Source organism: Dermacentor variabilis, chromosome 7, assembly GCF_050947875.1.
Source record: "Dermacentor variabilis isolate Ectoservices chromosome 7, ASM5094787v1, whole genome shotgun sequence".
NCBI classification, from domain to species: domain Eukaryota; kingdom Metazoa; phylum Arthropoda; class Arachnida; order Ixodida; family Ixodidae; genus Dermacentor; species Dermacentor variabilis.
In genome coordinates this window covers 58124884-58269062 of record NC_134574.1, presented here as the reverse complement: position 1 = coordinate 58269062, position 144179 = coordinate 58124884, and the positions used below count along the sequence as shown (strand labels likewise).

At 46.3% G+C, this 144179-nt stretch overlaps 1 long non-coding RNA gene across 2 annotated transcripts; it reads right to left on the bottom strand.

Moving 5' to 3' along the window:
• Positions 1 to 70920: 70920 nt before the first annotated feature.
• Positions 70921 to 143101, bottom strand: LOC142589060 (uncharacterized). 2 transcript variants are annotated; one of them, XR_012829804.1, is made up of 4 exons: positions 143002 to 143101; positions 94109 to 94191; positions 79524 to 79601; positions 70921 to 71064 (listed from the first exon to the last, which is right to left on the bottom strand). It is a non-coding gene; the product is annotated as an uncharacterized LOC142589060 (long non-coding RNA). The 2 variants fall into 2 exon arrangements; XR_012829805.1 differs by lacking the exon at positions 143002 to 143101 and adding an exon at positions 96440 to 96584.
• Positions 143102 to 144179: the final 1078 nt, after the last annotated feature.

The following is a 144179-nucleotide window of genomic DNA, read 5'->3' as shown; positions in this document are numbered from 1 at the left end:
TGAGGATTAGAGTAGACTTTCAAAAAATATGTTTGGCTGATGTATGTTCTCTGGATATGAAGTGACCACTCATTCGATTCTGCATATAAACTTTGTACGGGACTCGTTCTGAAAGCTCCTGTGGCTAAACGAATACCTATATGGTCAACAGGGTCTAGCGTCTTTAGCGCACTCGGGGCGGCAGAATGATAGATAACGGCACCATAATCTAATCGTGAACGGATCAGGCTCTTATAGAGATTAATTAAGTACTTCCTGTCACTACCCCACGAAGTATGGAATAGCAGTTTCATTAAGTTCATTGTTTTCAGACATTTTTCTTTAAGGTGTTTAATGTGGGGGACGAAAGTGAGTCTGTAGTCTAGTATAACGCCTGGAAATTTGTGCTTTTTGTTTACGGGTATTTGTTGTCCACATAGTTCTAAGCAAGGATCTGGGATCATTCCTCTCTCGTAAAAAGAACGCAAGAGCTTTTGCTTGGATTGATCTTACGTCCATTCTTGTCTGCCCACATTGAGACTTTGTTCAGGCCATGCTGTACCTGTATCTCGCAGACTGCGAGGTTACAAGATTTGAAAGCTATTTGTATGTCGTCCACGTAGGCAGAATAAAAGATTGTCGGTGGTAATGAAGCGCGAAGCTTGTTCATCTTCACGATGAAGTGTATGCAGCTGAGCACGCCTCCTTGGGGTACACCCGTTTCTTGCATAAAAGGTCGTGAAAGTACATTGCCGACTTTTACCAGGAAGGTAGGACTGGACAGATAGATTTCTATTAGGTTAAGCATATTACCATGGATGCCCATTTCTAACAAGTCTCTTAGGATTCCGTACCGCCACGCTCTATCATACGCCTTTTCCATATCGAGAAATATCGATAGGAAGAAGTGTTTATGTATAAATGCGTCCCGGATATTTGCTTCAACACGTACGAGATGATCGGTTGTGGAGCGCCCTTCTCGAAATCCGCACTGCTAAGGATCAAGCATTTTGCTCAGTTCAAGAAAATGAATGAGTCGCCGATTTATCATTTTTTCAAACACCTTACAAATGCAACTTGTGAGGGATATGGGGCGGTGACTTGCCAATGAGGAAGGGTCTTTGCCTTGTTTCAAAACAGGGACCACAATGGCTTCTTTCCATGCAGTTGGAAGGTACCCTGCATCCCAGATGGTGTTGAAAAGTGCGAGTAGTGTAACTTGCGTATCATTGTGTAAGTTTTTGAGCAATTCATACATGACTCTATCAGATCCTGGTGCGGAGCTCTTGCATGCGCTCAGGGCAGCTCTCAATTCGGCAATACTAAAAGGACGGTTGTAAGGCTCATTCTCTCGACATTTTCTTGTTAATGGCTTACGTTCTTCTATTTGTTTATATTTCAGGAAGGATTGCGAATAATGATTTGAACTTCATACGCTCTCAAAGTGCTCCCCAAGAGAGTCTGCCTGATCTTGCAGTCTATCGCCCTGTGTGTTTACCAGAGGTAGTGAATACGTTTGTCGCCCTCTTATCCTATTAACTTTATTCCAGACTTTGGCCTCCTCTGTATAGGAATTTATACTCGATAAAAACTTCTTCCAACTCTCCCTTCTAGCCTGCCGGCGGGTTCTCCTGCCTTGGGACTTTACTTTCCTAAAGTTAATAAGATTCTCCGCAGTGGGAGAGGCGCGTAGCAACCCCCACACTTTGTTCTGTTTTTTACGAGCGATCCTACAATCGTCGTTCCACCATGGGACCCGCCGTTCGCATGCCAGGCCATTTACTTCTGATATGCATTTTGATGCGGCATCTATTATAAAAGTTGTAAAATACTCAACAGCAGCATCAGTTCCTAACGAGGACATGTCATCTCATGATATACTAGTTAGGGTTCGGAATTTTTCCCAATCAGCTGTGTCAATCTTCCACCTAGGAGCCTGTGGTGGATATTCGTTCTCTGTAGGGGTTCTTAGCAGTATGGGAAAGTGTTCACTTCCAGTAAGGATTGTTGATAACTTCCCATTCGAGTTCGGGCAGTATACACGGGGAAACTAGGCTGAGGTCAATTGAAGAAAATGTTCTGTTTGCGAGAGAGTAATATGTGGGTGCCTTCTTCTTAAGTAGAGTCGCACCAGAAGAGAGAAGGAACTGTTCAACAAGACAACCTCGCGCATTTATACGAGAGTCGCCCCACAGGCAGTTGTGCGCATTGAAATCCCCAAGCACAACGTAAGGTTCTGGCAATTCATCTATGAAGGACTGAAATTCATGTTTAGTTAATTTGTAATGGGGGGGGGGGTATGTAGAGCGAGCAGACAGTGATAAGTTTGTTAAGGAGAACAGCACGAACCGCCACTGTTTCAAGGGGCGTTTGTAGCTGCAAATGTTGACACGCTATGCCTTTCTGAATAACAATGGCAACACCGCCCGATTATGCGAGAGCATCATCGCGATCTCTGCGAAACGTAACATACTGTAGGAGGAAATTTGTGTGTTTCGATTTTGAGTGTGTCTCCTGTAGACACAGCACTTTTGGATTGTGTTTGTGGATAAGTGCCTGCACGTCATCATGGTTTCTAAGAAGACCTCTGACGTTCCATTGAATTATTTGTGTATCCATATTGGAGGTCAGTAGGTGCTGTGCGTACAGAAACAGAAGTAGTGATTATGGAAATTACAGAGATTAAATTACAGAGCCCTATCGAGGCCCTGTAACGGGAGTTTTGACCTTTCTGGAGCGTTCGAGGGAGCCTCGCCGCTCCTTAGGCGCTTGGTTCGCCTTGAGGATAGGTGTTGTGTCCATTGCCTCTAGCGAGGCTCCGGACACGTGCTCTTGCGAGCGAGAAGGTTTCAGCGGGAGTCCCGCCATGGAGGGCAAGACCTCTGCGCCCACCAACCCGGAGGTCGATAGGGCTCCCTGAGGGATTTGGCTGCGCCGGCTGTTGCCAGCGCTGGAAGGGACCGGGGGGGTTGGAGCAGCCTCGGCTGCGCCCACCTTCGGGGTCGAAGGTCCCTTCTGTTCGGTTGGCGGAGCAGCGCTAGTTCCAACCACCGTGGGGGCTGACGGCGTAACTGCCGACTCACTGCTTGTGGGTCGGACAGCCGCCTGAGGCCGTTGTGACGCTGCCCCCTGAAGCGCCACTTCGGCAGAGCTTTTCTTTGGCAGGTATGCTACCCGCCTTCGGGCCTCTTTGAACGATATATTCTCTTTTACCTTTATCGTTACAATTTATTTTTCCTTCTTCCAGGAGGGGCATGACCGCGAGTACGCGGCGTGATCCCCGTCACAGTTTACACAGTGGAGAGCGTTTGCACAAGCTTCAGTGGTGTGTTTGGCGGCCCCAGCAGCTCTGCGAACTGTGGCCGAAGCGCTGGCATTTGAAGCATCGGAGCGGATTTGGCACGTACGGCCTAACACGGAGCTTTATGTACCCGGCCTCGATTGAATCGGGTAGGACACTTGAGTTGAAGGTGAGTATTAGGTGTTTGGTTGCAATCTCTTTACCATCCTGCCTCATCTTTATTCTTTTCACATTGACAACATTCTGTTCACTAAAGCCCTCCAAGAGCTCTGCGTCTGTGAGGTGAAGGAAATCATCGTCTGAGACAACGCCGCGGATAGTGTTCATAGTTCGGTGCGGAGTCACTGTCACTTGAACGTCCCCAAATTACACGAGACTGGATAACTTTTCAAATTGTTTCAGATTCTAGAGCTCCAAGAGGAGATCTCCACTTGCCATCCTTGTTGCCCTGTAACCTGGACCAAGGGCCTCAGTTAAAGGCTTTGAAACTAGATATAGTGAGATTGTGCGTACTTGTGTATCTGACTTTTCCGAATGAATGACGTGAAATCTTGGCAAGTTGGGTCTTTCACGACCAAAGAACTTGAATACATCTTCGGTGCGCCCTCTTTTATGAGGGCGATCAAGGAGGGGTGGGAAGGACTTTGCCATAGGAGAATTTAATTTTCGGCAATAACGCCAGCCACCCACCATGGAGCCCTACAAGGGGACGCTACAGGGACTGTAAAAAACAGGTCATGTAAGCGCCAGCTGTACGTTATCACTATAACCAAATATGAGATAACCTAGGTTGGCTATTCACACAAGGTTAACCCTAGCTGCCTGGAAAAATTGGAAGTGAGCGGAAGCTAGGAGAAGACAGGAAAGATGGAAAGTAAGAGAAAGACGAAGGTAATAGGGAGCGAGAGACAGGAAAAGGCAACTACCGATTTCCCCCGGGGTGGGTCAGTCCGGGGGTGCCGTCTACGTGAAGCAGAGGCCAAAGAGGTCTGTTGCCTCCGCCGAGGGGCCTTAAAGATCCAAACACCCGGCATCGGCTCAACCCCCAGGATCCGCCTTTCCCCGAACACTGCTAAGCAGCGCACGGCTATACGCGGGAGGGTCCAACCCTCGTGTGCTCGGGTACGTGGTGTCGCAACACACCAAACGCCTGCTGACGCAGACGCCCCTGCGGGGCCGTTAAGCCTGTTGAGGACGACGCGCTCCATGACCTTGCCGACGCAGGAGGTCAGAGAAATCTGCCTCAAGTTTTTGATGTTCGGGGCCTTGCCGGGCTTCGGAATGAGCACCGTGCAGGCCGTCTTCCATTGTGCAGGTACAATGCCACTCTTCCAGGACTCGTTTATCTTGTCGGTCAGAAAGACAATCGACGTGTCGTCGAGATCTCTCAGCATTCTGTTGGTGACTCCGTCCGGACCCGGCGCAGACTTGCGGTTGAGCGCGAAGATGGCCTGTCTGACCTCGGCAATGGAGAAGTGTTCGTCCAGCTCGGGGCGTGGAGGGCCTCGGTAGTCCGGGAGTTCGGCCGACGGATCTCCGTCGCGATGGACAAGCAGGTACTTTTGTATGAGTTTTGCGACGATTTCATCGACCGTGTGAAACCTGGTGGCTTCGTGAAGGGCCCGGACCAACGTATGCCTTTGATTTGACTTCGAACCACCTTCGTCGAGAATGTGCTTCGGCATACCCCATGATTTGCCGTTGCGCATCTGTCCGTCGATGGATTCGCAGAGCTCGTCCCACTGCTGCTGGCATAGCGCCTTGCAGTGGTCATCGGTGACCTTGTTGAGCGGCGAAATCTGCTTTCGGAGTCCGCGATTGAGCCTTTGACCCTTCCATCGGCGGAGCAGGGCGGTTTTGGTTTCGATTAGGTGGGTGAGTCTGCTGTCCATCCGCTCGACGTCGAGATCTGATTCCACTTTCTTGGTGGCCGCGGAAGCGTCGTTCCGGATGCCTTCACACCATTCTTCGAGCGCAGCGGGTGCCCTGGCTCTCCCGGGTTCTTCACAAATCTTGCGTAAATGGTCCCAATCGATGAACGCGAGTTCCCTGATCCTACTTCGAGATACCTTAAAGTTGGTCTCGAGAATGTAGTGGCCGCTGCCGAACTCCATGGCGGTGTTCTCCCAACCCACGTCCTTGACGTTCCTCACGAAGGCGAGGTCGCGTGTCGAGTCCCGGGTGACGCAGTTGCTGATACGCGTAGGAAAATTCTTTTCAGTGACCACAGTGAAGTCCATCTGGTTGGCGTCTTGCCACAGGATCCGCCCCTTCGTAGTGTCGTAGACGCAACCCCAGATGCCACATGGTGCATTGAAGTCGCCGACGACGACCAAGGGTCGAGGGCCGGTCAAGTCGGTCGCCTTCTTGAGGATGGTCTTGAACTGCTGGCGCGAGTCTCTGGGGTTGCTATATACATTGAGGACGAACACGCTGTTTCTGCGCTGATTCCGCTGCGGAACGTCGAGCAGGATCTCAAGTATGACATATTCGATTCTACCACTCGCCAGCTTGAGGTCGTGGGTGGTATGAGTGAAAAACTGCTGCAGGGCGGCTTTCTTGTTAGAATACCCTCTGCAGTTCCATTTCCAAATGCAAAAACTCTCTTTGGATCTATCCATTATGGCTGACCTGACGGACTACCACCTAACGGGGCAGTTAGGCCTGCGCAAAGAATGGGACCTCCTGTCGCCGCGCTGGTGGGATAATGAAGTGTAGCTTCCTTTAGTGTGCCGGGAACGGTTAGCGGTTGTACGAGGGAGGCGGATGAAGCCATTCGCACCTCAATGGCGTCGATGCGATCTGCGAGAGCACCGACGCCCCTGTTGGGGTCCCCGAGCGCAACCTGAATCTGGCGAACGTTATCACTGAGGCAAGCGACGCTCGCGGCGACCCGTTTGGGCCCGTCTGCCAGCCCAATGAGACTTTGCTTAATCTCGCTGACCTCTGCAGGCAACGCTCACGATTCACATGTTTGTTTGAGTGCGGCCCTGCGTTTGGAGGACGTCGCAGTGCCGTCTAACGAAACTGGGATTGGAGTCTCGGTGGCCGTGAATGACGCACCGTTACCCTACACATTCGAAACGAGTTTCCTAATCTCTGCCATTTCGCTAACTAGCCTCTTGATCGTCTTCTTGAGGTCGTCATTTTTTTTTGCGTAAGCGTATGACTTCCGCGTCTCTAGCTTGCTCTGTGGGCGGGTTGCTACGAGATGCCGGAGCAACCTCGGTATTGGCGCCCGGCTTGGGTTGTACCAGATCGGCCCAAACAAGGGTCAGCTGCTTTCCGCAACGTGTGGAGGCGGGCTGAGGCCCGGATTCTGGCTGGGTTCTAGAACCGAATCTGGACCTGGATCTGGATCGCAACAGGGATCTTGATCTCCCCCTGGACCGGGAGCGGCGGCGACCGTATTGGCGTTCCGGCGATGCTTTCCGGGCTTGATTCGCGCCCTCCATGGGCGGGAAATGTTCGCCGTTGAGGGCGCGGGAGCGTTGCCCCCGTCTGCGCCTGACGAGATATGGCGTCTGAAATTGTCGCTTGCACTCCTTGGCGGCGGTAAGGTGGTCGCCTCCGCACAGCTTGGATTTGGGATCGCACCTAAGCTGAGCGTCGGGGTTTGCTTCTCCGAATCCTCTGCAATTGGCGTCGTCGGGCAGACGTCGCAGCGGTGCCCGAGTCTGCCGCAGCTGTAACACACGTCCCTTTGCTTGGGAAATAAAGTGCACCTGATGATAGTACCGCCGTAGGAGACAAAATTTGGCACCCGGTACCCCTCGAACAGGACCACCACGGCGCCGGTGTTCTTGATTCTTTTGGCGCCCAGCGCCATGGGATTTCTCGGATTGACGAGTTTTTTATCGATTGCCGCGAGCCCATCGGTAAGGGTGACGCTTCGGATGACGCCCTTGCACGTGTAGTGGGGGGCGGCCTCGTAAGCGCTCACCTCGGAAACGTTGACCGGCGACGGAGATGCCCTCGATGCCGACGAAGCGTGCAGCGTTGTCCCTCTTTGGTGTGCTGATCCCCATTATGTTTTGTTGTAAGTTGGTACACATCGTGTCGGTGTCCCGCGACGCCGAATCGAGCCCGGCAGCCTGCCATATGGCGTCGGCGAGAGCGGTAGGTCCACACTTGCTGATACACAGGCCTCCCCTGAGCCGCACGACGATCTTTGCCTCTTCCTTGGGCATCGTAGGCATCCTGGCCCCTCGAATGACCTTGCTTTTAATGTCTGCGCGGTCGGCGCGACGCCAAGCATTGGAACCGGCGTTATGCTGAACGCCGGCCACACTGGCATTGGCGGCGTTTCTCTTGCTCATTGAAGAACGTCTGGTGTCAACAAGCTGCCACGCGGAGTCTTTAGTGAAGTCCTCGGGGGATAAAAACTCGCCTTCCACCTCACACTCCATTACAAAGTCCGTGGAAAAGCCTACGACGAGAAGAGGTGGGCGAGCGATGCCTCGCCTCGCGAACCCTAACACGGTTATGCTTAGCACACGGTCACGGCGTAGTCGAAAGAAAAACGGCAAGACATGTCACAAAAGACCACCCACCCACAAAAGTCGGGCATCGGCGTGTTACTCTTGACTTGACGGATCTGAATATGTAGAAAGTTCAGGGGTACACACTCGAAAAACATCCGAAAATGTTGGAAAAAAGCAGGAGCCGAGTGAACCACGCCATACCGGCGGAGATTCACCCGTATGCTCTAGGTGCGCCGATGGCTCGTGGCTTTGCGGCTTTGCGTGTACTTTATTCTCACCGCTCAGTTTGCCTTGAAGCGATCGGCAGCACGGTCAATTGGTGCGTTATTTCCAGGGTGTGGTCAAGTCCTCAGAATGCTCCGCCGCGGTGGCTCAGTGGTTAGGGTGTTCGGGTATACGGAATCGGGGTACCCAAGTTCCAAATCGGCAGGAGGTGCCGCATTTCAATGAAGGCAAAAAGCAAGAACGCCTTTGTGCTGCGCGATGTAAGTGCACATTAAAGAGCGCCGTGCGATCGAAACAATTCACAGCCCCTCCAGAGCGTCTACATGGCCAGAGGGCCTTTGCGCCGTTAAGCACCATAAACCAAACCGTAGCAGTCCTGAGAAGGTTTCCACAATACATGTATTTAATGGGATCGTGGCACTGAACTGAGTAACCGCTCAGTTGCACGCGATAACTACAGAACGTGCCGCAGTAAGTGCGCTTTCCCGCAATGCGTACGGGGCGTGTTCAAGCGCTACGAGCTTGCCGTGAGTTAGGTGCGTTTCACAGCTTCAGCAGACGACACGAAGTCCCGTCTACAAGCTCCTCTGCGCCTGCGCCGCTTAGCTTGGATGCGCGGCCGCATCGTGTGCGGTGGCGCTTCGCGGAGCACGACCATGCTACACCATTTTCGTACTAAGAGTGGACGACCCTGTACACTTTGAGACGCCTGTGTACTGCGAGATAAGTAAACAATGCTACAAACTTGAGTGTTACACTGCTGGGTCCTTTAGGTCAGGTGCGGCGGCTGCCGCAAAGGCAGAATAAATATTCCATAGATAAACTCTCCCCGTAAAACCAAGGCAAATTAAATGGCAGTGTGTCTAAACACCACTGTCTAGTTATTAGTCTATATTAGTTTAGTCTTTAGAGATAGAAAGCTGACATCAACTTGAAGCGAACTCCCCCAAGAACTCGCGTCGGTTGCAATCGACGCAAGTCCTGTCCTATGCAGGCCTGCAAAAACCATCCTAAATTTATTTGTCGCGCCAGTGCAAAGAGAAGGACTTAACTTTCTTCTCGGATATTGCGTCACATTTGCTTTATTTTTTTGTTCGGCCGGAAGTGTGTCCTGCACATACAGCTGGCGCTAAGCCCTATGAGATGCTGATAAACCACCATGTTTTGTACATATGGGCTTCTATGGAAGCTTCGCTACCAGGTATATTTACCTTCGGCATTATGTGCAGCGCAAAGAAATTGTTCATGACGAGATAGCGTTGTGTTTGTTTGCAATGTTTTGTTGCCATGCTCGTTAATAGAGCCCCCGCGACTCTAAAGAGGCGCAGAAGACACTAACGATATCCCTCCTCAAATTCGGCACATGCCCATAATAGAGGGCGCGATGCCTGTGAGGTGTTTGGCGCAAAACAATGTCGAACGCATGAATGAGGTGAAAGCCCATAATCACGAAGGAGCGATAAAGCTGCGTAGTTTCCGCAGTAGGTGACAAGATTGCCAGCCAGCAAGGGGCCTAGATGACAGCACTGCAGACGTACCAGTAGAAAAAAAAAATATCCAACATCGTAAGTGGCACTGCGTCATGTCACTGACTACTTCATTTGTAGCCGAAGCTTGGGCGTCAGAGTTGATTAAGAAATGTTCCCTTGAAGCCAGGAAAGCAATGAATCATTAAGACAGCAACGACCTCGTTACCGGTTAATTAAACATTATCTTCATGAAAACTGCCATAAAAAGTGTTGGATATTCCGCAATCCAAAGAAGATGTAAGCATGAAATGGCTATCGGCAAAGCAGACTTGTTGGAGTCTGCTACGATTATTACTCCCAACCAGATCACAACCATCTGCGGCGTGCCGGGCACTGGCAGCCTGATGACGCATTGTGACTCCATATCTCGAGGGACGCGGTGAAAAATCCGCTCCACGGAGCTCACGAACCACTGGCGTTGAAATCAGCACAGGCCACCCTGTCTGAGCGCCAGCAGATGACACTCAGGTGTCTGGTGCACTGTACCTGCATTTTGAACGTCGCTACTTGAAATGAGAAATTCAATTTGAGCGTCAAAGAAGTTGCAGCTTGAGCGATATGGGAAGAAACATTAGGAAGAAATCGCAAACAATAGTTTTTGTAACCTGAATGGTCAGTAACTAACGCATGTAATGCGGTCCTGTACAAAGGGTTGGAGACCAAAGACCTCATTTTATTCAGTTTTAGGCTGGTTACCTGGATGATCTCGCTTTGGTCTCGCAGCGATGCCAGGGTGTTCTCATTTCGTTCTCGCCCCTTTCTTGTCTCATTCTTGTCTTGAGTGCCCAGATAACGAATCTAGATTTTGGCTCAAGGTCTCTTCAATGTAGTCAGCCACAAGAGCCAAAAACATTTCATGCTTAGAAACTGAGAGGACACTTAAGATTTGTCTTTAGAAGTGGAACGCGATAGCAATCAGATTCCTGTCTGCTTCTCACGCTTCCTGGCAACTGATGGTTATGCAACCGTCATTTTTATTCCCGAACGCTGGCGGCTAAAGCTATGAACAAAGTCAAGCTTTCTGGCATAAACGCGGCTTCTTGCTTGGGCAGATCCCGAAGGTTGTGCATACCCGCGCCAGAAAATTACATTTTCAAGCTTGTCTTATTGCTTTGCACTTTGAATATTTAAGTCTGAGAAGATTCCACCTAAAAGGGCCAGAGGTGTCGGTGTTTCCCTTCATGACACTTTTTCTTGAGCTGTCATTTTCAATATTCTGAGGAATAAGCTTGTCCAAAAGGTGTGAACAGTTTCAGTGGTAGAATAGTGTGGCCATATAACCTGCATACACGCCGTGTCGAAAAACAAAGCGCAGCGTATAGATATTGTGAAGTAGCGATGCCCACAATATACCTAAATATACACGGAAATTTTCGCCCACGGACAACGCCGCCGATACAGACACCAGAATTACTTTGCCACGGGGCTCTTAACGTAAAAAGTCTGCGATGAAGTTTATATTAGAAAGCGATCCCATATGTCATGCTGCTTGAACGTCGAGAAAGTTAGTAATTGAACGCTGTCCTGCTAAATAAAAGAAACAAGTATTTTACTATGTTTGCCAGTACTCAAAATATATTCAACTTACCGCAGTGCAGCATTACCGTAATAGTACACAAATAAAAACATAAACGTAATGGAGTATGGTCGTTCGAAATAAATTTATTCATACAGTAATATGTAGAACTATGATGAACAAGAAATTCCGGAAGAAACCATATAACGATGACTGTGTAGTGCAATACTTTAGCGTTTAGGTAGCGTAGACACAACACTTATTGCGGAAGACCGGTTTATTTAGAATCTGTGGTAGTCTATTTGAGATCTTCGCTGCTTTGGGTGTCTTCGCATGTACTTTTTCCGGCATCTGCCCAAGTTTCTGTCGCTTGGGCTTGGCAAAATTGGCAATGAGATTGACGGCATGCCGATGAATATATGAGGACGACGCAGCGACAGCAATTTATAGACGAGGAAACGTGGATGTAAACATGGATGCGCTTTAAGGATGACATGAGAATAAAGTGATAAGGACGAATATCAGATAACGACGGATTAGGAAAACAGTGTGATGACGACGGTGCGATGACAACAGCATGAAGAGGGTTGTACGACGAAGTCATATTTACAACGATGGAAGGACCACGACGTTACAACGGTGACGGCATGACAACCAATGTATCAGGAGGATGGTATGATAACGGCACATGCCGATGATTACATAAAAATGGTATGAGAACAAGGAATAACGGCGCGGGTATGACAACGATTACGTGACCAGGGCTGTGTGACGATGACTCGCGACGACGGCATGACAATAAAGGCGCAACGGCAATTCGATAATCGAACTGGCGTGACGGCGATAGAATAACCACGACGGTATGACAACATATGTGTGATCAATGTGCGACGACAATGACGCAACGGGAATGGTACGATGAGGCTTAGACGACGAGGGTGGGGATACGATGACGGAGCGCATACGACGTTATCACGACGATGGTATGAAAACCTTTGCAAAATCACGACTGTATCACGATCATGGGGTGACAACGATGGTATAATAAAAGTGGGACAACGGAGCTGGACTGACGATGATGCAACGGCGCCGACATCATCAACCACGAGTACATACCTAGTGACCCGAGCTATTCGACTACTTGGTTGACTGTGTCTTCGTGAAAGACGTGACAACGATTGCCTCACGAGAGTCGGATGACGAAGCGGCAATTACGACAATGGAACGACCACGATGGCATCACAACGCCATATGCTAAGAAATTCATGATGACTAATTGGTGACGGTGACGTAGCGACCACTGCCTGGCAAGGAGCGGATGACGTGGCTGGAATGACGACGATGTAACCACGAGCAAATACCTAGTACCCTAGCTATTACATAACTTGGTTCAGTTTGCCAGTGGGAAGGACGGACGATGACATGAGAAGAGTCATGTGGTCAATCTGGAATGATGATACACGGAATGACGGCATAATTAACGGCAGTCTATTCAAAATGATTCGTTTCGCCCGAAGGCCTGGGCACTAACAGCGGTGGGAAGGTTTAGTGCAGCACTTGAACACCCCGGGCGGTGTTCTAAGAGTACCCACGTCCGATTAACGTGGACGTGACATACGGAAGTGTGCCGAAATTTTGGGTAGTCTTAAAGCCTTTAACCAGACGTGCACGGCCGACAATGTAATCGCATAGGTCCCACTGCACTGTCCACAAACAACCTCGCAAGCCGCACCTATAAAATTACATCAATTTAATGTTTTTAGAATGATAGGGCTTTGCAATTTTGTTATTTAGTAGTCCGATAACATTTAGCATAAAGGTCATGCGCTGCAACTGGTATGTTTCTTCACAGTAGGATAGTTTTTGCGGTCTATCATTATCAAAAATTCTGAAGAGTAATCCATACAAGAAAATAAGCCTGGTTTGAATAACTTTTGCGGGTGAATTCACAAGGCGTCCTACTATGCCCACTCCTCTTTAATTTAGGAATGCATAAATTGGCCCTAGTTCTTGATTAGGATCAAGACCATGGGCTCGCCATATATGCAGACGACATCACTCCATGGCCACACAACGCCTTTGTCATTGAAGGCGATTGAGAAGGTCGAACACTTTTCTCGAGAGGCAGGAATGAAATGCGCAACGAAAAAATTGCGATATATACGAGTGAAAATCGCATACTCGAGGACAACTGAACAACCACAATAGGTTCTTTTTGAAATAAAATTGCAACGCGCTTGTCCCGTCAACCGATAGCATGTGCGGCATATCTTCGAACAATGGTTCACCTGTTGCGCAGGGCCATGACGTGTTCACACCTGCTTCAAGCACAACTCGTTTGTAATAGCTATCATCTAGGCCAAATACTTCTTCTAGTGAAATTAGTCTTCTCTTTTCGAATGGTCGTAGTATTAATAACAAGTGTGATGACCTTTATGATCTAATTGACACCTTTAGTACTGACGCCGTCGTACTTACGGAGACGTGGTTATCGTCCAAAGTGCGTGATAGCGAAATATTTGACTGTAAAAAGGTGTTCAAGTTTTGCCGCTTTGATCGTGGCTCTTGATCAGGAAGAGGCGTTCTGAAAACTGGTTCCGATCACATTCTTTCTTATCATGTTCCCGCTGAGTCACCTTTAGAACTTTCTGCGCATACGTGCGCATTAACTACTGCGATATAATTGCTTGCGTTTGCTATCGGCCACTCAACGTGGGCCATAACATTTCTTCTGATTTGCATGATGCTTTCGATGTTATTATCGCTAAGTTCCTTGACGCACCCATTGTTATTTTCGGAGAATTTAATTTCCCTAACATTGATTGCTCTGGTCCTTTTCTGTTCTCAAACAGTCCTCAAGTGAAAGGGCCGCCTTTGTGAAATTATGCTGTAATTTCAACTTCACTTAATTCGTTACTACTCCAACGAGAACTACTGGCTTCAACGAGGCTGGCTTCAGAAGCAGCAATTGAAGTGGCAGATACGACACCAAGGCAACCAGAAGGTAAGCTCTTTCAAGTAAAGAAGGACCTAATAAAGAAACGACAAAGGATGAAAGTGTCCAAATCAATCGATCAGCTAGAATTCGTGGAATTGCCAAAAGTGATCAACAAGTTGAAATTAAGGGATACTTGAAGGTATAATATGGGAGAGACTGAGGAAGCAGTGAAAAATGCGTGCACTATAATATCAGTGAGACGAGAATTTGCCATTGGACAAGCTCGGAAAGAGAAGCAGGGTAATATCATAGCAATTTAGAAGATATAGTAACAACAGCGGAAGAATTCTACGCTAACATGTGCATCACACAACGCAGCCATGATTCCACCATTCGAAGTAGTAATGAACACGTTACAGAGACTATTTCTGTCACTAGTGATGAAGTTACAAGGACCTTGGGATACATGAAACGGGGAAAGGCGGCAGGAGATGATGGAATAACTGCCGATTTCATCAAAACGGAGGCGCACTCCCGCTTGAAAAGCTTGCGGCCCTTTAAACAAAATTTCTCACAGCACAAGGGTTTAGTAGAACTGGAAGACTACATGGACTATACTAATTGATAAGAAGTGAACGAGAGAGAATAGAAAATCATTAAAGCATTAGCCTACTTTCAGCATAGAATAAAATATTCACGGAGGTAATGTCCAAGTGAACAAGGGCGGCACTTCAGTCAAACAAGAGAGCCGGCTGTCTTCAGGAAGCGACGCTCTACAATGGGTCAAGTGCATGTCATCAATTAGAAAATCGACAAATCTGCAGGCTAAAATCAAGCTCTCTGCATGTATTTCCGAGGTTATGAAAATGTATTTAATTTATTAGAGATACCAGCAGTAGTAGATGCACTGTTTTATCAAGGAGTACAGGATGCTTCCGTGAATATCCTGGAAAATATCTACCGAGATACTTTAACTACGTTGATTCTCCAGAAGTGGAAAGAAACGCATAAAGGAAGAGGTTATGCAAGGAGACGCAATCTGTCTAGTTCCACTCACTTCATGCTTGGAAGAAGTATTGAAGCTATTAAATTGGAAGGCTTAAAAGTGAGGATAAATGGCGAATACATCACCAGCCTTCGGTTTGCAGATGACATTGTCATATTCAGCAACACAAGGGACCTGTTACAACAACTGATTATGGACCTTGACAGAGAAAATGTAGGAGCGGGCTTGAGTATTATAGTGCAGAAGACAAAGATAATGATGAATAGCTTAGCATGGGTACAGGAGTTCAGGATCGCCAGTCAGCCTTTAGAGTCTGCGAAGCGGTATGTTTACCGTGGTCAATTACTCACAGTAGACTCTGATCATCAGAAGAATATTACAGGAGAATAAAACGCAGTCGAAGTGCATACGGTTGACATAAGATACTGATTGGAAGTTAACCACAATCAATGAAAAGGTAGGTGTTCACTCAATGCATTCTACTGGTGCTAACATATGGGGCAGAAATTTGGAGGTTCATAAAGAAACTCGAAAACAATTTAAGGACCGCGCAAAGGGCGACAAAACTGAGAAGGCTAGGCGTAACGTTAAGATACAGAAAGAGATCGGTGGTGGCTCAGACAGTAAACGGGGACAGCCGATATTCTAATTGACATCAAGAAAAAAAATAGAGCTGGGCAGGCCAATGTAATGCATATGATAGGTAGCTGCTAAGCAATTAGGTTTACAGAATGGGTCTCAAGAAAAAGGAAGCGCAGTCGAGGATGGCAGATTAGGTGTGGTGATAAAATTATGAAAGTGGCAGGCGCAACAAGCAAGCGGTTGGTCAGGACAGGGGTAACTAGAGATCGCAAGGAGAGGACTTTGTCCTGCAGCGTACATAAAATGCGCTGATGATTATAATGATTGACGCATGCGCAGCCCAGATTCTGTGCACACTAAAGACACCCTGCTTTCTCTTTTCGCGGTCACGACCACTCAAATGCAGCTCAATAACATGCACGAAACGCACAGGACACTAAAATCGTCAATTTCAGTGCAATCTTGTGTAATTATCGTACTGTAAGAATCGTTCCGCATGGTACGAAGATGGCACGCGCAATAGACCGCTTCTCACTTATGTTTTTTTTTTCGTATCACAAACGCCGTTCTGGGTAAATGCTAACTTCCACTGGCTTGCCGTTCGGATGGTTCAAGGAGCACATCCATAATAACGACGCCCAATGGCTTTAAAGTGGACTGTTAAGCTTTTATACCCGATCGGCCACGCGGAAAGGCAAAACGCACACTATCGCGTAGTTCTCGAAAACAAAACGAACAGGACACAAGCAAGCTTTCGGGGCAAGAACTCTTTTCTATTTAATGTCACCATGTTATCTAATCGTTTCGAAGCGCCGCAAATGCGTTGCGTGCAAAGCAAATGCACGTCACACAAACACAAACATTTGGCGTTTCCGTAAACGTCGATCTCACGCCTTTTGCATGAGCAGCTTTCTCTTTTGCTTCTTTTTGGCGCAGCCAATGACGGCAGAGTGCTGCTAGGAGAAATAACCTCTGTACAGCCCGCTCAGAATACGCGGTAAGGAGCTGCCTAAGAGATACATGTGAACCGATGCAACAAAGAAACGCTTAAAACAAAAGAAAGTATGCGAACACACAACGCAATACTGCCATTATTCCAATCTCCTGCAGCCGTACTGCAGTACTCATCACAAAGCAGCACTTGGGGTAGAGGTTTGTGGTGCGGCTGACACTCGCGCTACGAGGATTTATAAAATCTGGTTTGTAACTATCGTGTGCATAGTTGTGTGCATTACAGACAGAGAAACGGACGGACAGAAAGATTTCCGACGGATGTAGTCCTAGAATACTTACGCATTGAAAATCGCCATTTTCCCCGAAAGGCGAAGCATCAAAAGCGATAGCAACATTTAGCTGCGTTGAAACTCATTCTACCACCTCCAACGACACGCAAAGGTCATGGGTTGGTGGAATGCATCACATGAAGCGACTACTGCTTAAAAAAAAAAAAGCACCACCGTGGCCCCTACCGCGCGTATCGCGAGGCTGGCGCGATCAGGAGCGGCACCGGTGGTGTTACATGCGTCGAAGTTCGATCGTGCTCGACTTGAGACGGAAACAAACCCACCAGCGCGCCATGCTTAACGTTTACTCTAAGGTCACTAAAAGGACGCTTCGGTGTGCCCACAGTTCCTCTGTAAGAACACGTGTCGTTGTGTGCGCAATGCTCACGCAATGAAAAAAAGTCTTACCGCAGTTTTTTTTTTGCACTGTAGTACTGATTAGGCGTAGCATAGCCGCACATCTATTTGACAGAGTCGCTTTTGCAGCTAAACACTCTGCGCATATCTCAATATTTTGCATGACAATAAAAAGACAACGTGCAGAACAAAAGGAGGGACACTACCTAGAAGCGAGAAGCTATATGACTTGAAAGCTCAAGAAAGTTTTGCGTAAACATGGAATGCGGGTACCTTACAATCTGCAAATATGAAATGTCCGTAGTGGGCCTGATTCTTGCAGTGCACGAAGCTATATCGATTATAATGCTGTTATGTTACAGTAAACTTGCGAAATACAGAAATATAATAACGCGTTTAGAGTACTGAAATTTACGTAATCGATGAATTTGTTGAGGACGAACATATAAGACTCGCAAATAAATTAGCCTGTTATCCCCTGAGAACCATCGTATTGTTATAGCTTGCTCAACGTGAGACATTACTGCGCCTGAACCTTCTGATTCCCAAAATTGTACCGGCCATTATGGTTTTATCTTGCACTAAATTTTACACTAAAAGGCCCCCATAAATAAACAGTTTAAAACCCTAAGTTCATGGAACTGTGTTATTCCACGGAGCAAAAGCTTGTAGGAATCAGGTAAAAAATAATCTTCTTTTATATAACGTTCAGCGTACAGCCGTAGTATCATAATAAAAGATATCCTTAATGCAACTTACGCTCGAATGCCTAAGGTTATATTGAATGCTACCTTGGTAAAATACTTCTAATATTTCATGTCATTAAAACACTTTTTGTTGGTAAGGTTTATTTACTTACTTTTCTGTGTATTCAGCAGCAAATCTTACAACTTAGCGAGAAGCAACTTTTTAGCGACAGACAAGAATTTGGAGACAATTAACCGACTTCCTAGCTAAGAGAGTGGTTGAGGGAACTAGATTGTCCTTTGTTACCGAAAAACTAGAATTACACGGTTGAAACATGGTGTAGGCTCTGTGGTGATGCTGATGCAACCGCACTTTGTTCTCGTGCACGCCCCCACTCTACGTTTAATTTCTCCGAAAACACACAGGCTTCACAATGTGCTCATAATCGCAAGGTTGTAACTGCCATTTCTAAAAGATTTCAACATCATCTGTACAATGAAACAGAAGACTAATACTACAGAGAAACTGCAGAAAAGCTACATGTCGAACCGGCTAAGCTCATTCACGAGAATCTAAACGCGCCACTTCTGATTATTGCGGCATTTGCAGAGATCAATACCGCAGGGAGCATTGAAAGAGACGAAGAGGTGGCAACATAGTTTTGAACTTGCATGATTGTCTAGTTTGTGTAATTGCCGTGATAATGCGAGCAAAGGGATGCCACCCGATTCTTCTGTTACGAGAGGCAACCAGTACATAAAATTGGCAGTTGTAACCTGGACTACGTGCATCGTAATCTAGGAGTATTACGTTAACTCGCCTGAACTGTGCTAAATTTTTAACGTTATTGAGTGAGAGTGAACTCAATATTTCCCTAGCTGATTCAGCCTACAGGACAATCAGTATCCTCTGCACCCTACTTGCTGTTTATTCATCGCCTGTACTGACAATAGAGAAACGTAAGATGGTTCGGTATGTGCGTTATTTCATGTTAGCTTATTTTCTATTGTTCCCACGTAGTGTAATGCCGCTCGCCAGCATCAGTAAATATATGAGTACCATTGAGGTTAAATTTAAGTAAGGTTAAGTCACTTTTCACTTCTGTATGGCCAGACGCTAGAAAAAAAATGTTGGCAATACTTCCTCTAGTAGCCATCGTCATCTTCGTGACCGTATTTATTATGTGGCGTGCTCCGGCACGTGTGATGCATGCTTGGTACTACGAGCAACGAGATTAGAATAAAAAGGGTGCAGTAAAGAAAGGCCTTGTGCTCCTGCCATCGGTCTCAAAGGTTCTCAGGTATTTCGCTCGACGACTGACACATTGTTGTCGTGGACATAGCCTCGATACCCATGCGGCTGAACGATTGCCGTTTTTTATGAAAACCATTTCAAGGCACAATAACACAGAATGAAAGTGTTATTATTGCTGTTCGCTCGCATTTTGGGAAACTTGAGAGCGAAAACTTGATAAAGAATAGGACGCAGAATTTAGGATGCTTACATTCCTTAGGTCTTGAATAGTAGTAGCTTTAACTTGGGCAGCCAATGTTATAATTAAGATGGGCTTTACAAAATGCATTCCTGTCAATAAATATTGGCGAACTTGAGTTGCACAGTACTCCTTCTTCAAGTATAACGCACTACACTATAGCAACTAGGGCTTAAATATTGTTGCTAAAGGGTCAGCACTTACCTCGAAATGCAAATTGGAAATCATGTGTCTGCGCATGTTCCGTAACAATTGTGAAAAGCAACGAACGCGTCTCTACTGCACATAAAAAATATTCTTTAGCAACCTGTCCAGGTGTATTTCTTATCATTTCTCTTAAATTATTTTGCACTGGCTGCAGTGTGAAAGGTTGGTGTATCTGCTGCTCGCAAGTGTTTAAAAGAAAGGTACTGCGTGATCAATTTCATAAAAGACATGTGTATTTCCCTTCTGCGCAGCCATCGTCGCGTTGCGCAGGCTCGTGTGGTTTTTCGCGCCAATGTTCGTTTTGTTACACAAAGAGCTCTTTTTTGCAAGTGTTTCGACGCTGCACCAAATGTTTTTTTTGAAAGACTATTATATGTTCCTACAATATGCAATAAAAAGAAGCTTGAAAACAAGAGCTACAGTGTCAGACTCTGCCAGAAATCAATAAAGAACGAAAATGTACTACAAGGTACCGGGCCCACCCGGACCAGGGCGTACCCGAGTTGGGTCTTCCAAAGCAACACATGGGGGGCATGGTACAGGCCCGGTCCTGATTGTATCAGGCGAGGGCTAGAAGCTTCAAGAATTCGAGGTCACACACTGGGCCCGGAGCATTTCATCTAAATCACGCATTCGGGTAAACGCTGCCGCTCTGCATAGACACGACACACTCTTTGGCAAGCACACCCGAAAATATCCAAAACTGGCGCCAAATAACAAATTACTGAAATAAGAACAGATGGAATTTCTTTTCCTGCCTAATTCATTTGGTTAAAGTACTTCTTTCTTCAACAAAAATACGGAAGAACACATTTCACGATAACGGTCAACTGTAAAGCGTTTATCATTAAATAAATACAACAACACAACGTAGTGCTAACGTCGAAACTACTTATATGTTAAGCGTCCACTGCAGGTAAAACTTTTGCTTCACGCTCGACAAAGAACACTCGGCAAGGTCTGTTGGCGCCGCCGTGAAGCTTGCGCGTGGCCTCGTAAAATGGCTCGCACGAGGCTGCATACGAGAGCTGCGACATGAGTCAGGCAGCAGGCTGGCTCCTCTCTCTCGCCCTAGATTACGGACACCGTGCGTCATCTAGTCGCGCTGCCGAGAACTCCACGCGTGGCATCCGAGACGACGAGCTTGGCTTGCCGGTGCCTGCGAATGCTGAGAATTCTTTGGTTGCTTGCCGCACACCCAGTGGAACATACGGGCGGGAAGTTTATGGAAGACGGGTACATACACAGTGCACCCATGACGCAGCTTGCTAAAGTGTTTCGGTATGATGGTATGGTATGATGAACTTTATTTAATGTCCTGAAGATCAACCCTCAGGTTGACGCAGGCGGCTCCCACGTCGGGACAGTAAGGTTTAACCTTACCGCCGTATCATGGGCCTTCTGGACGGCCTGTACTTGATCGAAAAGACCTCCACTGTGTAGGACTCGCTGCCACCAGTCTCTCTCCTTGTCACAGTCTGTGAAAGTCACAGGACACTGCCAAAGCATGTGATCCAGAGTAATGATGCCATTACACTTCTCGCAATTGATTGGTATCTCTCTTTCAGGATATATCTTGTTAATAAAGTTCGGACTTGGATAAGTTCCTGTTTGCAACAATCTCAGAGTCACCGCTTGAGCTCTATTGAGCTTAGCGTGTGGCACTGGGAATTCCCTTCTGTTGATGTAATAATGCCTCGTGATTTCATTATATGTTAGTAATTGGTCCCTGTTCTCCTCCTGTATATTATTAAGGTCCTGGTCGCGTAGTGCACGGATAGTAAGTCCTCGTGCAGCTGCGTTAGCCATCTCGTTTAAATTCTTCCGAGATGGATCGACAGACCCCATGTGCGCAGGAAACCAGCGGATTTCGATCTCTTGGCTGTCCAACTCACCGATCAGCTGGGCAGCCCTTTTGGTTACAAAGCCATTGGTAAAGTGTCTAATAGCCATCTTAGAGTCACTGTAAATCTTCGTCCACTTATTATTCCTTAAAGCCAATGCTATCGCTACTTGTTCCGCGACTGTCGTGTCTTTAGTCATGATTGTAATAGCATCCCGAGTGAGACCATCTGCATCTACTACTACTGCCGTAAAGGCTTTCTTTCCTCTGACCCACGCAGCATCTACAAATGCCGCATGTTCTCTGTCGTGTTCTATCTCTTGCAGGAGAGCTTTGGCCCTTGCCTTTCGTCTTTCCAGGTTGTGCACAGGGTGCATATTTCTGGGGAAAGGAGTCGTCTTGATTACCTTTCTTATGCTATCTTTTAGTTCTACTGTGCCTTCACCTGAAATTTTGGATTCGGTTGGGCACCATCCTACCTCTTCTAGTATTGCTCTACCTGGCCTTGTTCCAGAGAGCCTCTCTCTGTGGGCAATTTGCTGAGCTTCAATTATCTCGGCTATTGTGTTGTGGAGCCCGAGTTTCGTTAATTTGTTATCCGGAGTGTTAATCGGTAACCCCACTGTTGTTTTGACTAGCCTTTTAATTAATCTGTTCAACTTGTTTATCTCTGTCTGTGTCCAAGTGAGCATCCCAGCTACATATGAGAAGTGACACAAGGCGAAAGCGTGGACCAGTCTCATGGCGCTCTCCTCTCCCAGCCCTCTGTGTCTGTTAGTGATTCTCCTTAGCAGTCTTATTACCTCCACAGTCTTGCTTGCGATGTGTCGTATTGTTCTTCCATTTGCCCCGTTTGCCTCCAGGAATTTTATTGAAGAGAGGCGCATACCTGGTGCATTTGTGGCTTAGTCTGTAAAAGCCTGGAATTGCTGTGGTTCATGACCGCGTGCGAAATGTGTTCGGTTCTGCCCAGCAGGAACATGTGTCAAAGGTTTTCAAGCGGTCATTCGGCTGGTTGGAATGCTACCTGGCTCCTCTAGCGCTGCACTACTGGTACTGCAGGCATGCTCCCCAATGCACACGCAGCGTCGTCTACAGGCGTCGCCGTTCAGACAGTTCACATCGTCATTGCTAAGTCCAAATTGCCGAATACTCGATGACCCAAGTTGGTGAACGGCAGATAATAACCGCGGCACATTTGACAATGACAACTGGCGGATGAAGAAGCGGGTATTGCGAGTGGTAACACGGAGATGGCATGACGGTGATGGTATGACGACGCCTGCATGACGCAATGGCATGACGCAATGGCATGACGCAACGACGCAATGTTATGATTAATGGCGACAGCATGGATAAAGTTGAATGATGGACAAGGAATGACGTTCATAGTTCAATGTAGTTGGTATGACGAGAGTGAGCTGATAATACTAAAGTAATGATGCTGCTGTATCAAAAGCATGATGACGATGATATTGTAACAAACAGTTACGACAGCCGTTTCTATGAAAACTAATTTATTCTGGGCGAACCTGTGCCCGTCAACAAAAACCGACTGTGCACTCAACCAAAATGTCCCCGGAGCTCCACTTCTCCGAACGTCGTTCTCCTCTTTGTCGCCTCCTGCGGCGTGCCAGTTCGATTTTCGCGCACGAGCCGCCGGTCTGTCAACAACGGCCCAGCGTTGCCTGATGGTACTTTGCTTGACTCTTGCGGTGTGGTGGCTCTTTGAAACGCGGTTGAGATGTGGTGGTGGTCTTTTTGTTCTCGCAATGCTGGCGGCATTACCCCCCTCCGAAGAAACATCGTCCCGATTCGTAGAGAAGGCCTAGAGAGGCCAAATGCTTTAAAAGCACAGTGGTCAGAGTGTGGCCGGTGCTAGGCTTGGTCGTGTGTGCAAATTCTGTTAGTGAATGCCTTTCATGGTGAGGCTACATCTGTACTACGTGTACGACCTCTGGGCGAATCCTCCGTCGTGTAAAGCAGACGTGGCCTTGAGGAGTTACGTCGTAATTTAAAAGGCTTAGCCGGTGAAGTACTCTGTAGGGGCCAAAGTAACGGCGCAGTAACTTCTCCTAAAGACCGGGCGTACATATAGGCGTCCGTACCCACACTTTGTCTCCAAGGTAGTGCTGCACCTCCCTTCGCACTAGGTTGTACTGGTTTGCGTCGCGGTATGGCTGTTGTACGATACGGTGACTTGCCAAGTGCCGTGCTTCTTCTGCCCTTCCTATGTACTCACTAACGTTTAGGTCGTCTTCGCTACTGTTGTTTACAGGTAACATCGCGTCTAGTGTCGTTGTTACTGTGCGAATGTAAACAAGTTGTAATGGCGTTAAGCGTGTCGTCTCTTGTACTGCAGTGTTATACGCAAGGGTTGCACATGGTAAAATACTGTCATATGTCCGATGGTCAATGTCCACGTACTTTGAGATCATGTCAGCGAGCGTTCTATTGAGTCATTGAGTCAACCCGTTTGTTTGCGGATGGTACGCTGTGGTTTTTCTGTGAGCAGTATGTGTTAGTTTCATAACAGAGTGCATAATACGTGCCTTAAAAGCTGTTCCTTTGTTATGAGTACATTAGGTGCGCCATGTCGTAACACTATATGCGTGGCAAAAAATTGAGCCACTTTACTGGCGGATCCTTTTGTAAGAGACGACGTCTCAGCATACCGAGTCAGATAATCGGTTGCTGTTACAGTCCACCACTCTCCCGAGTTTGAAACGGGAAATGGTCCAAGTAAATCCACTCCCATTTGTTCGAATGGTGCTACAGATGGTTGTACCGGTTGCACAAATTCTGCTGGTTTGAGTAGCGGTGTTTTGCGTGTTTGACAAACTCCGCACGATTTGGCATAGTACTGCACTCAATTCATTAACCTCGGCCAGTAATATTTCTGGTGGAAACTCGCGAGAGTTCCACTAACGCCTAAGTGGCCAGCTGTAGGATCATCATGGCAAACTTCTGAGATCTCAGCTCGCAGCGATGATGGTACGAGAAGTAGACACGTCTCCCCGTTATGCTCGATGTTTCGTTTGTAGAGGACGTTGTTCCTAAGAACTTACGAAGACAATCCGCGGGCGAAAACTCGAGGCACTTTCACTTGTCAACACTCCAGGTAATCGATGAGCAGTACGCTGACGATAAGCCATTTCCGTCGTATTCACAGCCCCAAGGAATGGCAAATGCTGCTCGTATTCGGGGGACGTAGCTTCGATTGGTGCGCGTGATAAGCAATCAGCATCATTGTGCTTGAGACGGGACTTGTAAACGACCGTGATATCGTGCTCCTGTAGAGGCAAACTCCATCTAGCGACTTCCAGAATGGTCCTTGAGGTTCGCCTGCCAGCAAAGTGAATGATGGTCGCTTATGGCGCGAAACGGTATGCCATAAAAGTATGGCCCGAACTTACTGATGGATCATATAACCGCCAGGCATTCCTTTTCTGTAGCTGAGTAATTTGTCACGGCTTTTCATATGGTACGGCTTGGGTACGCAATAACATTTTCTTCTTCATTCTGCCACTGAATAAGTATGGCACCGACACCTACCTTACTCGCCGCGGTGTGGATGTCCGTTTCGGTATTTTGATCAAAATGGGGAAGTATAGGACGACTCTGCAAACGCCGTCGTAGCTCAGAGAAGGCGTCTTGTTCTTTCTCTCACACAAAAGGGACTTCTTTTTTTGTCAGACGCATGAGTGGGACGGAAATTTTAGAAAAAATTTTCTACGAAACGCCAGTAGTAGACACACAGCATATCCAGCTTTTCCCGACACGTACCTACTAGCACCCCAAGCGGCCCTGGCACGAAGCTAGCGAGTTTTCAATGGAACGAGCGGGTTTTTCGCGAATCACAAAAGCTGCAGGCCGATTATTGAAAAAGGCAGGTGACACATGTGTTCTGGAAGACAATCCACACGAGCCAAATGCAGTGATCACTCTATGGCACGTAAGAATTTTGTTCCCACAGCGGTTAAAGTTTTAGCAATGGAAGCCTATGGAAACGACGAAAATTTGTGCTCTATTTTTGAGGCAAGAACGATGACTGTAATAAAACTATCCCGTCTATCGTAATACGCAGTGCAGCGTATGTAGTCCGGAGACTCAGCTTTCGATTGATGCCTATCTAGACTCTCCACATATGGCGTAAGACTGTTCCCGAAAGCGATTTTTGTACCACTGTCGTGAAAAAATCATGTGGTATGTATAAAAACATGAGCGTACCGCCTGGCGAAGCCTCGGTATCCGTGGCCGAGTGGTAGAATGCGAGCACCTTTAGTCCCGCATCACGGTGGGCCGCGGTTCGATTCCCGCTTCGCAGTTCGTTTTTTAAACCGCGTAGGACCTAGTTCTGTAGTCTCTCACTAGATGGCAGAACCACAAAACTCAAGATTTGCTTTCGGTTCTGGTTTACCAGTGATGCTCTTGAAATATTATGCTTTCTATTTTTCCTTCATAAAACGTAGCAGTATCGTGTTCATTTGTTAAGTCATCGCTTCTATAAAGATTTTATTCATTGGACATCATAACTAGAAGCTTGCGCATGGCTTTGTGTTATGAAAAAAAATACTTTCGTGCTTTGTAGCGTGGAACCTGGGAGAACAAAATAGCTATTCTTATTGCGTTCTTCTGGAAGGCCCGTTTTCTTCGACTTTTGGCTGTCCTTAATGGCACACACTCCGAGTGAATCACGTCCACCTGTGCCACAATGCCACCCGGTGGTCAGTGCCATTCCTATGCAACATTCGTGTGGAACAAAGGGTCTGCTAGGCTGAGTCGCTGTCCGGACGTTAATTATTTCGAAATATTCATCCAAATAAGAAATGCACCAACTAGGAGAAGATGTGCAGCGTCTGGATTAAGAGCTACTGTTAATGTGTTCCCTACAGCCAAGTGGTATCAATCCGTAGGTGTGGCTGTAAAAAAACCATTTAAATAAATGTCCCGTGCTGTGTCTGCCCCGGTCGCTCTACAGAGAAGGTAGCGTGGCTAGCCCTCAGCATTTAGGAACAACATATGGTGTCCTTCGTTCGGTGCATTTGCTTTTAACGCGCAGCATTCTTTGGCGAGTACCCCAGCAGTTTGGTAGCAAAATCGTGCAAAATCGTTTCTATAACGCCAAAAGCTTGACGCATTTCCCATATAAATATATAGGTCTTCATAAAAAGGGATGGGGTGGCCAACTTGAAATTGGAAGTGGCATCAGCATAAATTTGGGCGTGATACAAAGATGGGTCAAGCTGAATTTGGTAGTGATATGGGTGTGGCCCTACCTACATTTGGGGTGAAATGGTAGTGAGCCAAGCTGAAATTCAGGTTGATATGGGGGTGGGCCAACCTAAATTTGAGGTGATATAGGGGTGGGTAAGCCTAAGTTTGGGGGAATATGGGGGGTGGGCCAGCCTGCATTTGGGGATGATATGGGGGTGGGAGAACCTAAATTTGAGGCTGATATGGAGGGTGGGCCACGCTAACCATGGGCGTGATATGGGGCTGGGCCAAGCCGAATCTGGGGGGGGGTAAGGGGGGCTAACCTAAATTTGGGAGTGATTTGCGATGGGCCATCCTAAATTTGAGGTGATAGAGGGGTGGGCCAGGCTAAGTTTGGGGCTGATATGGGGGTGGGCCAACCTGGATTTTGGGATGATATGGGGGCGGGCCAACCTAAATTTGAAGATAACATGGGGATGGGCTAACCTAACCATGGGAGTGATGTTTGGCTGGGCCAAGCTGAATTGGGGGCGGGTGATGGGTGGACTAACCTATATTGGGGGATGATTTGCGGGGGGCCATCCTAAATTTGAGGTGATCGAGGGGTGGGCCTGCGTTAGTTTGGGGCTGATACGGGAGTGGGTAAACCTCGATTTGCAGGTGGTATTGGAGTGGGCCAATATAAATTTGGTGGCGTTGTGGAGGCGGGCCAATCTGTATTTGGGGGTGATATGGGGTTGGTCCTACCTAAATGTGGGGTCAATCTCGCGGTCGGCCAATCTGAACTTGGGGGCGATATGGGGGTGGGCCGACCTAAATTTAGGGGTGCGTCAACTGGAAATTTGGGGGACGATTTATAGAATTTCGTGGGTGGACCAACTTGAAAATTAGGGGTGCCCCAAATGAAATTGGGGATTGGGCCAACTCCAAGTTTAAGGCTGGGCGAAAAGAAAATCGGGCGTGGCCGACTTTAAATTTGGGGGTGGGCCAATTAAAATTTGAGGGTGTGCCAACTTGAAATTTGGGTGTGGGCCTATTTAATGTTTGGTGGTGGGCCAATTGAAATTTGGGGGCCTGTTTACGAATAGTGAGACAACACCAGTGGTGTTTCTGCATCTTTTTCATCATCGCAATGTACGTATATTAATAAGTGTTACTTAATGAGTGTTACTCCTCAAGGTGAGCTACCACTCGAGCCTTCCCAGCCCACTGGGCTAATAATGTCACAGAAGTACTCTCATCGTGACAACTGCGACGTTCAATGTGGAGATCACAAGAACAAATCGCAGACCGAGCTGACCATTTTCACACCCATGTCATCGCTAACACTACTCGCTCGTGCTAGAGGCAACACAAGCTTACAAAGTTCATAATTCAACTTTCACTCGCACGCTAGTCGACACGCCCTGAGTGCACAATTTCGCCAATAATTGGATAGAACCTTGCTGGATGTTTTACTGTCATGTTGCGTCGTTTTTCACGAAGGCCGTCTCCCGAAAGGAGAATACATTTTTGAGACTGACGCGGCAAGCTAGTATATAACTCATACGAAGCAAGTGTATAAAGGGTTATAGTGATTTTTCAAAAATGAATATAAGTAAATAAGATTTAAGATTGTGTTGTTTCGACCGGGCATGACAACGAGTTTTTCCCGCCTGTCACAGTGCTTTGACCAAAAACCTAATCATTTTGCTCAAACGTGTTCCTCAACACTACATGTGCTGAATGTACAAAAGTGCGGTGCGTGGTCAGAGCTTCAAAACCAGTCTATTTTGTGTGCGGTTGTTGATATTGTAGTAATGTGGAGTTTTCTTCTTTATAAGAGCACAAAAAGAAAAATATAACAGATGGTAGCTAAGCGCAAATTACATTGGAAGATGTGAAACCAGCAATTATTTTCAATTTGAGGGTTGGTCTTCTCCGCCGGTAGATCACTGTCCGATCACTTCAAAGAATTTTGTTTGCGTGCAACTGCAGCAAAAACGAAGATACTACCATTTCATTGCCAGAACCTTTATGCCCTCCACACGCACAAGGACGCCAGATAATTGGCAATATCAGTTTAAAAACTGACATTCTTTTGCTAATTTCAGTGTAGCGTGGTGCCTGCGGACGGAGTATTTTCTTAGTATTAGTGCAGTGTTAGCAGTGAGAAGCAGTTCGGTCTACCATTCCCATGAGGGCATACTAGCCATTGTAGCGCTGTACTGTAGGACAAGTTAAGTGCTAAAAACTTGGTGTGCCTTGTCCTTTCTGCAGGTCGTCCATCCATTCTGTTATGGTGATGATCAACGTTGTGTCCGTCAGGCCTCCTCCTCATTTTTAGCTTTACCATCGCGAGAGTGGACAGAGAAACGAAGCTCTCTTCACAATCAACCCCAGCGGGATTCCACCACTCGTAACTGCTGCAATTTGCATTCAGTGGCTGGGCATGCTAACCACATCCTTAGTTTCACAATGACTAGAGTACGCAGAAAAAGTAGAGCTTTGGTCTCTATCACTACCACGAAATCATGTCAATGCAGATATAAGTACGTGCAGGGGCTGGGTATGCTAACTTCTCTGCTACCACCTGCTTCCACCACCTTAGATTTTCCAGGCATACCTGCTTCTTGTTTTCATCGCCGACGCATGCAGGATAAACGCGGATAACTAAAAATCTCAGTGCCCTTCCACTCTGTGAAGAAACATGACCTGCAAAGCTGTGTATGTGGGCCCCTTAATGGCGAACTGCACCTCCACCGTATGTCAGCCCCGCATTGCACTGTATTCGGTATCGGCCCACGTATGGGGAGTGCTTAACACCTGCTTCATCTCCGCCGCGGGTCTCCCCGGCATGGCGTTAGATTCGGGATCAGCCCACGTATGGGGAGCGCTAAACGCATGCTTCACCACCACTGCGGGTCGGGCCGGTATTACGCTGTCTTCGGGATTTGGCTCTACACGCGGACGCGATAGTGGGGAAAGTAGCCCTTAAGAGGAAGATTTTGCTGTGGTGGTCCTATCTAAATAAATGTAAAAGGAGAAGTCGTTTTTCTCGACAGCCGCTGCATATAATTTTACAAGGTTTGTTGCATTTAAAACAAAAACTTAAAATCTAGTGTCTGTTGGTTTCGAATTCTTGCTTTAGGTCATCATTTGTTCATTCAAAATTGTCAAAAATCGCAAATTTTAAGAAAACGAAACCATCAAGTTTACAACTCTCTTTCAGCAATGAAAACTAATATCAAAATTATGTACATTGCATCTAACAGCACATCTAAAGCAGACAAAATTGATATATTACGCATGAATCTATAAAAAATTAGTAATATGGAAATACAGCTTTTCCACAACCCTTGTTCACAACGTAACGACTTCACGTAAGATATCAATCGGCATATTGGATTTGTCCGCTTTGAATTGTCTAATGGATGCTGTTCACAGAACCGCGATGTCAGTTCTTGATATGGAGTTAATAATTTGGAAACTTCGTGCTTGTGTACTTTTCGCACTTTCGAATTTTTAAATATCTTTTGCCTAAATTCAGGCCCTAAATAGAAATTCCGCTTCCGATAGTCACTATAATTTACCTTTATCTCCCGAATCCAACAAATTTCATTAAAATCGGTCCAGGGGTTATCTAAGGAAAGCGTTTCGGCGTTTTGCATCTATTTGAATAGGCCGAGTCGGAGCTTCCTCTTAACGACTTCGCTGTAAAAAAAAAAAAGAATAAAAGAATAAAAGAAAAAAACGCTGCAGCCATCAATATCGCCGCCTCAGATTTCGTCATGATGGCACCGTCACTATCGGCACGGCTCCGTGAGCAGCTGCCAAGCTGTTCACTTTCGTTATCTTCCTTCCCTTGGCGGTCGCGCACTGTCTTGATGCCAGCGACGCGCTTAATCTGCACCATCATTCCGTCCTGCATCGCTTCTGCGACCAGGGGCGCGATCGGAGATATTTTGTTCGATACGCGTTCTGTTCAGTTGCTGCAACGTCACAAAGTTGCAGTATGCAAAATTTGTGACAGCGGGGCGGAGAGAGTAGCCAATCAGGAAGCGGTGACCTCCCCGGAAGTTTATCTCCGTCGTTTGTCGTCTGCTTGCAAACAGTATGCTACAAAGCCAAACGTTTCTCGTCTTCCAATTGAATGAAATTTTTATCTAAAAAAATGTATTTTTTCTTCTCAAGCCCAAACACGTTTTCAAATAGTAGTACGTGTGACTACTGCAATTTATAACTATTAGGTTCTTTGTGTCGTCCCTAGGTGCTGTCGCGCACAGCGAGAACGAAAAAGAAAAAAAAACGACGGGAAGAGTGGCGCACTTTTCAAGAGGCAGCGACAACATCCCAGTGGCTCGCTGGCACCGATGGTCTTGTCGATTTCTCTGTACAACCAACGAATTATTTGTTTCGAGAAACAAAAACGACGCCGGAATTCACTTTCTGCCTTCTCTTCAAACGCGTTTCGCACCGCCACCCGCTCTCCTCCTTCCTCTTGAAAAGCCAGCGCAACAACCTAAGTTTCCAACGGAAGCGCCATTTTCTAGAATTAAAGCATGAATTGGATTCAAACGTGCCATTCCGCAGCCGAAAAGGCCGCCTGTTGGATCCAATCCAATCCACCAGACGCGCCATGCGAAGCCGTATGATCGCTCCAAACTTCTCAACTCCCGTCGCGTTCGGACGAAATGCTCGGTGGGCGGATGATTGACAGGAGCGTGTCGTCATTTTGACGTCACCAAAAACGGGGCGGTGCCCCGCGGCTGGCGACGTCGGCGCGGAGTAGGCCAATCGCGCGCGCCGGGTACCGAACGAACGCGCCGAACAACCATCTCCGATCGCACCCCTGGGGTGCGATCGGAGATGGTTGTTCTTGATGACGATACTTGATGGCGATACTCTTGATGACGGCATCCCACAAGGCTACATGTGGTCAGGTTGACTTTACAGGTTTGGAAGGAATGACTGACGGTCTAGTTGCTTCATTATCACATAAAGAACAGCGCTGGAAGTTGTTTGCACAATTTGTGTGTGGGTTCCTCCTTTGTGTCCCGTCGTGAACTGCTGTTCTTTCTGTGGCTTTACATATGTTCCTTTTCTGCGTCAGTTACGCCTTCCAAGAGTGTTTACTTGGAAAATTTTTCTTCGCATGGCTCTTACAGAAGCATGTTTAGTCGGAAGTTTTTCGCTTGGCTACATAATCTCGAGGACGGGCTCCAAATTGCTCATTTTCTTTAGCTACGTAAGAACCATTACAGAAAATTTAATTAACTTAGCTTTGTTAATTACGCAAACAACTTCTCAACTTACTCCACATCTAGAGATTACCAATCTGAACATTCGAATGATAAAATGGTTTTAACATTGTTTGTATCGTTTCAACAGTTTTGTTTCGTGCAGTTAAAAGCAGCCGGCATATTGATGGTGCTGTAGACTTCTTATAAAGTAAGTGTGAAAGCTTGGACAGGTTATCTTGGCACAAATCAACTTCATGAGCTTAAGCACATGTGCCCAACCTTGCACGACTGCCTTTACAACCGATTCTCATATATTATACAAGAAGCACCTAAGCGCTACGGTACATCCCACAATTTGTACGAGAACATTGTGCGCGCTCTCGATTAGGTTTCTGAGCGTTGGTGACATCAGGCTCTGTTTTCTGGCATCATAACGAATAAAAACCGCTGCCTGGAGGAAAGCATTGGGCACATTTTCAGTACTTTCTAACATATGGATCAGCACGGATATGTACGTTAGAACGAAAAGTAGTGAAAGATTAAGATGAGGATTTCGCTGGTTGTATTTTAACTGTCTAATGATAAGATCTAAAGAAAAAATACTGTGATTTTGTGACAATTAATGCCGACATGAAATATGAGCTCCGACAGAGTACCCGTGGTGGAACTGGCCCCGGGACTACTGGGCTACATTGAACCACGATACGCTGGTTTGATAAATGCCAGTAATTGGAAAGTGGTTCGCGCTTGAATTTCCTGTATGTCGCCACCGCTGTGCAGTGTTGGAGGCCCTTCTTAAACCACAAGCACTATTTTTCAGCTAATATTGGAAGCAACTGTATTCTTTTTTCTTTTTTTTTTGGGGGGGGGGGGGCTTTCTTTAGCGTCTAACCACAGTTCCAAAGTTATCAGTTAGCACAAGATGCGCCTGCATGTGTTTCTAATATCCAGTATGTTGTCACGGATTCAATAGCGAAAGAGCGTTATCTTATCAGATTGCATGCGTGAAGCGAATACTGGCGTACATTCTCCATCACATTCGAGGACCCGAGATTGCGCTGCAATGTACGAGCATTTCAATCTGACGAACTGACGCCTTGATCGGTAGATCGGAATCAGAGGAAGCACTTTGCGCGCAGCCATCGTTGCGCTTTGAGCGTTTTTTTTTTCCAGCGCAAGCTCACCCTATAATGAGTTATATTCGTGACTCACTCTTTTGGAAGTGTTTTGTTCTTGACATCCCTACAATGTGAGAGTATAGAGGCGCTCCATCTTCATTGAGTGAATACTGGGAAACGGACTAGGCCTTCTCTTGCGTCTGCGTTGACACATTTACCGCACCAATTTATTTTTATAACCTAATTTGGAGGCTGTAAAGCACAGCAACCTTTTATTAACAGGAGGTTTTAATAACACAGAAAATTTAAATGCCTATTAGTGGGCTTTCACCTCATGGTAAGGAATTTCAATAAAGATATCCTTATGATAATTAAAAGCCTATCCTCTTGGCAACGTTTAATCTGAGTTCCTCTTTGCAAGCTGATACAGACTTGCAGGTGGTTCGTATCGGGGGCCCTCGACATATGTCTAACCGTCAAACAAAGAGTTATTCCGAATGTTTCATTTCAGGAAGGCGTGTTACCCTCCTGTCTTTCATTCCCGTTCGCAAACACGCATAAGACGAAAGTGCTGCATAAAGAGCGTCGTTAGTCCAAACCAACGAGCTACCGTAACTCACCTCGCTTATATCGCTGTCATTTAGGCTTATATAAGAAATATATATATTTTAAATCGACGCATCACGAATCCAAAAAGAGCTGTCCGTGACCAGCCCAGCTAGGTTTCTTTCATTTCGTACTTCGTAGTAGCGGCTAATTGTAGCTCACGAAGCAGAGCACAGAGTGTGGATATGGCAGAGAAGGTGTTCTATTTACTGTCTCGTCACCCACCGAAAATTACCCGCCGTGCTACTGGCCATTCCTAGAAAATTGTATATGTGACGCCAAGCCATTTGCAACACTGCAACTTTGCTTTGCGATTGGAGAGTCCAGGTGAGAGAAAGGGTGGTTATGGAGATAAGGACACGCTATTTTCTGCAGTAACTTAGGAATGCATGAATGAATGCCTTCATTTATTGATAAAAAAGAAGAGCAAGCATCAGTGGAAGCACGTCTCAGCAGATTGGGAAAGAAGCGGGAGACAAAGAGGAAAAGCTGGAGCCCGGGTAGCAGGCGAAGTCGCAGTTTAGGGGCGAGAGAATATAAGCAAGAGTTGGTGAAACCAGTTGAATTCTAGTGTATATAGATGTGTGATGTGGCGAGTAAATGACTGGAGTCACCGCCCAGCATCCGTCCTTTGCGGTAGTATAAGCACCCGCCGTTCTTGGTTACAAACGTTTACTGAAAACCAATCTTCGCAATTAATTATTCGTCAGCCATACCTCGCCTCGTATTTCTTAGTGGCAGGGTCAGTGGTTTCAACTACGCTGTCGCGACAAGTTACGACCATAACGTGACGCTTACGGTTACGGTTGCCATACTCGTGACTCTTATTATTGCGCGAATACTATAATCATGGGTTTACTGCACAAGTTAGTGAACAGACATTTTAGAACCGCGTTTCTCACCTTACATACGCTCAACGCAAGCACCATGTTACGGTGCGCGTCTCTTCAAGACAGAGACGAAAACAAAAGAACGCGTTAGAAGACAGGGTACCGACTTGGGCCCCTTGCCAAACATATCCAAGCCAACAATATTTATTTTATTTCAATACCCTATAGGCCCAATGCGGGCGTTACATAGGGGGGGGGGGGGGATTCATCAAAGAAAACTTAACAATATACAACACAGAATATAAACGGCTGAAGACAAGAATAAACTAGTTAATAAGCCAGGTACAAGTTAATAAGGGGATAAATGGCTAGAAACAGGTACTGAAATAATGCACATGTAGCAAATCCCACAAAACAAAACAAAAATCGCACCTTCAGAAGTTACAAAACATGTCATCTAACATTCCACAGAACGTTACGGCTCACACGCACACACTGAAAAAAAAAACGAGAAAAAAACTCACATCATTCTACAGTGAAATTCTCTAAGTATGACCAAAGAGCTGTTTGAAATGATGATGTTCCAGCGATAGCCACATTGCTAGAAGGAAGCGAATTCCACTCTTCAATAGCCAGGACCAAAGGTGAGTATTTGTATTGTTCTGTCCGAGCGAAAATGGGATTAGTCTTCTTCATCTGATATACATGAGCCCATGTGTGTGGCACCGGGAGATGTGAACTTGCCAATGGTGTGTTGCTGTGGTAGAGAGTATGGAAAAAAGATAAACGGCTGAGTTTTCTGCGCATGACCAGAGGCGAGAGATGGAGCGATATTTTCAGTGCTGTTACACTTTGATACGGAAAAGGATGAATTGAGCAGCCTTGTTTTGTATAGATTCCAACATGTTAACAAGATAGGTATAATGAGGGTTTCAGATCACGGACGCGTATTCTATCACAGGCCTGATTAGCATGTTGAATGCGTGTAGTTTTGTGTCCTGGTTGGCTTGGTGTTGTCGGCGTTTAAGAAGACGAAGTTTTTTTAAGTCTTTGGTAGTAATCAGTTCAATATAAGTGCTCCAGGATAAATACGAGCTAAAATTTACACCGAGGTATTTTACCGACGCTGAAGTTTCAATGATAGTATTATTGACTGTGTAGGCATTAGGAATCGTCTTAGCAGCGGAAGTAAACTTGAGATGTATAGTTGTGTCTGCGGTAATTACCATCTGCCCTGCCGATCAGTCTGGAGCGTAATGATGTTAACAATCATGCCGTCGTTTATATGCAAAGAGGTTATGCATTTAAACTTCTGGAGTGACAGTCCAATCCGCCACGTACGGGAGCGCGTGAAGCCGCCGGCGGCCATATTGTTAGAGGAAAAGGAGCACAGCTACAGTACGTGGCTGCGGTATACGCGCGACGCAACTGTGCTTGCGGTTCTGCGAAGAAAAATAAAATGAGACCCCTTTAGAAAGTATATCAGTCCGGCATTGTGTGTCGCTGTTGTCCAAAAAAATGTCAAAGTGGTGAGTGCCTTGTGTTCTGTGTACAATATGTTGCGAGAACTGAAAATCAGTCGTTTCCTGTTTTCTCCGTTCAAAAACCTGCCGCGTGCATCGGCACTGTGATGCCCTTTCGTCAATACGTGGTGCCGGTCCGTATTGACGAAACATGACCTTGAAATATAGTATCCTTATGCCAATTCTTAAAAAAATATCACTATTTGTGTAAATGAGCGTTTTTGCTTTAAACCTAGAAAACAAGAAAAATATTCAATGGTAGGTCTCATTTTTGTCCGGCGTTTCAGTTCTAGGTGAAAAGAGTTGGTGAACGCAAATTTACAATAAAGCGAAGGCGACCCACAGTCTGCACGAAGCCACAAGCCTACATGCGCTTCAATGAGGGTGACCTGCCAAGTTAAAGTCATGCGTCACTGGCGGCTCAAGCAATCTTGACTTTTTTTTTCGTTTCTGCATCCGTTCTTCCTGCGTCTGCGGCAAAAACGAGAAGTGAGAAGGCAGGTAAACAGAAATTGGTGGAGGCAGGTGGTAGCGTAATGGTTGGACTGCCCATCTCCCAAATGCAAGATGCTGCATTTGGGAGATGGGCTCGAGCCCGGTGGTTTGTTTGGGAAGACAGCTTTTTGTGCTCTCTGGTGACTGCGACGCTCAGAATTAGGCGGCAGCCTGACGACAACGGTCGCCGTCAACGTAACAGAATAAGCGGGCGTGCAAGGTCACACTTAAAGCCGAAAGTACATTCAGAGGAAATACGCTATGCTCTTGTGGACAAAAAAAGAGTGATGAGTAACGAGCGGTGTTGTTGAGCGAAACTGTAGCCCGATAATGTCACCATAGACAGGACCACGCTCCAATACCGGTGCTCAATGGAAATATACGTCGACAGCATGTCAACTAGCGTGTTATTGATACTTCATTGAGGTCGTTGCGTGTTTGTGTTGTGTCTAGAAGGAGCGAGTAGTATAGGAGATGACATTGGAGAGAAGGCGGTGAGCGAAGTCCGCGAAAAGTAATTGAGGATAGCCATATTGAACGTCGACGCTGTGTTGAAGAAAGCCTGCGACTTCAGTTGCTCAGCCGACAGAAAGGCTTGAGTGGTAGCATACCGCTGGGCGTATTTGGTAACCACAGCGATAGACACACACTTTGCGGAAGTAAATAGAGGAAAGGGACTTAGTGAGTTGGTCGCCCTTCTTGAGTTCTGGTATAGTTTGAAAAATGAATGTGGCGAAGTATAACGCACCAAATAGTATATGCCAACCCAAATGAATCAGCGTGGTCATACTTGCGCGACATGCCATAGTGGCCTGCCACAAGGACATCATGAAGTTGCAGCGATTACAGTTTTCATTAGGTACTTGAGAATAAAAACGAGCACATCAGAGACGTCCGAGGGATGTTTCTACGGTATAAGAGCACGTCGCTCCCCCCACCCCTGCCCAAATAACTAAATCACGAATATAAGCTTACGAATACGGGCGTCGTAAGATCGAGCCCTAGGGCGCTTGTCGATCTTGTTCAGGATGACGTCAGCGTTTCATTCAGCGTTTATTTCTGAGAAAATGAGTTGGAGTTACTTTTATTTGCATCACAATGGCGGGCGCAATCAGGCAAACATTGACAGCATTTCATTAGAGGGTGCCTGACTACTCTGTGGAGATTACGTTTAACAATGACAACAAACACAGAAAGGTTTGCTTACATCGATTAGCACATACGTGAGATCCGCATAATTTTTTGACTATCAATTTAGATGCTTCAGAATGGCGCTCATTAACGCAATATTTCCATCCATAGTGAGCAAAAGCGGCTGTCGTATCCACAGTAGAATTGATTTAAATGGCTTTAATCCCATGGACATTATATCGTCGCAACTTCCGTGGGATTGGAGTCGTCAAAATGGGATATAGGTGACAGGAAAATCAGGAGCTTGATGAACGGCAAGAAGGCAGAAGCTTGCACAGGATCTCAGGGATATAAAATGACTTTTTGAGCAGCTTGGTCAGGGGGCCACGCAATCGTTTCCACATCTAATAAAGATCCTCCGAAATATGAACAGAGGCTGACAAAAATGCGGGCATTTTGGGAGAGGTGAAACCGCTGGAAATTTCTGGACAGCACTAGTCTAAAAATAAAAGATGACTTAAACATAAGAAACCATAACGTTGACAGGGTGGCCAAATTTTGGCACAAATAAATTGACTGTTGAAGCAGTTCAGCTGAAACGCAATGGTGCGAAATAAGGCGAGAATGTCGGTGAGAGTTGAACAAAGGTCAAGTAGGTCCCGTGGCCGACGCCAGCGCTCCGCAGCTGTCAAGCGACTGCACGTATTAGCCAGATGCTTGGTCGTCAGTAGTTACAGTATGATTCGGGTCTGAAATATTGGACGCGGACCCTATCACATTGAATACAGTGCATTCTATGGTGTCACTCTTCGACAGCTGGCACCGATTCTCGCGCAATAAGGATGGGAACAAATTGTCTCACGTGCCGGCTGTCATCTTCCTCGAACTGCCAACTTTCCTTGCCCTCCGTAGTTGCTTAACTTTTATTGGGTTCGGCTGCTAATCACGAGGTCTCGGGATTGAAACCCAACCACGGCAGCCGTATTTAGGTGGGTGTGAAATGCAAAAACACCCGTATACTTGGGTTAGGCGCACGTTAAAAAAATCCCAAGTGGTCTAAATTATTCTCGAATCCTCAACTACAGCGTGCCTTATAATGAAATCAGTGTTTTGGCAAGTAAAACCTTATACTGTGTTATGTAACATTCGTTAAGGATATCCTGGGCAGTCGCACAACTCCTGAATACAATTACGTGTCAGGAGTTGTGCGCCAGGTCTGAGTATGTGGATAGCCTTTATGGCGTTCGATAGCTGCGAGTCTGCGTTGCGGCGGAACGGTAACATGGTAGAGAATGTGGAGAACATACACATCCCGCATATATTACTGCACAATAATTTTAAATAGCGTTCTTGCTTCACGCACGTGGATAACCGTCATTGGAGACTACTTTGGAAACTAACTGCAAGTATTGTATATGTAATACCCAAAGGTGTACCTGGCCTGGTGGCTAGTAAATGTGACGTTATATTGCGAGCAGCTTCGGCCATAGCGTGCTAACGAATGACGTCACAGACTGAAGTGACTAGCGCAAGAGTGGACAGGGGACACTAAAGAGGCTAGAAGGACAAGCACCCAGTTGGAAGTTTGCGCTTATCCTTGTCGCATCTTTAGTGTCCCGTGTCCACCCTTGCGCTAGTCACTGCAGCATGGAATACCAACTCGCCCGGTCTCACCCCCTGCGATGACACAGGGACAGTTTGCTGAATAATTGGGTCGTGATTTTTGTGTCAAGGTGAAAAACCAACATATCCATGTATATGTCTTAATACTTAAGCACAACTAGATGTGCAGCTGCGGCGGTAGCCCATGAGTGCGCATGGCAAAGTCGCTAGTGAAATAATTGTGTGCACCTTAACGAATTCGATAGGTGAAAATCAAAATCCGTCCACGACGGCGTCTCTAGTAAACGCTGCGCGATGTTCGGACGTTAAGAATGCGTGCCGACTGACGAAAGGCTGCCACGAAGAGCTTCTGACGGTTGGCCTAGCTTCTTTACTACGTAGAATCAAAAGAAAAAATAACAAGAAGAAAAAAAAGAACCGTATCAAAAGCCCAGAATCAACCATTGCTCGTCGCGACTAAACGCTCTGAGGATGACGAGTAATTTCCAGGCGACGAGCGGCTACGCTTTATCAAGAACACTGATAACGGCGGCGGGACAAGCATTGTGGCGAAGTTAAATGCGCAGGGAATGCTTTTAATTATTTTATTTTTGTTTTGTTGACGTCATCACGCGTCACCGCGGGAAGTTTGACAAGCTTAAGGTCAGTACGCCACGTGGTGGCACTCACGCGAACTAAACCCTTGTGTCCAGAAAAGCTGGATACGTCCCAAGAAACGTCTAATAGCTTGTTTGTCTCTTCGCTTGGAATACATTTCTACTAAAGTGATCTTCTAAGGATCGAGGCGGACGCCTTCAGCACTGACAACTTGTCCAAGAAAGCGGAGCTCGCAAAAGCGGAAGAGGCATTTTTCGGGTTTTATGGTCTAACCCACCGCACGAATAGCATCCAGAACTGCTCTCGGTCGCTACACGTGCTGCTAGAATATAGTGGAGAAAACCACCACAACATCAAGGTAGATGAGGGATGACTGCCATTTCAGACCAGAGAGAACAGTGTTTATTGTCCGCTGGAAGGTGGCGGGCGCAGAACACAGACCAAATGGAAGCACCTTAAACTCGTACAGACCATCCGGTGTCACAAATGGCGTTTCTTGGCGATCTCGCTCGTCCATTTCTATCGGCAGTATCCGCTTTTGACATCCAAAGAAGAGAACAAGTAAGCATTGCGTAGTTTGTCCAAGGTGTCTTCGATGCGTGGAAGTGGATCGCTTCGTGGCGAGGTTGAGTTTCCTGTAATGAACACAAAATCCTAGGGTGCTATCCTTCCTGTTGACCAGGGCTACCGGAGATGCCCAGGGGCTATTGGATGGCTGCAATACATCATCATTGAGCATTTGTTGTACTTGACTTGTTATCGCTTCTCTTTCTTTTGGAGCCACTCGGTACGGGTGTTGGCGTACTAGTCTTGCAGGTTCTTCGACCACAATGCGGTGTTTTGCAACGGGAGTACGACGGATTTTCGATTAATTCGAAAAGCATTCAGCAAATTCTGTGACAAAGCTCACAATCTTACCTATTTGCGGTGATAACAGCTCTCCGTCAATGACGACGGCGGTAAGGCTACTGTCTAAAGTCTCTGAAGCTGGTGATGCTGCAACGAGGGTTGACACAATCGCAAGTTGTGCATAGTCATGAAGAGACGTTATGGCTGTTCCCTTCACCGCACATCCGCACATCCGTTACGCAGGTGAACTAGGCCACTTAACACGCATATTTGCTTTTCCAGTAGCAGCCTGATATTTCCGTCTACAAGTCCCTCATTGTCACGAAATACGTCGCTCCTTACGGCGACAGTCACACTGCACCATGCCGGCACCGTCACTTGTCCATTCACAACACGGAGAGAGGAAATATGTGGCTGTTCTGTATCAGAAATGGTAGCAGCATTTTTTGTAGAAAACAACACGCGTGATTCTTGCAAGTCAGTGATTGCGCCATTCGTTTGCAAAAAGTCCATGCCCAGTATCAGCTGACGGGAAAACTCAGGGAGAACAATAAAGCTACTGACGTATGTAAAGCCTTTAATTCCGATTCTTGCTGTGCACATTCCTACGGGTTCTACGAGTGTGCCCCCTGTGTACGTATTGGAAATCCGGTCCAATGGGTCAATATCTTTTTCAATTTTTTGGCGAGTACACTGCTAATAACGGAATAGTCCGCACCAGTGTCTATAAACACAGTCACTTCGAAGTCGTCAACGCTGACGCGCACCTCAGAAGTGACGGCGTGATAACTGCACTTGTTCGTCGTTTCGTCACTGCTGTCGGATTGGCGATGGAGACCCTTCGGTGTTCCGGGCGTCTGCGGCTATGCCCGGCATGGCGTTAATCGTATTACAAGGCTGAGAGGACGATGCAGCGACCGAAAAAGAGAGTAAGTCTTATAGGAAAGAGCAAAGGAGCATAGGTAGCTCTTCCCCTGTGCAGTGGGTGGTCCCTTCATTCTAGGTGTCCAGCGGGTATAGCTCTCCTTCGCTCTCGGTTGATCAGGTTGAGCTAGTCCGTAGAGTCGCATCTGCACAACGCTGCCTCCCTTTGCATTGTGTTGGGGTGTGTTAAGGGTGTGAGCAATGATGTGCTTGCGCAAGGCTGCATCTTGTGCTAATTGTAGCGCATTGATCACAGTGTGGGCATTTACAGGAATACAGAGCGGTGTGTATGGCGTAGTAAAGACCCAAATGTGGATATGAGGGGGTTGTAGTTTTCACCACATTTCGCTCTCCTCTCGTATCAGAGCATTATAAAGCTTCGGTAATGGTCTTTTTAAAAGGCGATATAGTTGTAAAATATGCGTGTAGCTCAATGGCATGGGCTTAGGTAGAAATGTGCGGCGTGAGCCCCTCGCAGCTCGACGTGTGCATGGGCTCGGGCGTAGGCGAGTGCGTGCTGATTACCGGGTACGAAGTCATGCCCCGGAGTGCACACGATCTGTACGTATGGCGGTAGCTGGTGCCCTCCAATCACAATGTGATGTGAAGCCTATGAAGTGTCGGCCCTGGAAAAATTTCTGCGCGCCGGCTGAGAGTTCGTAAGAACGATTACCTACTCACCGCGTGGTCTCGTCGTGATGGGTAATGCTATCGCTAGTTCCTTTGTCTCTGCATCGCTCGCCCTGGAAAATGACAACGCATTTTTTTGGTCCCGTGATTGTCAACTACGCTGGTGACAAATTCGCTGCTTCTTGCGGTGCAGGACACGTCTAGGTACAACACGTTGTGGTTGTTTTCATACTTCTTCGCGAGCGCTTGATCTCAGGCATGTCCTTGTCCGATGTAGAAGTTCGGGTGCATGAGACGTGCAGAATTTCCTGTTCTCGTGTTGGAATTTTGTCAGAGCACTGGTCTTTCAGAAGTCTCAAGACGCAGTCAAGACGTCACGTTCTCGTAATGCCTGCGGCAGAAATGATGTTCCACATCGGCCGCCAAAGTCTTTGAGTGGTAGCGCTGGCTAACACTCCGAGGGTTCTACTAGGAAAATTAAATACTCAAGAAATTGGATGGAGAAACGGCACCGCGGTAGCTCAATTGGTTCAGCATCGCACACGAAATGCAAAGCTTGTGGGATCGTTCCCCACCTGTGGCAATTGTTTTTTCATCTACTTTCATTTCCATACATTTATCGTTTCTTTATTTTATTTATTAGGCACAAGTAATTTCCCCTATGTCGTCCTTGGTGTCGGTGTTTGTTGGCTTCTTATGACATGACTATTAAAAATCGGACACCTCGGTTAACCCCCTTTCTTCTCGTTTGTCCCCCTCTTGTGCGGTGTATCTTTCCCTTCTTGTTTACCAGGTAGGCTTCAGTAATTTTCCGTGCGTTTTTGCATACCCTGCCTCCTCAAGGCGAAAAGTAGCCGTTCCAAGGCGGAGGCCGAGTGCTTGTTTATAGGCCTTGACGTATCAGACAGTCGCTTATCTCTACTTATCCAGTACCCGATGTGGCTCAGAATCAGAGCCTGCACTAGGTTTATCAGGTCCTCCTCCGTGAGTCCTCTCTTCGTGATGGTAATTCATAGCATCATGCGGAAGATCTTCGTTGCAGACTCTGTATGGCTTATCCTTCGTCCCTTTTTTTGTAAGTGTAAACCGAGGATACGAATTCTGTACAGCTTGGGGATTTCACTAGGGCCTATACACAGGTGGATGATTGCTGCCTGGGTTGTTGATCGTCCTCGTGAGCGCTTCTCGATTATGAGAAGCTCCGACTTCTCAGGCGCGCATTGCAGTCTGCAGGTCTCCGTGTATCTTGCTACCACTTCCACTGCTTCCTGCGCTGGCTCTTTTTGTTCTGCAGCCGTGGCGTAGAGGTAGAACTACCGCCTCCCGTGCAAAGAGGACCATGGTTCGAATCCCGGTGCCGCGTAATAGTATTCTTTGAGTACTTTACGCACATAACAGGGGCTATCTATCTATCTGTTCTGTTACGGCGACCTAGTGGAGCAAGCTGTCTACCTGCTCGGACCAGTAGATATGTACTCCTGGTCATGATGCCGTCCTGGTCGTTTCAATAATTTGATTACGATTTTGATATTTATTGTAATAATTTACTGATTTATTATTTTTATAATTATTTATTACGGTATTCAGATTGCGCTGATAACAAAGCCGGGAAAAACGCCCTTCCTGGAGAACCTAAGACCCATTTCGCTCACATCTTCCCTCACTAAACTGATGGAATGCGTGATCTTAGGCTACAGACGCATTTAGAAGAACATCAAGTGATGCGCAACACGATGTTTGGTTTTTGTCCCAACTTGTAAATGCAATACTTGCTTCTACACCGCAAATGGGAAGTGCTGAATGCATAAATGCCGTGCTGCCCGAAAGCAATTTTTGCTCTAGACCTAAAGGCGGCCATTGACAACGTTGGGCATGTACCCATCCTAGCAAATTTCAGTCACAGCATTAGCGGCCGACAAAACATACAACTACGTGATTGTTTGCCCTCACAGGTTGTACAGGCAAAATAAGGTTGGGGAATGTAAGATCACCGATAGTAGACATACCTAATAAGAAACACCTCAAGGAGCAGTGCTCTCGCCGACAGTATACAACATGGCCACGATGAAACTGCCAGCCCAACTAGAGAAAATACCGCGGATCAGATATGCCTTGCAAGCAGACGATATCATAATACAGTACGATCGGCGAGGTCATCATCGTCACCATCATCCTCATCAGCAGCAGCACCAGTAGCAGCAGCAGCAGCAGCAGCAGCCTGGTTACGCCCACTGCAGTGCAAAGGCCTCTCCCACACTTCTCCAACTACCCCGGTCATGTAATAATTGTGGTCATGTTTTCCCTGCGAACTTCTTAATCTCATCCGCCCACCTACATTTCTGCCACCCCTGCTACGCTTCAATTCCCTTGGCATCCAGTCCGTAACCCTTAATGACCATCGGTTACCTTCCCTCCTCATTACATGTCGTGCCCATGCCCATTTTTTTTCATGATTTCAACTAAGATGTCATTACCTCGCGTTTGTTCCCTCACCCAATGTGCTCTTTTCTTATCCCTTAACGTTACAACCATCACTCTTCTTTCCATACCTCGTTGCGTCGTCCTCAATTTAAGCAGAACCCTTTTCGTAAGCCTCCAGGTTTCTGCCCTATACGTGAGTACTGGTAAGACAAAGCTGTGATATACTTTTCTATTGAGGGATAGTGGCAACCTGCTGCTCATGGTTTGAGAATGCCTGCCAAACGCACCCCAGCCCATTCTTATTCTTCTGATTATTTCAGTCTCATGATCCGGATCCGTGGTCACTACCTCCTCTATGTAGATGTATTCGCTTACTACTTCCAGTGCCTCGCTACCTATCGTAAACTGCTGTTCTCTTCCGAGACTGTTAAACATTACTTTAGTTTTCTGCAGATTAATTTTTAGACGCACCCTTCTGCTTTGCCTCTCCAGGTCAGTGAGCATGCATTCCAGAGGGTTGGTTATATTCAGCACATTTCTCTATCACTTGATTCATAGTGTGAATATGGTCTATTGTTGAGTAACCTTTACAGAATCCTGCCTGGTCCTTTGGTTGACAGAAGTCTAAGGTGTTCTTGATTCTATTTGCGATTACCTTAGTAAATAGTTTGTAGGCAACCGACAGTAAGCTGATTGGTCTATAATTTTTCAAGTCTTTGGCGTCCCCTTTGTTATGGATTAGGATTATGTTAGCGTTCTTCCGAGATTCCGGTACGCTCGAGGTCATGCGGCATTGCGTATCCCATCCCACCATCCTGCAACAAATCTGCTGTTACCTGATCCTCCCCAGCTGCCTTCCCCCTTTGCGTAGCTACAAAAGCGTTATTTACTTCTTCTGGCGTTACTTGTGAGATTTCAAATTCCTCTAGACTCTCTCTATTCTCTCTCACATTATCTTCGTGGATGCCGCGGGTACTGTATAAATCTCCATAGAACTCCTGAGCCACTTGAACTATCTCATGCCCATTCAATGATATTGCCGGCTTTCTCTCTTAACGCATACATCTGATTCTTGGCCATTCCTAGTTTCTTCTTTATTGCTTTTAGGCTGCCTCCGTTCCTGGGAGCATGTTCAATTCTACCCATATTCTAGTTCCTTATGTCAGGTGTCTTACGCTTGTTCATTAATAAGAAAGTTATGCCAGTTCTATTCTAGCTGTGGGGTTAGACTCTTTCATACATTGGCGTTTCTTGATAAGGTCTTTCGTCTCCACTTCAGGAGCCTGTAAAACAAGAACTCGCGAAGATGGATCAAATGGGCGTCATTCGTAAAGTCGAAGAGCCAATAAAGTGGCGTGCCGGCATTGTGGCGTACAAAAGCACTCAGGGGATGTAAGAATCTGTGTAAACCTTACGCAATTGAACAAGTTTGTTTTAAGGGAAAGATACACATTGCCTACGGTCGACAAAGCACTGGGCTCTCTTGCCGTTGCAAAATGGTTTTCCAAATTGTTCGCGAATTCCCGCTTCCATCAGGTGCGACTCAGCCAGGCCTCATATGAGCTCACCACGTTCATTACACTGTTTGGGCTGTACTGTTTCACTGGGTCAGCATTCGGGATTACATCAGCTCCAGAGTATTTTCAAAGAACAATGTCTGAAATCCTGACAGGCCTTCCTGGCGTCGTTAACCTGATGGACGATATTATCATATTTGACGACAGTAAAGCGCAACATGACTCTAGACTATCGAACGTCTTAGCTAAGCTGGCCCAGTCTAGTTACCCTAAACAAACCAAAGTATGTGTTCGGTTGTTGAAGCATACGCTTTCTGGGCCACTTACTCAGCGAGGAAGGCGTACAGCCGGATCCGCGCAAACTCAGAGCCTATAAAGAGCTGAGAGCACCCTCCGATATATCGCAATTACACAGTGTTCTGAGCACGGCCAACCACTTAGGCCGGTTTTGCCGAACTTGGCGCAAACCACTGCCCCCCTACGGGAGCTTTTGCAGAGAGACCGACTGGGCTTAAGGCCCTGCTCAGAACACGGCTTTTGATAGCTTGAAATATCTTATCTGTTCAGCAAAGTGCATGGCTATGTAGGATCCACGCCTTCCAACGATTATTTCGGCGGATGCCTCGTCTTATGGTCTCAGTGCCGCCCTTTACCAGAAACAACGCAATGGCGAGCGCCGGCCGATACCGTTTGTTTCAAGGGCACTGAAGAAAACAGAGCAGCCCTATGCGCAAATTGAAAAGGAGGCACTAGCGTTAACGTCGGCTGCTGAAAGATTCGACGAATACATAAGGGGTATTGAGGTGATGCTTCAAACAGACCACAAACCTCTCGTTTCGCTGCTTCGTGAAATGCCTAGTGATGTGTTGTCGCCAAGGGTTAAGCGCTTCAGAATCGGCTGATGCGATATCACTTTAACATTGTGTACGTTCCCATTAAAAGCTTGATAACGGTGGACGCTCATTCAGAGCAGTGACGAAAGCAGATAAACTAGTCTTTCGTCAAAAAATCTATGCAAGAGCTTCAAATGGGTGACAATGTTGTTAACAGAACACACGATGTCCAAAGGCTGACGTCGTTTGTCAAGCCTTGCTTAAGTTGTGTCACCAAGGCTGGCCGAAAACACAAAGCTTCCTTGCTACTTAGTGCCGTACTGGCAGGGACGAGCACTAATTGCCCAAGGCAACGGCATGCTGGTAAAAGGGACCAGATTGGTGGTACCTGTGTTCCTAAGAAAGGAATTACTATAAAAACTACATGATGGACATCAGGGCATCTTGAGAACTAGAGCTTTGGCAAAAGATTGGTCTGGTGGCGAGGCCTCGATGAGCAACTTGCGCGGCAAGTGAAAGAATGTGTTACTTGTGCTCGCTTTGTCACTCAGAACTCGGAGCCGTTGATGTCAACCCTAACGCCAAGTTTCACGTGGGAACGAGTTGGGGTCGATTTGTGCTTTATTAACAACTGTCGTTACCTTTTCATGGTCGATTACCTGTCACGGTATCCGGAAATAGCCCTCCTTGCCTCAACAAAACTAGTGCGGTGATAGAAAAACTAAGAAGCATTTTTACATGCCATGGCATCGTGGAGACCGTAGTGACAGACAATAGACTACAATTTTCTTGTACAGAGTTTCATAAGTTTGCACACAAATACGGCTTTGGTCACGTCACTACTAGCCCTAACTACCTTCAGGCTAATGGGGAAATTGAACGTAAGACGCAAACAATTAAGCGCCCGATTCTTAAATCTAAGAAACCGTACCTGGCTCTGCTTGCCTACAGGGTAACCCCAGGCATTCTTGGCGCTAGTCCGGCTGAAATCCTCATGGGCCGTCGTCTTAGGACGAGAGTTCCAATGGCGCCGCAGCTGTGTGGTCCAGTGCAGCCACACTCTAAGAAAAAAGAGAGTAAAAAGTGAGTCACGGCAACTTGACTCTCTTTTTTCTTACGAAGACCCATTTTCGCGCGGGTAGAGTCACAAAAAAAGAGTCAACATTTGTGTGTGGGTCGTTTGACTCTTATAGCACGCGAAGAGTCGTCGTGCAAGATCGCGACTCCTCTGATATTCGAGATGAGTCTGGCGAGAGAAAGATTAAAATGCAGGAGAAGAAATACCGGATAACGTCTTATGTTTTAGGCAGGCCCTCGGTTTCCTGTCCTGGTTGTAATGCGGTGTATCATTCTTTCGTCAAGCTTGTCATGTTCTGCAATTACATCGAACTCTAAATATCGATTTTCCTTGAACATGTTTGTTAATATCTCACACGCTGGCATCCTATGCTAAGGAATACCCAGATTTGTCAAACTGGATTCTGACCATAAGTAAATCTAAAAAATATAGCATTGGCTACTACAGAGAGCACAGCAACGAGATAACAAGTTCAGTATAGGCGCACTCAGCAGTGTCGATTGTAAATGTAATTGCACTACGTAAAGTTAAATTTTGAGGATTTAGGTTCCAAAATCAGGATCTTGTTATGAGGCGCACGGTAATGGAAAACTGCAGATTTATTTTCAGCAGCTCGGGTTATTTAACGCGCACGGAATGCACAATATACGCGCGTTTTCGCATTCTGCCCCCATTGGAACGCGACTGTTGCGGGTGTGATTGTTCCCGTTACCTCGAGCTCAGCAGCGCAACACCAAAGCCACTGGGCTACCGGAGTGCGTTGCGTTCCGCGACCAGAAACAAACATTAACGAACGCAGCACTGCTTTTGAACCCCCTAGAAATTTAAAAAGAAAAATGTAGCAGTTTCCCCCCAATGCTGCATGAACCACTGCACGAACAACTGCACGAACCAAGGTTCGTAGTTTCATCACCTGAATAAACTGCAGTAAACAATCGCTTACTCCTTAAATTAGCAAGCACGGGGTCACACGCGCACGTGCAAACATGAACAGATTTCACTCAATGACCGCGAACACTCGCTGTCACAGCCTCGGCGTGATGAAGGGCGCGAACAGAGCGGACAGAACACTGCTGCTGCCTCATCCTTCGAAGCGCTTCCGAAACTTGAAATGGCGCAATAAAAGCGCCCTTCCCCTCACCCCCCCCTCCCCTCGCCGCTTTGCACCCATCGGAAATTATCTCCAAGACAGAGCGAGAGTGGCGCCAGACCGGGCTAGAGCAACGGCCAGAGGAGAAGCGTGCTAAATAAGCGCCTCCTTTCCCCGGCTTGCGCGCGTTTTATCACGTGACCACCTATAGATACTTGGGGCACCCATCCAGACACTATACATCTCGGCTCGCCCTCGTACACTTCTTTTAACGCGCACAGCTAACGGCGCAGGATAGGATCTTATCGCACTTGACTTTATGCGTAAGGTCACGGCAACACCGACAGATATATTTCGACGGTTGTGTCCATATAATTGCTATCGCAAAATTCGCAATAAATAGAAAATTTCACTAAGGACCAACCCCGCTGCTTCTCCATGTCGTGATATAGCGGTGAACGATAGCTCTAGAAAATGTGTTGCTAAATCTCCGCCAAATGACTACGCTCCCATTTGGTGATCGCGGCACACAGTCGCAAGAACTTGTGGAGGAAATACCGGAGTTGTGGCAGCTTCAGGTGCACTAGATCATTCAGTAACATGGGTGGCTTTGTAGTTCTACCTTACATCAGAGCAAACTGCACTCGACAGAAATCAAGGGCAGCCGCACCATTATAGCTAAGCAAATTAAGGACAATTACGCCGCGTCTTCACACTTCGAGCACGCTCCGACAGCCCAGCGGTAGATATTTCAAACACAACCACACTCGGACGAGCAAATTTTGCTTCTGCCAAGTGAACGTAGCGGGTATTTCAAGACGCGTGTTAAATTCATGGCTGTTTCATTCGTGAACATTACTTAAGTAACGTAAAATTATCAGTGAGCAAAACAGTTTTTATTTCAACGCAAGGAAACAAAACCGAAACTAGCGCAACTGTTTTGCCCAGTTGTGCAGACACAAAATGATCCAAAGCCGAAGCCGTCAGTAGCATGACGCCATTTTACAGTTGCGCTGCATCACGCGCGGGTACGTTGTTGTTGAGTGGTTCTGAAATCGCCGCGTTAGGGGCGACTGCAACCAGGCGTTGCGGCAAGTAACGGTGGGAGCTTCTGTCCGTGCTGTGTGATTGCGACGAGGGGGACCGCCGCCAGTAGCAGCGTGTCGCCTATTTCGTCTTTGCCGACATCGCGCAAGTGCAGCTCGCCGGACCGTCACAAGCGCCCGAAGTGCTGCGGTTTGCACAGCATCTTTTATTGTGATATGGGAGATCGCAACGGACAGAGACGACCAGATGCATACGAACGACTACCAGCGGGGAGTGACCTGTGCCATATTTCTCTTAACGTCTCAGGTAAGCATATCAGCTTTTGTTCCGAGTTTACAAACGGCGCGTACTCGGCCCTTCCGGTATGGCTACATTTTGCGCCACGTTTCTCTTGGCAGTTCACAGACGTTTCTTAGGCATGCGTGCGCGTATGTATGCGAAAATACTACTGACCGACGGAAGCCTCAGGAGAGCATCTGAAATTATTGCAAAGCTGTACTGCCAGGAGAAACACCGTTCTTAAGGACTTTAGTGACGAGTGGCCTGTCGCATCGAAAAATACGTAGAATATCAAGTACTGCGTAACTTGAAGTGTAGATACAATACTAGCGCCAGTGTGACTTTCGCATGGCGAAGACAGGTAGTCGAAAAGGCAGCTTGTGTATTCTGAAGATTTACTAGCGCTTTAGGTATATTACCGCGAATAATAAAAGCTCTACAACGCTGTACGGCAGTGTCAGGCGATGTGGCAGCACAGAAATTTTAAGAGCGGTAAAGCGGCTGCATGCACAAGCGAACAGACACAGCGCTTTAAAAGCGCTGAAAGAGAACAAATTTTTTGTGCATTTGGCTGTAAGTAGAAAACACATTAGCTCACAATCTAAGCCTATATATAATGTATTATTTTTACTTAATCTTTATTTTCACGGTTGTAAATATTTGAAAGCATGAATATGCTGCAACATTTATATAGTAAATCCTACTAGGCTTACAAAACCTGGCTGTGTTATGTGGTGAAATTGTAATATTGCTACTGGATTTTCTATTTTGAGTCCGGTGTTTTATGAAAAAGAGGGTCTTTTTATTTGTAGTCTTATGTTAGTGCAGATATTTGGCAAGCAGAAATGAGTTGATTGCAAAGTTGTATCTCCCGGTGAGCTGCATATGAACCCAAATTTATCCTGTCTTGGCTATTGCAATGTGCATATAACAATTTTAAGTATATACAGCCGTAGTTGGCTTAGTCGCTGTAGTGTATTTTGTAAAAGTAGAAGGCTATGATTATTTTACTGTTTTCATGCAGAAATACCTTTTTTTCTTGTACCAAGAAACGCTCACAGCATTGAATGAGATGAGGTGTGGTGTATTTTTCTACTAATTTAATGAAGGAAATTTCGTCTGCGGTGTATCAGAGATTAGTTTACTTTCTTTTACTAAACAATGCGTTGTCTCTTCTGCTACTGCTGTTGTTCTGTGTATTTTTGTAATTTTGAAATGTACTTTACTTTAGGTATTCAAGAAATGCCAACATCCAGAAGAAGACGCCATCTTATCCAGCACGTTATGGGTGAGACAGATCGTAGCAGGCACTTTTGCATATCTCATTAGCATATGATGCCATTTGTTGTAATTTTTGTGTCCACTTTCCTGTCTTTATGCATTTTACTATTATTGTGCAAAGGGTAACAGTTTTACATATAGACAGAATAATCGCCTAAAGGGGAGACATGGCTGGAAGAGACAACACACACAAGCCTCCTTTGTCCGTATCTCTACGTTGCGCAGTTACTCTGTTGTTATCTACCAACAAGCCCAAGTTCCTCATCAGCTACATTTACTAATGATCCGTTATTACAGTTTTATTTACATAACATTGAAAGTACAGAGGTACACAGGAAGACAGAGACGTGAACTGATGAAGAGCCGTTGAACAAGAATCGCTGGAGCCAATATTTCGACAGAGAAGATTTTTCTTCTCAAAACGTTGGCTCCAATAAATTTTCTTGTTCTATCACTATTTACAGTTAAAAGAAAGCATCATTGCTCTTGCTGAAGTATTATGCATTATGGCATAAAAATTAGCAGGGTGAAATATCAGGAATGTCAAAATTCTTGTATATTCCAGTGCTAGAGCGAAAACCAGGAAAACAAGATGTAGAGAATCACATTGTTATTTTTCACTGCCCAGTTTGGCCAGCTTCATTCCGAGCTTGCACTTTGTTGCATTAACGACCACTGGAATTCGTTAATTGAATTACCTTGGTGATTTACTTATATTAAAAGATTTTGAACTTGTATTAATGAAGCTTAACATAATGCATGTAAAAGAATTTACAATGACATTTTAAGGTGGCAGGCTTACAGTTGACTAGCAGGTCACTTGATGGTATGAGCTCAGGTTTAAACCGAGCTTCCATGCACAAACCAGTTACACATTTTTGTTTCATTGTTTGGATTTTCATAAACATAAGTACTGTTTCTTTTTGTCGGGCTTCTAGTTGTGTCGTAGGACCTAACTGTTTATCTTTATTTGTATTGGTAGCCATGTTACACAGACAGCTCAATTTTTATTGTAAATCGTGACATGGTAGGACTAAGAACATTTGTGCAAATTTGTTGCAGGTGCACTCTGGCGGCTCCTACCCCTGCGTCCTGCCACCACCCTGTCCTGACTACGTCCACTAGGTAGTTGGGAGCCTTTGGCGGCTTCTGTTACTACATCCTGCCGCCACCATGTCCCGACTATGTCCACTAGGGAGTTGGCAGCCTTAGTGATGATGCCAGCAGGCTGACAGCCGACAGAAAAATTCAGGTAAATACCTGTAATTAAGCGGCGTCTTTTTGAGTGAAATGGCTTGTAGTCACTCAGCAATAACAGAAGTAACTTCGAAGCAGTTTAGACTCCCTGCTATCCGTGCAGGGATGCTCAAGTCCATGCATTTTGTCTTAGCCGCCAAGAGGCTATGTGTATTAGGCGAAATGCGATGCAAATTTTGAAACTACAAGAGACCACTTGTACAATTTTTTTCTTGCTTAACACAAAAACTACTTTGATAAAGCTTTACCAATTTAAAAACAACACAATGTACTCTCATACATGGTATTTGGCATAAATTTACTAGGGCTGCCTCAATGGTAAGTAGGCCGATAAACGTACGCCAAAACTGACTTCTTTTCCAAGTTCATCCTCCTCTCTCTGCACTGCTGCATAATGTATCTTTCCGATACCATTCTTGCACACAGGCCAAGTCCTAAACACATAGATTGCATAAATTTGCAGCTTTTGCTGTCGGTCACTTCTATGAAAATAAAGTTAATAAGCCATTTTGTCCATTTTTAATCAGCCATAATAAACTGAGTCGTGGCTAATAAGCAGTTAAGTTTTTGGTGTAAGGCCTCTCTTCATTGTCGTAAAAGATTCGGCCCTCTTAATGAAGGAACCATATTTTTGGCTATGCCATTTTATGATGCATTCTTTGGTGCGTTACACAAAATTTGACATAATGTTTATGCCAGTAAAAATTTTTTTTGCTTTAAGTATTGCGTGAAATTGAGATTTGTTCTATATTGAAGGGCCCTCAGTGTTCAAAATAAAATTCCAAGTGGTCGTGTGCCAGGTTGGAACAGCTGGCATGGAATAGCCTACCTACACAAATAGGGAGGGTCATGTACACTTTATGTTAATATACTATTATTGATCCACAAAAGACAAAATGAAGGATTCCATCCTATAAGCAGCTCTTTGCATTCATTTCCACTTTTGCACATTTATATACCTTGAGTCTGGTGACTTGTGTCTGTTTTCATCATCTGCTATGTGCAGAGGGTAAACTTCAGATTTGCCCTATGGTACAGAATATTTTGGGGCTAAATATATGGATCTGTGTTTTTCAGGTTGCCTCGAAATTTTACCCAAGCCATGCCGCACACTCGGGCCAGGCCTCGTGCAAACGACGTATAACCAGGTTCAACGCATCAGGGTCGAGGGAGTCCGGAGATCAAGGCAACCTGCTGTGCAACCAGCGTGCAACCTTTGGTGACCCCTCTACATGTGCTACCTATTTGACAGCTGTGCCTCACTTTCATCTATCCAAACAGCATCACCGACTGTGATCACTTATTGAACCATGGATGAGTGTTGGAGTGGAGTGATTTGAACAGACATTCTATTTGTCTCTTCAAATTCTTTGCAAATATTTCTGTTATTATAATTCATATGTGTCTTTAGTATCTAGTTTTTAATAGTTCCTTTCTCTTAGAATTCTCACCATCAGCTCCTGCTATTCTAATGTATACCTGCCTTTAAGCCCCGTTTCTCGTAGTTCTTTTGTACTTGTGGATGTAATTGATAGGTTCTTAATTCTTGTTGTACAGAAGGCTAAAATGCGAACTTGCTGCATTTTTTCTTCCTTTGATAATCTACAGCACTGCAATGTGTTCAAGAAATGTAACATAACACAGGCTCTGGTGCAGGATAAATTTGAGAGCAATATAGAGCACTTATTTCAAGCACCCGTTATTTTTGAAAAACTCAAGGATATAGGAGCACAAGAAAGAATATATTGAACTAGAGAAACATAAATGCCCCTCATGAATCTGGTAATAATGTGACTTCCTTTCACTGCAAAGATACTGGTACTCGCATACAAGGTTTGAAACATGAAAGCTATGATACCCTTGGCATTTCTCAGTGCTTACAGTGGAACCCCGTTCATACGTTTTTCACCGGACCGGGAAAAAAAAACGTAACAGCCGGGAAAACGCAACAGTGAGGAAAGCTCCGAAAATGAATGAAAAAAAGTGCAGCTTCAACTATAGACAATTTATTTCCACAGAGTGCGCTTAGAACCTAAAAAAAAGTCCAGAATTGTGGCTTGCCGTTTCTTTCGCTCGCTAGAAATCACCACACGTTTCTCAATAGCCTGGAAGGCCGCATTGCTGTCAGCGTCGCTGTGAGGTGCGACGTACCTGCGGAGGAGGTCCAGAGCCGCAACGGCTTTTCGAAAGCTACGATTTGGCAACTCCCCGGCATCATGCGGCTCGTGCATCGCAGTCTGCGACTTCACTCGTGACCGAGATCCCATCGATCTCGGCGATGCTCTGACACTCTGACGTCCCGACAACAACATCCACGGCGACGTAGTCGTCGTATGTGACCGCCATTTTGGCTTTTGGCGAGTTTTGGCCGGGCTTGGCTATGGAGCTGGCTGCAAGAAGCCGCACGCCAATTCGATGGCGGCCTCTCGAACTGGCGTGCGGCTTGCAGCCAGTTCCATAGCCAAGCCCGGCCAAAACTCGTCAAAAGCCAAAATGGCGGTTGGAGCGCGTTGCCTACTTTAGCCCAGGCGGGTTCGGGGGGCTAAGTTGCGACGTATCATGCGGGAACGTTTTCACAGCTACGACGTAACAGCGGGGTTCCTTATACATTGGATCCTATGGAAGCTATGCCGGGACCGGATGAAAACGACGTAGCAGCCGGGAAAACGCAGCAGTGAGGAACGTAACAGCGGGGTTCTACTGTATTTGCCACACTGACGAATGTCAAAGGCAGCTGCATAGGTTTCATGCACACATTGGTTGTATTACACCTTTTGAGTATTGCATTTCTCAAAAACACGGGTTTGCAACAGTGCTTTAAATAGCAGATGTACTTCCTAATTTTCAGAATTTGTTAGTGCAAGAGTAACGCTACAGATCATGTAAAAATAATTTTACAGACTATATGTCCATGGATGCATGCTTCTTCTGATGACGTAGCAGTGCCATGTGGTCGGGGAATGAATGTCTATTTCAGATTTAAATATTGGCTTCCAGGCCTGGGTTAGTCTCCTACACTTAGTATTCTAGGTCAGAGCCCAGTTAATATAGGAAAGTGAATTAAACTAGGAATTATAAACATCAAAAGATCTTGTTCGGGACACTAATGTAACAATCGGCAAGGTTCTTCGTGCATTCATTTCCACATTTGCGAGATTATATTTTGACTGGTTTCATTAATGCGAGGACAAATATTTCTTTATTCTCATGCTAGAGTTGGCTGCCCCCATTCGCATACAACCCCTTTACAGCCTAAAGATTCAGTGTGTTAATAGGCTGTTTTTTGGGGGTTTGCGCCGTCAGTGTTAAGGGATGCAAACGGTGACATACAACAGAACGCAGAAAAATGTCTAAGGAATGCAAGCAGGGCATGGGGCTTTTTAGGCAGATGCGTGTGTGTGCTATATATAAAACTCCCTATGGTATGCCTCAAGGTATTTTGTAACCCTTTGGTAGAAACACTGACACCCACTTAAGGGGAAATGCTCCTCGAAACAACTTTTTAAATTATTTGTGCTAGAAATTTGAATGTACGGCCATTCATAGGGAGTTTTATGTAGATTTGAATTGTCATTGGTTTTTGTGTAGCTGGTGTTCTTTAGTTATGTCCTACATAGTGGCAATATATTTTTATGGGCACTTGTTTATAAAAGTTTCACAAATAGTTTCATGCTGTATCTTATTTAGCTAGTTGTATACCGCAAAGTGGCGGTACCTATCCAAACAGCTTGTACAATTTCTGGAACTATGCAAAAAGTATTAGGCCACTTTAAATAATTTTTGCAGATTGCAATTTCAATTAGATATTGGTGTTCTGCTTATCTTGAAGAGTATGTACGCGAAATTTAATTTGTGTAGGACAATTATAAGTGCACAAGCTCATTCTCATGCTATTGTGTGAAAAAATTATTGAAGTATTCTCAATAATTTTTTTTCAGAGTACATGAGAGGTATGCAAGATTAGTATGCAGGCCTGCCTGCCTACTAATCTTGCATACTTCTAGTAACTTTACGTGCTGTTTGAATAGATATCGGCACCTTGCAGTCTATAGGGAGTTGAGTTAACTGCAGCACACTGCTTTTTGTGAACATTTAATACACAAGAAAGTGCCTGCAAATATGACTATATTTTGCTGTTGTGTAGGACATAACTCAAGAAGCAGCTAAACAGAAGCTAATGGAATATATGAAATCTGCATGAAGCACTCTACAATTGGATCTCTTTTCAAACCTCTAGTATAAATAATAAAAATATTTCGAGTAATATTCAATCAGCAAAACGTTCCCGTTGCTACAGTGACCTACAACATAGCGATGCAAAGCTTAAGGCAAGTCCTCTTGTCGAAGTGATTCTGGGCTGTCTTCCCAAGGGCTTCTGTTAAAGACGGTGAATTTTCCTGCATTTACCAGAAGTGCAATACTAAAATGTTTGTGAATGTGCGATTGGTATTGGCACACTAACAGAAAAAAAGACAGCTCTGTGAAATGTAAACTTGAGACGTGACCTTGTTGGACATTTATATTTTGACTCCATGTATTTATGTTGTGTTTTGTACTGAGTGTTTCAGCGGTGACTGCCACTAATTATTGAACATAGCTGCTTCATGAAAGTGCGACAATTTTCACTACCAGAAATTTATAGCAGTGGCAGGCATTAAAATTACAGTACTCCATAACGTCTACTTTGTAAGAACTCGGACTAGCACCAGTTCTGAGATACATATACCCAAAAAGTAATGATCAAATAGATTTCTCTTCCACACACAATTGTCACACAAGGCTTACAGAAGGCTTTTTGGCAAAGTAATATCTGAAAGAGCAAAGCATGTTCCACCAAGTATGGTGACAAATATTTCAGAGCTGCCAGTCTGAGGACTCCTACAAGCTAACAATACCTTCAGCACTGACTAGCTTCAATAATGGGATGTCAGCGTTTTGCTGAAGTTAATGAAACTTCAAATATTGTGATCTTGTTTAAGAAGACATTTGAAGTTAACGTGCAGTTCTAATCCCTGTCGCTTTTGTAAATATTTGCCAATTATTCTTTCAGGCTACAATTTTTGATAATAATGGTATTCATTGCAGAAAGAGCTATTACATGGCATTTAATAAAAAAGGTACTGGTCGTTGTAGATTTTCGGTCTTCAGCATTTGTTCTGTTCCACAGCTGTTTCTTGAAATCTGAAATGATGTACCCATCTCTTTGTTAGCGATAAACAGGGAAATCTGTCAGTATGTTTTGTTTAAAATGGAGCTGATCAACCCAATAGTTAGGCTATTCGCTAATTATAAATTACAACGATAATAGTACAGGTCCATAAAAACAGACTGATGCTGAATAACAGCTGTGCCCAGCTACATCCACGCAGCTGTGCCACACAATGTGCATGTGTTCAGAAGAGCCAAATTCCCCAGAGAGAAAGCAGCAGTAACTCATTTTTCGTCATCTTGTACAAGCAGATTATGCGCTAGATGTAATTTATGCTCAGTAAATACATAAGTCAGTCATGTGAGGTGTCTCACTTTAGGTTGCAAGTTGGAACTTCTTGCAATCTTGCTTGTTTTTATTTTGTTTCCTTTGTGAGCATGAGTGACTTAGTTGCCTTGGCACATATTGTCAAAAGTGTTTCTTCATCAATGGGAATTACAAAATTTCAATTACACATAATATTCCCAGTTACTGATATGGTAGACTTCGAGCTTAATTCTCTTATTTTTCATATGTTTATCTACCACATAGTTTTATCATTCATTGAAACATATCCATGCAATGCACAGTGGCAACCCAAATTATAAATATCTGTTGCTTTCTACCTTGCTCTACAACATTATGAAGATACAAAGCAAAACTAAGTTTGCAATTGTCCCCCATAACCAGAGTTTCGCTTAGAATTTGAAAAACAATATTGACATCCTGCTATGGTGTGAGAGTTGCTTTGGGCACCAAGTGAACTGCGTAGCACCTGTGCTAGAGTGCACAACAAAGCAGAAAATCGCACCAGATTGGAATGGCAGTGGTAAGTTAAGAACAGATGTTTTATTTCACGCACCATTAATGTGGCTTATCATCTGCTCCTGTTTTGTTTTGTGGGAACGCATACATTGAGAAGACAATTTTTTGTACCAATCTTACCTTAGCGGGACACCAGAGAAAGGTAGAAATCAAGAACAGGTATTCACACTTTGTTGCCCACAGTGTATTATCTGGATGTGTTTCACTCTACAAAAGACTACTGTGGTAGATAATCATAAAGACAAAAGAATTAAAAGAGGTATGTGTCAGTCATCCTTCCATGACTTCCAGTGTTTATAGAAACACTTCTTTCTGTATATGTGCCAAGCCGTAGGGAGGCTTTATGTTACGCAGTCATGCTTTCCAAGTTAAAAATCTGAATAAGGACAATCACAAGAACATTGTATGAGTGATTTGTAAATGTGGCACCTAATGTAACTTATTTACGTGTGTGCTGAGGGTAGATTACAGCCAGTGCATAATCTGCTCTTACAGGATAGCTTGTGATGAGTAAAAGAAGCCTTCCTCACATCTTCCTCTTTCTTTTGGACATTGGTGCACCATGTGTATTGCTACAGCTGCATGCATGCAGCTGGGTATAGTTTGTTTGTGTTCTGCTTCCTCCCTTGTCCTCATTATTCATGTGCAATCTTTGCCGTAACAAAATACAGCTACCTGTGCTACATATTTTGTCAGCGTGTTTGCAATATGGCAGATTTTGTATTAGTGGGTATTGCAATCTGTGAAATTGTCTGTGTCAGCTATTATACTTCGTCTTGCAAAAGTATGTTTGTCAACATAAATAAACAATTAGTATAAATTTTGCTGTATTTATTTTTGTAATATTTGTTGTGAAGCTTTTATACACTGTTGCACGTTGTATGACAGAATAAAATTGATGCACAACTTTTTAATGTGGTATTTTTCAGATCAATTTTCAACTGCCACTAACACGCACAAGTTGTGAGGGAAAAGTGCCAACAAGAGTACCATAAGGTAAGACAGCTGTTCTTACTGTTAGATTGGATTATCAATTGCCGACCAGTTGTTTTCAGCAAGCATAGTGTAACGCATAGATTATGTAATCTAAGTTGGAATATTGTTTATTGCACTTGATTATCTGGGTCTCCTTTGTACATAAGTGCGGCCTTTTTTATTTGTTATGTGTAGCTTACTTGCTTAATATGTTAAATCGTAAGTTCTAAATAAAAACACGTCTCGAAGAACAGTGAAATAGGTTTGACTTATAAATGTTTTGACATTAGAGACTTGTGCAGTGCTTAATTGAACTTCTACATGAGTTACCTAATATTTTGGGGTCTCATTATGGTTCTGAGTTGCATTGCAGTGTCATGCATATGCACCTGCAGGCTACATATTGGATGTTTATTTAAGGCTGTTTTGCTTGGTTGGCTATTGATTCCAGTTTAATAGTAATGAGAACTGTCTTGCTTTCATGGTGATTCTGTGCTGACTAATACATTTGAATTTTCCAGAAGACAACAAAGGGTGATGAAATGTTAACTTATTGTTGCTAACCTGCCACGTCCTTTTTGGCAAGTTTGCTATGGGTTCTTATACGTTGTCTTTTCACAGTAGTCATCTTGAGAACTAGCCGTGGTCGTGTGTACTTACAGCAAAAGTTGGTGACACATTTTGAAAAGCGGCTCGACACTGCCATCCGAGAGTCAAACGACTTACATGGATTAGTTATTTTACTCTATTTGCAAGAGTCCTGCACCACACACTAAGGGTAACTTGACACACACTGCTGGAGTCGTCAGACTCATCACGACTAGTTGCCCGAATCCTTGAGCAGTGGTCATGTGACCCTTTATCTTGACTCGTCTGACTCATGCAGAATAGTTAACGGGACTCCCTCAGCAGTAGTCGTGTAACCCTTTTGAGAAGGTTAGGAGACTACTACAAGAGAGTGTGCATGACTATTGTGTGCGGAGTCACGTAACCACCTTGTATCGAGCACAGATAGTCTCGGGACTCTCTGCCGAAAGAGAGTTCGGGTGTCTCCCACAAAGTGTGTCGTATACGTGGCGAGTCCAGACTCTCCGAAAAGAGTAAGCGGTACTCTTTTTTTTCTTAGTGTGCACCGCTGCTTAATCTTGCGGCCTTAGACAGTGCCAACAAGAAGCTACAAACACGGTACTACAACAGGCGTCACACAACCCGGGAATTGAATACACTAAAAGCTGGTGATTCCGTTTGGGTAACGGACATGAAGACCAGAGCAACGGTGCTAGCCACAGCCGCTACACCGCGGTCCTACATAATACGCACCAAGGATGGGAATACGCTGCGGCGTAACCGACGAATGCTCAACCACTTTACTGAACAGAGGAACGCAGAAGGCAGATACGAGTTTACAAATAAAACTGATTCATCGGAGTTGGTTTCTACAAACAGGGAGTCACCCGCCACCTTAACAGCTTCGTTACCTTTATCTTCAGGGGGTATGACTTCAACTTTGGTACCTTCTGCTTTAGTGACCGTGACCAAGTCTGGTAGAGTGGTTACTCGACCAGTTCGATACGGGACTCATGAATAAGGTTTTGTTCATGGTGGATTACCACTGAGGGTTCTTGCTTTTTGTTCATGTGCGGGTGTTCTAAATGCCAAGCGCGAAAACCACTCTTTCATTTGGCAAAAGGGGGTTTTGCTGGAGTGTATTTATCTGCTGGAGTTTATTTCATCATCATCATCATCAACCTGGTTACTCCCACTGCAGGGCAAAGGCCTCTCCCATACTTCTCCAACAACTCCGGTCATGTACAAATTGTGGCCATGCCATGCCAGTAAACTTCTTAATCTCATCCACCCACCTAACTTTCTGCCGCCCCCTGCTACGCTTCCCTTCCCATGGGATCCAGTCCGTAACCCTTAATGACCATCGGTTATCTTCCCTCCTCAATACATGTCCTGCCCATGCCCATTTTTTTCTTGATTTCAACTAAGATGTCATTAACTCGCGTTTGTGCCCTCACCGAATCTGCTCTTTTCTTATCCCTTAACGTTACACCTATCATTCTTCTTTCCATAGCTCGTTGCGTCGTCCTCAATTTGAGTAGAACCCTTTTCGGAAGCCTCCAGGTTTCTGCCCCGTAGGTGAGTACTGGTAAGACACAGCTCTTATATACTTTTCTCTTGAGGGATAATGGCAACCTGCTGTTCATGATCTGAGAATGCCTGCCAACGCACGCCAGCCCATTCTTATTCTTCTGATTATTTCCGTCTCATGATCCGGATCCGCCGTCACTACCTGCCCTAAGTAGATGTATTCTCTTACGAGTTCCAGTGCCTCGCTGCCTATTGTAAATTGCTGTTCTCTTCCGAGACTGTTAAGCATTACTTTAGTTTTCTGCAGATTAATTGTTAGACCCACTCTTCTGCTTTGCCTCTCCAGGTCAGTGAGCATGCATTGCGATTGGTCCCCTGAGTTACTAAGCAAGGCAATATCATCAGTGAATCGCAAGTTATTAAGGTATTCTCCCTTAACTTTTATCCCCAATTTTTCCAATCCAGGTCTCTCAATACCTCCTGTAAAGACGCTGTGAATAGCATTTGAGATATCGTATCTCCCTGCCTGACGCCTTTCTTTATTGGGATTTTGTCGCTTGGTTTATGGAGGACTACGGTGGCTGTGGAGCCGCTATAGATATCTTTCAGTATTTTTACATACGGCTCGTCTACACCCTGATTGCGTAATTGCGCTATGACTGCTGAGGTTTCGACAGAATCAAACGCTTTCTCGTAATCAATGAAAGCTATATATAAGGGTTGGTTATATTCCGCACATTTCTCTATCACCTGATTGATAGTGGGAATATGATCTATTGTTGAGTAGCCTTTACGGAATCCTGCCTGGTCCTTTGGTTGACAGAAGTCTAAGGTGTTCCTGATTCTATTTGCGATTACCTTAGTGAATAGTTTGTAGGCAACGGACAGTAAGCTGATCGCTCTATAATTTTTCAAGTCTTTGGCGTCCCCTTTCTTATGGATTAGGAGTATGTTAGCGTTCTTCCAAGATTCCGGTACGCTCGAGGTCATGAGGCATTGCGTATACAGGGTGGCCAGTTTCTCTAGAACAATCTGTCCACCATCTTTCAACAAATCTGTTGTTACCTGATCCTCCCCAGCTGCCTTCCCCCTTTGCATAGCTCCCAAGGCTTTCTTTACTTCTTCCGGTGTTACCTTTGGGATTTCGAATTCCTCTGGACTAATTTCTCTTCCATTATCGTCGAGGATGCCACTGGTGCTGTATAAATCTCTATAGAAATCCTCAGCCACTTGAACTATCTCGTCCATATTAGTAATGATATTGCCGGCTTTGTCTCTTAACGCATACATCTGATTCTTGCCAATTCCTAGTTTCTTCTTCACTGTTTTTAGGCTTCCTCCGTTCCTGAGAGCATGTTCAATTCTATCCATATTATACTTCCTTATGTCAGCTGTCTTACGCTTGTTGATTAACTTCGAAAGTTCTGCCAGTGCTATTCTAGCTGTAGGGTTAGATGCTTTCATACATTGGCGTTTCTTGATCAGATCTTTCGTCTCCTGCGATAGTTTGCTGGTATCCTGCCTAACGGAGTTACCACCGACTTCCATTGCACAATCCCTAATGATGCCCACAAGATTGTCGTTCATTGCTTCAACACTAAGGTCCTCTTCCGGAGTTAAAGCCGAATACCTGTTCTGTTGCTTGATCTGGAATTCCTCTATTTTCCCTCTTACCGCTAACTCATTATTCGGCTTCTTATGTACCAGTTTCTTCCGTTCCCTCCTCAGGTCTAGGTTAATTCGAGTTCTTACCATGCTGTGGTCACCGCAGCGCACCTTGCCGAGCACGTCCACATCTTGTATGATGCCAGGGTTAGCGCAGAGTATGAAGTCTATTTCATTTCTAGTCTCGCTGTTCGGGCTCCTCCAGGTCAACTTTCGGCTGTCCCGCTTGCTGAAGGAGGTATTCATTATCCTCATATTATTCTGTTCCGCAAACTCTACTAATAACTCTCCCCTGCTATTCCTAGTGCCTATGTCATATTCCCTCACTGCTTTGTCTCCAGCCTGCTTCTTGCCTACCTTGGCATTAAAGTCGCCCATTAGTATAGTGTATTTAGTTTTCACTCTATCCATCGCCGATTCCACGTCTTCATAGAAGCTTTCGACTTCCTGGTCATCATGACTGGATGTAGGGGCGTAGACCTGTACAGTCTTCATTTTGTACCTCTTATTAAGTTTCACAACAAGACCTGCCACCCTCTCGTTAATGCTATAGAATTCCTGTATGTTACCAGCTATATTCTTATTAATCAGGATTCCGACTCCTAGTTCTCTTCTCTCCACTAAGCCCCGGTAGCACAGGACGTGCCCGCTTTTTAGCACTGTATAGGCTTCTTTCGGCCTCCTAACTTCACTGAGCCCTATTATATCCCATTTACTGCCCTCTGATTCCTCGAATAGCACTGCTAGACTCGCCTCTCTACATAACTTTCTAGCGTTAAACGTTGCCAGGTTCATATTCCAATGGCGGCCGACGACAATCGCTCTCCCCAGCCCAGTCGCGCTTTTTCGCCGACTCGCTTCGGACGCCGCTCCCAGCCGGAAAACTACACAATGCAGCGCCTCGAGGTGACGCTGCATTGCTCCCTACGCCGCCAAATCCTCCACTGACGTGCCCACTCATCTGAATCTTCTTGAGGTGCAAGTCGACGGTGTTTCTCTATCTGCTCTTATAGACACTGAGGTGCATTTGTCGATAATGAGTTCTGACATCCGCAACCGACTGAAGAAAATAATCACGCCTGCCACGACGCCTGTTGTCCGTGTCGCCAATAGCGGAACAGCCCCTGTAATTGGTATATGCGCCGCCCGCGTCTCCTTCGCCGATCACTCCACTATCGTGCTATTTACAGTCATCGCCCACTGTCCCACGGAATCATCCTCGGCTTAGACTTGCTTTCCGCACATTCTGCTTTCATCGAACCATTCGTATACTGTCACCTACAAATCTGGCTGACTACACAAGGACGCTGACTGCCTGTCTCGCTAGTAGTACGATAGTAGTACCGCCAACGGCATTTTCTCTGTGTGCCTTCGCTAACATCGCGGATGAGCAGTGCCGAGACCTACTGCTGCGAGCACTCATCCAGCGTCTGCGCTCTGCGCCTACTGACGCATCCGTTCGCCGATGTCCTTCAGGGCGGCATTCTGTACCGAAGGAACTTCCTCCCTGGCGTATCTGATCTTCTTGTCGTGCCGAAACATCTATGGCAGAGTGTGCTCTTTGAGATGCATGACGCACCCACTGCAGGACATCTTGGGGTAACCCGCACGTACGACCACGTCCGTCGCTGCTTCTATTGGCCTGGTCTCGCTCGCTCCGTCCGACGCTATGTTGCTGCCTGTGATACCTGCCAGCGTCGGAAAACACCTCAGGTGCTACCTGCCGGTCTTCTCCAGCCGATCACCGTCCCTGTGGAACCGTTCTTTCGTGTTGGATTAGACGTCCTCGGTCCCTTTCCCACGTCATCCTCTGGGAACAAATGGGTAGCCGTCGCAAACAACTACGCCACCGGATATGCTATCACGCGGGCTCTCCCTAACAGTTGCGCCACTGACGTCGCGGATTTTCTCTTGCGTGACATTATCTTACTGCATGGCGCCATAAAGAAGTTTAAGCTTCCAGGCATCATGAGTAAAGAACAGCGCCTATAAAATATACACCTCGACAACTTAACTTACAGCAGAACTATAGCGATAGCCCGGGCTTTTTATTCGAAGACCTGTGCTTGAGCGGAGGCATACTGTGTCAGTCATACACTATTCCAATATTAGGTCTGTGATGCTCATAATTACCAGTAAGCGTACATCATATGTGCATGCCATAAGCAGAGTCTACTAAATCGAGCGCATATTGAAGTGCTACGGACAATATCTAATTTACCATCGCACATGCGCACTTCAGTTGTACAGATCTCAGAGGAAAACTAGCGCACGGGTGGACTACCCGACGCGCACACAGTGAAAAGAAAGGAAACCAAGCAATTTGTTGTGTCTTCCCAATAAGACGCAATGGCTTCCGCTGTGCTTGTCGAGAAGGCAAGAGGGAGGAAAGCAAGAAATGGAGGTATTCACCCCTCCTTTGTGCTGCTACCTCCGTCATTCGTCGTAATCAGTCTTGAATGCAGCCGGCTCCAGATGTATTCATTCTGCTCCATCTCGCCCGCTCCGCCACCAGAAACCTCTTCAGGGCGCGAGCGGTCTCATTACAGACCTTTAAACTACCTTCAGTGTGCGCCACTTACGAGGGTGACGAGGGAATCGGGCGAGGGTGTGAACTTTACTGTTTCGTACAACGAACATTTTCTTTGTGTTTTGTCTGAATACGCAAAAGACAGGTGCTCTCGCTGGTACTTCATTGTGAGAGATTGGCCCGTATGCATGTGCGATGATTGGCAGAAAGCCCTGCCTTATGAGGAAGGCCTTCCATGGTGCCTGATATGACACCAGCCATTTTCACCTTCCCAACTAAATCCTCCTCGTTCTTTAGACGCCGACACTTGGTCATTCATCCCTTCACAACCGAGCCCACAACACGTCATTCGAGTTATGGATAGATTGCCATCTTGTATCGGCTGGCGAGAATTGTTCACCTAATTTTTTCCGTGTATTATCCAAAACTAGGAATATATCTTGTGGCGCTTGGTTACCTATATGCACTGCCGCTGCCTCTAATTGCTACAGTTTGGTTTTATTGCTAGACCCCTTTCCATTAGCGAATGTTGAAACATGTCTGCTAATATACCCTTATAATATAATACCTGATGGCTTTTTTTCATGTGCTCGCTATTCAATATTTCCCTTTCTATAGCTGGTTCACCCTCAATAACTATGTCAGTAAAATGCTAGCGCTCCTGGGCCTGTGCCAGCATCGTCGCTGCGCGATTGGATTTTTGCGGCACAATTGATTTTTCGAGAGGCGTAACGCAGATTTCGGACGCATCGGAAATTACGTCATCGTAGGTCACGGCGGCAGGCCTGCTTGTGGCCGAATAGGTAACCACTTCTAACCATTTCGGTATCTTCATGAGAAGTGAACACTGTTCCAGACTTTTCCTCGGCTTTATCTCACCTCGGCATCTATGTTTGGGCGTTGCCTCGGCGGGTCTCTTTAGATTGGTTCATCATATCAAGAGTTGAGGACTAGTGAATGGTAACATGAAGGCAGCTCGCGATATCACTGCAGAAGAACCGTGGCGCCATTGCGCGTGGCACGGGTGCACGAGCCAAGCCCAGATGGGGATGATGGCCGCAGAGTGGCGCAGCTATGCGGCCGCCGTGCCTGCACGGCCTCCTCTCCTGCGGACCACGGATCAATATTGAGGTCATGGAGGTCCTACATGGGCTTGTGGCTCAAGTGGATTCTCCTGGCAAGCAGCAAAGACCTTCTCTTGGCGAAATTTCTCGGCAAGACCGGAGGCGAGCAATTGCTGTCTCCATGGCGCCTGGAACCAGCGGCTGAAATCCAGTATTGCAAAGCGCAGCGGTGGCAAACCTGGCCCAGTGGGAAGATCAAACTTCATCATCCCGTCAAGGTATTTCCGGAACGTGGCACAATGGGCAGAGTGTGCCGGCATTCTCTGGCGTGCATAGTGGAGGCTGCTCGGAGGGATATCTCTCTGTGAGAAGGCCCTGGAACGGCTTGGAAACTAGCTCTGGCGAGTCCGCCGTTGAGTGGCCGTGACAGCCGCTCTCAAATCGGCCGCGAGACCCAAGCAACAAAGCTTTTCTTGTAATTAAAGGCCGTACAGGTCGCGAGGGTGTGACGGCCGCCTAGCAGTGAACGGCGAGAAAGAGGAGGGTAGTAGAGGGCGCACCGGTTGTTGATCCGTGGACACAGGCGATATTGGCGTGTAGAGCAGAACATGTGAAATATGCACAGCGCACTGCATGAAATTGTTGGCATGTCAATGCTCTTTGGAAACACAAAAATTCACGCTTTACAGCTTGCAGCTCCAACGTTGAGTGAGCCAGCAAAGGAGTTCACGAGAACATCATGAGGCTTAAGAGGGGAGCGAAGCATTATAGCGTTTGTCCTCTGAGACATGTATTGGTACAACTATGGTGGCAATTAGCTCAAGCTCTTTGGCCAGTCAGTGCATGATGAACTTGAAAAAATGTAACCACAAAGGACGCGCACATAAGGAAAAGACGTTAGACACGGACGGACGCTGGACTTTCAACCGTACTTTATTGAACTTTACATTTCCGCACACAACATCCGACGCATGCGCATCTTCAACTCCTCCCAAGACATGTGCATGCATAACACCTCTAAGATACATTACCGTGTGAAAACGGCCGACGCATGCGTAACTTCTACTCCTCCCAACACCTGTGCATGAATGTCAGTTTTGTATTAAAGATATTTTGCCTACTCGACAGGTAAGCAAATGCCTTGTTTGTTAAACACAAAGGCGTATAACTGACACAAATTACATTTTTTTTAAATTTCCAGTGTGAAAAGCTTCTAAGATTTCCCGTTGTTATCTTGTCTTGCCCTTCCCTAATATGGTGACACGACCGAACAATGGCGCACTTTTTTTGAACTTACTGCAGCCGCGGTAATGAACCGCCAAATTGCTTCCCTTGTCTCCGCTGCAGAAGAGCTGCTGCCACCACAGGGCGTATAGCCTGAAACAGCAGGTTGAGAGGTTGCCTGCAGCAGGTTTGCCTCTCTCAGTCATTAGGGCTGTTGCTGAAGCCAGTTTGCGGAAAGTAAAGGGTCTAGCAGGCCAGAAGTCAGCGACATCAGAGCGAAGAAAGCAGCAAGAAGTAATACAATACATGCATAAAATCTCCTACAGCATTAAGAAGGTGGCGCAAAGGCAAGGTGTAAGCGTTGTGTTTTCTGCACCTTGTAAATTGGCTAGCGTGCGCGGGAGGATTGGAAACGAGGGGACGAAGACAGGGGCTTATAAAGTTAAACACTTGACAGTGGTGTTGTGCAACAACAGTGAGTATTATTTTAAGTGAGCAGCTTGTCGCGGCGGCGGTCCTACCAGGAAATACTGCCCCGAGTTCGTATTGAAGAATGCAAACGGACACGAAGTCCTTTACTCGCTTTCCTGTTGCCGACTATATAATAAAACGGAAACCAAGTTAGCAAGCACACCCCGAGGCTTTCCTGACACAACGTACGCGTTGACCCCACCCCCATTGACAATCCACATGGCAACTGTTATGCAAGGCAGTAGTAGCTTCACTGGCCTGACTGCGACATGCGTCGAGACTGCCTGTTGGCCTAGTTTGTGTAACATCTTGACTGTAAAATAATTGCGCATACTTTAGACACAGACGCTGGTACATAACTAGGCAAGCGTTACTACTAACTGCAAAATCCAGTAAATACACTACCAATTTTAACGGCATACGCCATGCCACTTCTTCATATAAAATTGTTATGGCTTATCAGCAATAAGTATTGCTCGTGGCAGTTACATACCTTCAATAAAATCAAGCTCGGCCCTGCGCAACACAGTTGTCGCCTCACCTATACAGATAGTGGCATGCCTGTTAAAACATAAACCTTCCAAAGTGATCGAGCCGTGTTATCTCCATATCTGCCTATAATATTGGTCTCAAGAAATCGCAGGTCGTGGTCCTGCTCAATAACGGACGACCGACTTCGCACACTGGTCTTTCTTCATAGCTTCCAGAACATGGTCCTTAAGTCGGTCGTTTACGCAAAGTTGTTTCCCATTCTAATTCTTCCAACACATCATGATAATAGAATACACACCCTTCGACAAGCACTTGACAATGTGGTATACATCCCTCGTCTCAAAACCTCGTTTGTTGTCATCGCAAATCCTAGGACAGAGTGTGGGCAACCTTAAAGGGGCGAAAACATCACACACATACGATGTCTGTTGGCGATCTCATTCTGGTTCAGTGAGATCTCATCATAGGCATAACGAAAGGTCTCAACTTTCGTCGCTTTGGTTTAGGCTTTTCTTTTGCAGCCTTGGTTTTGAGCTCCTGCAGAAAAAATTAAATCGCGGCAACTACAACGGTCGTCATTCTTGCTATCAAAATGCGGCGAATGTGACAAAGCAAGCCGCATTTTTCACATGGCTTCTCATTGTTTTACATTACTACACAATTTCAATTATGATACTGCTGCTTCATTTGGCATCCTGTTCCAGTGAAATACGGTTATGTTTCGCACGTCTAACGTTCTTCTTGTCACGTTTCGCAGTGCACTTAGCCGCAGAGTGCTGCAGCTACTCCTCCCGATGATGCAATTTTCATGATCCGCCTTATCTGCCCTCAGCGAGAGCATTGGTGCCTTTGTTTTTGACTTATTGCAACGTACCTCTCTGCTCGGTTGCTTCTAATGCCAACATCTTGAACTAATTCCGCTGGTTTAACGACACTGCAAAAATTGTCCATCACGACTGCATTTTAGCGCCATACGCGAGGTCTCAATATTGCACAGAAGGCAAAGGTATCCTAGTGGGTGTTATCCTACTGCGTAGTGCGCAGCTGGTTGTTTGCTAGTGTGTATTCTAGAGGAACTTGGAATAAACATTCAAGATCTGAAGAGGCTCATAGCCTGTAATTTGGTTGCCTGAGCAGTGACTGTCGATTATGGATGGATGAAATGCAGCAGGGAGGTCCTGTTCACGACCGGAAAGATAAACAGGCAGGGAAAGGTAGATCAGTGTCGGTACAGAGACCTTGAAACTGTTATGTCTTGACTCTGCGTTCTTGGAGGTGTAATTTTGATGCCCTTACCACTGAGAAAAGTATGATGTGGGTATTCTGCATGGATGGCCGTCTCAGACCACATACGTGCACGGACGACCCCTATAAGCCTAGAGAAGCATAAAAAATATTTATTTTCCCGTCATGGCCTGCAGTGGTGCGTGTATCGAGGGCATATGTGTCTCGCACAAGACTGATATGCATGTTCACATTTCGGTACACTTTGGTAAAGGCGATCCTGCCACACGTACATCTGGCATTCTTTCTTACCTGAAAAAGAATGAATTTTTTTGTTAAAGATTGTGTACACCTTAGAATCCAAGGTGTCCCGTCGCGCCTGTACGAACTATCACACAGGTAAAACTCAGTTATAAAAATTATTGCGCTGCGCATTTAGCAGGCTACCTGTTGCACTGCTTGTTTGCTCTTGATAGCTGCTAAACATAATTATAATAACTTTGTCAGAATCATTAGAGATGTTCAATGTATGTCGCAAATTTCTAATTTATATGAATGATTACATGTCTTTAGCACATTGTTAAATGACCCTTCGTGAAACCATCCTGTTGCAGGGTTTTGTTATGTCCCAAGTGCGGCTTAGTTTTTCTAGAGAGAATCTCGCTTACGCAATAACAATACAAAGCTAAGATGCCAATAATTCTTCACATTTTAACATCACCTTTCTGGCAGTCTAACAAAATGTTCCATTCTTCTGTAGAAACATCTGGATCAAGCTCATATCATGTAATAGGATAGTGAATTTTACAAAGCAGGGGTGATATCGGAGATGGCTCTTCAGAGCGCGCATTGGAAATGATGTGTTTAAATTTTTTTTGTATTTGGTCGCTTAATTCTAGCGCGAATGGTTGGCGCTGTTGCAGATATCGCTACGACTTCCATTGTGATCGCCTGCTCCTGGCGCTTTCTGTACATGTGCATGCCGTTTCCCACGTACTGTACGCTGCAAGACTGTGTTTCTTTATCGTCCAGTATTCCAGCAAAGGAAGGAAAACTGAAGAAAGGCCACAAGGCTTTCTTCGCGGCTCTATGTTTGGTCGAAACGGGGTGGCACAGCAGGGCCGCATTTTTTCTGCTTCCAATAAAATGAAAGGTACGCATGCTTTTATGCAGTTATTACGCAGTGAACAGCGGCTTACCTTATCGAAATGGTTAACGCTCGAATAGAAGGGTCGTCAGTAAACCCAGTACATTGGTCTGTGGTGTGTAAATGAATTGAAGCTACTTATAAATCGCAACTTCAGAGTGGAGTGAGTGCTTGCTAATCCGCTCACGGCAATTGTGCTTTGCTATATCTCTACTGTTCTGCTGTTCGTCTCTGGAGAAATAAGCTGAGACTTTATTGTTACTCAAGTTATTTTGATCTGTGCTGCGCAGACGAGGTCTTTAGGTTAGCGAACGCTGTGCTTGCGTGCTCTTCCTTAGGCAATGCAAGCCGCCTGGAGCTCGTGGTGTGTGGAAATCTGTGCAAGGTCCATCGCGCAGACGGAACAAGCACTGCAAACGCTATTTTCTGCTCTTTCTCTGCGTGGATGCCATAAGCATTTTGCGTTATTAAGGGAAATTTATTGTGCATCACCAAAAAACAGCCTGCTTGTCTGTTCTTCCTTATCGCATATTGAACGGCGATATGCGCGGTTAACTGAGAACTAAGCAGCCGAGTAGATAGCGCTAATAACGAGTGAACTTACAATCACGACTAGTCGGGCTGCCGCGCATTTCGTACGAAGCTGTTTACCTCGAGGCTTAGCGAACGACGCTCTGTGGTCCTTGCGCAATATTTTTTTTTTCTCTTGTGTAACACAAGTTTTCTACAGCTGGAAATTCTCAGACAGCTTACCAGTGGCTTACAACTTCTGGAAGCTACTCTTCCTGTATTATACATTCGTCATAACGAGAAAGAAAGGGAGTAAATAAAAACTTCAGCCACGTAATCCTGCAGGTGTCGTCTTATTAATTCGAAAAGAAATTCACGGAAAAGGGTTTAGCAGCCAGAAACTGTTGAGTACTTGCAGGCCGCCGGTGACGAAGCAGGAGCGCTATAACGTAAAGCTGTTGCAAACTTTTCTATTCTAATTATGAAATCAGCCCTCCTCGATTTGTCAAAAACATTTTTGGGCTACTTCGCCTCTCTGTCAGGCGGCGTCACAAAAAGCGCAGTAGCTCCCCATCTGATGTGACGCGTACGCACTGATTATTCATAATCTGACCGAACAAAATAAAAATATTTCCGATTCGACGCCTTTTCGCCATTAGCCCTCTGCCATTGGTCAAAAGTTGTTGGGCTGCGGCCACTTCACCTGCCTGGCACACGACGTCACAAAACCGCGAAAACTCAGCACGTCAAAGTGACCTGTACGCACTAAATGTGCATTAATATGCCAAACAAAACTGTTTTTTTTTCTTAATAGCCGCCGGCTGCTCCATTCCGAAAGGAATAAAAGATAGCTGCCGCCCATCGCTCAGGCACTCGCTACTCGCAGCTGCCGGAGAGCATGGATTTTGTTGCGTATAAGAAAACCTTTTACGTGACCGTGTACCGTTTTCGAGTGGCTTTGCTGGCCTTCCGTTTCACGCCGCCGCGGTTTTCGACCAACGACCGCAAACTAAGTAAGGGAAAGCAAGCCAATCGCAGACGCCTACACAACCCTATTCATTCGTTTATCTATATTCAGTGCGCTACCTCGGCCCCATCGAAACCCTCTACCCTTGAGCGTGTCCGTCGCCACCTGGTAGCCAATTACAAAGGAAAAACCGCTCAATGTAGGCAACGTTATTTATTTTGAGAACACATGAAAGTCACCTCCTATTAACCAAGAGGGAGTTTGGCTGGGCTGCTCAGGCAACACTGCCGATCACCGCGCGATGCTTGCGTCGGCTGTTAGGCAAATTTGATGTCAGGAAATTGAAATAAAACATATTAGAATAGTTTTACCTTATAGGGTAATTATTATAGTATAGTATTAGTAAACCTCTTACTTGAATATAGTTGCAGGTAAAATAAGAAGGTGGCTGGCTAAATTCTTGTACCGCATTTATCGCTCAAATGCCATTACAAAGCATAATGAAACTTGGCCTAAATGAAAGCACTGTTATGTGAAAACAGAGCTGCAGTTTGTTGCTGCAATTGCTCTGTGTGTAAAGTTATAATTTATTTCCTACACTATTATTAGATCGCAACCCAACACAGCCAGCTCAACCTCCCGTGAATCACTGCCTCTTGTGTGTCTGGGTGTGTGCTGTCTACAGCATTTACCCGTCTTTCTTATAATTCTTTGCATAAGTAATCGGAAATAAACCTTCCGACAAACGGTGTGCTTTCGTAGGGTTTTCACATCCAAAGGAAAAGAAAATGGCTTTTGCCGCTCAGTAATTATTAGAAGGTTTCTAATGTGTTGTTGTGCCTATAATATCTGTGGTTTGTACTGTCGATACGAGATACTCAGTTCTGTAATATTGTTTTTTCTGTTGTATCTCTTACTGGTGCAGTATTTGCTAATAAATATGCAAAATAAAGATAATTTCTCTGCCAATTATTGTCCTGCCGGAGCGCTGTAGCCGCACACTATATTGTGCTGGCCCTCATATCTTGAACAAAATAGGGTAAATATTTAAGAATCGTTTTGCTGCTGACACCTAATGCGTCAACAAACACACAGACACACAAAAAGAAACTGTCACTACAAGAAGAAAGCTGCTGAATATGACCCCTCTTAGAACAACACATACTTCGACGGCAAACACAACTCGCGCTCGATCCCTTTTGCGTCTGCCGAGAAAAATGGCCGCTCCTCGAGCGTATAGGAGCGGCAAAGTATAATAGCGTCTCCTCCTGGCGCATCAACATAACCCTTGCGATGTCACGAGGCTTGGTTTCTTAGAGCGCAGCCAACACAGCGCTTAGGTGCCCATTCCTCTGGCGAGAGTCGACGTCCGTGGCGTAACCGAGCGAACGAACAAAGCAAAAGATGAAACAGCGAAAGCCGAGCGGGAGATGAGAACTGCCAACGCCGAGACCATACAGCGGCCCCTACGGTGACGTATGTGCAGTATTTCCGTGTGGCTAAAAGTTCACTCCCGCATGACGCGTGATTAGAACCACCCATCGCTGACGTCACGCTGGTTCTACCGTAACTGCTGTGGAAATAAAGATGGGACTACAGACGCCTCCAGTTTATCGTCGATGCCCTCAGGTTTTTAACAACTTAGGCATTATGTCCGGGGAGTATACCAGAAGGCTTAAACCAGACGCTGCTCCATTTGCAATAAGCGCAGCACGCAGGATTCATATACCGCTTCAGGAGCCTGTAAAACGAGAACTCGATAAGATGGAACAAATGGGAGTCATTCGTAAAGTTGAAGAGCCAACAGAGTTGTGTACCGGCATTCTGCATGCACAAAATCACTCCAGAGATGTGAGGATTTGTGTAGACCCCACGCGACTGAACAAGTTTGTCTTAGGAGAAGGATACACATTGCCTACGGTCGATCAAGCGCTGGGCTCATTTGCCTGTGCAGAATACTTTTCCAAATTGGACGCAAATTCCGGCTTTCATCAGATGCGACTTAGCAAGGCCTCAGAAAAGCTCACCACGGTCATTACGCCGTTTGGGCGGTACTGTTTCACTAGGTTGCAGTTTGGGATTACATCAGCTCCAGAGTACTTTAAAAAAATGACGTCTGAAATCCTGACAGGCCGTCCTGGCGTCATTAACCTAACGGACAATATTTTCATATGTGGCAACAACAATGCCGATGTACTTAATGCAATTATCTACTGTTACCCGCTCTTCGTAATTCGCTTTTCTTATTTTTCTACAATGACTGGTGTGATTGCACATTGGTGATCCCTTTCATTTTTTTTTTTTTTGGCCAGAGGTTGAGCCCATGCAGCATGCTGTTTGACTATCTTTGAAAAATGTATATTTGTATCCCCTCTGTAATTACGCCTTGACGGTGCTGCAGCAAATGCGGATAAATAAATAAATAAATAAATAAATAAATAAATAAATAAATAAATAAATACAAGCGCAACATGCATCTAGATAATTGAACGTCTTAGCTAAGTTGGCCCATCTTACGTTGCCCTAAACAAAGCAAACGGTATATTCGGTGTTCGAAGCATAGGCTTTCTCGACCACTTAATAAGCCAGGGAGGGAGACAGCCGGATCCGGGCCAAACTCAGAGCCATTAAGGAGCGGAAGCCACCCTCTAATATATCGTAATTACACAGCGTTCATGGTATGGCCAACACCCTCGGCCGTTTTTTGCCGAACTTGGCGCGAACCACTGCTCTGGTACGGCCGTAGAGACAGACAATAGACCACATTTTTCATGTACAGAGTTTGCATATGATTATGGCTTTGGCCACGTCAATACTATCCCTACACATCCTAAGGATAATGGTGAAGGAGAACGTATGATGCAAACAGTGAAGCGCCTCATTCTTAAATTCAAGGACCCGTACAATGCTCTGCTCGCCTACAAGGCGACACCGGACATTCTTGGCTCTAGTACGGCTGAAATTCACCTGGGCCTTTGTTATAGGACAATAGTTCCAATGCCGCTGGAGCTGCGTGGTCTTGTGCAGCCACCGCTACCTAAACCTGGAGTCAAAGGAAGTGTCAACGACAACTAACAAGCACAGTCCTGCAACAGGCGCCACATAATCCTGGAATTGAATAAAACTTTGAGCAGGTGATTTCGTTTGGGTAACGAACATGAATACCAGAGCAACGGTGCTAGGGACAGCCGCTACACCACGGTCGTACATAAGATGCACCCGCAAAGGAGTTAGGCTGCAGCTGAACCGACGAATGCTGAGCCACTTGCCAAAATGGGGGGAGGCCGAAGGCAGCTACGAGTTTCCAAATGAAAGCGACTCAGCCGAGTTGGTTTCAGCGCAAAGGGAGTCACCCGCTAACTTAACAGCTTCGTTGCCTTTAGCTTTAGGGGCTATGATTTCTTCTTCAGTACATTCTGCTGCAGTAACCGGGACCAAGTCTGGTAGAATAGTTAAACGATAAGTTCGCTACGGGATTGATCAATAAGGTTTTGTTCAAATTCGATTAGCACTAAGGTTTTTTTTTATTTTCACAATACGGCGGACATCTGTTCAAGCAGGAGGGGGCTACTGTAGCAAATACAAAAAAGCAAACATAAAAATATATACAAGGGATACAGTCAACAAGATACATCGAGTGAGTGGTTGTAACCATTGGGAGTTTCCAGGTAGGGTATTCTAATTATTGATTGTTTTCGGAAAAAATGAGTATTTAAAAAGCTTTGTTCGTGCAAAGATCGGTTTTAAATACTCGTTGTGTTTGTGGCGGGAAATTCTAGATGTGTCCTTTATAATATAGCCGCGCGATTGTATTTCTAGTTTCCCGTAATAAAGCTGGCAAAAGAAATCTTATCTGGCAGTTTTTCTTCGATCAGTTAGTATTTCCACGTTTGCGGTTTCCAGCATACTCGTTGGGGAATCACGTCGTTTGAAGAGATTATAAATAAAGCGCGTGGCTACCCTTTGAATTCTTTCTAGATTTTCAATACCTACGACTGTGTGAGGATCCCAAACGATACTCTAATATTGTATGAGACGTCTAACGTACGTTTTATAGGCTTTTAATCTAAATGAGGATGTGCACTCACCAAATTTAAACTTTATAAATCCGAACCTTTTTCGAGCTGCACAGGTTATATTGTGTATGTGAGGCACCCAGGATAGACGTGAAGTTAAAGTTATCCCCAAGTATTTGCAGCTTTCTGCTTTCCAAATCTTATTATCCTTCATTTTGTACAAGTATTCTAGCTTTCGTAACTTGCTTTTTGGGTTCTTGCTTTTCGTTCATGTGCGGGTGTTCGAAATGCTACGCGTCAAAGCTACTCCTATATTTTGCGAAAGTGGCGATGTGCTGGAATGTATTTCCGTGCGGCTGAAAGCACGCTCCCGGCCGGACGCGCGAATTCGTTGTGCCAGACGCACGTATGGAACCACGTACAGCTGCCGTCGCGCTGGTCCGAATTGCGCCAGACAATATATCGCGAAATGAAGACAAGTATGCAGCGGCGCTCAAATGTTGCGTTCGAGAGTATCGTAATCGTCGGTGAATTTTTTGTTATTTTTTTTTTCAGAAGCATGGCCTACCAGGCAAGACGGAAAAGAATCTTTGCTTGTGACGCAATTCCAGTTTATTTAGGGAGTATATTAGTTTAATGGCCATGACTGAAACCGCAACCATGGGCCCTAAAGTCCAACTACATAGCCAGCAGGCTACCAAGGCGGTACTCAGTGAAAGTGACCGAATCGCCTCTATTAACAGGGTCGATTCGCCAAAACAATAACCAACGACTCGAACGAAAACCACCACTGCAAAGAATACATGAGCCGATGTCGAGGGCAAGTAGGCCAATAACGTTTGGCATCGAAATACAGAAGGAAAGCTCGCCACCATTGAAAAACCCTATAATACTGACAAGGCCAAAGGAAGAGGGAGGGAGAGTTGGTTTGGAAAAGCAGTAAAGCAAAGTTTTCTTTTTTCTCGGTGAAGACGCTTCAGGTTAAATCATCTTGTCATAGTTGCTGTCTTGATCACTTTCTTGAACGTAGTTGCTGTCTTGATCACTGTCTTGAACGGCGCGTCAGTGGTGATGAAACACTACCATCGATATGCCATGCTTAGTGGGTGACACTATCTAGATCGTGAAGAGCACACACAAAGACGGCTGGGCGAGTCGGAAAGTGAAAATGCTGGTGGATAGTATGTGGATGCGAGCACACACTACCGCGGGACTCGACACCAAATGAGCCGAAGACCCATAGTGGTAAGTGGCGTAGTATAGTAATTCTCCACGGAAAAATATCTACGGTAACACAAAAGACTTGCTATTCGAGAATTGCTATTAACAGAATAATAGCGAGAATTAAGCTGGTTGCCTAAGGAGAAAAAACATAACCTAGGAATTCTTCGAGACAAGATCTGGAAATGCCTACACTACAAGAATAATGCTGACACAACTCAGCACTTACTAATGGAACGCGGATGAACTCACCGAGTGAGGCTTGTAGATAATGTTCACCTTCGAAAAGCGTTTGGATTCAAAGCAGACGGACGCGTCAAGCTGTCACCAGTCAAGATAAGCTAGAGACGTTTATATTATTGGTTGAAAAAAAAAACCTGCGAAGAGGGGGATACGACGGGATCCGTTACAAGCATAACATCCAACAAAAGGTACACAGATAATTTTAAAAAGCAATTGTGGAGTTGTATACAAAAATGGTCGGAAGAAAAAACATATGCTGCATACCTGGATAAATCAAGCAGGCTAAATATCTATTGGCAACGGCAAAGTAGGCAATCATGATGGCAAAGATGATGCCAGTGTAGTATCATTATCCTGACGTATTCCCAGGTGTCGGTTACCTGCTTTTGCCTACAAGTTTATGTCACTTCATTGCAGTAAAACTAATTGTTTTGAAACAAATTCAATGTTATAGATAGATCATGTTCTGCAGGCACATCAGTCTTTCACGTCTGTGATGAAGCCGTTTCTCAGTGCCGTTTAACTGAGTATCTCAAAATGTTGAGTGATGCTGCCGGTACAATGTATTTGGAATGTTAAATGGCGAATTTAAATGTTGCATCAGCCTGTGATGATAAACATAAACAAACAAGCATTAGGTTGATTTTAATACTGTTGTATGTCTTACCACTGTGTGTCAGTTCAAATACTGCACAGTGCTCGGAAGGGTCCCAGAAAATCAAGGTGTTGGCTGTGCCTGGTCCTCCTATTGGAGAAAAAAGTATTATAACCATTTGCATAACGACAATGCAGCATTTTTCGCGTTTCTAGCTGTTCTTTGCATTGTTACTGACTTATAGTCTTTGTGTGGTCCATGCCTTACAATTGATGACACCACAAACCCATTAGTTGTGGAAATTTTTTAAAACCCTTCGGAAGCCTGTGTCGTAAACTGGCTAACAGGGCCGCGATCGGGGATCACCGTCCGGAGCACGCGATTGGCTGCGACGTGTGAGATTTGCTTGGGCCACCGAACTTCATCAGCCGTGCGAAGTCGGCGCCACCTAGGTCAATCGCGCGCGGCGCTACCGAACGCGCGCTCCGAACAACGATCCTCGATCGCGTGCCAGCGGATGACCCAGTCATGCGACCTGAGAAGGTCAGCTTTCGGGATCATACGATGGAACCAATCAATTTAGTCCTATGATATTCTTCCTCGTAGGTGGCTTGGTGCTTGGCTTGCCTTGACTATTTAGGCAAACAAAATATTATGAAGCATTCACAAAGCAAAAGAAAGTCAGTTTCACCCGAAAGCGAATCTTTCGATTCCGATAGAAAAATAGTAGACATCTATGCGCATTAAGGATAGTAGTGTTATCGGCCGTATCAAATCATAAACGTTCGCTTATTAACAAATTAACAAGCATGCTAGCGCGTGCCCACATGCACAGATATACACAGCTGACTTGATGAGTGCGGACACTCGCTGTCAAAACGCTGTCGTGAGAAAGAGCTGCAGCAGCTGCGAGCAAATTGACCTTCGTGCTGCATTTCCTTCAGCGCAAACTAAGTGGCAAGAACATAGCGCACACAAAGGTGTCAGGGCTCCGCACATCTAAAGTCTATACTTCTAGCAGTTAGCTTGAAGAAAGGGCCCGCGCGGTCATCCTTAGCCAAGCCATACGCAGACGCCGTTGAAGCAATCCCCTTAGTGCCTTGCTCGCGGTGGAAGATGGGGCGCTTCTTGTCCACCTTCCTGCCTTGGGCGCGCGAGATCAAGCCACGATTCTCTCCACACCATCCCACGCTTTCACTCGCACCTACAGCATACGGCGTGCGGCCTTGATATTATCGCACATAATACGGAACATCACAGCGACGCAGGCACCTATGATGACGCCGCCAACGACATCGAACATGCATCTTTAGTGTCCATAAATTGCTGTTGCAGTAAAATCTGGCAGAACCCATCTCGTGATGACTGTCGACGGTAATGCGTTTAGCTCTAAATCAATATCATTTGCAATACGGCGGTAATGTAGCAACTCTACAAATCGGTACCGTCGAAACGAGTGATGTATGTGGCGTGTGTTGTGGCGTCACTCCTTTTCTTCGCTTTCCTAAGAACTTTCGGTACCTTGTACCGCAAAGCCTGCGCATGACCTCCTCCTAGATGCTAGGCGCACCGGCGCATGCGAACGGTTGGAAGAGAGTCATGCTATAACAGGGCTCCTCCCTTACGCTTCATTTAGGGCACGCTGCGCCAATAAGTGGCGCTGTCGAACAACCTGCGCCTGGCGTTCGGGACGAGAACCGTGGCGGGCCACTGCCTGACAAAGCTCAGAATTGTTTCCTCGCTTTCCGCATACCCAGTATCGCATAGTCAGTGACCCAGGTTGGTGAGAAGCACATTGAAGAGCGGAATTTAGCCATTGAATTCATGGTCAAGTCACTAAAGCGTTGGCCTGAAATACTTTGAAACACCCGACATAACCACTGCATTTGTACAGCAGCCGGACAAAATGTCGGGTTGCTTTCCTTATGGAACCTTGTGGCGTGCGCTCGATTCAGCTCAGCATCAGAGATATTGTATTAAGATCAGGAGTTGGGCTAGTTGGTTGGAGCTCATGTTTGAAATGAGATTGAAGCGCACATATGACAGACAGCAAAGTAGATGGGCAAGTGCGTCAATAAATTCACTTGAGTCAGGTGCCGCCCTTTCTGCTTCCCTATCGGTGCCCCCTCGTCTTATGTGCGCTTCAGTCTAATTTCAAACATGAATCAGAGATTTTCAAGGGAACTGTTTTGTAATGGCTGAGTGGCACATACTAATGGCACCTAGCTAGGTACCCAAGTTGGCGTGAAAGAGGTTCATAGAGGAGCGCACGCCTCAAGGCACATACCCTGTGACGGAAATTTGCATCATCATCATCACCATCATCATCATCAGCCTGGTTACGCCCACTGCAGGGCAAAGGCCTCTCCCATACTTCTCCAACAACCCCGGTCATGTACTACTTGTGGCCATGCCGTCCCTGCAAACCTTAATCTCATCCGCCCACCTGACTTTCTGCCGCCCCCTGCTACGCTTCCCTTCCCTTGGGATCCAGTCCGTAACCCTTAATGACCATCGGTTATCTTCCCTCCTCATTACATGTCCTGCCCATGCCCATTTCTTTTTCTTGATTTCAACTAAGATGTCATTAACTCGCGTTTGTTCCCTCACCCAATCTGCTCTTTTCTTATCCCTTAACGTTACACCTATCATTCTTCTTTCCATAGCTCGTTGCGTCGTCCTCAATTTGAGTAGAACCCTTCTCGTACGCCTCCAGGTTTCTGCCCCGTGGGTGAGTACTGGTAAGACACAGCTATTATATACTTTTCTCTTGAGGGATAATGGCAACCTGCTGTTCATGATCTGAGAATGGCTGCCAAACGCACCCCAGCCCATTCTTATTCTTCTGATTATTACAGTCTCATGATCAGGATCCGCCGTCACTACCTGCCCTAAGTAGATGTATTCCCTTACGACTTCCAGTGCCTCGCTGCCTATTGTAAATTGCTGTTCTCTCCCGAGACTGTTAAGCATTACTTTAGTTTTCTGCATATTAATTTTTAGACCCACTCTTCTGCTTTGCCTCTCCAGGTCAGTGAGCATGCATTGCAATTGGTCCCCTGAGTTACTAAGCAAGGCAATATCATCAGCGAATCGCAAGTTACTAAGGTATTCTCCATTAACTTTTATCCCCAATTCTTCCCAATCCAGGTCTGTGAATACCTCCTGTAAACACGCTGTGAATAGCATCGGAGATATCGTATGTCCCTGCCTGACGCCTTTCATTATTGGGATTTTGTTGCTTGCTTTATGGAGGACTACGGTGGCTGTGGAGCCGCTATAGATATCTTCCAGTATTTTTACATATGGCTCATCTACACCCTGATTCCGTAATGCCTCCATGACTGCTGAGGTTTCGACTGAATCAAACGCTTCCTCGTAATCAATGAAAGCTATATACAACGGTTGCTTATATTCTGCACATTTCTCTATCACTTGATTGATAGTGTGATGATAGTGTGATAGTCTAAGGTGTTCCTTTGCATGAAGCAGGTTAATTGAAGACGAGCGTGGACCGACTGACGCATATCCAGTGTTCCAAGTTGAATCTGAAGCGTTACCTTGAACAGCGGTGCCTACACAGTCCCGTATGTTCAGTGGGAAAGATGTTAGTTGATGAGCGGCACATATGCTCTGCCACATGCGCAGCGGCGCAATTTAGACCTACAGTTCATTTCAAAGCCTGCTCCCTCAGCGCAGTAGACCAATGAGTTACCCAATGGACGATGGACTATCCAGTGACCCTGGTAGGCGGGAAAACAATCAGATACATAGACGCCCAACCCCAGGAAAGTCCTTGAATTACCTTTAGAATGCAAATCGACCATAAAATAATGTAACAATTGAACAGCACGCTGCTTCACCATGATGCCGCAGTTCATTCGCCATCTGTGTTCGTTTTCCGTACTTCAATTTGACAGTTAATTACAGTGTTCTTTAATGCTCGGCTGTTTCCTTGCATAGCATTGGCACTGTCGTGTTAAAATTAAGTTATGAGGTTTTAGTTGCCCGAACCACTTTCCGTTCATGAAGCACGCCGTAGTGAAGGACTCCGGAAATTTCGACCACCTGGGTTTCTTTAACGTGCACCTAAATCTAAGTACCCGGGTGTTTTCGCTGTTTGCCTGCATCGCAATGCGGCCGCCGTGGCCGGGATTCGATCCCGCGAAGTCGTGCTCAGCAGCCGAACACCATAGCCAATGAGCAGCCATAGCGGTTAGTGTCGTGTTACAGAACCGTAAGTAAGATAATACCGCAAAGACTGAAGAGTGCGCATGCGTCATCTTAACCTTACCGAAAGAGTTTCCGCGCGGCATATTCGACTGTGTCTAGTATATACCTCATATGGTAACGCGCACACCTTACTTTACAAGCCGAACCAGATTAAAGGGGTTGGGACACCTAATTTGGAGGCTCTAAAAAGCATGTTGTAGGTTGCTTCCGTATGCAAGGACACCTAGAACGAGGTATTGGACGCTGCAAACATCTCAAAATAATTTTAATTCAGCTCCAAAAAGTCATTAAAAACTCCTCCTCGTAGTCAAGACCCATCGCTAGCGCGGCAGTTACTACGTCACAGAGGAGGAACGAAAATATTGACGTCCTAGCACACTAGCACAAAAACGTGACGTATGATGAGTAGCGATAAAATGCCGATTACGGAGCCTGATGAGCCGAGTGACCGAGCATAGCCTCCACTATGACCGAGCTACAGGCATATAGAAATCCTTTCTTAATGCAAAGAAGGGGTAAGGCGTGCAGGCACGGAGACAAGAGGAGATAAGGGGACAACACGAACGCCGCACGGCGGCCCGCGAACGGCAAACTGCGTGCGGCGAGTGGCCGTGCGGACGGGCCTTTACACGTTTGAGTGTAACACTAGCCGGCCGACTCCGAAAGGGACCAGGATATGCGGCGTTCGTGTTGTCTGCTTCTCTCCTCGCATAGTCGCATAGTTCGACAGCTCGGAGCGGTCTCTCGTTCGCTTGGCCTTTCTGAATGTGAGGGCCCGTCCACGTTACCGGCACGGAAACTCGCCGCACGCCGTTTGCGGGCCCCCGTGCAACGGCGGTTTTGCTCGCGAACGGCGAGAGTTCCCTGCCGTAGAGAGGACGGGCCCAGGACCCATTTGTGTGGCAGCCGTACAGCGAAGCGGCGAATCAGCGACCGAGGAGTGGTCACTCTGGCACGGACGGCTGCTTCACCGCCTCTGATCGTTCGGCACCGCCGATATCGTCGCTAGGCCTTTTCGGGTTCACTTCAAAGCTAAAGCTTACGGCGCATCGGAATGAATCACCGACTCTCACAAGCCGCAATATTTCCTTACCGTTGTTGTCGCTCTTCGCAATAATTATAATAATCGCGACATGCACTTCGAATCACCAGTTGTTGACCTCTGCTGGCAGAGCACGCGTATGCGCGAGCAGACGACGCAGCATAGTTTTACGTCACTATTTTTTGTGGCCCACGTGACCAAGCCATGTTGCGTTTCCTCCTCTGTGACCTCATAGCATCCCCTAGAGCCCAGAAACCGAAACCGAAATCGCTCGGTATAATAACGCTATTATGAAATTATTTATCGTATATATATGAATCCCGCTGTGTGTATCGTGCTCCCTGAAGCATGACGCAACGTTTGAATCAACAAACGCATGAACGAAAATTTTGATGTCTCCAACCCTTTAAGTCAATTCGTATCGTGAAACTGGCCTTGGTCAAAATGTGCGCGCCGTGCACATGGTTATGTCGATTATGTTTTTCACCAAGGTAGAGCCATGGGACAAGTTAATTTCAATTCACCTTCCGCGACAGCACTTTTGACCGAAGGAATCAAGTTGAGCTTAACTGGACTGAACTGACCTTCTGGCTGTGCCATTTGTAACGGGTCACTGATATACTCAGGCACAACGGAGAAAAAGATAAAACTAATAACTAAATAAATTAAAAGACCTGCAAGAAAGTACTTCAAAAAAGTGTCATCTTGTTGAGGACAGCTTAGCTGGAGATGGTGCAGATTTATCATTGCAAAAACTAACAATATTCTATTTATCTGCTTTCGTTAAATGTCGACAGCGGTAAAATTTATAAACACGCTGTCATTTTTTTACCTATTCTTTCAACGAGAAGACCAATCAAAGAAAAAAACGTGTCACGTGTTGTACAGAGTGTCACACGATGTCGCTACCGCCGTTGTTACTCTAGCCACGCTTACCGTAACCCGGCACTTCAGCAAAAATTTATACTTTTGTGCAGAAGACAAAGATTTGCAATATTTACAAAAATAAATAGTTGTGCTCGACGCGTAGTTGTTTTATATCGCAAGGCATCGATATAGCTATTATCGTCATTATCACGTTACTGTACGCAGGACAGAGCGCTGCAGAACAAAGACGTGCTTACGATCCTTTGGCAAACATATAGCCTTCGTATATAATTCCGCAAACATATTCGTACCAGGAAACAGCCTGATGAGGGGAAGAAAGCTATTCACTTTATTATCGAGTTTTCGCCAAGAGCCGCGTTAGTACTGCTGAACAAAAGCGCCAAATGGTCAAGAGGAGCGTTCGTGGCGCGTGCAAGCGCTAACGGCAATGCGTGCAAATCTACACCCATAAGCAGCACTATACGGACCACAGGGTCGCCGAAAACACATAATTTATTCGTAATTAACACACATAAGCCGAAACTGATGAGTGCACTAGAAAATTTGTTATGCCACGTTTGAACTGCAATCATTAATTTTGAGCTGCATTCACAGAAAGAAGAGAAAATGAGTTTTATCGCGCAATTCCTGGTCCGTATGTTGTGACTCATGGGTGTACTTCACAGCTGTGAATGTCTCATTGGCTGCAGGCGGTTACCCAGGTGAGGCGAAAGAAGTCAGCGTGAACTTAAATAAGTTCATTAAGCGCAATGATAATCATCGCAGCCTTGGGCTGAAACAGAAGTGACAAATTCAAAGGCTTAAGAACAACCGTAGATGTCCAATCGATCATGAATGAAAGATGTGCTCCGGGCCTGTCATCAGCATCATCATGAGCCTGGTTACGTCTGCTGCAGGGCAAAGGCCTCTCCCATACTTCTGCAAATACCCCGTTCATGTGCTAATTGTGGCCATGTTGTTCCTCCAAACTTCTTAATCTCATAGTCTCACCTAACTTTGTACCGCCCCTGCTACGTTTCCCTTACTTTGGAATCCAGTCCGTTACCTTTAATGACCATCGGTTATCTTCCCTCCTCATTACATGTCCTGCCCATGCCGATTTCGTTTTCTTGATTTCAACTAAGATGTCATTAACTCGCGTTTGTTCCGTCACCCAATCTGCTCTTTTCTTATCCCTTAACGTTACACCCATCATTCTTCTTTTCATAGCTCGTTGCGTCGTCCGAAACTTAAATAGAACCCTTTTCGTAAGCCTCCAGGTTTCTGCCCCGTAGTGAGTACAAGACACAGAAAGCTCTTATATACTTTTATTTTGAGGGTTAATGGCAACCTGCTGTTCATGATCCGGGAATGCCTGCCAAACGCACCCCAGCCCATTCTTATTCTTCTGGTTATTGCAGTCTCATGATCCGGATCCGCGGTAACTGTCTGCCATAAGTAGATGTACTCCCTTACGCCTTCCAGTGCCTCACTACCTATCGTAAACTTCTATTCTCTTTCGAGACTGTTAAAGAATAATTTAGCCTTCTGCAGATTAACTTTTAGACCCACCCTTCTGCTTTGCCTATCCAGATCAGTGAGCATGCATTGCAATTGGTCCCCTGTGTTACTAAGCAAGGCAATATCATCAGCGAATCGCAAGTTACTAACACATTCTCCACCAAATCTTAACCCTAATTCTTGCCAATCCATGTTTCTGAATACCTCCTGTAAACACGCTGTGAACAGCGTTGGATAGATCGTATCTCCTTTCTGACGCCCTTGTTTATTGGGATTTTTTTCCTTTCTTTATGGAGGACTAGGGTGGCTGTGAAGCCGCTATAGATATCTTTCACTATCTTTACATACGCTTCACCTACACCCTTATTCCGTAATGCATGCATGACTGCTGAGGTTCCGACTCATTGAAACGCATTCTCGTAATCAATGTAAGCAATATAAAAGGGTTGGCTATATTCCCCATATTTCTCAATCACCTGATTGATAGCATGAATATGGTCTATTGTTGAGTAGTCTTTACGAAATCCTGCCTGGTCCTTTGATTGACAGAAGTCTAAGGTATTCCTCATTCTATTTGCGATTCCGGTCCGCTCGAGGTAATGAGGCGTTATGTATACTGGGTGGCCAGTTTTTCAAGCACAATCTGCCCACCATCTTTCAACAAACCTGCTGTTACCTGACCTTCCCAGCTGCATTCCAACTTTGCGTAGCTCCCAAGGCTTTCTTTACTTCGTCCGGCGTTACTTTTGGGATGTCAAATTCCTCTAGACTAGTCTCTCCCCCATTATCATCGCTTGTGTCACTGGTACTGTATAAATCTCTGTAGAAATCCTCGGCCACTTGAACTATCTCATCGGTATTAGTAATGATATTGCCGGCTTTGTCTCTTAATGCATATATCTAATTATTGCCTATTCCTAGTTACTTCTATACTGCTTTTACGCTTCCTCCGTTCCTGAGAGCATGTTCTATTCAATCCATATTATACTTCCTTATGTCAGCTGTGTGACACTTGTTGATTAACTTGGAAAGTTCTGCCAGTTCTGCCAGTTCTATTCTAGCTGTAGGTTCAGAGGCTTTCATACATATCAGTTTCTTAATCAGATCTTTCGTCTCCTGAGATAGCTTACTGGTATCCTGTGTAAATTACCACCGACTTCTATTGCACACTCCTTAATGATGCCCATAAGGTTGTCCTTCATATCTTCGACACTCTGGTCCTCTTCCTGAGCTAAGGCCGTATACATGTTCTGTAGCTTGATCTCGAATTCTTCTATTTTCCCTCTTAAGGTTAACTCATTGATCCCGTTCTTATGTACCAATTTATTAAGTTCTTTCTCAAGTCTAGGCTAATTCGAGTTCTTACCATCCTATGGTCACTGCAGCGTACCTTGCCGAGGAAGTCCACATCATGTATGATGCCAGGGTTAGCGGAAAAATCAGGTCTAGTTCATTTCTAGTCTCACCATTCGGGCTCCTCCACGTCCACTTTCGGCTGTCCCACTTGCGGAAGGAAGTATTCATTATCCGCATAATTTTCCGTTCTGTAAGCTCTACTAATAACTCTCGCCTGCTACTCCTAGACCCTATGTAATATTCCACCACTGACTTGTCTCCCTGCCTACCCTGGCATTGAAGTCGCTCATGCGTATAGTGTATTTTGTTTTGACTTTACCCATCGGCGATTCCACGTATTCATAGAAGCTTTTGACTTCCCGGTCATCATTACTGGATGTAGGGGCGTAGACCTGCACGACCTTCAAGTTGTACCACTCATAAGGTTCAAAACAAAACCTGCCACCGTCTCGTTAATAGAGTTAATAGAGTTCCTGTATGTTACCAGTATGTACCAGTTCGTGTATGTTAATATATCCTTATTAATCAGGAATCCGACTCCTAGTTCTCGTCTCTGCGCTAAGCCCTGGTAGCACTGTATACGAATCTTTTGTCCTAACCTCACTGAGCCCTACTATATCCCATGTACGGCCCGCTAATTCCTCTAATAGCATTTCTGGACTCGCCTCACTAGGTAATGTTCAAGCGTTAAACGTTGCCAAAAGCACTTCTTGTTGGGCTAGTTGGTAGCTATTCATTATATTAGTATCCAGTATCTTTACTTCGGGCAAGAGCAAGGGAACTGGTTGAAGCCTATCCCATAGGCAAGAAAGGCATCTTGCGCTTGAGCGATACTTGGATATCATTATATAAGGCCGAGATGAGGCTTCTTGAGCGTGGTGCGTCATGAATGTTTGATTACATGCGGGTAAGAATGTTTGCTCTGTGCGCATGTGTTGACTACAGTATATATGTGCCTGCGTTCTGTAAATAAAACAGTTGCGAGTGGCGCCCTATCCCGTTTTCTTCTCTTGTGTGTCTGTTTAATTGGCGTCTTCATATTTTATAATGAAACGTTGCCAAGTTGAGATTCCAATGGCGGCCTATCCGGACCCATACATTCTTAGCACCCTCTGCTGCGTCACAGGTCTGACCGCCGCCGTGGTCATTTCGTTGCTTCATAGCTGCTGGGGACTGCGGGCCAGGGTTTCAATTGCTGTATTCATATAGGAAATGGTGGCCAAGTATTACGCAGGGTGGCCAATCCTGCTCTGGTGAGGGAGTGCGTTACCGGTTCTTGTCACCGGGATGAGGCAGGCCTGTTTATGCAATTTGATCAACACGCGGTTTTTTTTAATCCGGTGGAAAATTTCGCGGCACCGGGATTTGTTCCACGGTCCTCTTGCACACGAGGCGGATGCTTTCCCTCTACGCCACCGCTGCGCCAGTATGTTTGTGTAATTTGCGGATGTCTTTAAATTTGAAATCTTGAGTTCTGAAACGGTGGCAAAGCTACTCAACGTCATAAATATATGGATTGGCCTGGTTTGCTGGTGATGACGTGCCCATAGTGTAAGGGAAAAGGCGCACGCAGTCGAAAGCGTGCTGTTCATTCTATACGAGTAGCCAAGAATGTTCACACAGCAAGAGTTATACGCTAAAGTGTACAAACAAAATGCCCCAAATTGCCTATTCGCGCATATGCCCCGTGGTGTAGGCCCAGTTGCCCATATCCAATGGCAGAAGTTGTCTATTCGGACTCATAGCTAATGGCACGTGCCCAATGGCACACGTGCCCTTCACGATACGCTGCACGTTACGACTGCCTGCCCGCCAGCTAAAGACTGCACAAGCATATTCCACGAAATTTTATCTCCGACCACTCACACTGCAATGTGTTCTGAAGGAGAGGGAAGGGTCGCCTCCAAATAAAGCCGTGTTTACGAATGTGATACAGCGTTGACAAAAAACTACATAGTTAAGAGAAAAAAGGATAAAAGACACTGTCAGCGGTTCACAACCAAACAGAACATAATAGATTTGTACGCAGGATGGAAAGTCTGTAGCAGGGCTACTTATAACTGCAGCGGTATTGCATATGTTGAAACTACAAGAATTGAGAACTGGAGAACCAAAGTTCTTTGACAGAAAATCAACACCCATCTTAACAAATCTTTAAACAAGCGAATCACATTTGAATATAATAAAACAGCATGAAGAAGGCTCCGCCCATCCACACGATCCGCACCTACAACAGTACCTTTGTCACCACCAGTCGAGTTACAAAACACAATACGAATCCGACAACGTTCACAAAATTACGGATTGTAAAACCCCTCTGCCTTTCATGCCAAGGGGTCGTATCATTTTGTATATTACACGGAGCAACGAAAGCACAAAAGAAAGGACTGTCTGGTCGCCCTGTGCGGTAAGCACTTTAACCATCACTGAGCCTCGAGGATCAGCGTGAAGTGGACTGAAGCCTGCTCAGTCAACTGAGACCGTGCGTCGCCATCAACAATTCACACATGCCGTACAATCGAGAACAGTTGCAGATTAAACAGATATATACACACATCGTGGACCATAAATCAACTCAGCTAGGCGTTATATCTAGTCTCGTGCAATTTATTCAGCACGTATCACGTGAACGGCAGGCCCGTGAAGGTCGGAAGCTACTTCCCCACTTTATGCTGGCTGGTAAATCTGAAAAAGCATTCAGATTAAGTCCCACGGCTGAGTCTCAGACTCAAGGAATTCGACACTACTGTGGTCTGTAAGTTCCTACGGAAGTACTCTAATGCAGATGGTCTTTCCCGAACCCTCGTTGACGCGCCGCCACAAGATGAACAGGTCGACGGTAACTCTTTAGGAAGAATAAGCACAGGCAACTTCGCTGACACCAACAAAGGACCCGGAACTGTGAATGTTTTTCCGTTTTTGGAAGTCATTCTACCTGGTTCTCAGCATATCTAAGCGTGGGTTTTCCTTCTACTCGTTTCTAAACGGCATCCTCGCCAGGAAGAATTTCTCGCGATCCCACGCAAAATAACTTCATGCTGTGCCATCGGCACTGCGGCCGAAGGTTCTGCATGCCTTACCTGACGATTTGACCGCTGAGAACCATGGTTTCTCATGCACTCCTAAGGAGGCACCTGAAGTATTATTTGCCGTGCCTCTCCCCCGATGTCGTTAATTACGCTGACACGCTGAGAGAGTTTATTAATACAAACATTATTAGGCTCCACGTATTTCTGGCCCTCCACAACGACAACACCACATACTGAAGCCCCGTTATCTGAACTCAAGATAAGGCGCACATATGTCATGCAGAATTTTTTGGTGACTCCTAATGAACCTCCTATCTGTTGTAGATTGGTGAGAGGCTGACCGTCTTCCACGGCTTGCTGGAACGTCGTGAATCAGAAGCGAAGAGAAAAAAAAGTTTGCGACGAATAAGATAGGTCCTAATGCAATCGTTCAGCGAAGCTCTATACGTGTTTTAATTAGCGATAATGGTTGGCGTGGACAATCTGTCTCGTGCGGCATCTTGCAAACCGAGCGGAGTGTCACGCGACTGGTTCGCCAATCGGGAGATCAAGAGAGACTGTGCGTGGGTGACGACAGGGCAGGATTCCCAGCAGCCGTCGCAGACAGACCTCCGCTCATGGAGAGCTTTGTTTCCATATACGGTATCGGTGGCGTCATCGATGAGTATACGACGTGTGCTACTCTGGCGCCATCTCATAGCCATCGTCGCGGCAGAGCCCGTCTAGGGCGACACTATGCTTTTGTTCTCTCGATTTCCTCATACCCTCCTCCTCCGCCTTCCTGTTCGCCCTCTTTGCACCGGCGCCGTCTTTCATGCCCCGCTGCGCTCCGCATTCGGTATTTCATCCTTCGCTGTCCTAGTTCGATCGATTGCGAGGGACACCGAAGCTCGCCACAGGAACTGGCGCCAAAGAGCTGCGCTCTGGGAATCGCCAACAGGGTAGCAGGATTGCTAGTCCACTAAATCTCTCTGTCGATTATTCTACAAAATTGGGATGTGGCAGCTTTTTAGTATTTCCTTGCGATCCTTCAGGATTTTCTCCGAAATTTGGGCTTTTTTCGGCGCCGACAATCGGGAATAAGAGGATCGTCCAGGCTATCGGCTGCCTCAGCCGGTTAGCTCAACAAAAAACTCATCCGAAAGAGAGTGCGACTAAAGGTACGAATTAGGTTGTCTAAAAAAACTTTGCTACGACAATGTGACCTAGGAGTCCTCAAAACGGACAGAGGAACGGCTCTGACAGTGGAAGATGGTGAAGCGATAATTCATTAAAACCAGAGAAGTTTTGGGGGGACAACTGCCTGTCATGTACAGATAAACCACCTTACGCTGCCCTTAAGTGAAACTCGTGCCGATTTGTTGAAAATCTGCGCCAACGTCGAGAACAAGACATCTGACGACGTTCTCTAGTGCGTAACTTTCAATTGCAACACGGTAGGGCAAAATCAACTTAGGTGACGGCAGTAAAGTAGGCTTAAAGAAGAGCCCAGCCGCTACGCTTTACCTGATGCTGCTGAACGTAAGCGACGAAGACTCGTTGTCGCCACCAAACTTCTGCGTGCCCAGGAATCCACACAATAACTAGGAAACGACCGAGAACCAACAGTAAAATATGGGATAATTCTATTTCGAATACGAGTTCAAGGCGAAGTACTGTGAAAAGCTACTCAAACACTATTTTGGGCCGTAGAAGCTACCTCCACGTCTTGGCCAACAGGACTTTCAGGTCATAGCAGGCGGTGGTACGTTACCTGAGACGACGTACTGCAAGAGCTAAAATTGTCCTCGTAGTGCTTCTCCAGATATTGTACTCAAGCTAACAAAGTTGGAAAAAGTTTATTTTTACATTATTTGTCAGTTGTTTAAGCGTTCTTTTGCGTTCGCGTTCTGTTGGCCGAATCTGAAAGATGACATTTTTAATGTGAGGCATTATCACGGGCACATTTTTTTTCTTCGGGACTGTCATCATTCTTAATATAAAAAAAATATGGGGTGTTACGTGCCGAGACCATTTTCTGATTATGAGGCGCGCCGTAGTGGAGGACTCCGGAAATTTAGACCACTTGGAGTTATTTAACGTGCATCTAAATTTATGTACACGGGTGTTTTCGCCTTTCGCCCGCATCTCATTCCTAATTAGAGTGTTACTGATACATATATGTCGGTTTGCATTGAACGCATGTACTTATATATATATATATTTTAACACTGTCACGGCTTCTGCAGAAAAAAACATGTTCTGTATTCTTATTTCGCCTGTGACAAAAATGCTTATGTACAGCTTATAATATAGGCAAGCTCCTTTTAAATCTTTAAGGAAGGAAGATCGTAGTGTCTATAGCAGAGGACACAACTTACCGGTATATCAGATTTTGAAGCGAGATGACTGTGTTCGACACTATCATTGTGCTTTGAGAGTTGCGTACTTTTATGTGCACTAATTCGTCCAATGTAGAGCTATATTTGTTTCCCATAGTTTTTGCACTGCCTGCTTTTGACTGTCACTACAGCATGACAAAAGCATCAGGCCTAACTGCACACATAAACCAAGGGGCGACTGTCGTCAACGGCGAAAACATGCTAGCGAAGTGCGAGAATGGAGTTTACCTTGCCTTGCACTAACATACATTATTGGTCCATGACTTCCTTTTCCACCATTTGTCAGTCTTGCAAAATATCTCCTGTGTTGCCTGAAATAAACATTGGTGGGTGAGTGAACAAAGCTAGTCTGCATGCTGTATGATTGCTAGTTAACTTAAACGTGATTACACAGGATGATGTCTGACAACAAATTTGTATAGTATGTTCCTGTATTTGACACCACTTCTTTAGAACGTGCAAGTAGCGGTGGTGGTTCTATGCTAATGGCGGCTCTCTTCACATTACTATGCAGCAATTCCTCAACGCTTCATAGTACCGCTTATATCTTGAAACGGCAACTTAACCTTCTGCTGTCATCCATTTACTAACGTCTTCGAAACGCCGAAACGTCATTTGTTGCAGGATTACACGGAGGCCTAAATTCGCTTGTCGACACGCATGTAATTGCTCTAATTGCGTTACTCGTAGGTATAATATTTCTGGAATTACACGGGTCCATTCTTAGTGAAAAAATGGCCAAATGCAACATTGACAGTGACTTCGCCAACTCCTGTTTAGCGTTCGGACTGACACTTCTTTGAAAGCAAAAAGTAGAACAAGATATTCCTTTCAGCATCCTCTACCTTTCACGGACATGGCTCCCCATGAATGTGTTATCCATTTAATGTCTTACCGGGCTGAGTGATCACAAAGTGAAAGACACCAGCATAATGTTTTATTTACCAAGTTCAAGAAGGCAAATGAAGCAAGAATTGTTTATGACAATGGATATTGAATGTTAACTACCAATACCTTATTTTAATTTGCTCTGGTCTCGCTTTGTCTACACACATAGGCAACATAACAAATGAAGATCATCACATAGTCTGTTTCCTTCGCCGTAATAACAAATTAGCGCTGCAATGTGTTAAACTTGCACCTTACTGCACCTTGATCAGACACAAACTGAAATACTCATTTGCTCCTTCGAATCCCTGACATTATAAACATATTTGTACATTTTAACCCGTGCAGAGCCAAGCAGTAGATTTATCTACTGTGACTATTCATTATACTGTAGTTCGTCCAAACTAAAAGCACAAGTCAATCTCTCCAGCATTGTTCACACCAGAGTCTCACACGGCTTTCTCTCCACCGCAAAGTATTCCACGCATCACCTCTCACAGATATTATTCTATGACATGCGTGCCAATGAAGCCGCTCCAGCCACGACAAAACCGTATATCCATCTGAAGCCGGCGCTGTTTCCAGTGCCGTCCGACTTGCGTCATACGACCATTTGGGACACACGGTGAGACAAGCGCGTGTAGCGTTGACTCACCTAATAACCGTCGTCGGCTCACCTAATAACTACCCTCTAAATAGCACTTACCTGCGCCTACAATATGAGAACAAACCTGTTTGCAGAACGCTTGTTGGTGTTACGTAGACGACGGCAACAAAAAAACGTCCGCACGTGGGGCAAATTTCGCGGCGTGCCATCCGCAGATTACCGCCGCAGAAACCGCCCAATGGTGGGAGCGGCCGAATGAGCGGCCCACCGTGCTAGCCATCCGACTCCAGACCGATATCAAACGCCTATATCTGTCGATGCAATCAATGTCTGCGCAAATAAGCCTTTATGAAAAGAATATACACCTAATTTTCTCGGAGCCATTCGTAGCTATCAGCCAACATGCCAGCAACACGAGCCACTTCGTAAAAACTATTGCGTCTACGGATGCACTTAGATTACGCACGGACCACCTTAGATTACAAATCGCTCCTTTAGGGAGCCGGTGGCTTGATGGCTGATGTAAAAAATCAGAGGACACCTAAGCACTTCTTATGAGTTGGCAATAGGAAAACATGAATATCAAATTAAACGCTGCTGAGAGGTACTCCGAGTTGCGAACTCCTCGCGGGCATGCGACCGTTTTGAGACTCTTGGCCAACACCTCCTAGATAGCGCAATGATGGATAATTTCGAGCGGTGGCATCATGCTACCTTGTCTGACTGCCATATAATCTGATGGGTGCGCTCTTGAGTAAGCCCAATGCCTCATAAAAAGTCACGCTGCACTCAAAGTACAGCGCAACTTCAAGCGGCCTCCAACTTGCTAATCGTCATGTGATTGTGATAATCACAGAAAAATAGCACCGTGTTCTAAAATGACCGACACATTGGTTGTCTTCAATCCAGTTCTTTACCTTCTCAAGCGTGTAGCCATAGTTTTTATTAAATATTCAACATACATAAAACTTGGAATCTGTTTTCTGCAAGGCGTTTACAGCGGCAAGATGGCAAATACTCATTTCACTGTTACAACAAAGCAAATAATGTTGCTTACAACTCACCAAGTTCCTTGAACCTCGTAGTGTTGGAGCACAAAGTAGCTACTGTTGAATGGCCGTATTTCCTCATATACGCATTCGTGCTTAATATGATGAGTGTAATGTGGATGAGTTGTACAACGGATCCAGATTTTCTGATGGGTCGTCACTACCTACAGAATAATGAATAAAATACACCTACAAGGTTTTGCAGATAGTATGTACTGTGTCCTTTTGCGTAACTTGGTTTAAAAGCGTGTCCGGATTATTAACTTGGTTTATTCGGTGTCCGACAAAAATACCAAAATGCCATTCTCTGCTTGAATATTATAATCTAGCTCATAGTCTACATTCATCACAGTGTAATAAAGGAATGGTTAGCGGCTACAACTTCGATGTGCCTCCAAGCTCTGTCGGACTAGACGACCCCTTCTACTAATTCGAAGGCAGTGGTACAACTATGGCAATCTTGTTAGTATGCAAAATTGCTGGAGCCCGTTGTCCTGATTAAAACCAACATGTGCTTGGTAATGAGATACTGGACCTTTCGTTACTTGTTAACATTACTGAATGGTCCTGCTTCCAGTCTACTATTGCCGTCTTCATGCCCTGCGCCACTATGCTTGGCGGAACCTCGATGGTCAGCGCTGTCGATTCGCTATTGCACATCACATCTTGTAGTGGATTTATTCCGTGTCTTACATCGTATGACACGTCCTCTACATCAACGGTGTAACATATATGGCGCCGGTTCCAACTTTCATATCCTCAACCGCCCGTGGGCATTTCAAGCGTTCCTGTAAGCGTGCTAGGGGCGCAGGGATTTTCTGATATTACGCAGACTAATAGAGACGTTTTTAATTGTGCCAATCTGTGCAGATCAGCACATGTTTACAAAGCGTGTATAATCAACACATTTTATGTGTTTTATCGCATCGGCACGTGACGAAAACAAAGGCATGCGCGTTAACGGAGCACTCTCTAATGAATGTGTACAATGGCATTGTTATTCTTCTGTTTACAGCGAAGCTGTATATGCCTAGGCGAAACACTAGCGGTCCGACCACATAAAGCTTCCGGGCGAAGGAGCGGCGCGCAATGACATCACTATTGGGTCGCTTCTCTCTCGCAGCAGAACGAGAGCGTAACAGTCTCTCTACGACTTCGCGATGGGACGGCCACGCGTCGTTCATTCTCCCGAGAAGCAGCTGGCCTACGAACAACAGCGCCGGGAGCAGGAGCAGGAGAGATGTCGGCATCGCGCCAACGCCTCATCAGAAGATCGGGCCCGCATTGCGGAGGCGCAAGTAGAAATGTCGGGCAGATCCGGTGGCTCTGGCCGAGCTAGCTCGTGAAGCGGAGCTAAAGCGGCAACGTTGCGTCGCTGACGCCGCGGCCGAGCAAGATCGCCAGCGCGGTCGTCGGGACCATAGTTCGGGGTTCAACAACGTGTTTATTTGCTTAATTAAATGCTTAATTAAATGGCATGCGTGGCTATGATGTGTCACTTGGTAACTACAGTGCATAAACGTGCCAAACACTGCGATTAACTCAATACCAAACAGAAATGCCTAACATAATTGAGATAGACTTTGATGAATCCACTGGATTACTACAGTGAGCTGCTCACTGCACCCGTCCATGATCCCAGGTAGCACACAAAGCCTTGAAAACGTCGTATTAAGGGATTCAACGTCTGAAACGGATTTTTCACCAAAATCGACGCATCAAAGACGTTCCAAACAAGATAGCTTAAAAACTAGGGGTGAATACGTTTTGATAACGTTGGAAACCAGGCAGCTTAAAAACGAGAGGTGAATACGTTTTGAAAACGGCTTCGCATGACTCGCCCTATCTCTTTAGTTATCAAGCGTACCGAGTACATTTTCGACAGCGCCGTTTTTGGCGGGAGAATTCCTCGCTTGTCAAACAGCACTCGTCGTGTCAATTGCTCCTCTATTCGACCTACAGTAGAATGAGTGCGGCAAGAAAAAGAAATTCTTTTGTGGTGTTAATCTAACGTCAGAAGAGATGAAGGATTGCAAATGAAGTTGGCATCCCAACAGGAAGTGTTTTGGGCCAGGAGGAAATGGAGCGTCAGTACAGAAACATCGAAGCAGCCCTTACGGCAATGGTAGTCGGACAAGCATTCAGCAGGAAGAAAGATCTGTATGACTACCCGGTTCCTTCCAGTATGTTTGGCATATCAAAGGTGTTATCACGAAATGTGACAATGAACACCTGGAAAATGAGCAGCGTCGCATGCAAATGCTTCAAAATTCTCGCTAGACAAGGCAGCTTTGCCGTGTTTCCTCTTATTCACAATGCAGGGATGTGAATACCTTACCGCTGAACTAAATTTTTTTTACTGCTGAGGCACGATGGCTGCACAGTTTTCGTGCGTACAAAGCTAACATTTTGTGCCCAATCGTTTGAATAGTGAAAACTGCGCTTTGGTGATAAACAGTAGCTTCATTTTATTTCCTCCTTGTGTAATATAAAGAAGAGAACGCAGTGAACGTTTTCACTATTCTGGCATGTACAAGTTCACAATGCTTTGCATAAGTACGTATGCAGTTAACGAATATATATATATATATATATATATATATATATATATATATATATATATACATTATATATATATATATATATATATATATATATATATATATATATTACATACATACATACATACATACATACATACATACATAATGTGTGTATGTGAGTGTGTACATGTTTACCTCCATATGAAATTTTGGGTAATATCTTATGCATATGCAATACAGTAAGCGTACATTATCCATCAAATAACGCGCTTTCCCCTGGGACCCATGAACAACTTGGAGCTTGGCTCCAGAGCGCTAAATCATGAGTCACATGCAGCATAAATAAAAGTATCGAGTTAGTAAGCCACTTCACTTTTGGTGCCAACGGAGGGACACATCGGTACAGTCGCTTCTAGTAACGGTGCTTCGTTAGGAAGTGTGGCAACAAATTCTATACTTTGAGCACAATGTACGTAAAAAAATTTCAGAAACCATCGTCGATGATTGTTAATGCAAGCGATTAGACTGAGCGAGCGAGCGAACAAAAGAACGAGAGAGAAAGCGAGGGAGAGAGAGAGCGAAATAGAGTTAGCGTGAGAGCGAACGAAGGAACGCGCGAGCGTTTTCCTCGAAAATCAACAGTCCGGCGACCGACCACCGATGACTGAACTACGAAAACATCCAACGGAGAAGAGACAGAAAGCTATTCGCTCTAATATTTCCGAAATTCGGCTCGCCACGCTTGGGCGCAGAGCGTGGTGTGATCGCACTTATATAGAAGCGGCAATTGTTTTTTAACGTGCTGTAACCACAATGACGCGGCACTCAAAGCGGAAAGCGTCCGAAATGAGAGAGGAAACTGAAAGGCCTTGCGGAACGCCCAGTGGCAGCTTCCAGCTCGCCACTCTTGGTGCAGGTGGAGTGGCGACAGAACAACGGAAGAGCGCGCGGTGCCTGGCTCTGCGCAACATGATTCCCGGTTCAAGAAATACAAAAGCGCAATGCGCACGACACGCAAGCCCCGCACACCAAGGCGCCGTGCCACGGCGCGTCAGCCTCTTTAGCGGCTTGTACAATATTCAACAACCCATCAACGCGATCCAACCTTGCGCAAGGTGGCGATACCGTCGTCACATCACGTGACCAAGGCGGCCACGTGATTCGTGATGCCGGGCAGCATGCCGCGGGCGGCCGGGCAAGCCGGTCATAGTTGCGTCACCGCACTCGCATATCCCTGTGGTGTGTTTGCGGCTGTTCTGAATGTGCTGCCGCTGCCCTTTGTCATGTAAGTGTTGCAGTGTTTTGCTGTAAAGAAACCATATTCTGCGATTAGTTTGGGTTGTGCGATATGTTTGTGTGGCTTTAATTTGGAAAGCAGTAGTGTTTTCAATTGCCATCTGTCCAAGGCGGCCACGTTATTCGTGAAGCCGGGCATAGTTGCGTTATCGCACTCGCATGGCACTATGATCTGTTTGTGACTGTTCTGAATGTGCTGCCGCTGCCATTTGTCATGAAAGTGTTGCTGTGTTTTGCCGTCAGGAAAACGACATTCTGTGATTCAAGTTCAAGTTTATTGTCATGTTATGTGAGGCGCCTTTTCACTGACGCTGTCATTAAGGCGTTAAGGACAGTATAAGGACGAAAGTTAGAGGGACAAAATCGTGCCGGTGTGTCCCTAGCGTCGGTATCGGCCGCTATGCGTGATCCTGACAAGAAAGCATTTTGCAGAATGCGAACAAAGGCGGCAAAATTGCTGTCTGTGCGCACCTTGCCGATCTCCGCAATAGAGCGGTCATCGTGATATTTTAGTCTCCCGTTTAGCAAGAGTGTTCCAGACAAGAGAACTGGTTCAAACAGGGTTTTTTTTATGATTCAGTACTAGTACGGTATCCCAAGAGGTGAGATCAAGTGCTCGCTCTATTTTCTTCCCTTGCGCTACAGCGCACTGACTGAATATTGGGTGCACCATATATACCGTGCTTTTATCGTTTACGCTTCGTATTCTCGATTGTGTTTTCGCCCCCTTTACCCACGTGAGTGGTATTTCATGGTCTTACGGGGTACCACGTGTGTCCGTATATTGTGTCCAATATATGAAACAGCCAAATTCGATTTTATTTCACGCCTGAAATGGTAGTAATGTATTGAGTCCCTTGAAGCTTTGTGCTTGTTATCAATTTTACTACTTGGCGAATGGATACAGCATCTACACTGCATAACTCGCTTGTGGATACTGCGTACGTGAATCGGGTATGCCCTTGGTATAAAATAACTTGTATGCTTTAGGTAGTACGATTGTTTGAAGTTTGGGACATGTGTCGGAATGTCCGCTGTGCGCCCTTCGCGCTTTAGTTAGTCGGCGGCCTGCCGAGTTCGTGCGGGTGCCATGTGTGCGCATGGAGTTTGCAAAGCGCTCGCGCGTTTTTTTATTTTCATATGTGTTCTGTTCGCGCGCTTCGCACAACAGGGCATGCCGCAGTTCTTTGTCCTTGCGTAACACATTTTACTAGCGTACGTCTGTGCATTATTTGATACCGGTTTCACATGGGGCTCTTTTAGCCGCAATCCAGTCCGTTACAAATCGAATTTCTCGGTCGTGATTGGCTCCTCTGCGCAAGCTATGAGAGTGAGCCAGTCGCATCGATAACTTTGATCCGGGTCGGGCTTGATCGCGGTCGAGAGTGGTCGTGTGACACCGGTTTTACACATGGCTCCCACATAGGGAACACATTAAGTTCAATGCTACTGAGTGAAGAGCAAGTGCATATATATGCCAGTGGTGGTATGTGGGCAAGTCTTTCCGGTGAAACCAATACTTGTGCCTTCAAAACATTTAAACTACCAGCGTAGTGCATCAATGTGTCTACTTCGACAAAATGGAGCACTAGTGCAGACATCAGAGCATACCTGTCCAGGGCAGCAAGTGTGTCTACATTGAAACCACTGTTCCCCGCATGGCCGGCGCATCCTCTATCAAGTCGCACGAAAATGAGCCTGTTGGGAATAATGAATCCTTAATACCGCCTTTAGTAAGCTACGATGCTTACAACCACAATAAGAATGACATCCTGCAAAGAACTAATGGCCACGTCTTGGCAGGTCACCACACCAAGCCCTCCATGCCAAGAGTGCATGAAATGAGAACATTGTGACAAAGCAAAAACACTTCATTAAAATGTAATGCTTATGCAAGGTTCGAACAAACTGTGAGAAATGCAAATAGAAGTAAAAGTACATCAACAATGACAAAAGTTGCAGAAACGATTCGTAATGAACTCGAAAGTGAACATTCACTAGCACATAAACAAAATTCCAAGTACATATACAAAAATGCACAGAAAAACCTGGAGTGTACTAAAGTGTTAATTTATCATAGTAAAGTGCACGTGCGATTAGATGGACTAGAGTTATGCAGAAGTGACATCGGAGCGACATCGAAGTAGACTGAAAAATGCAAAAGTATGAATCGGATGGTAACTGCCTCCAAGGAATGTTACCAACCAGCTAGAAGCTTGAAAAGACCACAAGAAGAAATACCACCGCATACCATCATAAAACAATCCTGTGGCAGAAATAAAAAAAAAATGGGAACAATGCAAAATTGGAAATATTGCCTTTAGGATATATCAAAGAAGGCAATGGCGAGAAAAAATAACCATACAACAAAAAAGCAATAAAGAGAAATTAGTGCAGAATACTTAAACGTGTAACAAGTGTAACAAGTGAACAGTACTGTAGTACAGAGAACGATGAGACAGTAATGCTGCATCTTGCCACTCCAGAACGTGAGAAATGAATATGCAAGCCTCATATTAGAAACTTACATAAACATGGAAATAAACTGGAATGCACTGGAAGCTGCATTTGTGTAACAAAGGAAGCAATGGTCATAATAAATAGTAAGAGTTTTATCTAAAAAGCCCTTTACAAGAGGCAAAGTTGTACCTCTCTGGCAAAAGCAAAGTTGCAACGAATAATTTGCAAACCAGCAAATACATTAAGTAGCACACTGACCTGTCACACTTTGCGCACATCTACAGTCTCCTAAAGTAAAAAAAGGCACTCTGAATGAGAAAAACGTTTAACATATGTAGCCCAGAGCAAATTCGTTGCCAGTTCACTCACACTTTCACATCCAAAAACATTTGCCACAAAGTCCAGGCACAGTTCCACTGATGTTTACCAATTCACCCCCACTTTCACGTCCAAAAATATTTGGCACACAGTCCAGGCAGAGCTTCATAGATAAACAGCTTGAGAGCACCCTACTGATTATTGTGCAGTCCCGCTGCTGGAAATAGAACTGCCGCACATGCTGGTAGTGCTTTCAATGGAGACACACTTGCTGCCCTGGACAGGTAGGCTCAGATATCTGCACTGGTGCTCCATTTTGTCGAAGTATACACATTGATGCACTACGCTGGTAATGGAAATGTTTTGAATGCAGAAGCATTGGCTTCACCAGAAAGACTTGCCCACATACCACCACTGGCATATATATGCACTTGCTCTTCACTTAGTAGCATTAAACTTAAAGTGTACCCTAAGTGGGAGCCATTTGTAAAACCGGTGTCACACGACCACTCTCGATCGCGATCAAGCCCGATCCGTAATCGAAATTATCGATGCGACTGGCTCACTCTCGTAGCTTGCGCAGAGGAGCCAATCACGACCGAGAAACTCGATTTGTAACGGACTGGATAGCGGCTAAAAGAGCCCCGTGTGAAACCGGTATCAAATAATGCACAGACGTACGCTAGGAAAATGTGTTGCACAAGGACAAAGAACTGCGACATGCCCTGTTGTGCGAAGCGCGTGAACAGAACACATGTATATATGTATAAAAAAATTACCGACGGTTACGTTACTTCCTAATGCGAAATTTGAGCGCAGCAAATAAGCTGTTTCACCTTTTCGATAGATTGAGGCAAAGAAATCGAGCAACACATGTATGCGCTATCACAGAATTTTTTTTTTATTTTTCACACGTATTCCTTTAACAAAGACTCCACTAGGTAAGCTTCTGCTTCGGCGGCACGCACCTCTGGATTCTGACGGCGACGGCGCTGGGCCTCTGCTCTGGCAGCTCGTTTAGCAGCAGCAGCAGCAGCAGCAGCAGCAGACGGAGGACTTCCATCGGTCGTCTCGCTCATGGCTCAGAAAGAACTGGCAGATAATTTCGCAGTGGCGAACGGCAGCGGCAATTTCGGCTCGGGCGGTGCACATATACAGATCCGCCGCCACCGATCTGGCTCTCTGATTGCCACCGCACAGGGTGAACGGCAGCGGCAATTTCGGCTCGGGCGGTGCACATATACAGATCCGCCGCCACCGATCTGGCTCTGATTGCCACCGCACAGGGGTTGCATTGGAGGAGGAGCGAAGAAAGGAATTAAGTTCGAGCCGGCGCTTTGACAACCGGAGACTCGCAGGAAGAGGGGGGAGGGGGGCGGCGTGTACACCCAGCGGCAAACGATGGGGGCAGAAGCGCGCGCAGCAAGCGGACAACACGATAAAGGGAGGAGGGAAGAGATAGCAGCGGCTGACTGATGCCGCTGACGCCGATAGTGAGTCAACCCCAGCTGCGGAGTTGGTTTCAGGGACAACGCCGCCGATGCCGACACAAACAATATGATACCCTCGCTTCCGCAGCGCTAAGAACCAGGTCTAGCCGTGGGAAGGTGGTCACGTATTCGTCGACGTGCCGGGGCCTACGTGAAATAACCGGCGCGTCGGCAACTGAAGAGCACCCTATCCGCCACAAAAGAACAGGGGGGGGACCCTTTCCTCTTTCTGCATGGCGGCGACGGTGTTCTATGCAGTCACGTTATCTTTACTCTCTAGCGGCGTCAGCGGCATCCAGCGGTATCAGTCGGTCGCTGCTAGCGCTGGGGGGGGATGAAAGGGGGGCGGAGCTGGTTACGAGGCCGACGACAACGCCGACGACGACGCGAAACCCAGGAACGGACGCCAAAGAGCTGCGTTCTAAAATGCCAGAGCGCTTCGCGAACTCCATGCGCACACATGGCACCCGCACGAACTCGGCAGGCCGCCGTAAACCGCGAAGGGCGCACAGCGTACATTCCGACACATGTCCCAAACTGCAAACAATCGTACTACCTAAAGCATAAAAGTTATTTTATACCAAAGGCATACTCGACTCACATATGCAGTATCCACAAGCGAGTTATGCAGCGTACGGGCTGTATCCATTCGCCAAATAGTAAAATTGATAACAAGCACAAAGCTACAAGGGACTCAATACATTACTACCATTTGAGGCGTCAAATAAAATCGAACTTGGCCGTTTCATATATTGGACACAATATATGGAGACATGTGGTACCCAGTAAGACCATGAAATACTCATCGCGTGGGTAAAGGGGGCGAAAACACAATCGAGAACCTGAAGCGCAAACGATAAAAGCACGGTATGGTGCACGCAAAATCCTGTCAGTGCGCTGTAGCGCGAGGGAAGAAAATAGGGCGAGCACTTGACCTCACCTTTTGGGATACCGCACTAGTACTGAATCATTAAAAAAAGCCTGTTTGAACCAGTTCTCTTTTCTGCAACACTCTTGCTAAACGGGAGACTAAAATACCACGATGACGGCTCTATTGCGGAGATCGGCAAGGTGCGCATAAAAGTTTGCCGCCTTCGCATTCTGCCAAATGCTTTCTTGTTAGGATCACGCATAGCGGCCGATCCTGACGCTAGGGACACACAGGCACAATTTTGTCCCTCTAACGTTCGTCCTTATACTGTCCTGAACGCGTTAGTAACAGCGTCAGTGAACAGGCGCCTCACATAAATTGACAATGAACTTGAAGAGCTGATTAGTGCCCTCCACTCCGCGCCCTCCAATTGAAAACACTACTGATTTCCAAATTAAACTACACAAACGGATCGCACAACCCAAACTAATCACAGAACGTCGTTTTGTTGACGGCAAAACCCTGCAACACTTACATGACAAAGGGCAGCGGCAGCACATTCAGAAGAGCCGCTATCATACCACAGCGCAATGTAAGTGCGATAACGCTATTATGCCCGGCTCAAACAGATCGCACAACCCAAACTAATCACAGAATGTCGTTTTCTTGACAGCAAAGCACTGCAACACTTACATGACAAAGGGCAGCGGCAGCACATTCAGAACAGTCGCAAACAGACCACAGTGCGATGCGAGTGCGGTGCCGCGACGACGCCATGACGACGCGACTATGCCCGGCTCGCCCGGCTGCCCGGCATCACGACTCACGTGGCCACATGATTTGACGACGGTATCGCCACCTAGCGCAAAGTTGGATCGCGTTGATGGGTTGTTGAATATTGTAGAAGCCGCTAAAGAGGCTGACGCGCCGTGGCGTGGCGCCTTGAGTCGTTTTCAAAACGTATTCACCCCTCGTTTTTAAGCTGCCTGGCTTCCAGCGTTATCGAAACGTATTCACGCCTCGTTTTTAAGCTATCTTGTTTGGAACGTCTTTGATGCGTCGATTTTGGTCAAAAATCCGTGTCAGACGTTAGTAATAATAATAATAATACCTTTATTGCCAATGATCAAAACATTACATTCATACAGGCCTGCCAAAGCCTTTGAAGGCTTGAGCGGCAGCGCCTGGCAGGCAGCAAAACCATACACGGTACATTGATATACCACTTTAAGCAGCGAACTCAAGTATAGAACACAATAAGAAAGGTTATTAGAATTTATACATTGTCTATGAAAGGAAATTACGTTGAGGATAATGGAACACAGAAGTACAGCAATGCGTGTAAACAAAAATTACCATGAGATTGTGCATAACCATTTACCAGACTGACCGTCATGGTGCAAAGGAATTGCATAGTCACATGCACGAACACAAGCAATAACGGTAAATAAACGGAACAAGTACGCCTTTACCAACAAATACACCTTAGCAGTCTCTTTAACTTATATTTCGTTTTTGCACAGAAGGTGCTGTGCGGTAATTTATTGAAGTAGGTCGGCACATAATGGGCCCGAGCTCTAGTGCCGTACCTTGTGGAACAACGTGGCCTCCGAAAGGGGTCCCTGGGCCTTGAGTATCGGGAAGCTGTGTACAGAACTAGGAATTGACTGGACCAGAAGTGTTTTAAAACAACCGTTTGCATTAAAAGATCGGTGAAATGCGGCATCGAAAGTACTTTGAAACGGTCTGTGTCAGCATTCAGGTTCAGATCATAAGATATGTTTTTTAAGAGTGAGTGCAGTATCGCATTTACACGGTTGTGCCAGCGGACAGCACAGTGCCCGTAAATTGTTATGCCATACCGGAGTAGACTGTAGCCTAAAGCATGTATTATAGTTTTCCTTACTGATAAGGGCATGTAGTATATTATATTGTACAGTAGACAGGATACGGCGCGAAGTTTTTTTACAAACGTTAGCAAGGTGGCTGTTCCAAGAAAGGTCGCTGTCAAGATATAAACCAAGATATTTTACTACAGATGAGTACTGTAATGGTCTACACGAACAAGCTGAACAATCTGAAGAATGCAAAACAAGAGGATAGTCAAGGGCTACCTTCCTTAAAGGATTATGGAAGCAGATTAATTGCGTCTTAGATACATTTATAGTAATTTGGTTGTTTCGAAACCAATCCATAGCTTTTGTGGCAGCAGACTGTAAAGAAGCAATCGTAGTAGCTGTGGGCAGTAGTTACGATCATCGTATCGTCGGCTTATTGATAAACAGAAACGGGTATCACACTAGAGAGGTCATTTACAAAAATATTAAATAATAACAGGCTCACTATAGATCCCTGCGGAACTCCAGCATTAATATTTGAGAATGCACTATGAACTTGCACAACTGAGACGACCTGACGCCTACCCCGAAGGAAATTTGCTAACAACGACCAGAAAGCGCCCCGAAATCCTAACAAGGAAAGCTTATTTAACAGCAGACCATGATGAACACTGTCAAAAGCCTTGCTGCAATCAAGAAGAAGCGCACAAGCAACTTTATTATTATCGAAAGCTATATTCAACTGATCGGATAAATCTTCCAGAAGTGTTTGAGTGCTTTTGCCGGGTCAGAAACCATACTGACTAGGCGACAAAACGCTGTGGGCGTCCAGAAAGCTTATCATTGTTAACAATAAGTGTTCTTCAAGTATTTGAGCGATAGAAGGCAGAATTGAAATGGGGCGATAATTTTCAATTTTATTACGCGCGCCGCTTTTATAAAGTGGTATAACTTTTGCTGTTTTCAGTTCAACAGGAATTTCACCACTTGAGATTATGCGATTACGTAGTGCTAGAAAAATTCTTGGATGTATTGATATGTTCTGCGCAACTCATTAAGGGAAATACCGTCAATTCCAGGAGATTTATTACATTTTAAATTGAATATAATCGATCTTAGCTCTACCTGAGAAATTGAAGGCAGATATGCCGATTCACTAATGCTGTGACGCAAAGTGCACAAATCTACCTGTAAGTTTGTGTTTCTCATTACACGAGAGAAGTGATTATTAAACTCATCAGAAATATGCTGTCTGCCACTGGATAAACTGGAAGGAAAATGATTCATTATATCAGCTCGCGTATGAGTGCCTCTAAAGCTGTTAATTAACGACCATGTTTTCTTACTACTGTAACTAGCGGCTTTAAATTTGTCTCGAAAATGTATTCGCTTTGCGGAGCGGACCATGGCAGTAACTTTATTTCTGAGCTGCTTAAATTGGGCCCGTAGGTCTGCACAATTCGGGGCACGCTTGCATTGGGCCCACAGTAAGTCTTTTTTCTTTTATTGCAGCGAGTATATCAGATGACATCCACTTATTATCCACGTTACGTTGTTTGATATGTATTGCTCGGGTAGCACTTTCTTTTAAGTTTTTGAACACTTCTACGAGTTTATCATATATGGCCACAGGAGACACTATTGCTAAAAGTGATTTCCAGTCATATTGAGCCACCAGATTATGAAATATTTTAGGATCAAGCACTGAAATTAGTTTTTTGGAACCTGTGGGTGCTGTCGCAGTATCTGGATAACTCATTGTGGCGCAAACGAAATAATGGTCAGCAAGTTTAATTTCCACAATAGCGGATTTTATGGCTAGATTGTGAGCGCGTACGATAACGTGATCAATGCAGGACACAGCGAGCTTACCAGCCGAAAATTCCTCACGAGTCGCTTGATAAATGACGCATTCCAAGCCCCATTTGGAAAGGCTATCGAGGTAATCCGCGACCAAGCCTATAGTACGACGCAAAAGGTCAATATTGATATCACCTATGATACACACGTGCTCTTCGAGCGATAGGGTTCACAATGTGGAATCGAGTTCGGATAAGAAAAGTCGCGCATTAAAACTAGGTGGTCGGTACACCGATAACAGGATCACCGAAAAAACAGGTGTGCTCAAGCGCAGCGATATCACTTCAGCTTGGGAAAAGGAAAAAGTTAACTGTGAAGCCGCCCATCTGTTACTTATAAAAACTGCGATGCCTCCTTTTCTGCTTGGACGCGTGTACGAGAAGGCTTGGAAACCCAGCATAGAATACTGTGGAATGCTCGCGGAAGGAATATTAGGTTCAGTAAGTTCAAAAGCATTGAACGTTAGACGAGATGATGAAATGATGGCATAAAACTGATTCCAATGTTTCCGAAGGCTGCGAATGTTCACATGCGCAACTTGGAAACTGCTGGTGGAGGCATCAGAAAAAAAAAAACAATTTACATCCGCAAAGTCAGTGCACTTTATGCTCTCTATGCCAGCCATGTCTAGGCAATCCTATCCAAATCCGAGAATTTTTCAACTCGAATGAAAGGTGCTCCCTTAGATTTTCTCGCCAGAACCTTTCAGTTTCTCGTCCACACGAACTTATATCCATTTTCCTTTCCTTTGGAGCGGGCCAACCGAAAGAGCTCCCGGTTCAACCGCGTCAAGTTTTCGTTGAAGAACAGACGAGGAAACTTCTCCGGCTGAGCAAGATCCGAGAGACACCTCCGAGCACGAAACCATTTTTCTCTCACTGAAGCGTTCTGTATTTGCAAAAGGATAGGAGGGCTAGAGCTAAATTTGTTCGCGGTCGGTAAACGGTGTATCCTGCAAATTTCATCTTGCTGGAAGTTACTTAGGCGCAGTTGTCCAGCTAAATCGCACATGAAGGACTTCAAGTCTTCACCAGGTTTCAAAGGGAGACCATGGATTTCGAAATTGCAACGTCTGCCATATTGATCAAGTTCATTTATTTGCATCGTTGCTTGGTCTAGAATTTCAGCCTGACGGGCGACTGTACCCGAAAGTGACTCCACTTGAGCCCGTAGCTGAGACACTTCGGTTTGATAAGTACTCACAGTGGACAGCATAGAATCATACTTTTCAGAAAGGAAAGCGATAGAGGCTTGAATGCCGGTGACCGTATCAGCCATCTTTTCACAAGTTGCATTGAAAGAGAGCAGTTACTGAACCTTTACCATGAGCGTCTGAACAGGGCTGGTTAATTGGTCAAGGTTGGTATTAATAGACGAAAAGTGGGGGCCGAGTGAGCCATCGCTATGACTGGAACAGGCACCAGAGCTACATGTCTGACACGTCCATGTTTCACGTTTAACAGTGGACATTTTGGTGTAAACACTGTCTTATCCCGGAACAGTGTTTACCTAAATGGAAACTTGCTTTGCAACCGGAACATACAAGGAACTTGCCCTCTACCGGCTTGTCGCATACCGAACACACAGAAGACATTGCAGTGCAGTGCAGTCAGCGGCAAATCAGCCAAATGTGTACGTACTAAAGGCAGTTTAAAAAACCTACCTGCCAAGAAACCAAGTAGCGTTTCAGTGACACCGGCCGGTTTTGCCGCTGACTGCAGGGAAGCACGGGGGAGGCAGGCTTTATGTACGCGGCAACAGACACCAGGTGGACCGGGCTGAGCTGTCTTGCACGAGGGGATGCTGCGGAGCCGTTCACGGATAGGACCATGAAATGCAGAGGCCGCATGCGCCGCAGAGCGTCCGTGATGCCAGCGACCGACGACAGGGATGAAAAGATCCGGGAGATGCCGCCGCGTCCAGCCTGTGAAATCTGCCAAGAAACGAAGTAGCGTTTCAGTGACACCGGCCGGTTTTACCGCTGACTGCAGGGAAGCACCGGCGAGGCAGGCTTTATGTACGCTGCAACAGACACCAGGACAACCGGGTTGAGCTGTCTTGCACCAGGGGATGCTGCGGAGCCGTTCACGGATAGGACCATGAAATGCAGAGGCCGCATGCGCCGCACAGCGTCCGTGATGCCAGCGACCGACGACAGGGATGATAAGATCCAGGAGATGCCGCCGCGTCCAGCCTGTGAAATCTGCCAAGAAACGAAGTAGCGTTTCAGTGACACCGGCCGGTTTTGCCGCTGACTGCTGCTGACTGACGTTGAATCCCTCAATACGACGTTTTCAAGACTTTGTGTGCTACCTGGGTGGGCAGTGTTCCTTTTTTTAGAGCGCAGCTCTTTGGCGTCCGTTCCTGGGTTTCGCGTCGTCGTCGGCCTCGTAACCAGCTCCGCCCCCCTTTCATCCCCCCAGCGCTAGCAGCGACCGACTGATACCGCTGGATGCCGCTGACGCCGCTAGAGAGTCAAGATAACGTGACTGCATAGAACACCGTCGCCGCCATGCAGAAAGAGGAGGAAAGGGTCCCCCCCCCCCTGTATCGGCGTCAGCGGCATCAGTCAGTCGCTGCTATCTGTTCCCTCCTCCCTTTATCGTGTTGTCCGCTTGCTGCGCGCGCTTCTGCCCCCATCGTTTGCCGCTGGGTGTACATGCCGCCCCCCTCCCCCCTCTTCCTGCGAGTCTCCGGTTGTCAAAGCGCCGGCTCGAACTTAATTCCTTTCTTCGCTCCTCCTCCAATGCAACCCCTGTGCGGTGGCAATCAGAGAGCCAGATCGGTGGCGGCGGATCTGTATATGTGCACCGCCCGGCCGAAATTGCCGCTGCCTTTCGCCCTGTGCGGTGGCAATCAGAGAGCCAGATCGGTGGCGGCGGATCTGTATATGTGCACCGCCCGAGCCGAAATTGCCGCTGCCGTTCGCCACTGCGAAATTATCTGCCAGTTCTTTCTGAGCCATGAGCGAGACGACCGATGGAAGTCCTCCGTCTGCTGCTGCTGCTGCTGCTACTAAATGAGCTGCCAGAGCAGAGGCCCAGCGCCGTCGCCGTCAGAATCCAGAGGTGCGTGCCGCCGAAGCAGAAGCTTACCGTCGCCGCCGTCGAGATGATCCAGGAGTACGGGAAATATAAAAAAAAAATTCTGTGATAGCGCATACATGTGTTGCTCGATTTCTTTGCCTCAATCTATCGAAAAGGTGAAACAGCTTATTTGCTGCGCTCAAATTTTGCATTAGGAAGTAACGTAATCGTCGGTAATTTTTTATAAATCGTCTGTCCTAACAAGGCTCGTGGTTACAGTGAGGAATATTAAGGGCTCTACTGTCGCTTGCCGTTTTCGTCAGCGACATCTAACACAAATAATTCCGAAGTAGCAAACCGAGCATCGGTGAATTTTCTGCTCGGTACCGGTGAACTCCTAGGTATGTGAGGTTGCCCAGCTGGCCCTGTGGATAGACAAATAACACCAACTGATTCTTTATTCTCGTAACATATCTGGTATTATTTAGTACAAACCATGCCTGCGGAGTTTAAAATTTCGAGCGATGGTCGTGATCAGCATGTAAATTACGGCGTCTTGTGACCCTTGAATGCCTTTGTGCCTGGAAAAGAAAGCTTTTTTCTATGCACGTCACGTCGCGAAAGAACTGAAACTGTTTTTGCAATACGGACGCACGGCGCGATAAGTCAAAAGAATAGTTTTGCTTTGAAGCCGCTTAGCGAGCACAGAAAAAGACTTCCGCTTTGAAGCTTCAAATGACTGATGCGAAGGCCCTTTTTTGCATTACGCTGAGCGTTGAAACACATACACAAGGGTCGGTATTGTGTTATTAGTTGACAAAACAAGTTTAACCACCATATGAGTGTCTGGCGCTCGCAACGAAAATGGCCCTCTTAACATTTCTTGCCGCTAAAACGACCAGTAAGTTGTACGGGCTCGATGATGGGCTATCGTTGCTTCTGGACAAATGTAAATTTTTTACACAGCCGATGCTACTAAGGGGGGCAGCTTGTTTTCCTTTTTTACATTTGGAGACTGTGCAAGAACGAGCGCGTACAATTAAATGCTTCGCTGCATTTCCCATCGTTATGACAACGCACAATCCTGGCATGTTCTCGTTACATGAAAATTACCGGCGCACAATTAATTTTTCACATTCAGCGGGAAATGTGTCTACAGTGTACATTGCTGATACAGCAAGAGACTGTCACAATAAAAAAAGTGGTTAAGTCACGATTGATGCTTTTATTATTTTGCCTCCGAGAAGATAGTACTCATAAAAGACAAAAATGCTTCACATCCAGCTTCCTTAGCGAACCCTTCCTGTAAAGGGCAATTCAATTCAACTCACGACGTTGCGTACACTGGTAGTTACTTTCACTGCACGTAACGTGTGATAATCTGCAATGCTTATGCTTTATCTTCCAAAGTTCAATGCTTTTGTTCAAGCGATGCAGAACTCAACAGTAGCATCGCTGCACTTAAATGTCACTATTCTGAGTCTGCAAACAGGAGCAATAAAGGACCATGCATTGGTATTTGAAATCGGCATATGCATAACCTTCCTGTATTTATTTATAAATATGTGCACCAGAACACCAGCCGACAAAACAACAAACCGCAGATGGCAGTAGCCACGCCAAGCCCGGGAGCATAGGCAAAAGCTTCAAAAATGGCTGAAAAGCTGTTCGTTTGATGCCAGCATTATGCGTCAAGAAGTGGCTATTGAAACTTCCGTTTGACGCCTTAGACAGAAGAGCATTTCACCAGATAGACTCGGAAGAGCTTCTGATATAGTTTCTCAGTGAGGTGTCGCCAGTTGATTTTCCGGATGCTTTTTGTTTAGAGGTAGGACTACGGATTCTTTGACATTTAGACAAAGCTGCGCTTCTGCCCTGTTCACGCACCAGTGGAAGCTCATTCCACCTCGTTCGTCCATCCTGCTGTTTGACAGCACCAAGATTGCTACAAAGAGAGTTTAAGATTGAAAGCGCGGCTGCAAGATATGAGGCGCCGTGGCGGAACACTACCAGTTGGCATAAGCGTATTCAATGGAGGGGTGAGGGGGAGAGCAAAGTGGTACTTGGGTTTCCTCCGCTTTTAAAAATTATAGCTGTACTGCGTGCCATTTCCTTGACCTTCTACAGGGGAGGGGGTAGAAGTTAGCAAGGTTACTCAAGACACCACTTGCGTTTTATGGAAAGAAAAGGATTGCACCTTGGCTTATTTGACAGCACTGCAAGTTTTTTGGGGCCTTCTTGCAGTAGCGTCTGAGCAGCACAGTGTAATACTAATGCAAAAATTGAGTTTTTTTTTATTCGTGAAGCTATCGTGTCTACATAGTTGTTGAGACAGGCATGCGCAGCTGCATTTAAAATATTAAAGTAATTAGTAACGTTCCGACACGAAATAATTGCGTTGAACTCAAGGTCTAGCTTGGTGCACTGATATATTATTCATGGTCCATGCCACATACGAGGTGGTACCCATTTATTATGAATTTTAACAGCGTTCACACACTATCGGCAGTACGGGTTTCCGCTGTTAGATCTGGTGAGCAATACATTTAAGTGTGGTGGCAATAGCTCAACAGCAGTGAAAGTGAATGTCAGGGTTTCTTAGTGCGATTTAGCAGGGTTATGCTCCGTTTCTTCGGTGCATTTATTTTCAAGCAGGTACAACTTAGCATGGGGAGCAAAAAATTTCCTTGTAGTTTTCCTTAAAACAGGCACCCATATTGTGTTACAGGAGAATTTTGGAAAGGATCCCAGGAACAAAACCAAGGCGTTTTTTTCTGGTACAAAACTTACGAACACAACGGAACCGCTGGATCAAAATAGGTTGTAACACACAAACCTCAACAAACACAGCACCGTTAACGATATCAGGCATTCCAGAGGGTGTACCACCCAGCGACGTCGCAATGCGGGTGCGCTATGGTCGGCCTTCTCAGCTGGAGCGTTGATGCCGTCTGCCAAACACGAGGAGAATAAAGATGGGCGGCGCGTGTTCGAGGCTCGCCTGCAAGCTGAGGGCTGTGATGTCTCGCTAGCGAGGGTCAGGGATAAGGTCAGTGTGAGGCGCAAGGTTGGTGAAGGGCGGTAGGTTGCTGGGTTCGGTCATTTCCTATCCCGGACTCACCACTGTCGGGAACCAAGGAATCCCAGTGGTGCGCCAGGATGAGAGTACCAGCTCAGCAGGCTTTTAGAACCATACAGCGCACGCCCTGCTTGCTCCTCGGCACGCGCCGCCAATATTTATTCTGCTCATCTTTCGCAGCAGGCACCAAGGCGCTGGCTGAGCGCCAACCGTAGCCTCCCACAATTTCGGCGTTGGTATGTGCTAGAAGGGCATACGACGGTGCAGCGGTGGCATAGAGGTAGAATATCCGCCTCGCGCGGAAGAGGACCGTGGTTCGAATCCCTGTGCCGCGCAATTTTCCACCGCAAAAAAAATCCGCGTGTTGAAAGAATTTCATAAACAGGCCTGGAGTGCGGCCAGATCCCGGTGACAAGCATCGGCAACGCACACCCTCACCGGAGCCGCGTTTGCCACCCTGGTGCGGTACTTGGCCACAACCTCCTATATGAATACGACAATCAAACCCCAACCTTCAGTCCCCATCTCAGGATGTCTCTCCACGGTAAGGCTTAGCATCATGTCTGTATAGACAAAAAGTATTGCCACCGTCGAAACGAAGTATGTGTCAGGCGTGTACTGATGCAAGACTCTTTTTTCGCGCTTCCCTAAGAATACAGGTAACGCCGGAAGAAGTAAAGAAAGCCTTGGGAGCTATGCAAAGGTGGAAGGCAGCTGGGGAGGATCAGGTAACAGCAGATTTGTTGAAGGATGGTGGGCAGATTGTTCTAGAAAAACTGGCCACCCTGTATACGCAATGGCTCATGACCTTGAGCGTACCGGAATCTTGAAAGAACGCTAACATAATCCTAATCCATAAGAAAGGGGACGCCAATGACTTGAAAAATTATAGACCGATCAGCTTAACGTCCGTTGAGTTCAAAGTATTTACTAAGGTAATCGCAAATCCAATGAGGAACATCTTCGACTTCTGTCAACCAAAAGACCAGGCAGGATTCCGTAAAAGCTATTTAACGATAGACCATATTCATACTATCAATCAGGTGATAGAGAAATGTGCGGAATATAACCAACCCTTATATATGTATAGCTTTCACTGATTACAAAAAAAAGCATTTGATTCAGTCGAAACCTCAGCAGTCATGGAGGCATTACGGAATCAGGGTGTAGACGAGCCGTATGTAAAAATACTGAAAGATATCTATAGCGGCTCCAAAGCCACCGTAGTCCTCCATAAAGAAAGCAACAAAATCCCAATAAAGAAAGGCGTCAGGCAGGGTAATCAGAGACCTGGATCGGGAAGAATTGGGGATAAGAGTTTATGGAGAATACCTTAGTAACTTGCGATTCGTTGATGATATCGCCTTGCTTAGTAATTAAGGAGACCAATTGCAATGCATGCCCACTGACCTGGAGCGCCACTGCAGAAGGGTAGGTTTAAAAATTAGTCTGCAGAAAACTAAAGTAATGTTTAACACTCTCGGAAGTGAACAGCGGTTTACGATAGTTAGCGAGGCATTGGAAGTGGTGAGGAAATACATCTATTTAGGGGAGGTAGTGACCGCGGATCCAGATCATGAGACTGAAATAATCAGGAGAATAAGAATGGGCTGGGGTGCGTTTGGCAGGTATTCTCAGATCATGAACAGCAGGTTGTTATCCATCAAGAGAAAAGTGTATAACAGCTCTGTCTTACCAGTACTCACGTACCGGGCAGAAACCTGGAGGCTTACGAAAAGTGTTCTACTTAAATTGTGGAGGACGCAACGAGCTATGGAAAGAAGAATAATGGGCGTAACGTTAACGGATAAAAGCAGTTTGGGGGAGGGAACAAACGCGAGTTAATTACATCTTAGTCAAAATCTAGAAAAATAAATGGACATGGGGAGGGCATGAAAAAAGGAGGCATGATGGCCGATCGGACTGGATTCCAAGGGAAGGGAAGCGTAGCAGGGGGCGACAGAAAGTTAGGTGGGCGGATGAGATTGAGAAGTTTGCAGGGACAACATGACCAGAATTATACATGACCGTGTTATTTGGAGAAGTATGGGAGAGGCCTTTGCCCTGCAGTGGGCGAACCAGGGGGATGATGATGATGATGATGATGATGATGATGATGATGACAAGGGCATACTTGAAAATCGCAGTGGAACTATCCAAGATGTCTATTATATTATAAGGCATTCGCATGAAATAGGCCCATTTTAACGCGGTAGCATTAGGGGCCCCGTAACGCAGAAAACTTTGTGTCGGCGTCTGGCGTCGGCGTTCCCGTGAGCGAAAATTCCCATCTACATTTATGTATATGTACACACCATGCCTTGCTATTTACCACGCGGTATATGTTGGCTATATTGCCCCTCCAATCTATCATTGAAGTTGTTCATATCCTGTTTTATATTCTTAACAAAGTTCCAATTTTGAGAATAATAGAATGTCATTATTAAGATAGTCACTCCCAAATGTCATGAAACAAAACACCGAGAGTGGATGCCTTTTATGTTAAATCTTCCCAGACAGAAATATTAAAAAGGCCATACAGTACAGACACCGGAGACGGATGTAATCTTTTTCGCGCCGCTGTGGGAAGGGAGGGGGGGAGGGTCCACCGCGAGGATCAACTCACGAAATAGGGCTCGTTTCTACCAGTAAGCTCGCCTTCATGCATGGCGTTTGTCGCCAGCGTTTCCCGTAAACATTACGGTTACATGAGCAGCACTTGCAGGTCAGCGTGAGAAGCAGTCGGGGATTTTTGAATGCTATCGCGTTGCGTGGTGAAAGGCGACGCTTAAGCGTCCTGCAGTTTTGTCGGACGTTTGGACTTGAGACCTATTTCTGACATATTTGTGCAAAGACTGTTCAGCTAAGAACATAACTTCCATTGTGTTTTGCTTTGTACAGAACTGCGGTAACAACACCGAAACGATCCATTCTCATCTTCAATAATGTTACTGGTAATGGATTAAGGTTATGAAGTTTAAACGAAGCAGCAGTCATTGCAGTGGAAGCCTCCAATTCACCCTAGCTCCATGTTGATTGTATTCTTGGATATTCACTGCACAAATAAGTCGTACTTGCTGGACAAACCGCAAATATCTAGTGAGTGAGTGAGTAAAAAACTTTATTGAGCTCTAGATTCGCTGGTCTTGTGCTGTCGGGTCTGCAGTCTTCAGATGGATTCGTCCAGCATCTTGCAAAATGGTCGGTTGCCCTCAGTCCAGAGCTCCGCTGGATGCCGCAGCCAGCTGTGCTTGCCGAATCAGACCTTCTTGGTCGACCCGGCGATCGCTGGAAAGCACTCCTTCCCATTGCTCCGCACTCGACTTCGGTATAACGGGTATCACGTCTATCGTCTGGCATGCCGACGTTATGTGATACAGCTTGGGTGTTTCCTGGCACCAGGGGAATTTGCCATTGTATTGTGTGGGATATATTTTGTCGAGTACGTTTAGGTTCGGGTACGAGCCCGTTTGTTGCAGCATCCACGCGAGAGTCCTCTCTGCTAAGGGGCTTGCGCGGTGGTGGATACCGCTTTCTGCAGCCCTTGTAGTAATTTGGTATCGCCGAATAGCCTTGGGGTACAGGTTCGTTCCCTTTGAGGTCGCCTACGTTGGATGCTGGGTAATAAGTGTACCCTCGAGCTATCCTGTCCGGCTCTTGGTTCCCTGCCACTCCCGCGTGTCCCGGCGTGCATACTATCGTATGCCTAATGGGTTCTTTGTTTGGTTGTCGTTGTGTTATGTGGTCCCCGGAGTGGAATATGCGGAGCGCTTCGTGCCTTATTCTGCCACGTAGGCAGTCATGGCACGCCGTTCGTGAGTCTGTGAGGATTGTTAGAGACCGTTTAAAACGATATCCTTCCGCTGCCGCTAGAGCGACGGCCGCTTCTTTAGCCTCGGCTATCCTACATTCTTGCAGTGATGCGCTGGTGATCTCGCGTAGGCTCAAATCAATCACCGTTGGTACCGCGTTGCTGTTGCTCTGCCAGCTTCTCTGGCGTATGTGGCTGCGTCCACGTATACCGTCGTTTCTTGGGGTGCTAGTGTCTTTTGTAGATATTCGGCCCTCGCCTCTCTGCGTGCTTTGTGCAGGTTGGGATTCGTGTTGCTGGGTGTGGGTGCTAGTTTTATTGTTTTGCGATAATCGTACGGAATTGTTTCGGTCCTCTGTATCTCTTGAAGTTGATCGGCCCAGCCTAGTTTCTTCAGGAGCTCCCTGCCAGATGGAGTCTGCTGCAGTCTGCGCGGTTGGGAGACTAGTTAAACCTCTCAATTCCTCGAAAGTGTTGTGTAGTCCTAAGGCTAGGAGCTTTTCGGTTGATGATTTGGGGAAGGGGGAGTGCGGTTTTGTAGGCTTTGCGTAGAATCGCCTCCGCCTGTTGTACGTCACTCTTGATAAGATTGTAGTAGGGGGTGGCTGTATGCCACTCGACTGACCACCAGACTTCTGACGCGCTTGAGTGTGTCTTCCTCTCGCATGCCGTGGCGTCTGTGTGAGATGCGCGTGATCATGCGGGCCACTTGTAGGGTGGATGCCTTGAGCAGGGCAAGGGTGAGGGTGCAGCGTTGGTTTGACTATTCACAGCCCCAGGATTCCAATGAGCGTCTTTTCCGGTACCAGTATCTGTGTATACATGCTCGAGCTGACTATATCGGAGAAGAAAACACAAAATAAAAGTGATTGTCATAATGTTTTTGTGATATAATTACGTGAAGTTTCGATTAGCGCCGTGTAAAGTCATCCGATGGTTGTTTCGGAGGTTCCCTTGAACGCTGAGTTCTTAGTATTAGTCAAGAGGGGCATAACGATGTTGCCCTAGGGGAATGGAAAATCGACCGGGTGCCCTGCATATCATCGCCAATGATGTGGCAGGCAGTGCTCTCATGGGCCTAAAATCCCTGACCCAAGATAAACGATGCAGTAGCCCCATCTCACGCCGCGTTCCTGGGCTTAAGCTATCGAAATGACTTGACTGCAAACGCAAGCAGGAAACTCTTTTTCTGTCCCTGATGATGACTCCAATGACTCGGGACATGAAACAGTATACGCGGAGGCAAGGAAAAAGCCAAACGACTGCGGCACGCGGGTAAGCACGTACGCAATCTACAAAGGAAGCATGGCTTTGCAAAGGATGCGCTTCAATGCGCCTCAGATTTGGATAAATCTGTTAAATTTGCAGGTCAAAGGCGCAGTGAAAAAAATGAACGTGCGCAGGTCAAGAAACGCATACAAATATCGAACCTTTACCATAATGAGGTTCTCAAGCGCACCCACCACCATAATGATCAGACCCAAGTCCGCAGCGTCTGTTCTGGTGATACCAGACACCGTCCAGTACGCCTAGCTCAAAGAACGCCTCCATAGCGAAATACCGGCCACCAATCGCAAAGTGTTTGGTGCAAACGTCATTCCCGTGGGCATGTTAGCAAACGTAGCAACGACATCATTTGTGAAGAAAGAGAAACTCGGCCCTGTTCCAATGCAATACTACGTCGCTACACGGAGGGACGCGACCAAAAGTGCCATACATTATATATATATATATATATATATATATATATATATATATATATATATATATATATATATATATATATATATATATATATATATATATATACGCGTAGACTGCCAACAATTTTGAATGACTAACGGCTTGATAAAACAAAGCAGCCTGTTCTTGGTGTGTTTCGGGGAAATAAGCTCCCACGTCACGTACGCATGGAGTATATTGCGCATCATGTGAAAGCTTTTCGGACAACGCCAATCTAGTTTTCGCACTGTCAAAGGAGTGGTCACAAAGCGAAGATTTACCAACATGGAGCACGACGTTGTAGATTCGAAGGAACGCACAATGCAGGCTGTATCAGCAGCACTATGACGCGACGATATCTACATTGCCAAGGCAAAGATGTTACGAGTGATCAAAGCTGCCCACACTACGAGCGCGAACTTTTCATCTGCCGAAAGCAAGCTACGCAGCCGTCACTCACACGCCGCCAGTCAATAACCAAAACTATCCTTGATGCGCGTTTACAAATCTTTTTCATCGAAAGTAGCAGAACCAGGAAACGCAGACGAGACAGATGTACCGAAATTACCAGTGAACTGTCTTGATGCACAGGCGTACTGAAGAGAGCGCCAAGAGGCCTATGACTATGCGTATGACTATGCAGCATAAGATCGTGAAACAGGAATCTCGTATGCTAGCGCTGAAGAGACAGACCCATCCAGGCATGCTTACTGCTGCCAGTCTCAAGGAAACAGGAGGTGAAGCAGGGTTAGGGGCTCCCCGGTAACGTTACCTTCCAGCCACAGTCCAACCTTCAACGTGAATTGGTCCCCTGATACCATTCATCACGCAACGCATTGGTTGCAGCGCAACTGTAAGAAATGCGTTATTAGAGTTCAACTCTCACACATACAGAACTCTTCTTACGTCTAAAAGGCAACCGAATTTCCGTGTTCTTCCTTTAAGAAATGGACGCGCCACTAAGACTGCAGTTGTCTGGCTATAACAAATACATTGAACCTAGTATACCACGCAAGCTGAAAGACCACCACGTAGGCTCAAACGTCACTGATAGAAGCTTAGCTAGTGTGTTTATCAACAAGCGCAGTCCGTAAGCTCAGACCGACACTCAAGATTTGCGCACACACCTCGCCGCTAGATCGTTCTAGTTGCTGCGACATTCGCAAATTTCAGACTAACAGTCGCTTCAGTTTATATACGACCTGGTTGCCAAACCGGAGAAGTTGGGTGTGATGAGTTGAGTCTCGAATCTAAAACAGAGATGTCCCGCAGGACATATCATTATAGCTCGCGATTTCAATGCGCCACATAACCATTGGGGCTACAGAATAGCCTCAGTATGTCACCGAACACTTATAGTTGCATTGGAGAAAAGCCACTTCATCATCTCCGATGTCCGTGGCGTCTACATTTGGCAGACACTAAATGGACAACAGCAAGCTAGCACACCAGATTGTATGGGCACGTCGCAACACTTGCGCTTACGCTGGAAATTCAAATGGAATAGATACGGATATAACCACCGTGCGATTCTTCTTAGCATAGACAATATCAGTCGAACCTACCGAAATAATGGAACGACATACACGTGAAAGTGAGTACGCTTCCATAAGGTGTACGTGGACGACACGGGTTCTTTCCTGGAGAAACTAAAGATAGCAAAGCAGAGGGCTACAATGACAACGCGCACATGGTGGGAAAACCCTGCCCCTGACTTGTACATGCTGAATCTCAGCTTCATGAGTTCGGGCACAACAGCAAGTGAAACGCCGCTTTAAACATTTTGAATTTCGCATAATTAGTATTCGTGCAAAGGCCCGAATGTACTGAAGGAGCTCCGCCGTTCGCGATGGTATCGTAGATGCAGTGGACTAAAGCATCGTACTAACCCTCCCCATTGACGATGCCTAGCATAGAGCTTTATCATCCCGCGCATACAAAACAACCCGCGTGGAGCATTGCCCTCAAACAGGGACCATAAGAGCAAGATTTCGCTGCTCAACTAGTTACTCAGTTTCCCCGCTCGTGGTTCCGACTACAACAGACAATAGATCAACTGTCGAATCCCGGCAGATTACCAATGCAACACATATGCTTGATCATCCGTTCTCTACTGCCGAGCTCCGTATGCATTCATGAAACTCAATGGCAGAGCTACAGCTCGACCTGATGGTTTCACATATACGACAGACCACATTCTTCCTGATGAAGCAGTGACAGACCTTCTCGACCTTATAAATGGTGTATGGGAAGCCGGAATTGTACAGGAAAAGTGGAACGATTCCCCAGTGATTCATTGTAACGTCACATGTGGGCAAGATTATGAAAAACAACGGTGGCGGAAAAGTTCCAGTGGTTTCTCGAAGTTCAACGAAAACTTCATCATACATAAACAGGCATCCGTGTTAGCTTGTCGGAGCAAGACAGCCTCTTTATTATGCAGAATATCTCACCTCCGACTGCTTGCAAAGAAAACGTATACTAGCCGCCGTTGATATACACAAGGCATTTGACAACGTAGGAGTAGGTGCTATGTTGCAAGAAATACACGCACTATGACTAGCAGGTCCCATAGTGACATACATCGCTATTGACAAACCGCACGCTTCGAGTAAAGATAGGAGATCTATTCTCTCCGCTTCATTACATCACACATACCCTTCTGCAAGGCATAGTGTTGTCCCGTGTTATGTTTTAACGTAGCCATGCGCCACTTGCCATATATTCTTGAAGATATAGGTTGAAAACTCTATATATCAAGACAAAATCATAGGATGTACCACGGGCACACTATATATCCCGACGAAATCACAGGATGACCCACGGGTGGGCCACATGCTGTACAGCAAGATGCCATCCAAGAAGCTCTAGACACGGGTCCTGGCACGAGCTGAAGACGTCATTTACAAGAATCGCCTGGCAGCCTGCCTAGTTTAGCGTCCCTTACCTCTCACCCTTTGGATTAATAAAGTAGTTACTCACTCGATAGCATCTTTCAGCACTCAGGTTCTCTCCTGCCCCTTGAAAATCTCAGCATATTGTGCATGGTCCAAAGAAGATGAAGGAAGAATTACCAGGCATAATGAATGTGCGGGAACGCAAGGAATCCCGATCGAAAAATCACAGTACGACAGAAGCCATCATCATCATCGTCATCATTCGCCTGGCTACGCCCACAGCAGAGAAAATGCATCTCCCATACTTCTACAACTACCCATGTCATATACTAATTATGGCCATATTGTCCCTGCAAACTTCATAATCTCATCCGCTCACATAACATTCTGCCGCCGCCTGCTACGCTACCCTTATCTTGGAATCCAGTCCGTAATCCTTAATGACCGTCGGTAATCTTCCCTCCTCATTACATGCCGTGCCCATTTCTTTTCCTTGATTTAAACTAAGATGTCATTACCTCGCGTTTGTTCCCTCATCCAATCTGCTCTCTTCTTATCCCCCCTTAAGGTTACACCCATCATTCTTCTTTCCATAGCTCGTTGCGTCGTCCTCAATTTAAGTAGAACCCTTTTCGTAAGCCTCCAGGTTTCTGCCCGGTACGTGAGTACTGGTAAGACAGAGCTGTTATACACTTTTCTCTTGAGGAATAATGACAACCTGCTGTTCATAATCTGAGAATGCCTGCCAAACGCACGCCAGCCTATTCTTATTCTTCTGATTATTTCAGTCTCATGATCTGGATCCGCGGTCACTACCTGTCCTACGTAGATGTATTCCCTTGCCGATTCCAGTGCCTAGCTACCTATCGTAAACTGCTGTTCTCTTCCGAGGCTGTTAAACATTACTTTAGGTTTCTGCAGATTAATTTTTAGACCCATCCTTCTCCTTTGGCGTTCCAGGTCAGTGAGCATGCATTGCAATTGGTTACTAAGCAAGGCAATATCATCAGCAAATCGCAAGTTACTAAGGTATTCTCCATTAACTCTTATCCCCAATTCTTCCCAATCCAGGTCTCTAAATACATCCTGTGCCTCCACAGAAGCTTAGGGCTCACTACATCGGACACATGCAACGACACTGCGTGGCTTCAGGAGACACGGCGCTGCGCCCGAGCAACACAAGGGCTCCTACGAAAGATCATGAGTAGTAAAAGGGATGTCATAGGAGGCACCATAGTTATAATGCAGAAAATCTCCTTATGTCGATAATTCTGCACAGATTCCCTTTCACACGAATCACGGTAACGATGCGTCGTTGTCTCAAAGCAACTCATCATGAAAGTCTATGTATAGCGTATCTTTTTCCGTAGCATACTCCAAACAACACGCTTTATTCGGAGGCAGAAAATAACACGCTTGAAGAGTTAGGGGAAGTCGCAGCACGTGCCCAGGTGCAGCGGCTCGCTTCTACGTCTTGAGGAAGAAGAATACTAGGCCAGATCTGTCGGAATACACATGCTCCTCTTCTTCCAGCAGCTTCGGCACAATGACTGCGCATGATGGCTGCTATTGTTAACCCTCACAATCAACGTGGTGTAAAAATAACAAAGTCAGAGGCGTTAATTTCACCGCAGAGCTATCCTTAACGATAACTCACCCCAATGCATTTACACTTATGCTGCTGTTTCAAAGAATCATGCCAGCACTAACTGGACGAAGAGCGACGGTAGCAACGCCACAACTGCTTATAGCACGCCTATAAGCACGATCGGTGCCGAGCTACAAGCTATGCTACAGGTGGTACAAGAAGCCAGAAATGGTCGCCACGAGCATGTCAGCCCTTTTCACTTATACATGGATTGGCAAGACGCCGTATGCGAACTGAGAAAGGGTGACGTACTCCCTTTGACAAATGCCACCCACGCAGAAGTGACCGAGTCAGAAAGACGCAGGAGGGAATGAGCGATCGAATGTGCTCATGAGGGGATCAAATTTACACCTCCCATTCTCCTTGCGACACTTCCGTTGTGGCCAGTTCGGCAGAAGATGTAGATGCTGTCCATGGTCACCTGTAGCTCCGACAGTATAGACAGTTTGCTCTAGAGCCGCTTCTGCCCGAAAGCCACGATGTCCTCCCTCATGCAATGACATGCCGAGAATGCGTGGCACTCCGCCGTCTGCGTGCCGGAACGACAGTCACACTTGCGTTCAGAGCCCAATACCCTGACAAGTCGCTTCACCAAACCTGTGGAACTTGCGAGACAGGCGAGCCAGCCACAGCTCACCGCGGATGTGTCTTGGCCTATCGCACTTGACAAGAATCTGTGTTGCTGGGCTACGGAGCTCAGCCATTACGCTAAACGACTGCATCCTTACAAGAGAAACCCCTGAGCATGGCAAAGCTATATATGACAGCTTGCTGCTCTACCTGTTAAGGAGCACAACAATGATCCTAATCTAGGCACCTAGCCTGTACAACCACTGGGATTGCCTTTTCATATGTGTAAACGTTTTCTTTCAATTATTAATTGTTTCATTTTCACTACAGAAAGTGCATACAATAGTGACAACGTAGAGTTATTGATTTAATTCTCGCTGTGTGAGCACTTTAACTTGCAAATAAAATTCATTGAGAGACAGAATTCCCGCAATTTTTCGTACTTTTTCTTACTTTGAGTGGCTAATTTCAATACTCAGAGAAGTTGACATAGCACCAAATTTTATTCGCGTAAGCAGGTTGTAGATTTAGAGTCTACTAGGTGGGGCACTAGAGTAATCATTACCTATTAGTTACAGTACTAAGGGCTATGGATTGCTAAGAACTTCAATTGCATTACTAAGTACTACACGCATGAAAATGCTATCAATGACTCGTGTGTGGTGGGCAATGTTCAGTGAACTTACCGAGGTAAAGGTAGAAGGCTGCTTAGGATACAAGTTCCTTTAAAATACTTCACCCCCCCTACCACTCATACCACTGAGGCTGTTAGCCAGACGATGGTGGTTGGTGCACCTAGACTGTTAACAAACCTGACAATAATGTGTATTTCTTTCTTAGGGACGATTATTCAGAAAGACGACTTCAGTAAGATGAACTCTACCATTCCCTTGAAGAATAGAAATGCTTCGACCAGTATTTGCAATTTGTGGACTTCCCGGGCAGATAGAACAAGCAGCAGCCGCCAAATTCTCCTGGGTTGTACATGTCAAAACCGCATTTGACAACGAAGCAGGACGTGGTGGGGGCCCGCGGGTTAATTGTTTTGGCTGGAAAATATCTTTCTGGTTCTTCGGACATTAGACAATGATCAAAGTAATCTTCAAAGGCTCCACACGATCTGATTTTCACACACCGCATCATGCGGCTAGCAATTTTGCAACAGCTCGCGGCAACAATTCGCTGCTTGATGGAACCTCGCGAGAAAAACACCCCTGACTTATGATTCTTCAAGGACTCAAACGCAGTACTTAAGGCGAAAACGCCGAACGCCTCAACAACGTAAGGTTAAGGGCTGTTGCTATTTCACTGCAGTCCCGGCCTTGCCGTGGACTACCCTTACAATGAAATACAGAGGTCCATCACTGTTCTTTCGTTTTCCTTCAAATGTCACCGTTAGATTCTTCAGACGGATTGTCGAAGCTTTCGGAGACTGTCTGTCGGGCGACGCTGACACGCTCTCCCCATGATGTTGACCGTCTGCGGTATGTTCCAATCGATTCTCAGGCTAATAAAGTTCCCTTTAAATGGAATAATCTTCACGCCTTTAGAAAAGATTAGCTCTGCGTTTCCTATGAAGTTCGTTTGGTTCCATTCGAGCGAACTTCTTTCATCGCCGAAGAGTACAAATGCTTCAACCCCCAAAACAAATATTTTACTAAGGTTAGAAGCATGTAGTCTATCTCAGGATCGCCAAAAAATTACGGCACAGCCCATCTCACGGTGACTGCCAACGGCAATGCGAAAGATAATCAAGCAATGCAGCGACAGGTCATATTACTGAAGCCACATTTAGTGAACACGTGTAGTTGTAATTATAACACTTTATAGGTGCTTCCACTGTACGCCACATAATCCAAAATCATTCCCCTTTTTTATGGTGATCCTCATCATCACCATCAGCCTGGTTACGCCCACTGCAGGGCAAAGGCCTCTTCCATACTTCTCCAATAATCCCGGTCATTTACAAATTGCGGCCATGTCGTCCCTGCAAACTTCTTAGTCTCATCCGCCCACCTAACTTTCTGCCACCCCCTGCTACGCTTCCCTTCCCTTGGAATCCAGTCAGTAACCCTTAATGACCATCGGATATCTTCCCTCCTCATTAAATGTCCTGCCCATGCCCATTTGTTTTTCTTGATTTCAACTAAGATCTCATTACCTTCCGTTTGTTCCCTCATCCAATCTACTCTTCTCTTATCCCTTCACGTTACACACATCATTCTTCTTTCCGTAGCTCGTTGCGTCGTCTTCAAATTAAGTAGAACCCTTTTCCTAAGCCTCCAGGTTTCTGCGCCGTAGGTGAGTACTCGTAAGAAACAGCTATTATACACTTTTCTCTTGAGGATAATGGCAACCTGCTGTTCACGATCTGAGAACACCTGCCAAACGCACCCCAGCGCATCCTTATTATTCTGATTATTTCCGTCTCATGACCCGGATCCGCAATAACTACCTGCCCTAAGTAGATGTTTTCCCTTACCACTTCCAGTCCCTTGCTACCTATCGTAAATTGCTGTTCTCTTCCGAGACTGTTAAACATTACTTTAGTTTTCTGCAAATTAACCTTTAGACCCACCCTTCTGCTTTGCCTATCCAGGTGAGTGAGCATGCATTGCAATTGGTCCCCTGTGTTACTAAACAAGGCACTATCATCAGCGAATCGCAAGTTACTAAGGTATTCTCCATTTACTCTTATCCCCAATTCTTCCCAATCCAGGTCTCTGAATACCTCCTGTAAACACCCCATGAATAGCATTGGAGATCGTATCTCCCTGCTTGACGCCTTTCTTTATTGGGATTTTGTTGCTTTCTTTATGGAGGACTACGGTGGCTGTGGAGCCGCTATATATATCAATCAGTATTTTTACATACGGCTCCTCTATAGACTCATTCCGCAATGCCTCCATGACTGCTGACGTTTCGGCAGAATCAAACGCTTTCTCGTAATCGATGAAAGCTATATATAAGGGTTGGTTATATTCTGCACATTTCTCTACGACCTGATTGATAGTGAGAATATGCCATATTGTTGAGTAGCCTTTACGGAATCCTGCCTGGTCCTTTGCTTGACAGAAGTCTAAGGTGTGCGTGATACTATTTGCGATTACCTTAGTAAAAAGTTTGTAGGCAACTGACAGTAAGCTGATCGGTCTATAATTTTTCAAGTCTTTGGCATCCCCTTTCTTTTAGAAACGGATTATGCTAGCATTCTTCCAAGATTCCAGTACGCTCGAGGTCATGAGGCATTGCGTATAAAGGGTGGCCAGTTTCTCTAGAACAATCTGTCCACCATCCTTCAACAAATCTGATGTTGCCTGTTTTCCGCAGCTGCCTCCCCCCTTTGCATCGCTCCTTTACTTTCATAGCGCTTTGTTTACTTCTTCCGGCGTTACCTGTGGGATTTCGAATTCTTCTAGACTATTCTCTCTTCCATTATCGTCGTGGGTGCCACTGGCATTGTATAAATCTCTATAGAACTCCTCAGCCCCTTGAACTATCTCATCCATATTAGTAATGATATTGACGGCTCTGTCTCTTAACGCATACATCTGATTCTTGCCAATCCATAGTTTCGTCACTGCTTTTAGGCTTCCTCCATTCCTGAGGGCATGTTCAATTCTATCCAAATTATATTTCCTTATGTTATCTGTTTAACGCTTGTTGATTAATTTCGAAAGTTCTGTCAGTTCTCTTCTAGCTGTAGAGTAAGAGGCTTTCATACATTGGCGTTTGTTTATCAGATCTGTCGTCTCCTGCGATAGCGTACTGGTATCCTGCATGCGGAGTTACCACCGACATCTATTGCACACTCCGTAATGATGCTCACAAGATTGTCGTTCATTGCTTTAACACTAAGGTCCTATTCCTGAGTTAAAGCCGAATACCTGTTCTGTAGCTTGATCTTGAATTCCTCTATTTTCCCTCATACCGCTATCTCGTTGACCGGCTTTTTATGTACCTGTTTCTTCCGTTCCCTCCTAACGTCTAGGCTAATTCGAGTTCTTACCATCCTATGGTCAGTGCAGCGTACCTTGCCGAGCACGTCTACATCTTGTATGATGCCAGGGTTCGCGCAGAGTATGAAGTCGATCTCATTTCTAGTCTCACCATTCGGGCTCCTCCACGTCCACTTTCGGCTAACCCGCTTGCGGAAAAAGGTATTCATTATCCGCATATTATTCTGTTCTGCAAACTCTACTAATAACTCTCCTCTGCTATTACTAGAGCCTATGCCATATTCCCCCACTGACTTGTCTCCAGCCTGCTTCTTGCCTGCCCTGGCATTGAAGTCGCCCATCAGTATAGTGTATTTGTTTTGACTTTACCCATCGCCGATTCCACGTCCTCATAAAAGCTTTCGACTTCCTGGTCATCATGACTGCATGTAGGGGCATCGACTTGTACCACCTTCAGTTTCTACCTCTTATTAAGTTTCACAACAAGACCTGCCACCCTCTCGTTAATGATATAGAATTGCTGTATGTTACCAGCTATTTCCTTATTAATCAGGAATCCGACTCCTCGTTCTCGTCTCTCCGTTAAGCCCCGGTAGCACAGTACGTGCCCGCTTTTTAGCACTGTATATACTTCTTTTGTCCTCCTAACCTCATTGAGCCCTATTATATCCAATTACTAATCTAACACCAATAACACTGCTAGACTCGCCTCACTAGATAACGTTCTAGCGTTAAACGTTGCCAGGTTCATATTCCAATGGCAGCCTGTCCGGAGCCAGGGATTCCTAGCACCCTCTGCTGCATCGCAGGTCTGACCGCCTCCGTGGTCAGTTGCTTTGCAGCTGCTGGGATTGAGGGCCGGCGTTTGATTGTTCTGTTCATATAGGAGGTTGTGGCCACGTACTGCACCAGGGTGGCCAATCCTGCTCTGGTGAGGGAGTACGCTACCAGTTCTGATCAGCGGGATCAGGCCGACTCCAGGCCTCTTTATGCAAGTTTATCAACACGCGGATTTTTTAAAATCCGGTGGAAAATTGCGCGGCACCGGGATTCGAGCCACCGACACTCGAGGCCGGTGTTCTACTTCTACGGCACCGCTGCACCTTTTTATGGTACTCACTTCTTAAAGTTGCCCTTAATTGTGGAGGCATGAGGACGAATGTTTGATGCCGACGCGGTTATGATGGAATTAATTAGAAAGAATGATATCGATCGAAGGGCAAACGAGTGTCACTACGACGTGGTGGTCGTCAGATGTCGATAGGTGATGACGACGACATGACGGCAGTCAGGTGGTGTTGACTCTATGACGACTATTGTATGATGACATCCAGATTGATAAGTTGGAATAATATTGGTAGCACAACCAACATAGCATGACAATGGAGGAAGGTTGAGTCAGTGACTACGAGGCACTGACAACAATGGCATCAGGACGGTGACATAAGCACGATCCAATGTCAACTGCACGATTACAACACAATGATGAACAAGTAGTGGTGTCATTGGGTCGACGAATATTGTGCGACGCTGACGGCACGATGACAATGGCATGACACAACTGAAGTAATGAAAACAGGAAAACGACAGCGTGATGGTGATGGCATGATAGTAACGGTATGACGATGATGGTGTGACACGAGTCGTATGGCACAGCTGCAATGAAGACTAGAGTACGACTGCGATTGCATCCCGACGACCGTATAACAACGAATGCATGACAACAATGCAGTGAGTACGATGGCATGAAAACATGAGGATAATGGGATGGTGAAATGTGTATGATGACAATGGCGTTACGGTAACTCTATCACAAAACCATCGTCGTCACATGTGGGACGACGATGGCGTGAGAAGGACGGCATTAGAACGGTCCAGTGATAAAGCAGCAGTCTATATTCTAGACGACTATGACGGGATTAGGATGATCGTCTGGCAATGCAGGCGTCATAGCGACTGTCTGACGATGACGGCATGACAATGGTGGCATAATCACGATTTAATGACAACAATGTGATTTGAATATAATAAAGAAAGATTGACGACAGCGGAACAACGAATGCGGTATGACAACGACCATATGGCTGCAATGAGATGACATTACAGAAGTATGACAATGATAAGAAGATAGCGTGACGACGACGGCATGACGACTCCGTGATCACAATAGCATGATGCCTACGGCACTCCGAAAGTCCGATAACAAAGCTGAAATGACGACGACGAAATGACCACGATGGCAGCACGACTTAGACCACTGGGTCGGAGTATAAGGTGTGACGATGAAAGCAAGACGAGAGTGACATCATAAATCTTGAATGACTACGATTGAAACGCCACGACTGCATCATTACTGCGGTGTGGCTGCCAATGCATGAAGACTGTACGACGGCGACATGTCGAGTGTCGGAAGACGAATCTGTAATAACGGCGATTTTACGACCACGACGGCACCACGACCACGAGCCACACACCACATCACATGGCTACCCAACACTGCTGCTACGTCGGCATGTGAGGGTCGACAACGTCAGACCACCACCTGTGACGACGTCACCCACATTGTTCGCCGCGAACTCGAGGCCACCTGTTCACCACCTTTGTCCATGACGCTTCCCGATCCGCCAGCAACCACCACTGCGATGATCCAGGCCGTCGTCCGACAGGAATTTGAGAACATGGGTCTGAACTCCGTGTGTTCCACGTCTCAACCCAGCGTTCCCAGTTCTCTAGCGGCCCTCCTCATCCCCGGCAGTCCTTTTCCGCCTCATCTCGCCGCAACCCTTCCGATTGGCGTACCTCTGATGACCGGCCGATGTGCTTCCACTGCTGTCGCATCGGCCACGTGGCTCGTCACTGCCGCAACCGATGGCCACCACCTCATCGGACATACACCGCCGCTTATTCCCGCACGTTTGGACCTTCCGTTCCCTATGCCACCCGCCATGAATCCACTGCCGCTGATGCTCCTGCTACGAACCTTCGGTACAGCCGCTCGCCCTCACCTCGACGCCATCAGTCGTGTTCTTCCCAACCCCGTGGTTTCTCTTCGCCGCCTATCGCCTCCCAGATCCAGCCGGAAAACTAGGCACTGCAGCTTCTCGAGGTGAAGCTACGTGTCGACCCTGCCTTCAAATCCTCTGCTCACGTTACCCACGAACCGAAACCTTCTTGACGTTGACGATGACGGCTATCCTGTCACGGCACTCATCGATGCACGAGCACATCTTTCAATTATGAGTGCTGCCTTCCGACGACGACTGAACAAGATCCTCACCGCAGCGTCGGCACGAGTCGTCCGCGTTGCGGATGGCGGTACTGTGCCTATCATCGGCATGTGTACGGGACGAGTCAGCATCGCCGGCCGCCACACTCCTGTCCTCTTCACCGTAATTGTTCATTGCCCCCACGACCTCACTCTCGGCCTCGATTTTCTCTCCGCACATTCTGCTCTTATTGACTGCTCTTCCAGTACCCTTCGCCTTGAGTTGCCGATGCTCGCTGAACCTTCTGACGCACCCCACTGCCGCTTACGTCCCACCGGCTTTCTTCGCCTGCAGCCAAAGTCAATAGCCTACATTAAACTGTTGTCTTTCCAACTAGTTCCTGATGGCGAGTACCTCGTCACTCCTCTGTCCGACATTCCAATAAGGTATGATGTTGCAGTGCCTCACAGTATACCTAATATTACTGGAAACCGCACTCGCATGCCTGTCTAACTTTGGATTGGCAAAGCAAATTCTACAGCAAGGTATTTGCCTTGCCACCATTGATTGTCTCGGCGATCAATACGTGGCAGCGTTATCGACCGATGGTTTTCGCGAGCTTAGCATGCCGCTCGCGCCAGCCTCGGGTGCCGATCCCAATATAAAGAAAATGTTTGCGACGGACCTGTCTTCTGTGCAGGCCTAAGACCTTCACCAAGTGTTATCGTGCACCGCGATATTTTCGACTTCCACGATCGCCCTTTAGGCCAGACGCTAGCGGTCAAGCATCGGATACTTACTGGCGATGCTATGCCAGTAAGTAATCGACGACCGTATCGAGTTTCTGTGTCGGAACGCCGAGTAATTCAAAACGAAGTCAACAAAATACTCGATAAAACACGATTGAGCCTTCTTCGAGTCCCTGGGCGTCACCTGTGGTGTTGGTTAAGAAGGAGGACGGCACGTGGCGCTTCTGTGTATACTACCGTCATCTGAACAACATTACTAAGAAGGACGTCTACCCGCTCCCACGTATAGACGACGCCCTTGACTGGCTGCACGGTTCCAGCTATTTATCGTCTATTGATCTTCGTTCGGGATACTGGAAGATTGCTGTTGACGATATGGACAGAGAAAAAACCGCGTTCATCACACCTGATGGCCTATACCAGTTTAAAATAATGCCATTTGGATTATGCAACGCCCCTGCCACCTTCGAGCATATGATGGACTCCTTGCTCCAAGGTTTTAAATGGTCCACATCCCTCTGCTACGTTGACGACGTCATCGTCTTCTCGCCAACATTCGACACTCACATTGAACGCCTCACAACTGTACTTGATGTATTTCTATAGGGGAAGCTACAACTTAACTCGTCCAAATGTCGTTTTGGCCACCGGCAAATTACTCTACTGGGACATCTCGTTGACGCTTCCAGAGTACAGCCTGATCCCGATAAAACTCGCAGTGTCAGAGAGCTTCCGATTCCGAAGGCAGCCGCAGACGTTCGAAGCTTTGTAGGGCTGTGCTCGTACTTTCGTCGTTTTGTTCCAGATTTTGCGACAATATCTAGACTTCTAACTATTCTTTTGAAGGAAGGCGTACAATTCTTGTGGGGCACTGTAGAGGCCGCCGCCTTCTCTCGTCTCGTCATTCTTCTAAACTCACCACCCATTCTCGCCCACTTCAACCCTGATGCCCCTACAGAATTGCGTACAGATGCCAGCGGTCATGGCGTAGGTGCCGTCGTAGCCTAGCGTCAGCGTGGCCAGGATCGCGTTATTGCTTATGCAAGCCGCCTCCTAGCACCATCGGAGCGCAACTATTCCATTACGGAACGAGAATGCCTTGCTGTTGTCTGGGCAGTTGCGAAGTTCCTTCCTAACCTTTACGGTCGCCCTTTTTCCGTAGTCACTGACCATCATGCTCTCTGCTGGCTATCTTCGCTAAAAGATTCTACAGGCAGGCTTGGTCAATGTGCTTTGAGGCTACAAGAATTTTCATATTCCGTGGTGTACAAGTCTGGCCGCCTGCACCAAGACGCTGACAGGTTCTCGCGTTACCCTGTTGACGACTCTGACTCCTCTAATATTGCCAGTGCTTCTTGCGTATTCTCTGTATCACAGCTGCTTCATTTTGCCGGCGAGCAACGCCATGACGCCTACATCAGAGCGCTCATAGACCGTTTTGAGCACTCTCCGGCCGATGCTACTCTACGCCTCTTCGTCCTCCGCGACGGTACTCTGTACTGTCGTAACCTTCATCCGGACGGCTCCGAGTTCCTACTTGTAATACCTAAACACCTCCGCTCCACCGTTATAGAAGAGCTCCACGACGCACAAATGGCAGGACATCTCGGCGTATCTAGAACCTATGACCATGTACGTCGCCGTTTTTTCTGGCTGAGTCTTGCCCGTTCCGTACGACGTTACGTCGCCGATTGTGAAGTTTGCCAATGACGCAAGAAGCCTTCCCAGCTCCCCGCTGGTTACCTGCAGCCGCTCGACATCCCGGCCGAGCCCTTTCGTCGTGTCGGCTTAAGGCTTCTCGGCCCATTTCCGGAATCTACATCAGGGAACAAGTGGGTTGCAGTCGTGGTGGTCTACGCGGCCCGGTACGCCGTAACCCGTGCTCTTCCGACGAGTTGCGCAACTGATGTTGCAGACTTGCTCCTACATGATATTATTTTGATGCATGGTGCTCCGCGTCAATTGCTTACAGACCATGGCCGTACGTTTTTGGCCAAAGTCATCGACGACATTATTCGTGCCTGCTCAATACGGCATAAATTTGCCACCTCCTACCATCCCCAAACGAACGGCCTCCCTGAGCGCTTAAACCGAACCCTTACAGACATGCTATCCAAATACGTTTCCGACGACCACCGTGACGGGGACCTGGCTCTACGTTACATTACCTTTGCTTACAACTCTTCCCGTGTCGAAACTGCTGGCTTTTCCCCGTTTTACCTCTTGTATGGCCGCGAACCAGCGCTACCACTGGACACTGCGCTCCCGTCCGCCACAGCTTCAACTAGTGATTACGCCCATGATGCAATCGCCCATGCTGACCACGCTCGCCAACTTGCGCGCGCTCGTCTACAAGAGTCTCAAAACAAGCAGAAGCAACGCTACGACCTCCGTCACCGTGATGTCCATCTTGTGCCAGGCAGCCTCGTGTTGCTTTGGTCACTTTCGCGTAAAGTTGGCCTATGTGAAAACCTCCTTTCTTGTTACACAGGACCATATCGCGTGCTCCGCAAGGTGACCAATGTCACCTATGAAGTCGTTCTAGCCACGCCCACTACGTCCTCCACTGTGACAACCAGTCACATTGTCCACGTCGCCCGACTCAAGCCCTACAATTCCCCACGCGCCTTGGATATATAACAGCACCGTGACGGTGATTTTACCGCCGGGAGGGTAGTATTACGCTATCATCAAGCGATGCTCAATAAATGAGCCGCCGCGAGAACGACGATCAATTTGGTCGGTGTGCTTGGTGCGAGCGAGTGTCGTCCTGGCTGCACGGCTCCAGTGTAAATAGCCTGTAAATAGCCTCTTCTGTCTGTGTCTTTCCACACCCAACAATATGAAACAGGTAAGGGTGAACGACACAAGAATACTGTAGGTGTCCAACTACTAGATGCACACGAAAGTTCTGTTCTCGCTACGCATACACAAACACACACATATAAATGAGCCAAGCTTTCCACTTTGATATCTCCATTAGAGGCAATGACAAACATTACTTAAGCAGTTTGGTGTAGGCATCGGCCTCTGTCTTGCTTCGAGCGATTTTTCATATGGTGCCGCCAATCGCTTGGCTTGCTGCTGATGCCCATTAAGTTGTTTCGTATCAACTAAATGTCGGGTAATGAATGGTGCTTGGGACTAGGCCGAGGCACTGGGGCCAGCTATTGAGATAGAGCGAGAAAGGCGAAACGAAAGACAGGGAGCTTAACCAGACACTATTTTTATCTAGTTGGATACCCTGCACCGGAGGAGGGGTAAAGTGATAGGTAAAAGAGAGAGAAAAAAATGAGAAAAACTCATTCCCCTCCCACTCTGTGAAGAAGGATGACCAGCGAAGCTGTGTATCACCATGATCATTTGCCTGGTTACGCCAACTGCAGGGCAAAGGCCTCTCCCATACAACTCCCACTACGCCGGTCATGTACTAATTGTGGCCATGTTGTCCCTCCAAACTTCCTAATCTCATCTGCCCACCCAATTTTCTGTCGCCCCCTGCTACGCTTCCCTTCCCTTGGAATCCAGTCCGTAACCCTTAATGACCATCGGTTATCTTCCCTCCTCCTTACATGTCCTGCCCATGCCCCCATTTCTTTTTCTTGATTTCAACTAAGATGTCTTTAACGCGCGTTTGTTCCCTCACCCAACCTGCACTTTTCTTATCCCTCAACGTTACACCTATCATTCTTCTTTCCATAGCTCGTTGCGTCGTCCTCAATTTAGGAATAACCCCTTTTGTAAGCCTCTAGGTTTCTGCCCCATACGTGAGTACTGGTAAGATACAGCTGTTATACACTTTCCTCTTGAGGGATAATGGCAACCTGCTGTTCATGATCTGAGAATGCCGGCCAAACGCACCCCAGCCCATTCTTATTCTTCTGAATATTTCACTGTCATGATCCGGATCCGCCGTAACTACCTGCCCTATGTAGATGTTTTTCCTTACCACTTCCAGCGCCTCGCTACCTATCGTAAACTGCTGTTCCCTTCCGAGACTGTTAAACATTACTTTAGTTTTCTGCAGATTGATTTTTAGTCCCACCCTTCTGCTTTGCCTCTTTGCCTCTCCAGGTCAGTGAGCATGCATTACAGTTGGTCCCCTGAGTTAGTAAGCAAGGCAATATCATCAGCGAAGCGCAAGTTACTAAGGTATTCTCCATTTACTCTTATCCCCAATTCTTCCCAATGCAGGTCTATGAATACTTCCTGTAAACACGATGTGAATAGCATTGGAGAGATCGTATCTCCCTGCCTGACGCCTTTCTTTATTGGGATTCTGTTGCTTTCTTTATGGAGTACAAAAGTGGCTGTGGAGCCGCTATAGATATCTTTCAGTATTTTTACATACGGCTCGTCTACACCCTGATTCCGCAATGCCTACATGACTGCTGAAGTTTCGACTGAATCAAACGCTTTCTCGTAATCAATGAAAGCTATATATAATGGTTGGTTATATTCCGCACATTTCTCTATCACCTGCTTGATAGTGTGAATGTGGTCTATTGTTGAGTAGCCGTTACGGAATCCTGCCTGGTCCTTTGGTTGACGGAAGTCTAAGGTGTTCCCTGATTCTATTTGCAATTACCTTAGTAAATACATTGTAGGCAACAGATAGTAAGCTGATCCGTTTATAATTTTTTCAAGTCTTTGGTGTCCCCTTTATGATGGATTTGGATTATAATAGCGTTCTTCCAAGATGCCCGTACGCTCGAGGTCATGAGGCCTTGCGTATACAGGGTGGCCAGTTTTCTAGAAGAATCTGTCCACCGTCCTTCAACAAATTTGCTGTTACCTGATCCTCCCCAACTGCCTTCCCCCTTTGCATAGCTCTCAAGGCTTTCCTTACTTCTTCCGGCGTTACTTGTGGGATTTTGAATTCCTCTAGACTATTCTCCCTTCCATTATCGTCGTGGGTGCCACTCGTACTGTATAAATCTCTATAGAACTCCTCAGCCACTTGAACTACCTCATCCATATTAGTAATGATATTGCCGGCTTTGTCTCTTAACGCATACATCTGATTCTTGCCAATTCCTAGTTTCTTATTCACTGCTTTTAGGCTTCCTCCATTCCTGAGAGCTGGTTCAATTATATCCATATTATACTTCCTTATGTCAGCTGTCTTGCGCTTGTTGATTAACTTCGAAAGTTCTGCCAGTTCTATTCTAGATGTAGGGTTAGAGGCTTTCATACATTGGCGGTTCTTGATCAGATCTTCCGTCTCCTGCGATAGCTTACTGGTATCCTGTCTAACGGAGTTACCGCCGACTTCTATTGCACACTCCCTAATGATGCCAACAAGATTTTCGTTCATTGCTTCAACACTAAGGTCCTCGTCCCGAGTTGAAGCCGAATACCTGTTCTGTAGCTTGATCTGGAATTCCTCTATTTTCCCTCTGACTGCTAACTCATTGATCGGCTTCTTATGTACCAGTTTCTTCCGTTCCCTCCTCAGGTCTAGGCTAAATCGAGTTCTTACCATCCTATGGTCACTGCAGCGCACCGTACCGAGCACGTCCACACCTTGTATGATGCCAGGGTTAGCGCAGAGTATGAAATCTATTTCATTTCTAGTCTCGCCGTTTGGGCTCCTCCACGTCCACTTCCGGCTATCCCGCTTGCGGAAGAAGGTATTCATTATCCGCATATTATTCTGTTCCGCGAACTCTACTAATAACTCTCCCTTGCTATTCCTAGTGCCTATCCCATATTCCCCCACTGCCTTGTCTCCAGCCTGCTTCTTGCCTACCTTTGCATTGAAATCGCCCATCACTCTGGTGTATTTTGTTTTCAATCTACCCATCGCCGATTGCACGTCTTCATAGAAGCTTTCGACTTCCTGGTCATTATGACTGGATGTAGTGGCGTATACCTGTACAACCTTCATTTTGTACCTCTTATTAAGTTTCACAACAAGACATGTCACCCTCTCGTTAATGCTATAGAATTCCTGTATGTTAGCAGCTATATTCTTATTAATCAGGAATTTGACTCCAAGATCTCGTCTTGGATCTCGTCTCGGTGTAGGAGCACCGTATTCGCCCCTCGCACCTCCCGTGCCTCCCATGTATATACTTATGCCTGTTGCATGGGATCCTGGCCAGTTCTCCGGCCAAACTAACGTTCACATTTGCGAGTGTATCAACCTTTGCGAAGGTGTGAGCGCAGACTATAGGTGGGACACGACTCTCATGATCACAAAGTTTTCCTTCTATCTTGGTGCAACAACACGGGTATGGTTCGAGACGCACGACGATAGTATTACCAGCTGAGACACTTTAATGTCGCAGATGCGCGACCTATTGGCCAATGCATTTGGTGACAAGCTTGTTGCCCAAGAAGAACTGGTGATTCGACCTAAGGCGTCTACAGAGCCGTACGCCGTCATCATTAAGGACGTCTTGGATATTCGCCGTAAGGTTCTCAACCGCATGTCTGAGTCGGACAAAGTTGCGTACGTGTTAAAAGGCATTGCAGACGACGCTTTCAACCTGCTTGTTTATGCAAACGTCTGCACTGACGACACCATCTATAAAAAAGGTGGGCGGTATGAACAAGCCACCGAATAAGGTAACGGTTCCCCCTACTTCTGAACACGGCTGCAACTTAGTTCTGTGGGGCTCTCCTCATAGTTCCATCGTTTCGCGAAACGCTTTTCGGCCCTCGCACGACCTCTGATCGACATTCTCAATCAAGATATTGCGTTTTGTTGGAGTCCTCTAGAAGCTGACGCAATCTCTCAACTAATCGCCGTTGTAACTACTTCACCAATCTTCGGCCATTTCGACCTTGTTGCTTCTGCAGAAGCGCGAATGGTCGACAGTCGCCATGGCGTCGACATAGTCTCGGCCCAACAACAACTACGCATCAGACTTGGGCCAACAAGAGCTGCGCATGGACTACGTTGTTGCATCCGTCAATCATGTGCTGTCAGAAAGCTAGTACTATTTGCAGAGTAGTATTGCGTTTCTCTCCACTGGGCAGTCGCAAAATTTCATCCCTACTTGTATGGCCGGCCTCTCCGTGTCGACAATGAACATTGCGCGCTCTGTAGGCTTTCTTCACTGAAAGATCCCACGGGACCCACGGTTCGTCCTCTTGGATGATACAATCGCCCAAGAAATATTGCGGGGCGCGAGCGCGTGGCGAACCGGCCATTTACGCCTTCTAGCGGCGCACCCCTGTTGTCGAGGCGGAAGTCCGCGCGCGTGCGCGCCCCTCCGGGATTGCAAACGTGCATGTTTCCACGCTTCGTGCTTGCCCGCCGGCGATATGGGAATGTAGCCGCGAAGTGCCCCTCTTGCGATTGGCACTGTGGCGCCTTCGACGGGCACAACTTGGTTTGTATAACTGAAATCAGCAGTTCACTTTCGTCTTGCCAGTCTCCTTTTCCTCCACGCCGTTCTGCGAGAGGAAACCCGGTTCGTAAAAAGAAAGAAGCAGCGAAGATCGTCCACCAAAAAGGCGCCGCGCAGAAAAATAACAATACCTGGCGTTATTCACCGGGCCCTATGTGTCCGCGCTGGTGACGTTACGAAAAATTGGCTGAAGGCTTCGCTTGCTTAAGCCTGGAAGATTGCGAAATCAATACCGTTGGCTGCGCCTTGGTTCGGCTGATGATGTGGACATCGTTGCCCTTTGTTAAACACATGGCTCTACATCATCCGACATAGCGCAAGGCAGCGCGCCGACCACTGCGAGGAGCCGAGCTGTGGCCCCATTTATCCTCCTAGCGCGACGTCACACCAGCGAGCGCCCTCACTCGGTAGCGCCGCAGCAGCGGCGCGCAAGGCTTCGCCTCCACCATCGATGCCGAGAGCTGGGGCCCCGTCTTTCGGTCTGGTGTGATGTCACACGGTAAAGTGACGCGCAGCTGTGTAAGGAGGCGCCACGACCACCGATGGGCCGAAAGTGTGAGCAGTATTGCTTTCGCAATAAAAGCCACTGCAGTGGTGCGCGCGAGCTCACGCTTCACATAGTTTTGCCCGTCGAAGTCGCCACCGCGCCAATCACAAGAGGAGCACCTCCTGGCTTCATTCGGATGCGGCCGACGCGCAAGGAGGAAGAGTGGAAACATGCACGCTGGCAGTCCCGGAGAGACGCGAATGCCCAGAGGCGTAGGCATCGACAACAGGGGTGCGCCTCCAGAGAGCGCGAAGGGCCGTTTTGTCATACGCTCAGGCGCCCAGCAATATCTTGTGGGCGAGAGTAACATCAAACCGCCCCAATATCCAGCCCGAAAGCCCTAATTTGCTTCTCGTAGTAGCGAAAAATCCCCGTTCCACTGTTGTGCATTCTTATGTTAGGCAGTTGGTTCGTGACGAACCACCTGCTAAACACCCCGGCAGATCCCGCACGTTCGACCGTATGCGGTGCCACTTCATTTGGCGCTGTCTCGCTCGTTCCGTTCGAGGTTATGTGGCCAGTTGCGAGGAATGCCAACGTCAGAAACGACCAGCCGCGCTTCCTGCTTGGCCCACGCACACTAATACCACATTGCGCACCCGGCGGTGGTCTCAAAGAGTGCTTGCTCTTCAGGGTGGCATTGGTGCTCAGGCACATTGGAGCTACCGATGAGAAGTTGTGTACACATCATACTATAGTGCATCATTGATCTGGTTGGAGCGGACAATAAACTATAAGCTCAATCAACCTTACCCTTTCATTGGGAACTGACAAATGCACAGCTCTTTGTCGGTCTCCCTAGTGCGCCCGATAACGCGACGCCGGTGACGGGGCCGTAGCCTTTTGTCCCAATGCGAGTGTCCTAGGCTCCTGGTCTCTCGCAAAGCATTGTTCCTATTGCGCGGTGGAAGTTGGTACTCCTGTTAAATCGCACGATATTGTCCACGCGGATTGTAAAAACATCGAGCCAGGAGCTCAAGCGTATCGCTAAATGCAGATATCCCTTTCGAAGCCTGCATTGGGCAGAAACTGCCATTTTCTTTAACCCTCTGTGGGTAAACTTATTTTTTGCCGTTATCTTGATGTTCCCACCGCAACTTAACAGCTCTCTAAACAATCAAGAACTGAGCGCGGTCTCCAAAATAGAGGCGCTTTTATCAGAGCAAAACTCCATTGTATTGCTGCAAAAATGTGGTTATATCGCTCAGGAAATTGTTTTCATAGCCAAGTCAGCATTTTGCGATATTTGAACAGGACCGACGATATACGTTTCAAGAAACTTTCCAAACAGGTAGAGTAATATTTCTGTAAATAATAAATGCTTACATGCTTTAGATCCTGCAGAGTGTACGTGCCTGCTGTTGCGACCACCAAACTGGCCAAGAGTGCAAGTCTTGCAGAATACATGGCTAGAAGACCACTGATGTCAAAGCCGCATTGCAAGACATAAGTTGCAGGGATGCAGTGGGTGATTGGGCATTTTTGTTAACATGCTATTGTTGCAACAACGTTTATTTTTTCATGACAACCTTTGTAGTAGGTAATTTGTAAATGTCAGCATGCAGAAACATATGTGGAAATATATGCAGGTGCACTGCGGATGAGTATAAAAACACATCTAAACGACAAGTGGCGCCCTGATGCTGTTATTCCTGGGAAACACCTGGGGCCGTATTATGTAACGGTTCGCTTAGGAACCGGTTCGCTGTGGCTGTCACGTCTGGATTACGTCTCTCGGAGAAAGAGCGGAATGGGGTGTCGCCAGGGGCGCCATTCAACAAGCAGCTGTCTGCCTGAAGCTCACGCCATCATTTTTGTTTGTACTTTAGGGACGATATAGTACTTGAAACGCGTTAGTTTCATTTAAATTTATTTTTCAGCAATAATTGTGAACTGGTGACGCAGACAGCGACTAGTCTTGTAACATTATTTGAGTTGTTTTCTTTCTTTCGTCGCTATGTCGCGTGCCGGCAGTTATGAAAACATCATGGTCCTCTTCGCTTATGTGTTAGGCTTGTTTACGCGCCGAAATTGATATCGCCTCATAAGGATAGACGGCTGAGGCCGCATGTATCTGCGAGACAGCGTGAGGTGCACGTCCCGTTTCTCTATGAGCATTCCTATTTCGCGAACGCGTCATGTTCGCTGCGCCAGCAGGTGACTGTGGCGTATAAGGAGGAGCTGTGGAAGTAACCATTGCGGCGTTACTCAGCGTGGAAGGCCCAGCTGTGAAGACGGATGCACAGCGGCATCTGTAAAAATGAAGTGTACAACGGCCGCCTCGATGCAGCGGCCTTCAGCGCCGAAAGAAACTAAGCACACCTTTTGACGGACCTTCTGCGAATCGTATTATAGCAAACGTGTTAATCGCAGAGGAAGCGGCGGAGGCAGCCTGCGTGGACCGCGATGGTGCATCCTTTAACTCTATCGAACGGCAAGCGCAGTCGGTGTCTGCCCGGTGTTTTATGAGCCCGACGAAGAAGCGAAAGAGGCATTTTCTTATT